Source organism: Fistularia commersonii, chromosome 9 (assembly GCF_037954325.1).
Source record: "Fistularia commersonii isolate RoL2024-O1a breed Wild chromosome 9, RoL_Fcom_v1.0, whole genome shotgun sequence".
In the NCBI taxonomy this organism is placed as follows: Eukaryota; Metazoa; Chordata; class Actinopteri; order Syngnathiformes; family Fistulariidae; genus Fistularia; species Fistularia commersonii.
In genome coordinates, this window is record NC_141292.1 from 13,797,622 (window position 1) to 13,919,517 (window position 121,896).

At 42.3% G+C, this 121,896-nt stretch overlaps 5 protein-coding genes across 5 annotated transcripts; 4 read left to right on the forward strand and 1 right to left on the reverse strand.

Moving 5' to 3' along the window:
• Positions 1-9,833: 9,833 nt before the first annotated feature.
• On the forward strand, positions 9,834-47,791 carry LOC147231296 (synaptic vesicle glycoprotein 2C-like). Its single transcript, XM_086152614.1, has 13 exons — positions 9,834-10,022; positions 20,487-21,314; positions 31,133-31,313; positions 33,022-33,173; positions 36,434-36,567; positions 37,218-37,307; positions 37,387-37,497; positions 38,442-38,530; positions 39,828-39,992; positions 40,816-40,949; positions 44,113-44,316; positions 44,408-44,567; positions 46,111-47,791. Exons 2-13 carry the CDS (start codon positions 20,708-20,710, stop codon positions 46,292-46,294), a joined length of 2,211 nt encoding a protein of 736 aa, XP_086008740.1. The 5' UTR covers positions 9,834-10,022; positions 20,487-20,707; the 3' UTR covers positions 46,295-47,791.
• Positions 47,792-62,660: 14,869 nt separating this feature from the next.
• LOC147231297 (proteinase-activated receptor 3) lies at positions 62,661-65,905 on the reverse strand. The gene is made up of 2 exons (XM_086153110.1): positions 65,776-65,905; positions 62,661-64,303 (listed from the first exon to the last, which is right to left on the reverse strand). The coding sequence occupies exons 1-2, from the start codon at positions 65,831-65,833 to the stop codon at positions 63,198-63,200; spliced, it is 1,164 nt and encodes a 387-aa protein (XP_086009236.1). The 5' UTR covers positions 65,834-65,905; the 3' UTR covers positions 62,661-63,197.
• Positions 65,906-75,647: 9,742 nt separating this feature from the next.
• LOC147231298 (interferon-inducible GTPase 5-like) lies at positions 75,648-82,015 on the forward strand. The gene is made up of 3 exons (XM_086152616.1): positions 75,648-76,740; positions 77,371-77,929; positions 80,383-82,015. Exons 2-3 carry the CDS (start codon positions 77,374-77,376, stop codon positions 81,018-81,020), a joined length of 1,194 nt encoding a protein of 397 aa, XP_086008742.1. The 5' UTR covers positions 75,648-76,740; positions 77,371-77,373; the 3' UTR covers positions 81,021-82,015.
• Positions 82,016-95,424: 13,409 nt separating this feature from the next.
• LOC147231299 (interferon-inducible GTPase 5-like) lies at positions 95,425-98,532 on the forward strand. The gene is made up of 3 exons (XM_086152617.1): positions 95,425-95,553; positions 95,945-96,503; positions 97,015-98,532. The coding sequence occupies exons 2-3, from the start codon at positions 95,948-95,950 to the stop codon at positions 97,650-97,652; spliced, it is 1,194 nt and encodes a 397-aa protein (XP_086008743.1). The 5' UTR covers positions 95,425-95,553; positions 95,945-95,947; the 3' UTR covers positions 97,653-98,532.
• Positions 98,533-116,046: 17,514 nt separating this feature from the next.
• On the forward strand, positions 116,047-121,317 carry LOC147231300 (interferon-inducible GTPase 5-like). The gene is made up of 3 exons (XM_086153111.1): positions 116,047-116,414; positions 116,882-117,440; positions 117,947-121,317. Exons 2-3 carry the CDS (start codon positions 116,885-116,887, stop codon positions 118,582-118,584), a joined length of 1,194 nt encoding a protein of 397 aa, XP_086009237.1. The 5' UTR covers positions 116,047-116,414; positions 116,882-116,884; the 3' UTR covers positions 118,585-121,317.
• Positions 121,318-121,896: the final 579 nt, after the last annotated feature.

The following is a 121,896-nucleotide window of genomic DNA, read 5'->3' on the forward strand; positions in this document are numbered from 1 at the left end:
ATATCACACTTACAAACAATATAGGGTCTTCAATACTGTTTTTGGACTTTCAGGTACTGGAATAGAACACCCCCCGATTGCTTTGTGCCCGCAAACGGGAAGAGGATCGGTTACAAGATCATGAGAAGACTCAGATGCAGGAGTTTCTTTCTGTCTTTCGACTTCCCCCGCCTCCAACCCCGGCTGACAAGGAGAGGAAAAGCAATTAACATCACTGTCACTATCCATCTATTATCCTCCATCCTAATGGTAGATGACAAATTATGGGCGCCAATATCGGATGGTATGGCTCACCACCTACACTCCTGTGTGTGTGTGTGTTTGTGTGTGTGTGTCTAGGCTTTGAAGCATTTTTTTGTTTTTTTTCGTGTGTGAAGACAGCAAAAGAGGGTAAGAATGTTTCAAAGTCCTCCTACAACTCTGTCTTAAGGAAGCCTGTGTACTCAAGGCTGTGCTTCAAGTATCATACTGGAACCTTCTACTGTTAATCCTGCAATCAGGGTCACTGGAACCCGTTGGGGCAAAAAGCAGGGTACACCCTGACGGGTACAACCGGACGGCAGTCATTCACAGAGCCATATATAGAAACAAACAACCATTCACACATCTGGGCAATTTTTCCAATTTTATCGTGTTTTGGACCTCTGTGAGAACCCAGGAGGGGAAGACACAGGGGGAGAACATTCAAACTCCACACAGAAAGGCCTGTGGGAACCAACCCAGGATTCTTGGTTATTCAAGGCAAAAGTGCTAACCACTACACCCCCAGAACTGCCTATCAATCAAAATTTGTGTTTGCGCGGCTATAATGTGAGGTGAGGATGAAAAACTCAAACTCGGGCCCTGTGCAGGAGGTGCACATTCAGCCCCAACTGCTGATGCGCAGTAATATAGACTCTGATTTATGGCCCTACAGGTGCCACCTGTCCAGGTAGTTGAGCGTGGTGTGCACCTCAATACTGAACCTTTAAGAGCCATTTGGGCACTGGGCCTTTGGCCTGAAACCATTCATGGGCAACCCATGTAAAGTGAATGAATGGATCAGGATTTCTGCCATTTTAACCATTCATTCTGTCGTTTATATGTCATATAGGGCAGGTGTGCCCAAAACGTTTCACGTCCATACGGAATGGGAGGTGGACTTTTTTTGCGCTGTTATTTTCAAAGTGTGTCCGCCTCATCTGCCGGTCTGCCATCGCTATGCTAAAAAAGGGAAATGTGGAGTGGCATTTTCAGACCGTTCATAAAAACTACAACACTGACTTCCCTCCAAAAAGTGAGCTGAGAAGGAAAAGGGTGAAGGAACTAAAATCCCAGCTGTCAGGTCAGTCGTCATTTTTCTCCCAGCTAACTTCAACTATGCTGCTGGCTTCATTCAAGTCATCAGAATAAGATATCTACCAAAAAAGTACTCTGTTGTAGCGCACCAAAAGGGTTCATGCGGTTATGCAAGATCCACAAATATTTATTGTGTTAAGTATACTCAGTAGATATATAAATAAATATATTTTCAGTATTTTTAGTGGAGGTAGATCATATTCACATGGTCATTTGAAAAGTAGCTTACAAGGTGAAAAAAGTGTGGGAACCCCTGATATAGAGGCATACAACCATTCATTCTCTCATTTATGCATTTTTTTGGACTGTGGGAGGAAAAGGGGGGGCTTGAGGAAACCCACAACACAGGGAGAACATGGAGACTCTACGTAGATTGGACCCCTCTTGGAATAGAACCAGGGATATTCTTGGAGTGACCATTGCTGATAAACAGCTCTGAACAGCAACCAGACGAGCACCCACTTTATGCGTACATGCTATCGCTCTTACTCTCTGGTGCCGTTTGATTGCAACACACACGCTCCAGTTCTGTTTGGTTTTGCAGAACCTCTGGTCACTCACATGGTCTTTTTCCTCTCATTTCCAACATTCCATGTGTCTGAGTGATCAAAATGTCAGCGCAAGGAGGTTTTTTTTTTCTCCCTTCTCCCTGGGAGGCTCATGAAATAATATTGCCGTTCAGCCCCCTCAACACACACGCACACACTTGCAGGTCCGCAGATCAACCCAATAACCTGAGTCGGATCACAAGTTGCGCTGACTGATGCGCCTGGCCCATGCCGCCACCCACGGTTGCCTCCTTGAATTAACTTTCACATGACGACACTTTCTTACTCATGCGCTTGACAGTATACATCCCCCACCACACACACACACACACACACACAAACCTACACATGCATGTACACACATACATATTTGTTGTAATTACCTTACAGGCAATATCTTGGTGTGTGTTTTTTCCCATTTACTGATCACACATTGTGTGCATATGTGTGTATATGTGTGTGTTCAGGCCTCGAAGCATTTTTTAGGCATCACCTGTTTCATGGCATTCTTTGCAGTTTAGTTGGTCTAATGCTGAAAAAAATAGGCCACATGTGCCAGACGGAGGAAGGTCCAGAACAACGGAGGATGTTGCAAGCTGCTTTCGTCCGATTGGCTTTCGTGATCTACGGTTGTCATCGGAAAGGCTCAACTTGACGGACGACACTGTTGCGATGTTTCTGATGTAACTTGATTTGACAATAAATTATTGACACACTGTGCCTATATAATATATAAAGGTTGAAATCATTTCACAAGGACATTTAATCAGGACACGTTCTTTTGAATTACATTAGTAATTGATAAACAGTGGATTAAAACTTAATCAGACCAAATTAAATTCAAAATGTAACCTCTTACATAAGAAATTCCCTTGTGTCTTTTGTGTTTTTGTTTATGCGAGTGTGTCTGTAGAAAACTTGCCCTTCAAATAGTCTTATTGATCAATTGATTAAATGATTCGTCTCTGACCGTTCTTTGTAAATAACGAGAAATACAATAAAATGTCCCAGCCTATCAGCCTATAAATTTAACTGGTGACAGACAAAGAGACGATAAAGAAAAGAAAAGAAAAGAAAAGAAAAGAAAAGAAAAGAAAAGAAAAGAAAAGAAAAGACGTCAACTTTGATGGACATCATTTGGGCAGAAGCTGGATTTGAAGAGCTTTAGAAAAATAGAAATAAATTAATAGATAACAAGCACGGGGAAAGAAAATATATCAGGCACTCCTGCCTCTCATTGAGCGTTTGCGTCATTTTGTTTTCCCTCGGAGGAGCAAAGCGACTTGACATTTCGGCATTTGCGGGTTTGTGGACAATGGGCTCTGCTCCGTTTGGGCTTTTGGAGACACGCCACGTTAAAGATCACAGGGCAAAGGCAACTCAGACTGCTTTATTGAACTTTTCTATGACGGGCGGGAGTGGGGGCAAAAAACAGACGTTAAAAATAGCTTTCCTGCCGCATTATCTTTTTATCCTCCACCGTGGTAAGGAAAAACAGTGTTTCAGCGCTCTTGCATTGAGATTCTTCCTTTTAGCATGCTAGATAGTGATTTAGCACGTGCAGAGCAGGCTTCAATGATGTCTGTCGTGACACCAAATAAAAGTAACTGAGATGCTCGGCGAGGGAGCATTGCACTGCTGACTCGCTGCACAAACGACAAACGACAAAGGTTTGTGACTCTGTCTGTTTTTATTTCCGAACAACCAAGCAAAACAAAGCTAGGCATGGATGAAGTTTGCAATGCTCATTTTGTAGTTCAGTTTTGCGATCAACAAATAAATAAACTCTACCTACTTGCCCCCTCTCCATGAAGCTTATGCAATGAACATGATGCCCATTCAATCAATTATTCAAAGGTGTCGCGATGACAGCTGATGTCGACACGAATGTAAACATCAGTGGTTTAGCATATAGCACCTACAATGTCTCGTTTTCTTGTTTTTTTTTTTTTTTAACTCCTACACCTTGTTAATAATGTTTTAAACTGACACAGAGTTAAACACGTGTATCAGTGACAAAACATCTGTGCCAGTGCATGCAGAGGAGTGCGAGTTAGCATTATCCAAGTTAGCATGATGCCAGTTAGCATTCAGCCGGCTAGTATTGATTTTGATTGGATGGCAACATAAAATATTTAAACGTTTAACTTATTACACTTGTATGTTGTTCAACATCTGTGAGAGAGGACGATACAGAAAATAGGGTGAGATGGAGAGGATTGATCGATTTGTTGTGGCGACGCCTAAAGGGAAAAACCGAAAGGAGAAGAAAAAGAAGTTCACAGACTAAAGTTGTCCAAGGTAACACCTGTTTAAAACATGTTAACAGCATGTTTTCCCAGTGCACTCTTCCAGTGCACTGTGCGCACACTGCATCCTGAACAAGCCTGTAGTACAAAATTATAGATACCTAACAGTGCAAACTCACACATTTATTAGGCAGAGACAGAGAGCAAGTAGAAAACATCTGTTCACATGCTGCTATAGATTTAATGGCTGCACAGACCACTGCCGTCTACTGGTGTCTGTAGAATGTAAATTATCACCAACTCTGCCATCGTCATGTTCGTTTTTGTCTGGAAAGGAACGCGAAACGGTGAACATGGAAATGAACACTGCACTGCCTTCCAGTGGATGTGTTGTGTAAAGCATACAATTGTGCTTTACAGAACTTCTTTGTTTTTGTTGGTTTTCAACTTCTTTGTTTTTGTTTTCATTCATGCACATTGACCGTGTTTCCCACATCACTGTTTAAACCCCACTGCAGTGAATCTGTGTTAAGGCTTGTCTCAGGTGGATCCCATTCACACATCGTGTCAGGTGTTTATCACACGGTGGGAGGACATGTTTCAAAACTGCCTCATTGGACCTGGATATTCCAGTTCTTCTGTTTGTCCCGTTGCCGTGGTGAGAGGCGTAGAACTTCCCCCGCACCATGGCCCAACACAAAGAGCTGATCTTCAGTCCAATGAAAGGAGGACGTGGTTGTTTTTTTTTTCTTTTTTCTCTCCTGGTTCAGATTTCAGTTCCAATCACACAAGGTTATTGAAGGCTGTGGTCTTCCTCTAGTTTATTGTATGTTTCTGGGAGGCGAGATACGCACAAAATGGATCGTGGGAGGATCAAGGCAGGGTTTCTTCATTTATAAAACCTTACCAGCTGCCTGGTAGCGGTGATATGCTAATGTTATTGTCTTGGCAACAACATAAACCTGTTGCTTCCTTTGTCTCTAGTCGCACCACACGCCAGAGCCTCCTGTCTGGTGTCAGGCCACCCGCCCACATCTGACACACATCTTCAACAAACAAATCGTTGTTGGTTGAAGAGAAGGTAAGTGGTCCCTGTTGATGAAGAGGACCGGATGTTGGTTCTTCATTCGATAAAGAGTACAGTTCTTTGTGTAACCGCAATTTGAAAGTACCAGCAGGATGTGTACAAGGCGACTAGAAGACGAACTGTGTCTGCGCAATGTCGATTGAAGACGATGTCTGTCTCTTTTGTGTGAAACTTTGCGATGAAGTGAGATTCATGGCAACAAGGATGAAGATATATCCCCCCTCCATCAGATCCAGAAGGGCTCCAAACATTATATGACAACTCTGCTGCTGCATAGTCCAGCTGAGAAAGGCGATGGGAAACTCCTCCTCCTTCTCTCCTGATTGCTTTCCATTGTCCCCGCCTCCCGTTGTCACCCACCTCCTCTGGAACCCTGCAACCCCTTTTGCGTTCAGAAATGTAATTAACCTTGCTTTAACCTGCCGGGCTATTCCAGGGGCTATTTGTCTTGTTACTTAACATCCAGCAGCAGTATCTCATCCCTTGCATGCTCCTTTATGTACAAGAGGGAGGAGACCAGAGGGAGCATCTTTTCTATCTTAATGAAGGGTTAAAAAGGCCGATGTTTGGAGCCCTGTGCACAAAAGCATGAGTTTTTATGAGTGTCATCGAAAAATGCTCCAAATTACCCAAATCATGGCTAAATGGGAGGCGGACCCTGGTGTGTCAGCCAAGACCCTACGGTTTGACCTGAGACATTTTGAGTAAATCCCGATTCATACTGCTCATGTTAAATTACTCCATAGGCTACTTGTGTAAGTGCAAAGTACTCCCCGGGAGGACTTTTCAAAGTTTCTTCCTTTACCTCATCAAACACTTTCAATGTAGCTGTATTGCTGCCTTGCATCGGTGGAAGTCCCAAATCAGATGGCTGAGTAAAAATGGGTAAAGTAATTGGTGCATTCAGTTACCAAGGCCCTCCAGGGGGTGGACATCCTATCTCTGGTTTAGAAAAGGTTTAAAGCCTGTCTTTTTGAGGAAGTTCATTGTTAGGGCTAGGCTAGCTCTGCATAATGCTGCCATAGGCTTACTATGCTGAGTGATAGCCCATGATTCACCTCTCTCATGCATTCCACTCATGTGACCATGTCCCATCATCAATGCATGATGGTAACCTCACATCTTCTCTCAAGTCCTTGGGCTCTCTTATTTCTGAGGGTGCTCCGGGGGCGTGGCTTGATCTACCACATTTGTCTTGTGTTCACCGCTGTTATTTCTTTTATGAATTTCAGCTATGACCATTACCATAAGCTGGGATCTGTCCAAGGTTTCTGGACCGGTACAAGTGTGTTTCCTTGTCAGTGTTGCCAAGTGCTTGCTCATGGGGCAATATTAGGTTTCTGTAAATCATTTTAAAGAGTGCGGTCTAGACTAGATCTACAATTGAAAGTGTTGTGATTTGTTACCATAGAAATAAAATCCGACTTGACTTGATGCCAGTTTGAATAAAATATCAATTACTGCCTTGTTATATCCTTACGATTTATGACAGCGAAATAATTTCTAAAATATAGGTTTGTTTTTTTCAGTGTAGTTGAGGTCTAAGAAGTTAATAAGGCAGAATAGGGACTTTTTTCCAAAACATACTGTCTTGTTTATAGGTTATATATGGTTATATATGTTTGTATATATCGATCAAACAAAAAGGTAATATTTTTGAAAAAAAAATCTTTACCATATTTGTAAGCTACTCTGCCTTTATTAAGTATGATATGATTTTTTTTCCAATTACACTGACGCTGGAGGATTTCAGGTACTTAGGGTCAACAGTCCAGAGCAACGGAGAGTGTGGAAAAGAGGTGAAGAGACGGGTCCAAGAGGGTTGGAATGGGTGGAGAAAAGTGTCAGGGGTACTATGTGATAGAAGACTATCGGCCAGAATAAAAGGAAAGGTGTACAAGACAGTGGTGAGACCAGCGATGATGTATGGCCTAGAAACTGTTACAATGACCAAAAGACAGCAGGCAGAACTAGAGGCTGCAGAAATGAAGATGTTGAGGTTCTCTTTGGGAGTCAACAGGATGGATAGGATCAGGAATGAGTCTATCAGAGGAACAGCACATGTTAGATGTTTTGGAGAGAAGGTCAGAGAAGCCAGACTGAGATGGTTCGGTCATGTGCGGAGGAGGGATAGAGAATATATTGGTAGACGGATGCTGGAATTGGAGCTGCCAGGCAAGAGGTCTCAAGGAAGACCAAAGAGAAGATTTATGGACGTAGTGAGAGAGGATATGAAGGTAGTTGGTGAGTATACAGAGAATAGGGTTAGATGGAGAAAGTTGACTCGCTGTGGGCGACCCCTGACGGGAAAAGCCGAAAGAGGAAGAAGACTACCCTTAGCTTGTGGATATTAGCAACATTAACATGTGATCATGTATTCTTGTAAAAATGCTCATCGCTCTTCCAGGATAGACTCGCTGGGTCCATCTAAACTACAGAAAAAGACATCAGAAAGTCAAAGCCAATGTTTACTACACAGTACTGATCGCACCACAGAAGTGACACTAACTCAATCTGCTAGCCCCCCTCTGTAAATGTGAGTGACTTTAGCCACGTTAGCATTAGCAGCAAGCATACACATGTGTGTGTGCGGTCAGAAAAAGGTAGTGGGACGATGAGCGGAGTGTAATTAGAGGAAAAACAATGTGACGTCTTCTGGAATGTCGCGCAGAGCTCACTAACAACCTCTTCTTTTTCATTTTCCATATGAAATTTCAAGCCTGGCGGGGCTTGTAATTAGGAATCAGCTCAACGTGACATCCTCTTCCAACTAAACTACCAAGTTTAACACTTAAGCTGGCTATTATAAGTGAACGTATCACCTGAAGGTTGTTCTATCTCTGACAGTTAATGGCGATGGTCTAGATTTTGTACTGTTGTAGTAGCGGGTCAGATAAAGGCAACCGTTTTAAACTCAGATGATTGGCTGCATGGGTAAAGCGTGTACATGCATTGCGAAATATATATTGTAGTGTTTTAGCCAGGGAAACACCCTGGCTAAAGCATCTCTTTAATGAGCACTAGCTATTGTCAGCCACAGCCAAGCCACACAAGCCTGCAATACGACTAACTGTTCCCGCTCAATTCCAGGTAAAATGCCCCAGAATTCACTGCACCTCAAACCACACCTACAAAATTCCCAGCAACCCCCAAATCCCACAGAAAACAAACATCAACATAAACCCCAACATTCGTGACTTGCTACAATATAAATGATTTTTAATGAGGTATTCATGCCACACATACAGGAACATTTGAACGTTGTAGGTGCTAGCTGCTGTCCTGTGGCAGACTTGACTGCATGTAGCCAATGTTCCCTATAAGCTGCGTAGCTGCGCAATTGCGCACTGCTCGCACACTCAGCACACAAGGAAACCGATCCAGCGCAGTGAACAAACTTCAAATGAATTAGATATGTAACATTTTTTTCTGTATCATTTGCTTTGTAACTCTGTGAGTGATCGGTGTCCAGCCTATCATACGATACGATGCAATTATGCTACGCTACTTGTGCACGTGCTCTGCCCATACACGTTATATAACAATATTAGTGTAGCGGAGATAAGTGACGCAAATGCTAACATGCTAACCCCTTATCATGGCGAAACAAGTGAATGTGATGCGTCCAAGCCAAAGGAAAAAAGAAATGTGGTTCTTTTAACTTGGAACGGCTGTCGGAGTATGAGCAAATAGAAGAACAAGCGGTGAAACTCTGTGAGGTTTTTTTCTTTTTCGAGTGAGAAGGGTCTGCTCTGCAAAACATGCAGCGAAGCCAACATAGTAAACAAGTTTTCTGATTGAAAAATATAGACTAAATGGATGCTATGATCCCAGGTGTTATACTGGTGTGTGGCCACAGCATGCACATCTAATGTTGCTCACAGTGGTCCTCAGTGTATATAGGAAGGTTGTCTGTATGCACAGACATATGAAAAATTTGAGGGAACATTGCATTAACTGTAGCTATGCCACATTAGCTTCTAGCATCATTCCAGGCTATGCTAAACTAGCAAAAACTGGGAGCAGCTTCTGTGACTCACTAGAGTTAGATGAACATCGTAGCAGCTTCCCTGACTCCATATGGTTAAGCTGAGTTAGCTGAACTTCAAATTATTTACATTGACTTCACGTTGCTAAGCTATGCACTCTATGCTACGCTAACATAGACTATTTAGACGGTCTGCGTCGGAACATCCCGCCCCTCGCTTGCATTGCCGCCCTGTGAACTCCGTTACCGTGGCAACCCACCAGGGATGGTCAGGGGATGCCCGGATGAAAATCATCTGAGGTGCAGACGGGACGCAAAGATCTGACGCCATCATGTTTAAAGTTATTTCATCATATTTGGTGGAGTTTAATACAATAAAAGCGGTTTTATTGGTTGTTTGATTGAGGTGGGAGTTTGCGGTACCGGATCGTCTTCCTCACGATCTCACCCACACACACACATATACGATACCCACGTCACCCCCCTTCACACCCGGTCCGTTAAGATCCACTATTGATTCGAGTTCTTCCTCTTCCTCCAGCCCTCCCCTTCTCATCCTCCTCCTCCTGCCCCCCTCATCGCACTCACGCTTCCCACCTCCCGCTTCAGCGTCTCCTTCCCTCGGACTGCAGCAGAGACTCCGCTGCATCGGAGGAAGAGGAGCTCGCCGCCTCCGCCGCCGCGTAGGGAGGGGAAACCATAAGGGGGGGAGACACACACACACACACACACACACACACACACACACACACACACACACACACACACACACACGCACATATCCACTTGTCACACGATGCAGCTGCTCCTCGGTGAGTGTTCCCCCCCTTATTTTTTGTCCCTTTTCTTTAACAAACTGTAACTTCGTTCTTCCGTGTTTTTTTTTTTGTTTCAAATCCCCGGATGTTACATGGAAATAACAGGTTGGATGTAAATTTGCAGGGTTTTTGCGCGACTGTGCGTGCGTATGCGTGTGTTTGATGCTGCAGTTTTTTTTTTTTTGTGATTGTACAATAATACGGTCGGGGAAATTACGGCTGGGCATCCGGTGTGCGTGATCTGCGTTGGGGGGCGTGGGGGGACTTAAGGAAGTTGCTCAGTTTGAGGATCAGTGAGTTTATTGGAATTAAATTAAAAACTATAGAAAAAGAAAAAGAATAGCTTATTGTGCTTTTGAATATCATGCTGAGGACGGTTGACTGACTTGCGTGTGTTTCCTGTCCTACAATCAAAGATGGTGGATGATATCGGATGTATAGATTTTATTTGTTTATTGATCTCATTTATTGAGCTTTGTCTATTTTAAAACCGGTATTATTAACTTATTTCGGAAATAGGAGGTGGCAATGACACCACCACACCGAGAATGTGTCGTCAAGGCTCGACTCAGTGTGTGTGTGTGTGTGTGTGTGTGTGTGTGTGTGTGTGTGTGTGTGTGTGTACATGAATGTATGAATGTGTGTATGCGCGTAAGTGTGTATGTGTGCAGGGGAAAGTGCTCCCTTAGTGGATAGGTGGATCTGATTTTATCATCGATAATTCCTGTACTGATCATTTGGTCGGTAATTTCTTAATTAATTTGATGGAAGACTGTTAACAGATTTTTGTTTATTTTCTACTTAAGTGTTTGGTGATTTTTTTTTTACTTCTTTCTCATTTTCGGATAGTGTCAATTTTTAATCAGCCTGTGTTGTACCATTTGTATGGAGTGTCTTGTCTTACTCCTATTGTTTTATTGATGATATTAGAAACATTTCTTTCTGATTTTCAAACAATTTCAGATTTTTTGCATGGATTCATGCATTTCTTGATTATCTCTTGATGCTTTTCGTCACTTAAAAATCATATGGTTTAATATATATATATAAAATATATTATTATATATAATAATAATAATATATAATATATAAATTATATATAATATATATAATAAATTATATATAATAATTTATAATAAATTATATATAATAATTTTTTATAATCCCCCCATCTGAAACATCTTTAAGGGAAGAATCTGAGTCATACTGCCATCAATCGGTTTAGTCAATCGGTTGCGATCAATCGGTTTTGTGTTAATCAATTACACTGTCGAACATGTGATCAACGTAAATACCCCAACCCCCCCCCCCCCCCCCCCCACACACACACACACACACACATCAAAAAGAAAAATAGTGGTTGGCCAGATGTTGGTGATGGTGGAAGGAAGAAGCACACACTCTTTCTCTCTCACACTTACAAACACACACACACACACACACACACACACACACATGCAAACAGACCTGCAGTGATTCATTACGAGCTGGAAGCAGGGGGATTCGAGTGGGAGTCGGTGGAGGAGGCTTGGAGGTGGTGGTGGTGGGGGCGGTCGCTGCCTGACACGGAGGACTGATTCTGCAGGACAAGCCTCGAAATCTAATTATGGGGACGGGGGTTTGCGTGAGAAGGCTCCGTGGTGATTGATGTCCTTCCTGTGCAGAGGGGAGCCACAGGCTGCAGTTCCGCCTCACCTCTGCTCCAGAAAATACAGAGAAATATCCGTCAGAAAAAAAAAGGTCCCTGGTTTGATTCCAATAAGCGGGTTTCATGTTACCGGGTGTCTGCGGGGGGTTTCCCTCCAGTTCTCTGGGTTCCTCCAGTAGGATGCTGTAGGATCATCAGAGATTTCCCAGATGTGAATAAGAAGCTGAATGGTATTATGATGGGTGAATGACAGTATGAATGGTTGTGTTTCTCTAAATGATGTATAAATGAGAGTGTGAATGGTTATTTGTGTCTAGATGTGGTGACCGGTCCAGTGTCTGTGTCACCTCTTGCCCAGTGACAGCTTGGATAGGCTCGAGCTCCCCCTGCAGTAAAAGAATGAATGAATGAACAGTCTCATTGTTTGATATTTTGTCAAAGTACCTAGCAGGACCTTGATATGTCTCTATACATAAATAGAATGTACCTTATTTATTCCAAATCTGGCAAATTATTTTTCAAAGTATTTTAGTAATTGCAAATCACATATTTCATATTTCAACATTTAAAAAGATGTATTGCTTTTTTGTTACTTTTCCTGTCATAAAATCAAAGAAAAGTGAAAACCAGAGAATCAGAGTTAAAGAAAATCCACTTGAAGAATATTCAAGGAATCCTTGTAAAGGTCCATGAAGAATTCCCAGAAAAGCAGCTGGAATGAATCCAAAACATTAAAGGGAAAAATGTAGTTGGCTGAATATTGAATAAATTGTAGCCACAAAAACACCAAAAATAACCTTGAAATCCTCTTAGAAGAATTACTCAAAAATTGAGAGTTAATGGAAAATTATCCAGAATTTATCCGTGAAATGTGATGAAAATACCAATCAATCAAAAAAGAAGATTCAAAATAAGTAGAAAATAAAATGAATATTGGGTAATGTTGGACTAACATTGAAAGAAAAATTCCCAAAAAATATGATAAACAGGACAAGACTGGCATCTTATTTTGGGAAGGTGGTTTGTGCAAAAGACATGAAGGTGGTTGACTTTATTGACTGTTAAAAACAAGAAGAAAAATGACTCAGAAATCAGACACGAAAATGAAGTCAAGAAATTTTTTTTTTTCAGAAAAAAATCAATTTTACCCTGAAATTCAAAAACCTTTATGTGAATTTGAGAAATGGGAGTTCAAAACAAAGAAGAAATGTCATTAAATTGAGGAAAAAGCAGCTCATTTGGGGGCAAGAAATGGCCTAGAAATGGACTATGAACAACGTGCCAGCCGTGTTTGTGGCTAAATGGATGTTTGCTTTGGCCCAATGTTCCCTGGGTATTTGCTGCAGCTGCGGCCGACGATAACCGGGCACCGCCCATCAGCCAAGCTCTGATATTTGATTGCACCGCCGACACAATGGGGAGGCACGCAAGCATCTACCATGGCCCTGCGTCATGTGTCAGGAAGCAGGAAGTCGGCATCTGCCATGGTGACAGTTGTCGTCCTCCATATCTTTTTTAATAATTTATTGAAAAGTTTACCACTCTTTATGTTATATCAATAAATAGTCCAAAGAGTTCATTTAAAAGTACTGCGTGGCAATTAAATACGTGACAGTATGTGGACGGAGAATTGTTCTCCCTCCTTCTACCTATACAATGTTGTAATTTCCGATTAATAATAACAAAGACATTGTCCCTCCTCAGAAATTAACGGTTGTTTGCACTTCCGCCACTCAGCAAGAAGGTCCCTGGTTCGATTCGACAGGGAGGCTTTTCTGTGTGGAGTCTCCATGCTCTCCCTGTATCTGTGAGGGTTTCCTCAGAGTTCTCTGGTTTCCAACAGCAGTCCAAAAATATGTAGGAGGTTCATTGGTGACCCTTAGTGCCCCAGGTATTTGAATGAAAGAGTGAATTGTTGTACGCCTCTATTTGACATCTTAGTGATAGGGGATAGTATAGAAAATTAATTCATGAATGAATTGATAAATGATTATAAGTAAAGAATATTGATAATAATGATGAGAAGTGAGAAATAACCACACAATTTGTTATGATAAGTCAATAAAATTATTCAAAAAATTAAACAACACTTTCAGATTTTAAAAGAAAGTGATTTATCTTTACTTGTTCAGATTACACACCTGATAATTGACATATAGAAAAGTTGCATCTTGAAATCACAAATGAAGAAAATCAGTCCTCTGTATTTTTTGTTATCAAATCACCATTTCGAACCAATCAGCCAACTCGGCTGTGAATGGGCTCGGATCTGTCCCGGGGGTCGACTCGCCCTTCCGGCGGAGCAGTAGCTTCCCCGCCGCAAACGCTGAAGCTGCCTGTGTCGCATCTGTGGCCCCACGTGTGCTGTTGATACGCGCAATGAACGCTGGCGATGGCGCAGCCATCTGTGGGAGCGCCTGCAGGGCCTGCGCCAGCTCCGCTGCAGCCGCGGAGTTCCCGGGGAAGGAAAGAAATAATGAAGAAGAAAAAACAGCTATGCGAACACACACCAAATTACCCATGTGTTTGTACACATTCATGCAAGATGTTCCAAAATATCTATCTTAATATTCTGTTGCTGAAGAAGGAATCTAAAATTAATAACTCAACAAATGTAAATAATGAATGAACAGTTTGTACGCTGTTCAATACTCTTTCATAGTCTCTGTTATTACTTTGTCATTTATTTTTTAATTTAGAAAATAAAGCTCCTGATAACGAAGTCGACAAAAACAAGACCGAAAGAGGATAAATAGGGATTTTTTTTGGGACACTACGATGTCTGGTATTTCATTCAGTCCGATCCAGCATCTACCAGTGCCTATGTGTATGTGTGTGTGAGTGTGTGTGTGTGTGTACGTACATTTTGGCAAGTGATTAATGAATGTAGCTGGACAGCGTCAGTGGGCCATGACAGCGTGACAGCACGGAAATCACTTTCACTCTCTCTTTTTCTCTCCCTCCCTTTTGCTCTCGGTGCTGATTCAGAGCTTGGTGAAATTTTCGCTGATCGCTGAAATCACGTCGTGAAGGCGGCCGTTACATTAACCTCCGAAGCGAAGCAACGGTGGAAGGCTAGGGGAATCAACGTCTAAAAAATAAATTAACGTGCCCTTAACCTCTCCGGACATCACCTTTTTAAAATTTCACCACATGTTTTAATTGCTTAATTGCTTTAATTGCAAACCGAGTCCTCAAATGAGGTTAGACCATAGAGAACGGACCTGGTTCAAGAGGACGACTCACCATCACAACATTGAGCGGTGAATTTTGAGACCCGTGTTTTATTTTAATTATTAGAATAAATGCAGGGTTGTTTGGGTGCTGGAGCCTATCCCAGCTGTCACTCGGTGAGAGGTGGGGTTCACCCTGGACCGGCCGCAAGATGATCACAAGGCCACATATAGAGACGTGCCATCATTCACCCTCTCATTTATACGTCATATAGAGAAATGCAACCATTTTGATTCATTCCCAGGAATGGCGAAAACATGGACATGGAGACTCCCCACAGAAAGTACCCCTGTTTGAATCCAACCTTGGAGCTGCTTGCTGTTCGCGGAAACGCGAACCACTACACCACCGTGGCTCACTATTAATCGTTTATCCAAAAACAAATTAAAAAAAAAAAAACAACTTCTGAGGGCTGTGCAGTGGAGCCTGCTGATTGGTTGTTAGATCAGGGGGTGGTTGCTATTTGTTGCAGTTGGGGTCTACTAGACTTGGACATCCAAGGCTTGGTGAGCATTGCTGAAAATGACTGTGTGTGTGTTTGAGATGCTGGTGTGTTCCTGCCACATCTTTTTATAGCTTGTTCAGAGCAGCTCAGACATACATCCAGGGCCTTAAATAGGTGACCAGTGTCGGCGCCGCTGTGTGGATGTGTGTGTGATCTCTGCATCATTAAATCACAGCCTCATTCATTACCTAAATGACAAAACACCTTGCGTCCTCTAAGGTGCCCTTCCAGTGTAAAGCGATTAAGTGGCTCTCGAGGGCACTCAAGTGGGGGGGGGGAGGACTCTCCGAAAACTTCCAGGTCTGACGCCCTAAATTAGTGAACTCCCTCCGCACCCCAGCCCGGACCCCTGTCGCTGACTTTAGGTGCTGGTCCTGTTGATCGACATGTTCAATCCCCTGTTATATTATTCCAAAGTAACGGGACAGTTTCCGACTTCCTCGGATGTGTTAAATGTGCCCGGTTTAATGAGCCTCATTTATAACACGAGGCCCGCCTGCTTTAACCCCTTCATGTCCACTCCAGAACCAATGCTTGCGGAAAGCATCCAGAATTTGACTCGAATTAATCTTAATTTCTCCCATTCGGATGTGCAACTCTAAATTGTAGCAACCTACTTTGGATAGGATAACTAAACTTTAATCTAAGATATTAACCAATTTTCCCATTGAAAGAATTCCCAAAAAGAAAATGATCAGCAAGATGCTGCATAAATCTCTTATAAGGCTTTATTTGAAAATAACAAGCACTGGTTGGTGGATGTGTACGACTAAATATATATTCTATGAACTTATAAATAAAAAGTAAAGCCTGTGGTATGTATTAAAGAAAACGCATGCTCTCAGTGATGGAACAGACTACCAGTCAGGGATTTCCACCATCTAGTCCTCTTCTCCAGAAGAAGGCTCCTGGCTCTCCCTTGGCTCCATCCCGAACTCTAGCGGTCTCAGGATGGCCGTTGTCCCTCCAAAGTTAGTCACAGGTCAAACTTCTGACTTGGTGCCGTTGCTGCATTGCAGCAAAATCTCTCGGGCTGCTTTGCGTTGCAGCTGAGCCCCAGCACTTTATGTTGGAATGACAGACCCCCGCTGATGCTTTATCTAAGCCTGCGGAGCAAAGGTGAGCAGCAACGCCATACATCAACCTGCCAGGCGGCGTTCGGGCTCTTAACCCCCGTCTTTCTATGGCGTTCCACTCCGGGGACTGCGGCTACTAATGTATATGGAGAAAATCCAACTGTTTTAGACACAGGGGGATTTAAGTCCTTTTGGATCACCTTCTCATTCCTTTTGATAGGATTATTTATTTACTATTTATTTAACGAGGTTACTCAAAATGTCATGAAATAACCAAAAAAAAAAAATTTAATGCATCAATATATGTTAAATTAAAGGCCATTTTTAGTGGGTTCTATTCATTGTTGTTTTTAGTCACTATGGTTACTTAAAACATCTCCTGATACTCTAGTTCTGGTAACGGTCGAGTCTCTGCTCTATGATTTGCCTGTCTGTAACCGTGTTGCCCTGGGGGGTCTTGACTTGTAACAGCTTGTCGGCAGGCGTTTGGAGAACCCAGTAATCTGCGGACAGATTACTGGGCCCTGAAATAGTGAAGGGTTCCTCTGCAACCCGTTCCCTCCTGCCGTCACCCCCCTGAGGGAAACCAAATTAAAAAAAAATAAAAAATAACATTTCAAATGACCAAAACAGATTCATAATATTTTGAGCACAAATATAAAATAGCGGGATTTTCACATTATTATTATTCTCATTGTTTCCTGGAAATATCAGTGAGGTGGAAACCAACCGGTTCCTTCCCCCAAGCAAGCAATTTGTCAGTTTCTGTAAAGCAAAAGAAAATTAAAATTAATTTTGCAAATAGCTTAAAAAGGCAAAACAGGAATGCTGTGTACTTGTGAGTCCAGACACTCAACTCAACAGGAAGCTGCTCAACAACAAACTGAAAATGTTCACTTTAGTCTTCCTCAGGACAGTTTAAAAAATAGCCTTCACATGCTTCATGTGTCTGGAGATATTGTCATGCGTTCACATGACACCATTTCCTCGATTTATTCGAATTTTTTCGCCAAAGCATGATGTGCCTCAGCAGTGGTTGCCGATGGCTGATGCAGAGATGGATGATGGGCGGTAAAAGACGAAGGTCACATCTGTCTGTCTTCTGTATTTATTTCGTGCAGAATTCTGTACATTTCGAGGAGCTAGTGGATGCATAGCCCAATGGAGCGAAAGGAGCAATACCACCGGACGTGTGGGGGGGCAGTGTTGTACATTATGCTCAAATGCAACCTAGCAATAGGGACAGAGAACAAGAAGAAAACATGTTGTCGGTATAATCAGGTAGAATCAGGTAGAATCAGGTAGAATCAGGTGCCTCTTTTTGTTGTCTGAAACTGTACTTGGACATTGGAAGTGAACTCTGCACTGCCCTCTAGTGGATGGATTGGTTAACAGCCATAGTGACATAAAGCGCATGTGGTTAGAACGTGGGCTGTGACGTTTGACAACGTTTGAAATGGATGTGCAAATTCGTATCCGTATGAATAAATGAGTCATAAGAAATTCTTGTCCCCCTTCAGTCCTCTTTGCATGGGTTCTCCCACGAATCCGAGCAGAGGGCAAAACCTTTCTTCTTCGGCTTGTTCTCTGATTCAGAGGCTCCATGACAATTTACAAGCTCTTTGCTTCAGCGGTTTTTCTGACAGTTAAATGTTCTGCATGGGATGGGGGGTTGGGGTAGAAGTGAGATGCCCCTGACATTATTTCCCAATTCAGCCCCGATCTGGACTCCGTCCAGGAAGTATTTCAAGACCGCAGGGGTTGTGAGGACTGAATTATTGCCAATGCAACCGGAGGGTCTCCTGTGAGTCACTTGCATTCATTTGGAATTTGTTTTTAATCGAATTTCAACATTTATGAGCTCATTAAAAGAGAGCAGTCAAACAAACCGGTTTACATACTAAAACCTGAGCGAAACTGAAAGTGTAGAGTCCCCCGCCATGAGATACAGTCCAGCTTACCCTTTTTTTTTTTTTTTTTTTTTAAAGAATTAAATCTGATTATTGTGACAGTTGTTTCTGATGCATTTATGATATTGTGACAGATTTGGGAAAAAAAAAATCAAGGACTGTCTCAGAAAATTAGAATATTTTGATAAAGTTCTTTATCTTCTGTAATGCAATTCAAAAAACAAAAATTACTTTTTCATGATATTCTAATATTTTGAGATAGGAGTTTTCTTAAGCTGTAAGCCATAATCAGCAATATGAAAATAATAAAAGGCTTGCAATATTTCAGTTGATTTGTAATGAATCAAGAATGTATGACATTTCTGTTTTTGTAATTGCATTACAGAAGACAAAGAACTTTATCACAATATTCTAATTTTATGAGACAGTCCTGTAAAGTAAAAGTCATCTGTTGGAGGGTTATTGCATATAGATTATTTTGTAACCTATATCCCGGTGAGCATCCAGCGGTTGATCCAGCTCGGGGTGCTCACTTTCATATTTGAAAGGGTGGCGTTTCTGCGTGGAGTCCCCATGTTCTCCCTGTGTCTGCATGGGTTTCTTCACGGTTCTGGGTGCAAAACCATGCAGGAGGTTCAGTGGACACCCTTGTATTGCCAAATGTGTTGCGTATGAATCGTGTATGTCTGTGCATGAGTGAGTGCATGGTTGTATATCTCTATATGTGGCGATCTGATCGACTGGCAACTGGTCCAGGTTGAACCCCGCCTCTCGTTCAATGACTGCTGGGATCGGCTCAAGCTGAGTTTGGGACAAGTGGCATTGATGGCAAATGAGTGAATGAATGGATAGTCTCCTTACTCATTTGGGATAATTTGTCAAAGTACCTCTTTAAGTAGAATGTACTTTAATGATTCCAAAACTGTGAAATAAATATCAATTCTAATTCTCGCAACTCAAAATACATAGTTGTATTTCAATTTTCGGACATAGATTCATTTGTTACTTTTTTCTCTCATATCACCCAAAATCCAGATAATGAATGAATGAATGAATGAATGAATCAGAATCAGCTTTGTCGATCAAGTATGCCCACACGTGGAAGGAATTTGCCGTCAGTTGACAGGTACGTAATGACTTGAAGGCGAAAAACACACAAAAAAAATACTTACAATTAGAAATTAGTTAAATGAAATATAAAAAGATAATTAAAGTGATGATCCGGTACACATGTTATTGTCAGTGCATGGCATGGTGTACATTAGGTGATGGCATTTGGGAAATAAGCTGTTCCGTTTTCAGATAGCGCTAGCATACAGTGAGCGGTACCTCCTAACTGGGGGGCGGTGAGAGAACAGGTTGTGTCCGCTGATGTTTACGGCCTGATTTCTGGCTCTGGAAGAGTGTAGATCCTGAATAAAAGGCAGTTCGGCAACTACGATTTTTTTTCCGCTGTCCCGATCGTTCGTTCCAGGACTAGGGAAACAAATGTAGGCGCGGAACTTCCCTTTGAGATGATGATGATGAAATGCGAACAACTTTATTTATCCCGAAGGAAATTGTTGCGCCAGAGTTTCAAGTAAAAACATAACAGTAATAGATAATAGTAGAAAGGAGGAAGTGAATTGTCTTAACTGTTAACTGTAACTACAAAGATTGAAGATTGAATCTTTGTAGTTTGTAGAATTTTGTAGAATCTTTGTGATCTTTGAGCATTAGCATGTTCCACTACATTTTATCAACAAAAAGGTTGAGCTACAAGACTTAACTTGTTGCTTCTTTATAATCAGAAATGACAGAATTGCTGTGTCCTTCATTTGATGATTCTCGTATTAGTCAGTCAAACCAGTGGCTTCCCGCTCCGCAAAGCGTGACCAGTGGAGTTGCCGATGCCTGTGAAACAATGCGACTCAGACTGGCTTCAGGCGGGGAGCTTGATGTTTTTTTTCTGCTCAAAAGTTTGCTTCCACTTTACTGAAAAAGTACTTCAAGTATTTCTGGCAGACTGCTTTTAATTAAGTTGAACATGCTTCTCTCTCTCGCGCTCTCTCTCTCTCTCTCTCTCTGTCTCTCACTTTCCTGTAGGCTGATGGTCTCTGCAGCTGAGCGCTGATGGGACTGGGAATCTCTTCATTCTGAGATCAACGGTCTCCCATTCGGCGGCGGCGGCTCCTAACAACCAATGGAATTAGATCTTATTACTTAATTGTTGGTGTCCCGGGCACTAGACTGTGCACTATCAAAGCCATAAACTACCATTGAATATATATAGATATACGTTTGAGGCCTATTTTCCCCTTGCCAAGATGGACGAAACACACAACAACAGGACTTCTTTGGTCAAAGGTGCCAAGGACATTGCGAAAGAAGCCAAAAGGCAAGCGGCCAAAAATTTCACCAAGGCTGTCGATCGAGCGGCGGACGAATACTCGACGCACCGCAGCTACAACCGCTTCCAGGACGAGGACGAAGAGGAGAGCAACTACAATGGCTACGGCCAGCAAGACAATTACTACGCAGATGACGGAGCCAACAACGATGACGGGGCCTCCAGCGACGCCACGGAGGGCCACGACGATGAAGACGAGATCTACGAGGGGGAGTACCAAGGCGTGCCCGCCCACAGTGACGGGAAACAGCGGGATGGCCAGGTGGCTCTGGGCCAGCCGGTGTCCGACAGCCTGAAGAGCCGAAAGGAACTGGAGAACGAGCGGCAGGCGGACGAGGAGGAGCTGGCACAGCAGTACGAGCTCATCATGCAGGAGTGCGGCCACGGGAGGTTCCAGTGGCAGCTCTTCTTCGTGCTTGGCCTGGCGCTCATGTCGGACGGCGTGGAGGTGTTCGTAGTCGGGTTCGTCCTGCCCAGCGCCGAGACGGACATGTGCGTTCCGAACTCTGGCGCCGGATGGCTCGGTAAGGAACCGCATCATACCGGTTCTAGTAGGAATCTTGACTTTCAATTTGTCTCTAAGAAATTCCTCCAAACTTTTAGTTTAATTCATTATCCACACTGCTTTTCCAGAACACAAGGTTATGAGAGCTGGGGGCTGGACCAATTGTTGCTGACCATGGGAGGCGGGGCTTACTCTGGGCCAATCAGCTGTCAGTCACAGGGCCAAATTTAGAGACATCCAACCATTCACTCTCAATCTTCATTGGTCCTGCTGAATGTTTTTGGACTGCTGGAAGAAGAAGGAGAACCCAAATACAACCCTTCCAAAGTTGAATGAACCAGCCATAATTTAGTCATTCATAGTGTTACAGTCGCACGCTCAATACCATGAGCATCTCACTGAAAAGTGGTGATAATGCAAAGGTAAAAACATCCAAACCGAACCTCGGCCTCGCTCCAAGAGTCAAGTCAGTCAGCGACCATGCGCAAATAAATCCAATAAATGTCGTTAGTCGAAACTTAAACGGGCTCTAAGCAATGCCAAATTGTCTAGGAAGGTTTATTTCCTGACTATATATTGTTTTCATGGCACACATGCCGATGCGTGGCGTCGTGATGGACGACATTTCCAGCAGCGTGGCGCTACTTTTAGGAGCTTTCCGTGGGTTGTCATGGCACCAGGTATTTGGATTCACAAGTGGGAGGTGCGTTTAGCTGGATGGATTGCGCACCCACACGGGGTGTGCGGATGATGCATCCTTATGTGTGTGTGTGTGTGTGTGTGTGCGCCTCATTATTATTTTTTTTAAATAGAAAAAAAACAAAAGACAAAGGCAACCCTGGCAATTCATCCTCATGTGCTTGGCCAAATGAGAACTGATATTATTCTGCCAAAGATGTTAAGAAAACCAGTGGTTCACTGTTTGTCTCACTTTTCACTGGTTTTGAGAGCTCCCCTCTCCTCCCTAAAATAGGGGACCGCCAACCAGGTTTGCTGGGGAGGAGGGCGGCATATTTTTCACCTAGATTTCACCCGGAGTGTGACTCATTTCTCAGTGGGAGACAAGAGGGACAAAATAAAATAAAGAATGAGTCATTTTACCAGATCACAGTAGCATAAATGAACTGTGTGTGTACGAGCTCTCTGAGAGAGATGAACCTGCAGAGATTGACGCTGACACTTTTATGGCACGGCTTGCCTGAATATGAGAACAGATGGCAGAATTTGAAGAAAACCTACAGAAGATGAAGCAGTTATGAGATGGGTTTGGGGAATCTGGCTGGAGGACCATAGGCTGACGGCAGATTCGGGCATCTAGTGTTTGCAATTACTATTAGCCATTAGATCAGGGGTGGGCAAACTACGGCCCGCGGGCCACATCTGGCCCGTTGGTCTTTTTAATTCGGCCCGCCAAAGATTGGTGCAGAATTCATACTTGATGTAAATGATTTGGTCAATGAATGTGGGACCTCAAACAGGCGATTATTTTATTTTTGGAGCTACTTGAGAACACTTGAGAATTTTCCTGAGCTGAATGTCACAGATTAGCTTTGTGATTTAGCCTTTTCTGTGGACATACAAGGGAAGCTACAAGGGAAAACCTGGTTTGTGCATGAAATGCAAGCAAGCGTCAGAGCCTTCAAAACCGAGCTGCTTTTATTTTCAAAGCAAATGTCAAATGAGTTTAATGTGTACTGTTAACAAATGAGTTTTATTTTATATGTATCGTATCTTGTTCGGACCCGGTCCGTCTGTCGAATTTTATCCGTTAATGTGGCCCCTGAGCCAAAAAGGTTCGCTCACCCCTGCATTATATGCTTGTAGCACATAGTCGCTAGTTGGTAGCATCTAGATACATCTAGTTGCATCTACGAGCTGACAACTTTGTTTAATTGCTTGGGTGCTATGAAAGTTAGCATCAAAGACAGACTCTGTCTCAATTTTGTTGTGTGGTGTGGATGCATTTTCTGTCCTGGATAATCTGGGATTATCAAGAGAAAACTAGCGAAATTCACGTTCCGATATTCTATCATCCCCACGACAAACTTTTATCACATGTGATAAAAGTGAATGATTGTATGTCTCTACATGACTTGTGGATGAAAGATCGAATGGTTGTATATCACTATGTGTTGCCCTGTGATTGGCTGGCGACCCGGTCCTTGGTGAATCTATCGCTCAATGACAGCCAAGATAGGCTCTGATTCTGCCGTGACCTGAGTGCAGGACAAGCGATATAGAATCAAGGAAACGTGGACTGTATCCTCTGGAAGGTAGAACATTGTGTTGCAGGACTGGAGGAATCCAATCCTGTCACAGTTGGACGCTTCCTACCGCAGACATATGATCATACATCATGCGCATTTTCTGTCGAACCTGACACAGCGGCTCCATCACACACACTTCCCCGTGTTCCCAGCTGAACACACACGTTAGGCGAGAAGTACAAAACAACGGGACTTCATATTTGATCAACTGGCTCTTGTTTTTTATCTGGTTAGACCAAGCTGTTGCCTGGCGCTCATCCTTTGCAAATCCTCCCCCATACGTGGGTTCCCAGGGTGCACTGCTTTTTGTATAAACACGTCACGGGACGAACAAAGTTGCTGCGGGAGCGAGCTCTGTCCGCTACACATCCACATCTCAAGAAACATCTTAGAATTTCCGTTGATATTGAATGTGCAAGGAATTGTTTTTGTTGAGGTCTTATTTCGATTTCATTTGTTTTTCAGGCATTTTAAGCACCAATCGCCTGCATCTATAATACGGCTAATGCAGAATCTACGAAATGCGAAAAAATAAGAATAAAATTTACATGATTAATTAATTATACCGCTTATCCTGTAGTTGCCTGAGGGGGTGGAGGCTATTCAAGCTGTCATTGGGAAAGAATTGGGTTACACCTTGGGCCGGGTGACACTCGTTCATATGGCTAATTATTCATCCTCTCATTCTCATGTCATATGCAAACATACGACCACCCACTTCCTCATCGTTCATATGTAATAGAGGGAAAAACATTCATTCATTATCTAAATTGCTTTATCTTTCAATTAGGGTCTCATATAGAAACAAACAACCATTCAACCTTTCATTCACACGTCACATAGAAAAAACAACCACCCACCCTCTCATTCAGACATCTCGGCAATTTAGGGTCTCTGATGAACCTCCTGCATGTTTTTGGACGGTGGGAGGAAACTGGAGAACCCAGAGAAAACCCACGCAGGTGTATAGCTTACACATGTGTATAGTTTACACATTGAGGCACCCTGTCGAATCCACTGTTTGGTGGAAGCACTAACTATTGTACCCTTTTAAATTTCTCCCGTTATATTCCTTTACAGTGCTTCTTAAATGATTTCAATCCAATCCCAGTTTTTCCCGTCAGTGGATTTTGTCAGTAGACTGTAATGCAGATGAATCGCCTCTAATCAGGAGTTTAACAAACCAGATCCACGGACCAATGAAACGTTTCTTTAATGTAAAGTGCAATTCCTGCACCAAAAAAATGAGAAAATACCTTCTGCTGATCTATAAAAGGAGCAGAATGACTACAAAATGCACAATTTTCTTTAGTAAACCTATCCAGCTGCAGGTTTAGTACCATTACCAGATGTTGTTCCCACCTCTATCTCCCCTCCTCCTGGTGTCCTCAAGAAAATAAGTAAATTAAAAAGAAATTTATACAAACATACATATATATAAAATATATATGTATCGTGCTACTCCTCTGATACGGTAGGCTGTAGTTGTGTTACATCCCGGCTCTTGTGTGTCCTCTCCTTTACCCTCTTGCTGTAATCCGGCTCTTCAACACCCCCCACCGTTCCCCGAGTCTCGTAGCGGTGCAGGTGATCTGAAGATACGGGGCTGGAGTTAATCTCTGCAGCATTGTGCTTCGCTGCAGTTTAGCCATGGTAGACTGGCTCACGTAGGTCCCCTGGAGGAAGCCGGAGGGACGGAGGAGAGAGTGTGTGTTGTTGTGGTGTGTGTGGGTTGATTGTGGCGGCGGGGGGGGGGGCTCTATATATACCTCCTATCATTGCCCCACCCCCCACACACTCTTTTTTCTCCTATGCCACATTTTGCTCTAATTTGTCTGCGGGTGTTTTCCTGCGCCAGAGTTTTTTTTAAAGATTTTCTAGAAAATGGTGATTGCTCAGATGAAGCTGTTTTGCAGGTATAGATGTAGAAGTGAAGCCCCCCCCCCGCCCTCCCTCCCCACCCTATTGCCCCCATAACTACATTCCCCACAAGGACTGCATCATTGACTGTCCGGGCTAGTGGGGAGGTGAAGGGGGCGTTTTAAGGTCAAGCTGTTTCGTGCCTTGCCGTTCGGGTTTGCGGTGGAGTTGACAACTAGCAGGGTTTAGGTTGTTAGGTTGGGAAAATGTTGTGGTTTGGTTTGGTATGACATCTTCCCCTGGTGCCTGTTGTGGAGGCCTAACTTGGACCCCCATCCCCGCCCCTTCGCACACCCTCTTTCCTTTTGCATGATTTATACGGCAGTTTCTACCCACAAGCGTCACTAGAATGGTGAGGATTCACATGTTCTGCAGTACTGTAGCTTTGCTACGCAGTCATTAAACCGCATCGTGCTGTGTTCAAGAGACAACTCTCAGGACGATAAAAAAAAATGAGATCATTCTAATCTGATTTTATGTAACTCTTGGAAGATACAGTGCAGAGAACAAAATGTTTTGACATGCTTGTCTGCTTTGGTTCAAGAGTTTATGTAACCCTGTTTTGATTGAGATTTTGTGTGTGTCTCAGTGGACCAACACAGCAGCTGTTTTTCTTAGACTACATTCATTAGTATTATAATGGTCAGCTTCTATTAGAGCTTGTACCCGCAACTTTTGACACTGTCCCAACTCAGATTGCTGGTGGCCATGTTTGTTTTAGGCCCAATGGGACGAGACTTGGCCCCTGGATTCACCACTTCCAGTCTCGGTTCCGGTAAGGTTCTCCATTGGCTTTATGGACACCATGATGTGTCCAGGTTGATGTTGCCATGACAACAGATGCTGCCATGACAACAGAACTTACTGCAGGGAGCTGGAATCTCAGGTGGCACAAGGTATCTTCTGTTGAAGGAGTTCCAAAAGTGTTAGAGCCTGACCATCCTGGGCGGGTTATCGAGGCTCCAAGGCCATATCTAGGCTGGGCTTGGAGCAGAAATGGAAGGTGTGTTGGTGGGCCATTGAGTCACCTGACTCTGTGTTTCCAATGTCACTCATTAGAATTTCCCAGATGAGTGGGTGGACTTTTGGCTGTTCTTTGACCCCCTTCCTATCGCTGTCCAATAACAGCTTGTAGGTTCATCCATGAACCTAAATTGTTTAGAAAGTTGAATGAAAGAGTGAATGGTTTTACGTTGCTGGACCTGTTATTGACAAGTGACCAGTCGAGGATCAGCCCCGCCTAAGACCCTCAGTAGAATCCAGACTCACCCTGTGTGCAAGATAAGCAGTACAGTTAATGAATGAATGTTGACTTATGATAGACTATTTCACATCAACAATCAACTCACAACAACTATAAATGTTTAAATTAACATCCATTCATTTTTCTATTTTCCCCATGAGTAGATATCATGGTGTGGTTAGTGTGTGTGGTGTGTACATATATATATATATATATATATATATATATATATATATATATGTATATATGTGTGTGTGTGTGTGTGTGTGTGTGTGTGTGTATATATAGTTATATGTATATTTTTTCACTGTCTTTTCTTTTGGCTGCACCCTTCAAACTTCCTCCATATATATGCACACACATAGACACACACATATGTATATATAAGATCAAACACACACACACACACACACACACATATATATATATATATACATACATACATATATATACATATTTCATATAAATGTATGTGTTTATACACGCATATACATGCATATATAAATATACATTCATATATGTATGTATGTGTATATATATATACCAACACAAACACTTGCACACATATAGTGTATGAGTATCTTGAGTATAGATATATATATACAGATTATACAGTGTATGTATTTATGTTTTTGTGTATATACATATACATATACATATACATATGAAATGTTATTTTTTCTTTACAGTATAATCCCATTAAAATATACCTACGCGTGTGTGCGTGCTCTTGATGGAAGTTTGAGCTCCATGTAACTTGATTTTACTCTGAGGAACGTCACATCAACAAACCAGCAGGTGCCGATGTAATTAATAGGAATAGGCTTCACTGATGAGGGACGAGCCCCACTACTCCGCCAGACTCCCTGCTGTCACCCACCTGTCAATCACATACCCACCCACCCCCACCCTCCTGGGAATCTCCTCATCTGACATTCCTGAATGAGGAACACCGGCGCGCCGCTCCACAGATTGTTTTCAACCATGTCGGCACAGCTGAGAGGAGAAACGGCTGGGCAGAGAATGTCTAGGGAGGATGTAAACTTCATAATTGTTTTTTATTTTATTGAAAAAAATAAAAGAGCAGAATGTGAGGGGATGGCTCGAGACTATTTAAGAGTTAGATAACATAATGATCCCCCCAGACTCCGTCTGCTGGGAGCCAGAGTTCTTAAGAAAAGTAAATACTGTTCTTTTAGAAGCTGTACTACTACAGATACACCAAGTACATCCTGGCATTTATATGTGGCTGTTATTTACCTGAATTCCCATTAAGTCAGTTTCTGGGATGCTGAAGCAGAATCTGATGGCTGGTTGGGTTCCTTCTGCCTGGGTTCTCTCAAGGTTCTCCGTCTCTCCCGAAAACAGGTCAGCGGGTTCATTGAAGACTAAATTGTTGGTAGGTGTGAATGACAGGGTGAACAGTTGGATGCCTCTGTTTGAAGCCCTGTGATTGACAGGTGCCTGGTCCAGGTTAAACCCCGCCTCTAACCCAATTGCTAGCTTGGATTGGCTCAGGGACCCCAGCAGCCTCAAGTTTTCTTCAGAGAAACTCTTGACTTAAATGTCATTTTGGTCATTTTTTGTTTTTTTTTCTGATTTAATTTTACCTAACCATAGGTGAACCTTTGGCTTTCAACCTCCAGTTGTTTGACCTTCTAGAAAGGCTTTCTGGCCAAAAGGCCTTGTGACATTTCACAGAGACAAATGAACTTTGACAATTCCACATGCGATCCCCTTTTATTTTGACTTTCACTCGGTTAGATTAGTTTTTCAGCAAAACTAGTTCCAAACAAACCTCCCTGGTTTGGTTTCGTCAACCGAATTCACTTGTTAAATTTGGTTAACAAAAGTACATAGTGAGATTTTGACACAAACCACAATTTGGTTAGGCTGAGAGCAATAAAAAGATACTTAGCAAGGTCCTTGTACATAAAATTGACTACTAGTCAACAGAAGTCCAGTCAGATAGGTACAAATGATCTTATAATTATAATACCAGTGGGCTCGACAGTTATATGATAATAGCTGATATGACTTAATAATAGCTCCGATATTAAAAAGAAATAACAATAGAGGACACCTGACAGGACCGCTACAGTAGGTCAAGCCATGACCCCTGGGAACCTGCAATGCCCAGGGACTTGGGGGGAAGATATGAGGTTAGAAGTAGAAGTTAAAGTTTGAAGTCCTTCCGAGATCATCCAAACACTTGGTCAATGTTAGTCAACTGGATTTCCTAACTAACAAAGTAAGTTGTTAAGTTCAGTTGACAAAACAACTTGTTTGAGTAATAATGAATCCCTCGTGGGAAAATTCATTCTCTGCAATTAATCCATCACAGATGAACCATGTGCAATAGGCTACCGTCCATCAGCGCGAGGGGAGTAGTTAGGGTTCTGTGTCTTGCTCAACAACACTTCGGCACACTAGGATGAACTGGGAATTGAACCAGAAATGTTTGGTTCCACAGACAATTGCTCAACCTCCACGGCTAAGCTCCCCCACCGAACTACTCACTAAGACTACAGTTATTCTTAGATAACCAGAGGACTTGGTACATTCCATTCATAAAATCCCTAGAGCAAAGTACCAAGCTGTGTACAAGACAACCAAATTTGTTGCTCAGGTTCAGCATGGTCAGGTGTGTGCAGTTAATAATACTACTACTACTACTACTACTACTACTATTACTACCACTACTACTAATAATAATTATAATAATAATGGTCTCTATCATTCACTGGTTCCCAGGGAGGCTTGATATACTGCATTGGTCTCTCCTGATGTCTACCACTGTGATTTCTTTTATGAAAATTAAATCTGTTATTATATTGTTTGAGCCACTACCATAGACTGGCAACATTAGTAGTATTAGTGGAAATAAATAATTTGTGCCTGCCCCCACATGGGAGAAACCCACATTCTCCCAGCCAGTCGAGGCAGAAGGCCCGTGGGAAGTCTTCTGCAAACTGAAATTACTCAGTATTTCTTTGCTGCTCGTGTCTCTGTAAATCAGAAAATAAAATCAGAAAATTTTAAGAAAAGTGTCATGAAAGATCTGTGATGTGGTCAACATGTCGTAGTGTCAGAGTACATAGCTCCTCTCCCTCCCTGTGCCTTTCTGTCTGAGTTCATCTCTGCGCCCCGGCCCTTCCGGCTGACCCCTCGCCCATTTACATTAAAAAAAAAAAAAAAAAACCCTCATCATTTTAGGGGCCTGACCTTTGTTTGAACTCCGGCAGGGAAAAACAAATCCAATCTCGGGGAGAATTGCGGGACTTCTCCGATGCCCAATCACAAGGCCACCCCCCTCCCCTCGCCCCCTCCCCCTTTTATTACCGATGCAGAACCCAGCGTGAGGCAAGCCATAAAACAAATGAGCTGATGCTCTCAGGATACGGCTCCGCGCCTCAAGACGCGCCGAGCCGCCGCTGGCCCCCGCTGCAGCCGGTGCAATGTGCTGTGGGCTTCATTTTATGTTAATATAAGGATTTGATGTTTTCGTCCATAGCTTGTGGTTCGCTCTTTACGTCCCGCTGCCTTAAGGAGAACCCCCCGTCCCCGTCCCCAACCATTTCGCACAGATAGATCCAGCAACTGTCACCTGTAATGAATCACCGGCCCTGGGCTTCGTGTCTGCGCGCCTCGATAAGACCCTTGACTCTCGGCGTATCTGTCCCATCACCTCCAAACAGGAGGAGAGAAGGAGGAGAAGGAAGAGAGAGAAGAAATAAAAGAAGGTGGTGGTGGTGGGGTTGGTTTTCCTCTGTCGGCATTCTTTCCCCTCAATGCCTTGTCAAACAATCACCCTACCCCTCCCTTTTTCTCAAAGACATTAGCATTTTTATTAGCACGTAGAGAGTAAAGTAGATTATTTACTGGCCTGACAACCCCGCAGCTCCCCTCCTCCACCCCCACTTTCCTTTTTTCTTTTTTTATCATAGAGCCGCATTCTCTGAGAAACGACCTAGATGTTCTCGCACTAGTAAACGAATGCGCCAACATTTAAAACAAAGTAGAGCTGCGGGGTGGAATTCGGCTCAATCAATTCAAGAGAAAAAAAGAAAGAAAAAAAAGAAAGAAAAATCAGCAACCTGCCACTTCCTGTCAGGTGAGACAAACGGAAGGGCGAATGTTTGCCGTCCCGCGGGAAAGTTTTCGGGGCCGACAGACTGATGTACAGGAAGGAGGAGATAGAAGAAAAAAAAAGTATTCCATCGATAACGTGGTGAAGTTGTTTCTGCGAGCCCTTAGAAGAAAACACTTAATGCGTTAGAAGTGTGTGTGTGCATGGCTAGGTAAGGTTGTTTTATAGAAAATCCGAAAGGGGAATATTATGTGCTGGCACTCCTTTCCTCGTCTCTCTACCTCATTGATTGACTTTTTTCTTCTGTGGTGTCTCAGGCAGCATCGTGTACCTTGGGATGATGTTCGGCGCCTTCTTCTGGGGGGGTCTCTCTGACAAGGTGGGCCGCAAACAGTGCCTCCTCATATCCATGTCGGTCAATGGCTTCTTCGCCTTCCTCTCCTCCTTCGTCCAAGGATACAGCATGTTCCTCTTCTGCCGCATGGTGTCCGGCTTTGGGTGAGTCCCCCCACACCTTCCCAGGGACCCTGCATCTTTCAAAAGTAAAAGCGCATTATTGATTGAGGGAGATGGAACGAGTCCGAACATATGGAGAAATCATCTGGGGACGTCTCTGAATTTGATCAGGGATGGGATTGACCGAACCCACCCGCCCTTCCCTATAACACCATGACACCGGCTCCACAAAAAACATAAATAATAACCCGCCTCCCACTACTAAATAACCGGCTAAGGTCACCCCGACTTTAAGCTGCCAGGACAAATGCACTGTGAATCACGCTGGTAGAGGTGCAAAAAGTGCTTGCGCGGCATGTTTTGAATTCAGCCGTGATTCATTAATAAGCTATTAATAAAATAAGTGTAAGAGAACATCGGATTATACGACAAAATGCTAAACTGAAATTTTGCTGCTCCAGTCGAGAAGCAAAAGTCTGAGCCAGTCAACAAATAAACACTTGCTGTTTTTTTCTTTTTCAATTTTACTTTCTGTGGATTAATCACAATGGGGAGAAATGATAATGCACAAGAAAAATTCCACTTATTTTAAACCCCAACAAATGTTTAGGAAAATAAAATTGACATGGACGGAGGGCTTTTTTTTTTTTTATTTTGATTCTATTCCCACTCAAAACAGCAAATTACTTTAATATCTTGTGAGGACAAAGCAAATGTGTATCTCCCTGAGAAGGGATTCCAAAAAAATAGAAATAGAAATAAAAATATACATATTATATATTTTACTAAATTTAGAATTTAAAAAAATCAGATTATTAAGACATAGTTATGTTTTGTGAGGACTCCTCAGGGTCATAGCTAAAACAGTAGAAAATAAGAATCACTGCTGATATAGCACTATTTCCAGTAGGGGCTCACAGCGCCCCCTGCTGTTCCCCTGCTCAGTCAAGACCACCTCATTGAAAAAAAAACTATAAAAACTATTTTTGTTTTTGTTTTTGTGTAAATGAGGTAAACAGGTCAATTATAAAAATCTTAATGTGTAATGAACTGTTCCTCTAAAGGCTGCATGATGAATTACTATCGAATATGAATATTAAATAAAGAATTGATGAAATCACTACCTAAAATTGCTGTTGAGTTAAAATAGAAAATCTTTTCACTGTGCCACTAGAATTTATTAGAAAATTGATTGGTAGCATGTATTAGAAGAGGTATCATGTTTACAAGGCTAATGGTGGCTATTCTGGTTATTAAATCAATCTTTTTAATTTTGCCCATTTTTTTTTTTGCTATAATTTTGGTGTTTTTTGTAGAAATATGAACAAATACTTAGACACTTTTTCATCAAAAAAATCATTTTGTTTTCAAATTTTGAGGCAAAAAATACTTTGCAAAGTTACTTTTTCATTTTTTCCTTGCCCTTTTTTTTTAAACCCGATGTATAACACCCCAGATGCATGTGAGAAATAACGCACTGGCCACACTAACACAAAGAATTGATTTCAAGCAGGTGGCCACAAAATATTGTTCCGAGGGCCGCGAGTCTGAGGCCCCCCGGTTTATATAAAAAAAAAAATCACATATAGTATTAAACACTTGGTTCTTTTCAAAAGGTGCAGCAATAAAAATGGAAGACAAATCAAACAGATCATCAAATTAACTGTTGACCTGAAAGTGTCTCAATTAAAAAAAAAGTGACCTTGGAGTGGCAGGGGTCATCCTCAGGAACCTGTTCCTCTGCCTGTAGGATCGGGGGGGCCGTACCCATCGTCTTCTCCTACTTCGCGGAGGTTCTGGCCCGAGAGAAGCGAGGCGAACATCTGAGCTGGCTCTGCATGTTCTGGATGATCGGGGGGATCTACGCCTCGGCCATGGCCTGGGCCATTATCCCCCACTACGGTCAGTCAAATGACATCACGCACCCTAACTTAGTAATAAAAGAAATGCAGGAAAACATTTCCAGATGTTTGTCAAACATACAAATATATTCATATACAATAAACACAGGGATGGCAGTTCCTGTTTCTGTAGAGAAGCAACACTGTTAGCATTTTGTATGCGATAACACAGGTGGATGTGGATGGAGGAATGAGGATGGAAGGATATATTAATGGAAGAATGGTGGCAGAGGGCCGTGTACACAGGCACGGTGACGGAGATTGTGGATGGGGTGGGTGTAGATGGAAGGATGAGTCCAGACGACATGGCAACGGGGATGGCGATGCATGGAGGGATGTGTGTAGATGGAATCGGACGAAGGGATGGTTATGGGGATTGGGGTGGAGTGGTGGAGGGTGTGTTTGATTTATACAGCCCCTGTGATGGATAATAGAATGGCGAGAGGAAACTAAGAGGAAGCGACACCGGGAAACAGTATTGAAGCCTGTGTGTGTGTGTGTGTGTGCGTGTGTGTGTGAAACTCAACTATGTGATGCTCCAGGCTGATAAAGTATGTCGGACACATTTACTTGTGTGACTGCACAAGATACATAATTTAATTTAACTTTAAACCAAAAAACAACAGCAGTCAGATTCAATTCACAATCAAAATATTTCATTTTCATTTTATCTATCACAAAATAATTTGTAACTTTGAAGAAGACAAAGTTACCTCACTGTGCAAAACTGATTTTTTATTATCTTGTGCTATGCAAAACAATGATCAGTGATCAGCTGACAATCTGAAACAATTCCCATGTGGTGGGGAATAAAATCAAATAAAATAGAAATAAAATTTCCAGTCCTGCAGAAATTGAAGAGGTCCTCTGCATCACAGCAGTTGGACGCAGTAAGGAAATCGAAGCGTGAGATTGGACTGAGGGAGCGGTAGAGCTTTATTACCTGATACATCGACTCTCCACCGTCACTGCAGGGCTTTGTGAACAATGTAAATACATCTCAAATAATTAAGTGTCTTTTCATTCACTACTTTTGGTGTGTGTACGTGTCTGTCTATGTACATAAAACTTATACTTGACAAAAACACTGGAATAAAATGAATATGTTTCCAGATATGATAAAGACAATTAATTACTGACATGAAAAAATAAACATAGATAATAATCTAATCAATGAATAAAAAAGTTACTCTGGGATTATTCTGGGATTCTATCCAATTGTTCATAAATCATTTAAGATTACAATAATAGTCTGTATTGTTTTTAATAGTTTGATAATATCAAAACATAGTGTAAAATTTATAGAATATATAAAAAATGTCACTTAATGTTTAGATTTAATATTTTTTGATTACAATTTAATTTTACATTTTTACATACCATATATGCTAGAACATTGAAGGTTCGATTCCTTGCTCCTCCCAGTGCTTCAAAGTGCTTTTGAGCAAGGCTCTGAACCCTTAAGTGTTCCCCTGGCGCCGCTAGATGGCAGCCAACTACTCATGGTTCATCCATGATGGGTTAAATTCAGAGAGGAATTTTTTGCATCGCGTTAATAAAGTACAATAAAATTTGAATAGCAGAAAATGGAAAAAAAACAATTTCCAGTTTCCATTAGATAGGTTTGAATACTTACGCAAAGAATCATCTTGAAATTTGTCCGCAATGATATTTATTTCAGACACTAGCAAAAATAAGAACATTTATTCAGTTAGAAAGGAAGGGGTTATTATTGGATATGTCAGAATTGCTCTGTGAGTAATAACCACATGATAACATGTTGTTGAAGATGTTAGGTGCCATGTTGCCATTTTAGTTCAACTTTCCACCTTGAAGCTTCTCCTGGTCGTGACAAACTCTATTTGTTCAAGACTCGAACCGCCAGCTGAGGCTCATAATTGAGGTCAATTGATTAGACGCCAGTGTTTTAGCACTTCTCTTTTTTTCTCCGGGATGCAGCACCGTGTGATAATAGGTTTCGCCGCAGTGATTTTACATTGACTGCTGAACAAAGGCGAGAGAGGCCTGCGTAGGTGTGTGCCTGTGTGTGTGTGTGTCTGTGTGTGTGACTCTTTGTTTTAGTTGTGAAAAGTGTGATACTGTTGGAAAACTTGCCATAGAAATTAATCAGCTTTTAGATACACAGTCTAAATTACAGGGATTTGTGTGTGTACCTGTCTGTATGTATATATATGTGCATTTGTTCTGTATGCGCTATACAGTAAGTGTGAATGAGTGAACATGTGTTTGTGTATGCCTTTGTGTGTGTGTGTGTGTGTGTGTGTATGTGTGTGTGTGTGTGTGTGTGTGTGTGTGTGTGTGTGTGTGTGTGTGCGCGTGTGCATGTATATATTTTGATGTGTCCTGTTCTGTATGCTATATAAGTATGAATGTGAGTGTTTATGTTTTTTTGTGTGTGTGTGTGTGTGTGTGTGTGTGTGTGTGTGTGTGTGTGTGTGTGTGTGTGTGTGTGTGTGTGTGTGTGTGTGTGTGTGTGCTCACCCTCTGTGGGTAAGGGACATAAATCATGTGGAGTATCTGAATCAGTCATCCGTCCCCTGCAGTCCATTACAGCTATAATCCCCTTAATGAGGTTTTTACTGGTGCAGTCCTACAGGACACACACACACACACTCACACACACACACAGACACACAAACACATACACTCTCATACACACAGACACACACATCCTTTGCGTGTTCAAGATGATACAGATTATCTGACTGTGACTCACCCAGAAACATATACATTGTGATCAGTCACATGTTGCCACTTATAATCCAATATTATCACCTTCGAATAAGCATTGTAGCAGAAAGTGTGCCTGAAATGTTTGAGAAAATTCCCAATCAATAACATTAAAATGAACTAGTGACCACGTGCAATTAAAATTAAAAATCAAATAAGAGCATATAAACATATTGATAAATCTGAGAAATTGTTTAACATTTGGCAATTTGTCAAATCAGCAATTGATAAAAAATATAAAACTAATTTCAAAATAATGGGGAATAAGAAAATATACTGCAAATCATTACTGCAAAAATTCTATAAGTTTAACTCCTAATAATACAATAAATCCTAAAACGTACAATTTAATACTTAAAATCATTTCAAATCAAAGAGTCTAAGCTTCAACTTCACTTCAAAAAGAAATTACCTTGAAACCACAGTTTATTATTGCTCTTTTTTTTCTCGTTCATTTATTTTTGTATTGTTGTGTGTGTTCCTGTATATGTGTGTGTTTCCCTTACACAGGTTGGAGCTTCAGCATGGGTTCGGCCTACCAGTTTCATAGCTGGCGTGTGTTTGTGGTGGTGTGCGCGCTGCCCTGCGTCTCTGCTGTCGTGGCCCTCACGTTCATGCCTGAGAGCCCGCGCTTCTACCTGGAGGTGAGAGAGCAGACGTGGCTTGCCGCATTCTATTTAGTTTCTTTTTTCTTGTCAACCGATATAAAACTACTTTGGAATTTGCAAGGTATTTCATGAAAACTGTCCAGAAACTACCTTAGAAATACACCTCTTCTATTAATTGCACATAAAATGATCACAGTAAACTGGCTCAAACCCTACCCACCTACCCTGGACCACTGGCGTCAAAGGCTTAAGGATGTAAACTGCATGGAACACATAACAGGAAATCTACGACTTCGGACAGTCCTATGTCTTAACAAATGGGCACCCATCACAAAATATTGGAGAGTTGAGGATATTATCTCTATTTGACTGAGCTAGATGTTGGTTTTTTTTTCCGTTTGCTATTGCGGAAATAAGTGAATTGCTAAATGAATGGTAGAAATAATTATACCTATAAAGAATATTGTATAATGTGTATCTTATCATGAGGTTTTGTAAGAATGTGTGTGACTCTGTCAAGGAAATTGTTCTAATAAATGTTCAAAAAAAAAAACAAAAAAAAAAAACCTCCTCTTTTTAATATCATGACTTCATTTTAATCCTTTCCTCCACTTTTGGATTCAATAATTAATTGATAATGAAATCATACATCATCTATTTTATCGCTCTCTCCCACCGTTTTCTAGAACGGGAAACATGATGAGGCCTGGATGGTGCTGAAACACATCCACGACACCAACATGCGAGCCCGTGGCGAGCCAGAGCGGGTCTTCACCGTGAGTCAGCCTCCCCCTCCACCCCCCCCCTGCACTCCTTCCACTGGTGACTAACTAACCTCCTCTCCCACCTTTACAGGTGAACAGGATCAAGATCCCCAAGCAGCTGGATGAGCTGGTGGAGATGGGGGAGGAGTCAGCCAACCCGGTTCTGAAGGTTCTCCTCAAGATCAGGGCCGAACTCCGAGCGGTCAGATTTATTCATTATCTGTCGGGACTCCATGTTTTAGGGATGGATAGAGGTCACTTCCAAGAGTGACCCAAGGAGTACAAGTGCGTTTAGGGTGCTCGCCTTCTCTTGGTGAAAGAAATAATGGTGGACTTAAGGAGACCACATCCGCAGGGAAAAAACATTTTTCCTTGAGGACAATAGGTTTATTTCAGCTTAAAGGCTCCTTGTTTACCTGTTTAAAATCCTTATATAGCTTGGAATTTGCAGTATATCAAATTACAGGTGTTGCTAAACATCTTGTAAACATATTCAGGCGACAATTTGTCAATGTAGCAAAGATACTTTTTGTCTCTGCCTGCATGTGTGTCCACGTGTATGTGTGTGTGTGTGTGTGTGTGTGTGTGTGTGTGTGTGTGTTTACAATGATTCACAGCAGAAGAAACAAGAAAGATAAGATAAGATAAGATAAGATAAGATAAGATAAGATAAGATAAGATAAGATAAGATAAGACAGACTCTATTAATCCCATGACTGGGAAATTCAATTGTCACAGCAGCAATACAAAGTAGAAAAAGTGTGTAAATAAGGATATAGAAGCAAATGAATAAGACAATATACAAAACAACCAACAGAAAATATAAAAAAAAAATTCAAGAAAAAACAATGAAATGTCTTGTGTCCTGGAGGGTGTATTAATACAATATAAATAAAAAATATTCAAGGATAATAGTGGTAAGTAGAGGTGGTGGTAGGGCAAAGTATGGATGGAGGTAGTGGGTTAGTGCAAAAAAAAAACATTTTGGGATGCATGTGAGCAGCAGCAGCAGCACTGTGCTACATGCAAAAGAGTTTATGTGCTGCTTGTTGTATTCTACGTAAGGTTTAATGTCCTCATTAGGGACAACGGTTCAAACTGAAATGTTATTTCATTCTTTTTATTTGTTTGTTTGTTCCCTCACAGATCTGGTTGACTTTCATGAGGTGCTTCAACTACCCGGTGAAAGACAACACAATGAAACTGGCCGCCGTTTGGTTCACTCTTTCTTTCGGGTAAGATTCTCCCACTTTCACCTCCAATTCTGAACTTTAGAATCATATAAAATGCTATTTTCTTTTCAAGTAGTTTTTGTAATTGCTACTGGTAGGGTAAGTTCTGATTGATGTGATTATTATTATTGTTATTATCATTATTATTATTGCTGTTGTAATATAATTGATAATACATTATTATGATTATCAGTTCAAAATTTTGAGGAGCTGTCTGACACTTACCTCTTTTATAATCATATCACAACTTTTAACCAAACTTTTTGTTCATTTTCCAGTCATGACTTGTTTTAATCAATATTAAGTTTTAGCTTATTATTTCTCAAGTTGTTTTTGACATTTTTTTCCACAGTGTTTGGATGATCTCACCTAGAGTTTTCAGAAATCGTCAATCTAATATTGACTTTATTCTCATTTCATTATGACTTCTTGGAATTTCATAATGTAATTATTGTCCCTCCGCCCCCTCTCATTATAATCTTAGTAATTTATTCATCTCACTGTGTATACATATTTATTCCGTCTGTAAATTATTTGCCTGTGTCATGTACCCATACATCTTCCGTGTATATACATTTCATTCTCATTATTAAGTGGATGTGTGTGTGTGAGTGTGTGTGTGTATGGATGTAAAGTATACTGCTCAAAAAAATAAAGGGAACACTTGAACAACACGATGTAACTACAACTCAATCACACTTCTGTGAAATCATAGTGTCCACCCAGGAAGCAACACAGATTCATTTTGACTTGTTTTAAGGACATCAAAGTTGGATCAGCCTGGAGTGTGTTTTTACACTTTAATTTTGAGTGTGATTCCTAATCCAGACCTCCATGGGTTAATACATTTGATTTCCATTGATCATTTTTGTGTGATTTTGTTGTCAGCACATTCAACTGTGTAAAGAGCAAAGTATTTCATAAGAATATTTCATTCATTTAGATCTAGGATGTGTTTTTTAAGTGTTCCCTTTATTTTTTTGAGCAGTGTATATGTATATGTATATGTATATGTATATGCTTATTTTTATATGATATTTAAATTTATATTACATACAAATTATATCTATCTATCTATCTATCTATCTATCTATCTATCTATCTATCTATCTATCTATCTATCTATCTATCGATCTATCGATCTATCTATCTATCTATCTATCTATCTATCTATCTATACACGAATAGCTTTATACTCTATCCGATTAAAACGCAACAATTTTATTGAGTCTTTATTGTCATGGAATGACACCATAACCCTCCTTGATTTTTGTAGATTACTGTGAGTTCTCTGTTTCAGGTATTATGGATTATCAGTGTGGTTCCCAGACGTAATCAAACACCTCCAGGCTGATGAATATGCCTCCAGGGTGATGATCCACAACAACGAACGCATAGAAGATTTTACCTTCAACTTCACCCTGGAGAACCAGATCCACAGAAATGGTGTGTTCCTCAATGACAGGTGGGTCATGTGATTTCTCAAATTAACTCCATTTACAGATAATATAATTTAATATGCAAATGACACCCATTATCATCTGGGTAATTGACACACTTTTGATTGTTTTTTACTTTTTAAAATTGTTATTGTGAATAGCTTCAATTACTTGCTGATTTTTTGCATTTCATTTTAATTATTTGCTGCCCGTTTTCTGCCTGTAACTAATTCTACCCAAGTTTCTGGTAATTTCTCCTAATTTTTTTTGAGTTCTGTTAATTTTTTTCCTCTCAAAGTTATTTAGGCAATTGCTTGTTTTTTCAAAGTCTTTTTTTAATGTAATTTATTGGTCAGCTGGCATTTTATTGGTTATTCTTTTCAATCGGTTTAGAATTTTCATCTTGTTATTTTTCGTATTTTGGGAAAATTCTCTATTGATTTCATTTAAGTAGTTAAGTTTATATAACGTTCGAGTATTTTCTCACCAACTCACTTCGTTAGTTTACCCTCCTCCACCTTCAAACAGCAAATTTTTTTACTGACAGTTAAAAGAACATGGATAAATAAGGGAAGGTGCCTGTGAACAGAGCACTGGCGTCGGTGATAATCATCCCGCCTCCTCTATCTGCAGCACCACCAGGAAATTAAAAGGCTTATCTCGGCCTCCTCTCTCAGATCTGGTACTGACACGTGGAGTCTGGAGAGACCGGGCATTTGTGTGCTCAGCCTGTTTTTTTTTTTTCCATCGGCACCGCAGACCAAATTGCGAATTTATATGAAAAAAATAAAAATTGCATTACTTCTGTAAAATGTTAAAATATCCTGTGTCGACTTGCACGCTTTTCAGATTCATCGGTATGAAGTTCAAGGCTGTGACTTTCATCGACTCATCCTTCCTCAACTGCTACTTTGAGGATGTTTCCTCAGTTGGATCCTTCTTCAAAAACTGCTCCTTTGTTGACTCCTTCTTCTACAACACCGGTGAGTCCGCCGCTCTGACCTTTGACCTCTAAAGAGCCCGTCATACCACATTTATTTGTTTCTTGCTGCCGTACAACGACCGGGAAGAGCTAAACAAAAAAATAAGTACTGTTTTTGGACATAATGTAGCTTTTGCATGCTTGTGACCGCCAATGTTTCTGTAAAATAACAGCACTAGTTTGTGATGAATGGTAAAACTTTGATTGTATACAGCTGTGAAAAGCCAAACTGTACGATAATACTCATAATATGTATTTATACTTCCTTTGCAATACTTGATCTTTCACCATTTGTTACATAACAAAGCCCCAGCATCCTCAAGGGGACACTTCCTATTTCACATTGTCATAAGCTGCTTACGTCAATAAAGCTACAAATATTAGCAAACATAAATAAACTACCTATGGCATATTTTACCAAGCTTCCATTAACAGGCTTGAAAAAAATGAAAGTGTATGATCCTTTTTCTCTACATAACGTGTGAATGAGGGAAATTTCAATTCACACAGCAGAAAGTGGATAGTGCAGTCAATAATGTACAAGCAGCAAAAAAATTAAAGCTAGAAAATAACAATAAAAATAAACAAGAAATAAAAATATAAATGGTATACATATGTATAAAAGTTGCAATTACCAGTGTACAATAATGCTTACAGCAGCAACGCCTGTGGGTGTCTAGGATTAATGGATGTGTCTGTTGGAGTGGGAAAGAATGAGTGCCTGAATGAATGAATGAATGAATGAATGAATGGATGAAAATAATTATACAATGTGTGAATGAGAGTGCATGGTTGTATTTCTCTATATATGACGTATGAATGATTTTTTTTGTCTTCCTCAATATAATACTGAGTAATGAATGAATGAATTTAAAATAAAAACATTGTCCTGTGAGGACACATCCATTACATAAGTATTCCTGAAGTTTATTTTTTTTTTTTACCACCAATGAGTCGACTATGAGGACAATAGGTCTGATGTAAGTGGATGTTACTGTAAACTGTGGGAAAAGATAAATAAGACATGTAAGAATATTAAAATGTATACAATAAACATATTGTCCCCATTTGTGAGGTCAGAGCCCGCATGGACCCCCCCTCACCGAGGTGTTTCCTCCCACTCTCAGAAAAATCTAATTATTTTTCAGGTTCCTCACACATAAGTCTCACTCAACCCCTTCATCTTCGCCTGACACTTCATTTTGGTTCTAATGTCTCGGCTTGTGGCTTCCACCAGAAAGAATGGGTTTAAGCGTTTATGGCTTTTGCTTTATGCCGCCAAATTACTGCTTAACCTCCCGCCCCGGCTCAGATTGGGTTCCCGCATCGCCGCAGCTGACGCTAACAAAAGAAACTAAACCAGTCTGGGCTGAGAAAAGGAAAAAAAAAAAAAGACAATTTCTACCCACACAAAGACATCTGCCCCATCATCCAAAACATCAGATCTCGCCCTGAAACCCCCTGGCCACTGCTACAAAAGAGCAATCCAATTATTTTCAGGCCTGATGGGGGCAAAAAAATACAAGGCTGAAAAAGGAAGGGGAAAGCAGAAGGCAGAGGGAGGTGTTTGCAAGATTTACAGCTGATTCAGGCCTTGGGGGAGATCAGGCTGGGACAATATTTCCTCCCTGGCGCTTTAGGAAAACGCTGAACGTGTAGCAGGCGAGGGCAGGCGAGGTTGCTGGCAGGGCCTTGTGGGAAATAAAGTCTCCTTGCCCCCCCTGCGATCTGTCTCAAGGGACCGGAGGGCGAAAAGGAGTGAGTGGTTGTGTATCCACTGCAGTGTTTGACCAGTTTGAGTATACATGGCAACCAGTAGGGGGCAGTATACTACCCAAGAGCAGATTCATAAGTTTGTAACTTTCTTGTTTTTTATTTATTTATTTATTTATTTATTTATTCTAAATTTTGTGTCAAACCCCAAAATTACGGTTTTATAAATCAGTTAATAAAATATGCAGCAAATCTCACAACATTAGAACAGCAGCCAGAGTTTGCATTCCTCATCTCTTTTAATACAATATATTTCCCTGCTATTTTATATCCTTTATATCTTCCATTTTCTTGTGTTTTTTATTTCATGCTCATACTATAATCAACTAGATTTAACCTTTTAACGTACTTTATCATGTAGGATTTCCCATTGAATAAAAGTGGGCCTCATTCATGTTATAAATTATTACAAATAATTTGTCCAGGATTTGTTTAAATATAGCTATAATTATATAACATTGTTTTCTGATGTAAGGAGGCAGAATCCCAATTTAATTCCAATTTAGTGTATTGATTGAAAATTTAGTTTTATTGGTGGGGTGGAGCAGAACAACTGTCATAATCACTTAAACTAAACTTAAGAAGAAAGTTTAAGCCAACTATAATCTTACAATGAGTAAATACAGTTGGAACAGCGAACCCCCAGCTTTCAGTTTGCTCTGGAATTTCCCTGTGCTTTCCTTTGGGGGGGCGAGTTGTGTCTGAGAACCGGGTTATGGCACAACTGCTTCCAATCACCATTTGGAGCAGTATTTAGGCTACCAAGACCGGTATGCTTGTTGCCAGATCATCACCATCCAAGTAGCCAGTTCGCTCCTGTTGAGACCCTTACCGAGAGGATACTCAGTAGATACTGAGATGCTGAGAGGGACTCTGCAGGGTGAAGAAGATACCTTCGACTTCCTTCTAGCTGCTGGTCCTGAGTCCTTGTCGGAGACTGGGGGTGCGGGCCCGGAGAGAGGAGGCCAGCTCCCAAAGTGTGCCTTGTACCTCAGCAAGCATCTGTTGGTGTCTCTTCATTTGGGCTCCTTGGAAGTCGAGGGTACAGTGGAGATTGTCGGAATCTGCTGGGTCCATGCTAGCCAGATCATGCTGTCAAGGTTAAATTGATCTAGATCCAAAAACAGACAGGGGAAAAACAGGGAGTTGGAACAAAATGTTGTTAAATTTTGAAGGTAGGGGAGGGGTGAACCAGGCTAGGGTTCTGGGGAACTCATCGTTCAGAAAGGTGCGCAATGGATCTTCCCACTAGGTGCTGGAGAAAGTGGTGAAGCTGACTCCAAACGATGATCGGAAGCATGTATCTCCAAAAACATACATAAATAGAATGAAATGTAAAGACATGAAAAACTCCAAATGTACCATCGCAGTCATTCCCTCGACTCTTTCAGACATCGACGACACCAAGCTGATCAACTCACGCGTGATCAACAGTTCTTTCCACCACAACAAGACAGGCTGCCAGATGACCTTTGACGACGACTACAGTGCCTACTGGGTGTACTTTGTCAATTTCCTGGGTACGCTGGCGGTGTTGCCAGGCAACATCGTCTCCGCCCTCCTGATGGACAAGATAGGTCGCCTCAGCATGTTGGGTACGACATGACCTTTTTTCCTGCCAATGTCTCCGCCTGACCCCCGCTGACGTCAATAAAGACCATTCGGTGTATTGACCTCCCCCATCAGGTGGCTCCATGGTTCTGTCCGGCATCAGCTGCTTCTTCCTCTGGTTCGGAACCAGCGAGTCCATGATGATCTTCATGCTCTGCCTCTACAACGGTCTCAGCATCTCCGCCTGGAACTCCTTGGATGTGGTGACGACGGAGCTCTATCCGACAGACCGGAGGTGGTCGCTCTCCTGCTCCCAACCCTTGGTTTTAGCTTATTGCCCTGTCTTTCCACCTGTCTTAGTATGAATCTATCAGAGGTTAGATGTTTTGGAGATAAAATCAGATTGAGATGGTTTGGACATGCGCAGAGCGGGGATAGTGAGTATGTTGGGAGAAGGATAATGAGGTTGGAGCTGCCAGGCAGGAGGTCTGGAGGAAGACCAGAGAGGAGATTTTTGAATGGAGTGAGAGAGGACATTAAGTTAGTTGGTGTGAGAGAAGAGGATAGAAGAAAAAAGAGGAGAGAATAGGGTTAGATGGCGGAAGACAATTGGCTGTGGCTACCTTTGAAGAGATCAGCCGAAAGGAAAGAGGAAGATATATATACAGGTATATATACAGGCTGTCAAATGATTACAATTTTTAATCAGATGAATCACTTCTTCTTCGTCTCCTTTCGGCTTTTCCCTTCAGGGGTCGTCTCAGCGAATCAACTTTCTCCATCTAACCCTATTCTTTGTATCCTCCTCTCTCACACCAACTACCTTCATATCCTCTCTCAGTACGTCCATAAATCTTCTCTTTGGTCTTCCTCGAGACCTCCTACCTGGCAGCTCCAATTCCAGCATCCGTCTACCAATATATTTACTATCCCTCCTCTGTACATGACCCAATCATCTAAGTCTGACTTCTCTGACCTTCTCTCCAAAATGTCTAACATGTGCTGTTTCTCTGACAGACTCATTCCTGATCCTATCCATCCTGGTCACTCCCAAAGAGGACCTTAGCATCTTCATCTCTGTGACCTCTGGCTCTGCCTCCTGTCTTTTCGTCATCGTAACTGTTTCTAGGCAATAACCGGATGAATCACTTCTGCTAACTATTCATTATTAATTGTGTTTTTGTGAGCACAGGGAGACACTGGCCCTGATGCAGCATTATCAACCTCCTCCTACTAATATTACCAATATGGCATTCTAACTTTACATATAGTATGAAATGCCTTTTTTGCAAAGAATAGAAACTTTAGTAAGTTTTGCTATTTTTTACTTTATTCTCTTTAGCAAGAAAAAAAAAATGTCTTCTTCCCATTGTATTATTGTGTAGTTGAGTTCATTTTGACCTTATTCTGATATGATGCCACCAGTCTTCACCCCAGCATGATTAGGAGCATCTTCTCACAATTTTTTATTGTCACCTTCTTAAAATAATTACCCAATTCATTTATTGACTTGTTTTTTGCCTAAATCAGCTCCCCATTAAACATACAGCTCACTTTTTGGGTTTTCTGAAAAATGTTAGAAGAGGACTTAAGCAATTTTTAAAAGGCGACGTTATTCTAAAATATATAGATTTTTTTTTTGTCCTCTCTGTCAGGTTCAAATTACTGATCCCATCCATCCTAGTCACCAAGAGACGCTCCACACCAGTAAAGATATAACAATGAAAATTAAAAGAAACGGGAATTTGGAGTGGAATTCCGCAAGGGATTAATAAAGTACAATAAAATCTAGAAATCTAGGGTTGTATGCCAACGCCCCCCTCTCTTTTTTTCCATAGAGGCACCGGCTTCGGCTTCTGCAATGCCATGTGCAAGCTGGCGGCCGTCCTCGGCAACCTGATCTTCGGCTCCTTGGTCGGCATCACCAAGGCCATCCCCATCCTGTTGGCCTCGTCCGTGCTGGTCGGCGGCGGGCTGGTGGGGCTGCGACTTCCTGACACCCGCGCCAACGTCCTGATGTGAAAGCCGTCAGTCCACCAGCCGCCACTCCACTTGCTTCCACACGTTTTTCCGGGAACTCAATTACGTCCATTCAACTATCACTCAGTGATTTCCGGAATTTCATTCATAGTTAAGTAGGATTATGCTTTTTTTTTTCTGAGCGAGCGATTGACAAAAATAAGAGGAAATATTGTTTTCACCCACGCTGAACAGAAAAAAAATTATATTTTCGTCAGTCCTATAAAAGCACTTTCTCTTTATTAATTCAATATAAATTAAGAGAAGTTTAAGTTATTACTTATAACTTTTGGTTTTGTTTTCCATATGGTGGGGGGGCCAGATGTATAAAACTGTGTGTGAGTGAACGCGCACACACACGCCCCCTTTTTTTCCCTTTGGTTTTTGAAGCCTCAGGGGGGAAGGTTGTGGCTCTGTTTTGTAGCTAAAATTAAACAACAAAAGATTTTTATTTACTCTAATTATTCTGCGACCCAAAGAAATAATGGTTTTCATTTTGAAATACCAAAACGGATTAACTCAGCTTTGAATTGTTGCCACGGTCTCAATTGAATTCCGCATAAACACCTGACCGCGGACGACTCGGTGCCTGTTTGCTTAGCAAGGAAAGGCCAATAGCGTCTGCCGTGCACAGAGGAATACTGGCCTCTTGCGTGTGTGTTGGTGGGTACGTGACATTTTCCCTGGAGCCTCACAGCTGCGGGAGGCCATCTTTATCTTTCTGAGAATGAGTTATTTTCTTGTGGGAACTAGACAATCACTGCGTGCTACCAGGATATTTTCATGTGCGTAGCGGCTGATATTTGCTGGCATTAAATAATATCTCTTGGCATGAATTATCCTGGTCGGAACAAGATGATGATACTCTTGAGTGAATCAATTTTTTTGCAATAAGTTGCAATAAGGTAATTATCACGTCGTCATAACATGTTAATTACCTTGTACTAAGATGTTATTGTTGGTTGTTTTTTTTTTTGACCAGAAACAATTTGATTTGCTAGGTGCAAATGAATGAAGATTATCTTCTGCCAGCTGGTTATTTTCTCATGGGAACAAGTAAATCACATTGTATGTTATTTGGCTGTGTCTTGTTGTCATGGGAACAACATTATGCGCAAGAGTTGTTTTGTGGCTGGAATTAGTTCCCACTTTACAAGTTTTTTGTGGGAGCACCTTTTGCAAACAGCAGCTTTTATACGTCTGGTCCTTCTCTTTCTCCTCCAAACCCTGTATGTTAGCAGCTCGCCGTCTCCTGCACCGCTGGGGCCGTTTCTCACCTTCACCCCTCGAATTCTTCGTTCACGGCAAAAGGCTCCGAGGCATCATAACCTTCGGATGTCCGTCCCCAGCTGACACGCCATTATTGATTAGTACAGCAAATCAAGTGCGTTGTTTCTCGCTTTGTTTGTCTGCCTATGTCCAACGGCATCGAAACCTTTTGCTGTCATTTTAAACAAGACAAGGCCATAGAAGAAGAAGAAGAAAAAAGAAAAAAGTAACAATGTAGTTTTAGTCAAACTGGCAATTTCAGCAGCTACGTTTCTAAAAAGTGCAAAAGAAAGTTTACATTTTCTGCTTTTTACAGAAAGAGACTTTTGAGAATCATGAATCTCCGATCTGATTCCTCTCTCATTCTTGTCCGTGTTGTTCGTGGTTGTGCGGCGCCGAGCTCACCGCCAAGGGCTTCACTGATGTCATGTTAATTTTCTTTTTCCTTACTGTCTTCTCTGTCTCCCTCCCCGCCTTGTCCTCTTGCCTTGTTGCCGCCGCCGCCGCCACCGCAGCCACTGTTCTCCCACCCGCCTAGACTCCTGAAAGGCCTTTCTGAAATGTTGTGCCTCTTCCTCTACGGAGCCCCCGCCTTTTCCTTCCAGAAGCTTTGCCGGAGGCTTTGCTGCTTTGTCACGCTCATTTTTGGTCTTCCTGAAACTGCTAGTGTGTGTGTGTGTGTGTGTGTGTGCATTTCCAGATGCCCAAAGTTAAAGATTTTCTTTTTTTTTTTTTTTTCAATTTGATGTTTTTGAGGGATTTGACTCAGTGCATCATCAGAACCTCCAGGAGAAAGTAAAGCTGTGCAGAGGCTCAGAGGCGCCACACTTTATTTTGAAATTTGTCAATTCAACCGAGTCAGAGAGGTTGTCCAGAGTGGGAGAAAGAAAAAAACTATATATACACAAAGCCAAACTTATGGTCAACAATCCTTGCCTTGCAGCAAGAAGGTCCCAAGGTCTGATTCCGACAGGTGGCCTTTCTGTGTGGAGTCCCATGTTTTCCTCATGTCTGCGTAGGTTTACCCCTATGGAAAAATGGTTGTATGTCTCTATATGTTGTCTGAATGAAAGAGCGAGTGGTTGTTTGTCTATTTGATGTGTGAATGAGAGAATGAATGATTGCATGTCTATATGACATCTTTATGGATCTATGTCTCTATGTGTGGCCCTGTGATTGACCGTCGATCGGTCCAGGGTAACCCCCCCTCCCGCACACCTGATTGGAGGATAAGCACCATAGATAATGAATGAACGAATGAATTTTATTCTCTCATCTTAATTTAGCTATAATATTTCCTACTCTCAAGCAAGTTCACCGTTTTTCAATATGTATTTCACCTGTGAGTTTTCCAGCTCTTGCACGTGTTTTGAAAGCCCTCTGGTCAAGGCTGCAGGCCCAGGAGTCTGCAGGGCTGGAGACGACTGGAGAGGAGTTTGGATTTTTCCGTCTGACTGAACGGAAGCGTTTGCAATTTCGGATAAAGGCGTTCTCGCTGCGACAGTTCAAGTGCTTTATGATGAAATATAATATATTAGTGATTTGTAATTCATTTTACACAAATGGCTTAAGCAGGAGGGTTTTTGGGGCTGTTTTTGAATGAAAAAAAAAAACATATATTCATATATAAATACATATATATATATGTTTATATATATATTTATCTATATGAATTGGCCACATCCTGCTGGCAGCACCTACTGTATGCAATTAAAAAAACAGGCAGTTAAAGACCACGGATGGATGCAAAACATTATGAATAAAGAACATCAAATTGATAACCATAAAGAGAAGAATAATAGTAAATAGTTTTTTAATTAATATTCACATTTGGCTATCCTACAATTAACCGTTTTGCTGCCTGCATCCTTAAAGCAACATCTGCCGAATGAAAGGGTATTACTTCTGATATTAGACGTATAGAGCAAAGTGACATCAATAAGCCCAAATGAGAAGAAAGTAACAACCAAAACCGATGCATTTCGCGGATATATTTCGAAAAAATGTAGTTATTCTTTGACTTATTACATATTATTTATTGTATTTTTATTTATTTTGTGAGTTTTATGAATGGTGTTTTTAAAACAGGACTCTTCAAATCCGGTTTGCCGAGTATGTTTGACGCTGTCTATCTGTCCGTCTGCTTGTCTTCATGGTGCCATCACTGTTTCAACACAAAAAAAAAACATGAAAGAGAAAAAAAAAAATCCCTGCATGTTTAGAACTGAAGTCTGTTTGTTGTTTGTGCTTTTTTCCCCGCCCCCCCAACCCAGTTTTTCGGTGTCTTTATGCTGTTCCTCCACTAGGGGGTGTGTGATTCTTCCAGATCAAAGGTGAATGTATAATTCCCATGTATTGTCAGGCTTATTTGTGGCCGGGTGATCTCCAAATACGCCAGATTCTGCAGGAGGCCGATGAGGACTCTGTTCTCAGTGGGGACGTCTGTAAGTGCGGGACGTTTCCCGTCAGGGGTCGGGGATGTGCATGACCCCCTCATGTGAGCGTGACAGGATTTATTTTGATAAGAAAAGGCTGAAGTGAACGCAGTGTAACAATGGCTCCTCTGGTGTCCACCTGTTGAATAAAGAGTTCCATTCGAACAAAAGCGGGAGTTTTTTGTTTGGTTTATTTCACATTACGGTTGCACTTAGCGGGCTGCAGCAGCAGATGGCAATATTTGCAGGAAGAGATTAAATTCCTGCCTCTGTCAGGCTTCATGACACTATGTTGGCCAAATTTCACTAAGTTATTCTAGGTTTGTTTTGTCTCTGGCCAGGTCAACAGTATTTATTAACAGTATTCATTAATTTATAATAATAACAACAACAATAATAATGATGATGTGTGCAGTGTGTCCCGTGTCTGCGTTTCCTCTGGTTGTCCAGTTTCCTCCCACAGTCCAAAAATATGTGGTAAAAAATTGGGAAAATTCCCCTGAATGAGTGGGTGAATGTTTTATGTCTTTGTACGTAGCCCTGCGATTAACTGGCGACCAGTCCAGGGTGTATCCGTTCTCTCGCCCGATGACAGCTGGGATAGGCTCCAGCATTCCCCGGGACCTTGAGTGCAGGATAAACGGTACAATATGGATGGATGGAGGGATAATAAATGATACAAATAAGAAGAAGAAAGAATGGAATTCATGTGTACAACAGAGGACAAAGAGTGGAGAAAAAGGTAACTGGAAACTTCTAAAATTAGAAGCCTTCAATACAGCCACATCCTGTTAAACCCCCAGAGAGGAAATTTCGACCCGCGGATGAGGGGCTACAAAATGTAAACAATGCCCCTGATGTACACTGTGACAATGTAGCTATGGCTTCCATCACTTTATAGAACAAACTGTTATGTAAAATACATTTGTCTAATTTCCGTCCATCTTCTTCTTTCGTCCTGTTTTTTTTCCTGTTTCAGGTACCATCTCTGTGATGTATTTTCAGGCAGCAGAAAACAGAGAAAGCTTCATCATTGTAGATTTTATTTTGGACCAATATACTGTGAGCAGCATCCTGCTGAACCTCAGTTTAGACCTTTAGCTGAAGTGGTACAATAATAACTTTAATATGAATAAAAGAAATTGCAATTGTCAAATGAGCTTTTTGCTGCATTGTAGCATTCAAGACAGTTCTGCTTGCTGGTGTTTCCACTCCACGGTGGGTGTTGTCATCTGAGGCGGCCACTCTTTTAAACTGATTTGCTCTTGTCTCCACAAGTAGGCATAAAAGTGTCTCCAATTTGAGCAAACCTAATGATTTGCTGTGGAGAATTTAAAGGCCAACGTTGTCATATGAAGACTGAGATGTTGTATCGGACAAAAAGAGAAAAAGATTTCTCTTATTTCCATTGATCTTAAAAAAATAAGTACATAGCAAAAAATGTATCTTATTCATATATATATTATCTTGTTGCAGCTACCATTACACATATACAGTATGTATAAAAAAACACACACATATGCGTTTACTTGTGTGTATTAACACATTTTTTAATCTTCTGTATATTTCTCTATATGTGTGTATCAATATACAAAAAACATATGCATGTATGTGAATGTGTGTGTTTGTGTGTGTGTGTGTGTGTGTGTGTGTGTGTGCGTTTGCACATATGCTGCATTGAATCATTAATAACATCTTCTATAAATTTCAGGGGTCACCACAGCCAATCATCTTTCTCCATCTACCCTCTTCTCTTTTGCATCCTCTTCTCACACCAAGCAACTTCATATCCTCTTTCACTCCATCTATAAACTCCTCTCTGGTCGTCCTCTAGGCCTCCTCCTTAACATGTTGGAGCATCCCTCTACCAAGATATTCACCATTCCTCTTCTGTTCATGCCCAAACCATCTGAGTCTGACTTCATGTCAAAAAAAACTAACATGTCTTGTCCGTTTGATGAGCACATTTTTGATCCTGTCCTTTTGATACTCCTCACTCACACGCAATACATCTCAACATTTTCACCTCGACTATCTACAGCTCTGCCTCCTGTCTTCTCCTCAAACATACTGTCCCTAGTCTAGACATCCTTGGTCTCATTAGTTTCTTGTACATTGTTTTCTTTCATTCTAGATGATATTTTACTGTCATACATCACACCTGACACATTTCTCCCCCTGTTCCAACTTGCTTGCAAAGCTCAAAGTTGACCCTGAGGCCACGTCTAGATATCTCAAACCCAGATAATACTACGCCTAATGCTATGAAAAGCAAAGTTGAATAAGAGCTGGAATGTTTGCGCAGGCTGGCCATCATTGAGCCAGTCCAGTTTTTAAAATGGGCTCCAGGTTTAAAACAGGACCAAACTGTACGGATATAAGGGGACTGTATTTCTGTGAATCGGGTACCATTGGGAAATACAGTCAATATAGCGTGCCTGACTGATTTCTGTTGCCTCGGGTAGATCAGCTGTTTGCAACCATGGCAGAAGGTAAGCTATTCACAAAGCTGGACATGAGTCACCAGCTGAGGCTGGACGAGGAGTCAAAAGAGTACGGCATGATCAACACAAACAAGGGATTATTTGGATACAGTTGGCTGGTGTTTGAAGTAGTGTCCAGACCTGCCATTTTCGATCAAACAATGGACCCTCTGCTGCTGGGTATACCACATGTAGCAGTGTATTTAGATGAAAATCTGATCATAGGGGCCACAGACGCAGAGCGTCTGGCTTACTTAGAACAGGTGTTGTGGAGGCTGCCAGAAGCAGGGCTGCAACTAAAGCACATCAAATGTATGTTCCCAGCGCCAAGTGTGATCTACCTGCAACATAGAATAGAACAGCAGAGGGAGGATAAGGTGAGGACTACATGGAGGCCCCAAACAGTGCGTCGCTGAACTCAGGCCACTCTTAGGTATGGCGAATTATTATTGCAAATCTCTACCAGACCTCCCAAAGGGTTTGGCCCCACCATACAAGTTGCTTCTGTGGGGCCTGTGTGTTGTTCCTTTCACCTCTCACTTCTTCCAGTTCTCCACCAGAGAGCCTCATATAGTGGCAGCCTTGCAGGAGGGTGGACTTAAGCAGGTGTGCAGTGAACACTGGTAGATCATCAAGTCTCATCAGACTAAGTTTAAGAGGAGCCCATTGCCATCCCTTCATCAGGGCGAGAGTGTTAAACTACAGTGGTTACCACAACATGTGTCCCGGACTTAATCTTGCTCCCTCTTGGCTTTTTGTGGTCAACTGCAAACTCTCTGTGAGGATTCAGCTGTCTCTACCCACGACTGGCTTCACAAGGGTCCTCTTCCTTACTCAGCCACAGCGTAATCTGTCCGCTCTCCAACCAACTCCATGCTCCAGCTCTCCGATTCAGCTGTCTCCTCTCACTTGACACTCCTCTGAGCTACCTCCATCCAGACTAGTTTGCTCCCATTCCATTCACCCTTTCCTGGTGAATCTTCCTCTCCACAGTAAGATCTATTTTCTCCTTATCGATCCAAAGTCCAGAAATCTACATCTCGCATTTTCTTGCAAGTTCCTGAGACTCCTGCAACTCCGAGCGTTCTCAAGTCCAGAAATCTGTCTTACCTCTCCTTGCAAGTTCCTGAGACTCCTATGGTCCAGAAATCATAGTCTCCACATTCCTGTGACTCCAGAAACAACCTGGACCCAGCACAATCATCCAATAATCTCTTTGTAAATAAGCTTCTTAAAATGGCTTACTTCCAGAGTGTTTTGCATTTGGGTCAGGTAATTGCCTAAAAACTATGACAGCAATGCTTTTGCAATGGAGGAACCCTTTGGAGTACCTAGAGCCTTTTCATGAACTGTGCTGTATTTTTTTTTCATGCATTTTTATCAGAAAACACTTATCTCAATTCCTGGAACCATCTTCGCTCTTACTCCGTGACACGGTCTCTTCCTGTTTCCATAGGAGCCTCTATGATGCAAGTGCTTGGTGACTGGTAGAATTAAAAAGTCATGCCCATTGCCAGGTACAAAGGGGCTGCAAACAGAACTTTCTCTCAAAGTGGCTGACACAAAATGACTGAAATGCGATTTGCAGGATGATGCTTTTAAGGATGTTAAAGGGCTCCTCCACTCAGCCCCTGGTTCACCATGACCCAGACAAGGAGTTAATTCTCTCATGCAGTGCATTGGCCTATGGAGTTCGGGAAGTCTTTTAGCATGCAATGGAGAACAAGTCAGAGAAACCAATTGGTTTCACAAGGTCCGGCTGTGGTGCTCGGCTTTAAGCATCACTGCTATGGTTGTGCAGACCATTAACCTCTTTTATGTCTGTTCATTGAGAAAAGATGCTTCCTGTCATTGGCCTCAGCACGGACACACGCCCAGGTGCTAACACTGCCAGCCTACCAATATACTGTAGTGTGTACACGGCAGATAAAAATAGTGAAAATTCTGATGCAGCTGCCTTTTCCTGAGGCACCTCCTGTTACCTGTGCATCTGGCAGGGACACTTGTATTAGTATTCTAGCTCAAGCAGAGAAAAGAGGAGGACCCAGTCCCTTCAAAAGTTAAAACAAGGCATGCTCATTGTGGTGGAAGAAGAGGATCCCAGGCCTTATACTAAACACAAAGCAAAACAAATCTACAGGATGGCTGCTCTCTTGAGGGGTGCAAGGGTAATGGTTCTTCTTCTGGGCTGTGGTGGCATTACATGAGGCTCATCCAGGTGGGAAAGGCCACACAAGATATGATGTGTGGTTGGCTGGAAACAGATCAGAATTTTGAGGACTAGGTGACAGAATGCGCATATTGTTAGGCCAATCAAATTATGCCTCAACTTGCTCCTTTGGACCCATGGGAGTGGCTACTCCACCCCTGGTCTGGGCTACATTTGGACTTTACCCACCTTTTTATGGCAGTAATGTGCCTTTTAATATTGGATGCACATTCTAAATGGAGGCCCACATATTGAGCACCATCACACATTTGCAGTCTATGGGCTTCCCAACACACTGTACGCTCCTAATAGCCTGATGTTCACCAGTATGCTGTTTAGAGAGCACATGCAAGTAATTGGCGTTCATCACAGATGGATGGTTCCTTTTCACCCAGCCACAAATGGTTTGGCAGAGCAGTCTTGTTCAGACAGTGAAAGAGGGTCTGAAGCGGATGAAAGGGGGCTCTCAGTGCTTGGCTCGCATGTTTTCAGTTTGAATACCACCTCACGTCACTGACAACTGGATGCACGCCAGTAGGGACGCTGGTGAAGCGTAGGCACTAGTCCTGGCTGGACCTGACATGAGTGCAAAAGTGGAGGGAAAGCAGAATAAAACAAAAGAAAAACATGATCAGTATGCATGTGAAGAACCATTTGAACCAGATGTCCCTGTCTATGTTGGGAAATATAGCGGCAACAACCCACAGTAGTGGCGACCTGGGATTATTATTAAGTAGGGTGTGCCAGTTTCCCATGATGTTGTGCGCACGTGATCAGAAGACATCTGCGATAGTGAGAATGTCACAGCATACTCAAAGATCTCCAGACAGACTGAATTTTTGATGGAGCAGTTGACGGTTTATGTTGCATTGAATGTTAAATGTCCCATATTTGTGTAAGGTGTGCGTGCCCATTCAAAAAAACACGACTGTTGGGTTTTCTAGGTAAATTTATATTTTGGAGAATATTGAAATTTAGAGGGGGTGAGTTGTTGTCAATGTGAACAGGTTATCAAACTAGCTATGCTAGTAGTCACTGTCTGTACATCAGGGGGCTGCTTTTATACTTTGGTGACTTCCACTTCACCTGGTGTTGCCATAGTTATCTCTCCCCAGTGTCTCTGTAACTTAATGTTAATAACTCTGTTATTGTTAATCTGCTGTTCCATGGATAACACATTTATGGCCAAGAGTAAAACTCCCTTGATAATAGCTTCTTATGATAATAACTGTTCTCCCCTGTGTTGGAGGGGCTGTGGCATAACGGGGGACTTTTCCCACATTTTTTGGGACTGCCCTAAACTGATGAAATTCTGGGAAGAGGTAAAAGAAACAAGTGAGATTTTAAAATTAAACAGACCAATTGATCCACAGCAATTTATTATGGGTACAGCATCAACAAGCGATTTAAGGAAAAACCAGGTGTTTTCGCTTAGAGTTCTTCTATTAATTGCACATAAAATGATCACAGTAAACTGGCTCAAACCCCACCCACCTACCCTGGACCACTGGCATCAGAGGCTTAAGGATGTAAACTGCATGGAACGCATAACAGCAAACTTACGACTTCAGAAAGACCTATTTCTTGACAAATGGGCACCCATTAAAAAATATCTGGAGTTGAAGATATTATCTCTATTTGACTGAGTTAGATGGTTTTTGTTTGTGTTTTTTAATTTTATTTTTTGCTTGCTAGTGAGGAAATATGTGACCTATAAAGAATATTGTATAATGTGTATCTTGTTATGAGGTTTTCTAAGAAAGTGTGTGACTGTTAAGGAACCTGTTCTAATAAATGTTCAAAAAAAAAGAAATTACCACAACTTCTCTATCTCTGTTTGTGATCCTGTCTGCTATCTTCAGCCCCCTCAGTGTCCCAGTTCTTGTTTAACATCTTTCTGTATATACTCCTACCTGCCTCCCACAGCCTTTCTTAACTCCTCCCCTGAAAACTAAACACTCTTCCTTTTTCAGCTTCCACATCCTGGTCCTCTGCTCTGCCTTTGCACTCATAATCTCCCTTGCCACTATAGTCATCCTACAAACCACCACCATATGCTGTCTGGCTAAACTCTCACCTACCGTGACTTTGCAGTCACCGATCTCCTTAAGATTACATTGTAGTCGACCCATGTGCACTTATAAGTTACCCTATATTCCTGCTTATTCTGAGAGAATGTGTCCTCTACAGCCATTTCCAACCTTTTGCAAAGTCTACCCCCACCTGTCCTGTGTTCCTGTTCTGGACACCAAGCACTATTACTTCTGCTGCCTGCACCAACATGTTCATTGAAGTCTTACTTAAAATAACTTACTCGGTAGTCATTCAAGCAGGGAGGAATGAGTTTGAGGAGAACTGACTTCTCCTCAACGGAGTTCTCAATCAAGTTCTAACTACTGACACCTCACTCTAACATGCTGTCACGAGGCGCGGGGGTGGACTCGGGCAGGGAACCACACCTCAGAGCGTGAATCTGGATTGAAAGCGCTTTATTGAGTTGAAACGGCAGGTAGGGTGTCTCTGAGTTGCATAGGGCTGGGTCTCACCAGGACGGGGTCTCGGACAGGGTGACGGCAGGACGGGGTCTCGGACAGGGTGACGGCAGGACGGGGTCTCGGACAGGGTGACGGCAGGACGGGGTCTCGGACAGGGTGACGGCAGGACGGGGTCTCGGACAGGGTGAGATGTTACACCGGCCGGCTGGGTCCGGTCGTGACGGGGAAGGGGTCCGGTCACAGGAAGGTAAAAGCAGGGCAGGATCTGGTGGCTCACCTGGGTCAAGGCAGGATCTCGGGCTGGGTCCGGTCAAGGTAGGGGTTCGGTCATGACAGGGGTCCACAGTGGTCTGGGACAACCACAATCCTCCAGCCGCAGGCAGCGCGTGCGGCTGCCCTTTATAGGGCTCTTGATTAGCGGCAGCTGCTGCCGCTGACACCGATTGCAAATTAATCCCAGCCGTGTCTCCTCTCGGCAGACACATGCCTTTCACCTTCAGAACACTTTAAAACTCCCCCCGCTCAAAATAACTCCTGCTTCATTACTCTTCCTATTAATACCACAATAAAACAATTGCTCCCGGTTCTCAGCGTCCAACCTTGCCATCTTTCCACCTGGTCTGGACACACGGTGTATCCGCCTACCTCCTCTGCATCATTTCAACCAGATCTCCCGGCATAGTCCCGACATTCAAAGACTGCTGGGGGTCAATTAGTAGCGCAGGCATCCCTCCAGTCAGACGGTCGGCGATTCATTTCCTGGTTCTACATGCTGAAGCGTGGTAAGTGAAGTGGCCTGGTGCCAACCAGGCCATTGGGAGGAACTGGGGGCGTTCAGCGTCTTGCCCAAAGACGCTTAAGCATGTAGAACCAGGAAATGAACCGCCAACCTTTTGACTGGAGGGATGCCTGCGCTACTAATTGTTGGGAACCATGCCAGGAAATTTGGTTGAAATGATGCAGAGGAGGTAGGCGGATACACTGTGTGTCCAGGAGACCAGGTGGAAAGATGGCAAGGTTAGACACTGAGAAGCAGGAGCAATTGTTTTATTGTGGTATTAATAGTGTAGCCGAGTTATTGGGGGAAGTGGCCTGATTCAATGAATCCACAAAACAATTAAAGCGAAGACTCCAGAGCTCTCTGGGGTAACAATCCCGTTTTTTTATTCTTGTTCAAGTCCGTCGCACCGTCAATCTTTCAAACCCACAGCATGCCACACTTCCGCCCTCTCTTAGGGTTTCACAATAAAAGCCCTAAGCATCTATTGTGGTTACTGATTACAATCGGAACAAGAAAAGAAAGATATGTTACATTTCTCCCCCCCATAAAGAGAAACGTCCCCGTTTCAAAATGCCAACTAAACCGAGTGTGAACAACAACAAACAATACCCCCCCCCAAAAAACAAAACACTATATACATATATATATATATATATACATACATATAGCAATACTTATAACAATGATACCACAATAAAACCAACAATCCCGCTGCATGGTTCCCAACACATCAAGAGCACACCACTCCCATCTTCCTTCTATTGCCTCCCTTTTCCCCCAAACTAACTAAACATGACAAAGTCCTTCCAATGACTTGGGGGTCGCACCGTCCTTCCAGCACGAGAAACAGCGTGCTGTGGCTCACCAATGTCCGAAACCCGATTAGTCCTGGAACCTCCCATAGCCTCGAGGCCCCTGTCCGGCGACCCCCCGTCTGGCAGCGAGAGATCATGAATAGGGGAAGATGGGGGGCAGCCTGCTGAACTCGCTGGCCCTGGTAGTGTGTAAGGTTTCAGCCTATCATGATGCACAACTTGCCCCTGCCCATCAAGGTCCAGTGGGCCGGCAATATGATAGGTGAGCCCCGGTTCACCCTGGGACCCAAGCACAGACAGGACCCTGAAGGGTCCCTTCCAATGGGGAGCAAGTTTCATCCGGTCTTCCGTTGGATTACGCATCCATACCAGGTCCCCCTCTATATATGGTCGGTGGCGGCCCACGCCATCATGATACAGCTTCTGTTTCTCGTGGGCCTCAGTAACACCCCGCCTCGCGTCAGCAAAAGCAATCTTCAGTTTAGCTGCCACCGCGGCTGCAAAGTCAGCGTGAGGTAAAGGCAAGTCTGAACACATCGCTGATGGTGATAACAGCACATCCAGTGGAATACGGGCTTCCCGTCCGTGTGTCAGGAAGTACGGGGTGTAGTTGGTGGAGGCATGTACAGACGTATTATAGGCGAATGCCGCCTGTTTTAGGTAACCGTCCCACTCACCACCATAGGCCAGCAACAATTTAGCTAGCTGGTCGATGAGGGTGCGGTTAAAGCGTTCCACCATTCCGTCAGATTTGGGATTACACGGTGCGGTACGTGTTTTCTTAATTCTCAAGAGCCGACACAGCCTTTGTACAATTTCTGCTTCAAACTGTCGTCCCTGATCGCTGTGGATCACCTCAGGGACACCATGCACCAACACATAATCCTCAAACAAACACTGTGCTACTGATGGGGCGGTCTGGTTAGAGAGAGCATACAGATTTACAAATTTAGTAAAGTAATCTTCTACCACCAGTACATATCTGTTCCCCTTAGATGTTAGTGGAAGTTCCAGAATGTCAGTTGCCACTCTCTGAAACGGGCGGGTGGCCTGAACACTCCCCATCGGTGCGCGATGCTTCGGCACTGGGGCGCTGCGGGTCTGACATGGAATGCATTGTTCGCACACTGTTGGATATCCTTGAACATGAAGGGCCAGTAGCAAATTTTTCGTGCACTTTCCCACACTCGTTCCACTGAGAAATGAGCTGAAGCTGCACCCCCATGTAGGTGCTGCAGCACCTCAGGGATAAGCGAGGAGGGTAAGACGATTTGACACAGCACATCTCCTGTGAGGGGGGAGTTTACGGTTCTATGGAGGAGTCCATTGACAACTGAGAGGCGGGGATACTCTGTCCATAATTTACGCAGCCACCGGGAGCTACCTCTCATTAGCCCTTTAGGTGGTCGAGAGCCACTGCCCTCAAGCCAGTCCAATACCTGGGTAATATCTGGATCGACTTGTTGCAATGCTCTAATTTCTGTGTTATCCCGGGAGAGTGCCAGCACAAAGGATGAGTTCGGCGCCTCGCAATCCCCCGCCTCATGGTGTTCCCTGGGGGCGGAGTTCGAGGTAGTAGGGTGCACGGTGAGTGGCGGAATTAGTAGAGAGTCTCTTTGGGGAGTACAGGGCTCTCTGTCACAGTCAATGGTGTATACCGGTGCGGCCACTGTGAGTGAGGTAGCCTTTACCACCTCAGCCTCAGGGTTGGATGGACGCCGCGAGAGTGCATCTGCATCAGTGTGGTGTCGCCCGTCCTTGTGCACTAGAACCCACTTGAACGGATCAAGCTCCAACACCCATCTTGCTCTGCGTCCTGTGGGGTCCTTGTCGATGGACATGCCACGCAGACCGAGCAGAGGCTTGTGGTCAGTGACGATGGTAAATGCCGCTGACCCAATATAATGCTGGAACTGACGGACAGCCCACACTATCGCCCACAGCTCCCTGTCAAATGTAGACCACCGCTTCTCTGTTGAAGAGAGCGGCTGGCTAGCGTATACCACCACTCTCTCTAGCCCGTCTTTGTCCTGGGCCAACACAGCCCCAAAGGCGTCTGTGGAGGCGTCTGTGTATACTTTGAATGGAAGGCTGAAGTCCGGCATGGTGACGACTGGGGCTGACGAGAGCACCCCTTTCAGGTATTCAAAAGCCATGTTGCATTCAGCCGTCCACTTGAACGGGGTGCCCTTACCGGTGAGGTGGTGCAGAGGAGCCGCACGCAGAGCAAAATCCTTGACGAAATGTAGGTAGTAAGAGCATAGGCCCACAAATGCTCTCACTTCGGTTGGATTCTGTGGTGTGGGCCAAGTCCTGACCTTGTCCGTGTTTCGGGGATCAGGCGTGAGACAACATGCCCTAGGAAGACAACATGATCCCGCGCTGGGTGGCACTTTTTAGGATTCAGCCTGAGACCCGCTGCTCGAATTCTTGAGAAGACTTCACGCAAGCTGGAGAGATGGTCCTCAAAGGTGGGGCTATATATCAGGACATCATCGAGGTCTTTTGTGCTCTAGCATGTTTGGCTAACTTCATGTGAGTAGTCGAAATAACATAGAAATAGAGAGAAAACTCTAACAAGACTGATAAGTGGTGCAGACTTCAATGTACATGTTGGTGCAGGCAACAGAAGTAATGAAATGCTTGATAACTGACACCATCTGTGCATGTGAAAGGGTGAATGCAATTGCATGGCAACTCCAATTTGTAAATGTGCTATATAAGATGAGGCCATTTGCAAATCCTAAATCCTAAACACAGGCCTTTCCTCTTCTCTCTCTGTTTATGAACCCGCCTTCCTCCTCTCCTTCTCTGATCCATAATAGTCCAATCCCCAGCGACACCCTTGTTAATCAGCACTGATGAAAGTAGTTGTTGACCTGGGTCTCAACTGATCTGGTATGACAATCATAGATTTGATTCATATATTTATTCTGGCAAAGGATTTAGTCTTGGGATGGGCAGAAGGAGAACTATGGCTTGTGACCCTGTGGGACTGCATTTGGGGGATTATTAACTGTGCTTTAGCGCTTCCACCTCTTCCACCTCCAGAATGTCCCTGGTTTGATTCAGGTCAGCTTCTTCATGTCTGTCAGGGTTTCCTGCAGGATCTGCAGTTTCCTCCAAGTCTTGAAACATGAAGTAGGATCATTGGAGACCCAAATTGTCCCAGAGAGAATGGTTGTATGTTACTGTTTGCGGCCCTTTGTTTGACTGGCAACCGGTCTCGGGTGAACCTCACCTCTCGCTCAATTACAGCCCACTCTCAACCCCGAGTGGCAGATATAAAGAATAGATAATTAATGAATGAATGTTTTTGCAGTGATTTTTGGAGAATATCTGCAACCATCAGAATCAGAATCAGAAATACTTTATGATCCTGGAAGATCAAAACAGTATTTATTGTCACTTGTTAAAGCGATCAAGTTAAAAACATCTGGATGTACCGGTCGCAACAGAAAGTAAGGACGTAATAAAAAGTTAAAAAATTGTCACCTGACCCAAGTATTTAACAAGACCAGCCAAGTTGAGACTTTTATCTACTATTTCAAAAAAGGAAATCATTTTATTCAGATCTGAAAGTAATAAATTTAAGTGTTATAATAAATTTATAAAAATATGTAACAGTCTGCAAATTGTGCCTTAACCCTCTCAGGCTCAAATTAAGTTGTGGCGTAATTAGCTAAGTAGCATTTAGCTGTCGCAAATCTGCAACATCTGCCTGGAGAGGGTTAATAAGAATCTAGAATCAAAATAGTAACCTTACATAGAATTTTCCAAATATTATACTCACATTAATATCAGCTGATGTCAAGCTTTGAGAATAAAATTCCCAAGAAGTAAACAATAATGTTGGCTATCAGGAAAATGACAAAGCAATACATTCATCCATTTCATCTGAATTTATTTACATAATAAAATAAAGTACATCTTAACGTAAGCATCCTTCACTTAAGTTATAAAAATAAACATTGCTACTGACTGATACAAGGGTTTGGTAAGATGAAGTCAAAGTACATTTGTAAGTGCATTGATAATTGGAAGTAAAAGTTATGTAACCGCTAATTAATCCCCCGAGACCGAATTTATGATATTTTTTCCCCAAGCGGTTTTCTGATCTTTCCATGTTTAGAAAGCGCATTCATTTGGTGAGCCAAGTCATGCTGTGTGAACATTTTTCAAGAAATGTTGCCATTTTTTTTCATGTTGCAGGGTCTTATGAAGCTTTTATGAAATTGCTGCACCGTCTTCCAAAATGTCACATTCACCTCTTCGCTGATGTGTCAGAAGTGAATTGAATTTCAGGGCCAACGCATTCTAAAAAAACAACATCATGTTCTCTGTGGATTCCGGCCACAGTGACTCTCAGTCTTTCTCTGTCTGAATCTATGTGAAGCTCTCAGAAGCTCTCTGAAGCTCTCAGATGGAGATGCTCAGGCTCTTGGAGGGACTGTAACGGAGGCTGGACCCTGCCGACTTGGACAGGAGGAGGAAGAGGAAGGGGTCCAGGCAGGCATGGAGGCAGCACAAACACACTGCCACGTTAAAACACACATACAGGCTCTCCGTTCTGTCCACACACAGCTGCACGAAGTGAATGAAGCGCAGGACCCCGGCAGGGGTGAAGCACAGCAGGAAAATAGCGAACACCAGCGAGCTAGCTTTGATGTAAATCGCCCAGTCGAGGTTGGATCGGTGGAGCTCCAGGAGGATTCGGGTGTAGCACAGCACCGTGACCACGAGGGGCACCAGGAGGCCGAAGAGGGTTAGGAGGAGGTGGTAGTAGAGCAGGAATTGAAGAGAGTCATCCCCGGGCAAGACATCGTGGCAGGTGATGCGGTTCAGGTCAGACACCATGAATGTCTGTTGGATGAAGAGCTCGGGGACGACAGCGGCGCCAAATACCACCCAAACGGTCAGGCCCACGCACGCCGTGTATGCCTTCTTCGGGAGGCTTTTGTACATGAAGGGATGAACAACGGCCAGGTAGCGCTTGACGCTAATGCACGCCAGCGTCTGGGCCGAGCAGTAGAGGTTGCCATAGAAACAAGCAGTGACCAGACGGCAGGCGGTTTCCCCGAGCAGCCAGTGGTTTCCATGGAGATGGTAGTGGGCCTTGAAGAGGAGGGAGAAGAGGAGGAGGAGATCGGAGATGGCCAGACTGCAGTAGAGGATGGCAGAGGACACCTTCCTAACTTTCGTAACCAGCATGCACAGGATGGCCACGTTGGCGGGGATCCCGATGGTGACAACCAGCAGGTAGATGGCGGGGATGACCTTGGTGCTCAAGGTGCCGTCCAGGTACCTCCCCGTGCTGTTGTTTAGTAACACGAGGTTTTTGCCGGAGTCGGCGACACTTTGCCAGGACGGGTCCTGAGTCTGGGATTCGTTTCGGGTGTGCTTGAAGAAGGGCCTTTGTTGTCTTGATGAGTTCTCTTGAAATTCCACTGCTTTTCCCACAAACATCCTAGGCTTGGCATCTGAGGCCTTTGTGCCTTCATCATTCTCTTCGCCTGCACTGTTTCCTGAGACAAAAACAAACAAAGTTGACAATACTTCTGGTATGCAATTCATATCACTGGTCTCTCGAAAAGAAAATAATTCAGTGACCTTGTAAAATTCAGACCAAATAGCTTTCTTTTCTAAAGCTTTTCAGTCATTTGCAAGAAAAACTACCTCCAAATACAAGTCAATTGATCTGACAATAAATAAATACAAATTTTGGGGGAAAAAATATTTAGAAATGCTAGCTTGTTGCTTTCTTTCCCTCTGCTAGCCTTTGCCTCCGCTTTTATCTCTATAATATGTAAAATACGAATACATACATGCATTACATTTCCTCCTTAAAGTCTATATTTATGCTTCTATTTAAAAAAAAACGGATCCAAACTGAAGTTTGGATCCGTTCAGGTTCCATGATGTTCCCACCAGGTACAGGCACAGCCCAGGTCAAAACAGTATTATTTTTTGTCCTCTCTGGTCTCATTGGCTTTGACCTTTTCATTCCCTTCATCCTTGTATGAGGTCATTCCACTATTAGCATTTTACAATGGGTGATCATGAAGCTTTTTAATTTCTGGAACATAATTTGTTTATTTGTGACTCACATTTATGTAAATATGGACACCCTACCTCGGGGTTTGCTTCATCCTACGTTATTTTAAAAGTCAATCTATAATTGTATATTATCATTCGACTGCTCTGTGACTCTGGGGCTTAATTTCTCTCCGTCACTCTCCGGAAGCTCTGCCCTTGAAATATATGATAACGTGTGTCTGGCTTTACAACACTGATGCCCGGGCCAATGCATTTGCATGTAAATTTACTAATTCACATATGTTTTATTCATTTATTCATCAATTAATGTTAGCATCTATCTATCCATTAATCACTGGTATATGTAACAAGTTGCTGATCAGAAACATCTCAGATAAGGATACTGGGATGAATCAGTTTGGGGCAAAAATAAGCACGATAACGGTTTGGTGTGGCGAATACAAAGCGGTGTTGAACCATTGTCCCATATGAGCATGTTGTGGTGGCAAAACACAACCTCCCATTTGAAAACAATAATCTGTTTGGCATTGACAGCTGGGAGACGTGGGGGGGATATCTAACCTGTATATTACTCCATAAGGTTTAACTTTTATTCAATCAAAGTAAATATTAAGGTCATGCAGGATACACTGACTATAAGTGAATCTGTCCATCTTTATATATATATATATATATATATATATATATATATATATATATATATAAAGTTGTTTTATGCAATTAACAAAAAATATATATATATTTTTGTTAATTGCATAAAACAACTTAAAAAAAAAACAATCATAGAAAAAAAAATTACTTGATCCTTCATGGTCAAAAACGATATCCCATGCAATTTATTTATTGACTTACTTATTTATGTTATGTTGAACGGTTGAATTATCCGGTTTTATGTTTATAAAAATAAACAAAAACAATCCCACCCGGTGGCGTCTCTTACCATCATGTTGCAGCGTGACGTTGACAACGAAAACGAGCAGGAGGGCGACTTTCCTCATGGTTTCGGTTCCGATCCGGACCGGTCGCTTATCCTCGGGGTCCCTCGCCTCTGTCAGTGTGAACGCGGGGCAACGAACACGAAACTGACCGACCTTTCCCCCGCCCCACGGTGACGTCATCGTGGGCTCAGCCAGGCTTCCGGGGATGGGAGCGGGCGGGGGTTGGGGTGGAGGGGTAATTATGTGACTTAAAAAGAAAGACGTAACTGCCCACTAGTCTTGCAACCGGGCTGAGTTGTTTGTTTTTTTTTTTTTTGTGGTGGTAGTTGTTGTTACTGTTTGGGTTTATTTTTCTATAATTTTACAGTGGAAAAAAAAGATGTAAAAGTTCAAAGCCTTTTTTTTTTCAGGCAAATGAACTCCAGGGGAGATATTTGGCTGACACTCCCATTAACAGAAAGTGACCTCTGGTGACAAGCACAAAATTAAAAATAATTAAGTTATTTGACCAACTTCTTGGTCAGCAGTTCAGGGTCAGAATGGGAAAGCGTGCTGAGCCTGTAGGCATTGCAGAAAAAATTATTGTTCGCTCTGTCTTGCATGCACTTAGATTTAAACAACTTTACTGTCTCTATAATCACAAGGCAACAAAATGCAGGTTTGCATCTCACCAGAACTGTAGGATAAACAGTTATTACATTATACACACAATAGGGGTTGTACAATGTACATTATTTCTAATAGGCCGGGATCGTTATAACTCGAAATGTATACAACCTGTAAATAACAACCTTTTTATCATGTCGCTTCTTGGGTGATCTCCATGGTGACTGGCCTAGGGGTGAGGTATGCAAATTGGTTTGGGATTGTGGACTGTTGGATATAGACAAAGAGGCTGTTATGACCGGTGAAAGAGGTTTTGCAACATGTTGGTGGGCTTGATCAGTGATGTCTGTGTTGTGTTGCAACTGTGTTCTGAAATGTTAGTGTCTAAGCCGTGAGCTAAGTAAAATTGAAAGGGGGTTCGGTCATTGTTCTGTGTTGAGTGTGAAAAATAAAAGTCTGACTGAGCAATAATATTGCCTTGTCATTGCTAAAGAGCACAGCTTTCCACAAGAGTTTAAACCAGTCTGGTAAAATATCTATGTTTAGCTTTGGTTTCTACTTATTTGCAGATTATGTGGTTCTATAAGCTTCATTAAAATGTGGGGGGCCATGGTCCTCAACTGGGAAAATGTTGTAGTGCTCTCTCTGGGCCGAGGATGAGATCCTGTCCCAAGCACAGAAGTTCAAGTTCAAGTATGTCCAGGTCTTGCTAGTGAATGAGGGAGAAAAGGAACACAAGATCGACAGGCAAATCGGTACAGTGCAGGCAGTTTTGATGACTCCGCATCAGTCTGTCATGGTACACAAAGAGCTGAGCTGATAGGCGAAGCTCTCGATTTAGCTGTCAATCTATGTTTCTACCCATATCAGTGGTCATAAGCTGTGGGTAGTGACCAAAAGAAGGAGATCACGGATACAAGCAGCTGAAAGGTGTCTAAGGCCCTCCCTTAGCGATAGGGTGAGGAGCTTGGTCATCTGGGAGAGTACAGCAACTGGTCTTCGACTCCCAGAGGAGCCAGTGAAGGTGGCTCAAGCAGGTTGGTTGGGTTGGGAGGTGGCTCAAGCAAGTCAGTTTGCATCCTGGATGCCTCTCTGGTTAGTTGTTCTGGTCACTTTTCCCCCAGAGGAGGCCACCCAACACACCCCTGGAGAGTCTATGTCTCTCAGCTGGTCTGGGAACGCCTCTGGATTCCCTTGGAAAAGCTGGACTAAGTGGCACAAACTCAGCACGCAGGTTAAAGATAGTTAGCAAATATTGGTGTCAGGAAAATCACCCCAAACACTGCTGTAGTCTTTTGCATTTACAGAGGTCTGTTGTTGTGTTTTCGGGGCCTAAGTTGTCAGGAGGTATGCGTATGAGGACACTGGGACTGCCAGCACAAAAGGCAACACAGACTTATTTAAAAAGTGAAGGATAATCTGTTGGCAGAGAGATTGAAACTCAATCCGTCATCGTGAATTCGCAAGTATTGCTATAATGCAATATATGCTAACAATTCCCTCCTGTTTATGAGACTACGAACAATGTTTACCGCTTAAGCATCATCACGCTATGTCGGTGCAAAGTTTAGAGATAACACTTCATACAACTTCATCGTCTTCCACAGTCAAATTATTATAGTTATCTTTTTCTAAATCACTCATAGGCAGTTGCTCATATGTTCCTCCAGTGTAGTGAGTCCTTGGTTGGGTCTGCGCTGCTATCATCACCATCTGGACAAAGGCTTCGGAAGCCATTTTAGCAATCATGCTTCACAAACAAGGAATAATGCACATGGTAAACAAACAAAACAGGATAAGAATCACAATTACAGGTGTAAGGCATTTTAAAGTTATTTGCCACCAAGTTCTGTTCACAATCCATCCAAAAGGGTCAAACTGTGGAAATGGTGTTAAAGTATCACTGTCCTCTGCTATCCTTTCTTTGGCCTTAAGTTTGCTTGAGCATTATGTTTAATGCATGTTATACATTGTGCACAAAAATGTCTTAGATTGGAATTTAGGTAAATGGTATAGAAGTGTTGTGACATAAGTACCTCCATCCCTCCTGTTGACACATGGCAAGGCCCATGAGTAAAAAAAGAGTTGCTGCTTTAGATAATGATTTCGGTAGGATGAGTTTTTCATTTATCACCAAAATTCCATTGAAGTCTGTTGCTCCTCTCTTGAGCTAGGATTGTCTTTCAGCAGCTGACGCGTTCTCCTGAGCATCCTTTAGTATCTCATTGTCAATTAATAATGGTGTGGAAGGTGTTTGTTTTGCTGCTTTCTTTGCTATTTTGTCAGCAAAGGTATTTCCTTTTGTAACCCCATCTGTTCCTGATTGATTTTATTACTGCTAATTTTCATGGGAGCAGAATAGCTTCTAGTAGTTCTTCTTCTTCATCCTCATCTGAATGAGCTGGGGTGCGCACACTTGGTAAAGGTGCACGCTCCTCACTTCACCTATTTCTTCAGTCATTTCCTCCTTGTCTGTTTTGCCCACACTGTCGTGACCAGTGGCCTGTTTTACCACAATGCCAGCATGTGTCATCTCCCTGTCCAGGATGGAACCCCTCCAATTCCACCTTGTGGCATCTCCTGTGGTGTGGGTTGCTGCAGCACGGCTTTGACGACTGTTTCATTATCTTCTTTTTGCACGAACACAGTTTCTTTGATCTTTAATTTTTTTTTTTTTTTATTCTTTCGTACACTTTGTGTTCATAGAGTGGCTTGTTCTATCCATTTTTCAACTTTTCTTACTTCGTCAAACTTTTTGTTATTCTTTTTCTTGTTTTTGCATTTTTCGTGTACGTCCACAAGTTTTGCTCGTATTATCTTTAATGATGCCAATCTGAATTTTCCATCCCAGTTGTATTTCTTTTTCCATTTTCTTACATATTTTACATCATCTGGATCCAATCTGTGCATGTATTTCACATCCCCTTCCAGGCCTTTTTCATTTTTACTACTGGAAGAGTTTCCCATTTTACGCTACAGGTTGTTGTGGTTAACGATCAGTCACAATGTTCACAGAGATCGACTGTGTCAAGGTTCTACAGAACCCAGTATTCTGCGGACACAGCTGTCACTGCAAACCAACTTTCTCAATTTTAACCATAACCAAAAATAAACAAATAAATAATAAATAAAAAGTAAAAATCAAACTTACTCCAGAGACTGACTCTAATCAGTATAAATATTTCTTTGAAGTAACAACACACACACACACTCCCAGTCCACTCTACTTTCTTTAAGCAGATAAAAGTATAAACCATATCTACTTTCTTTAAGCGGACAAAAGTATAAACCATATCTACTTTCTTTAAGCGGACAAAAGTATAAACCATAACAATCACACACATGTATCAGTCACAGATACACACACACACACACACACACACACACACACACACACAACCCAGTCACTCTGCTGTACTTCCTTTTAGTGGACAAAAGTATAAACCATATGTACTTTCTTTTAGTAGACAAAATTATAAACCATATGTACTTTCTTTAAGTGGACAAAAGTATTAACAATATGTACTTTCTTTTAGTGGACAAAAGTATAACCCATTACAATCACACACATGCATCAGTCACAGACACACAAACACACACACACATCCAGAGAAAAAACTCTAACAGTAATAACATGTCCAGATTTTAGGATGTCTTCCTACTCATGAAAATACTTTGCATAGCTTTCAGCCTTCCAGGTTCCAAGGAGCTTGGAGAGATTAAAAGTGCATCACTGACTGCAGGGTTCCCAGAACATGGAGACAGCTGGTAAAAATAATCCAGAGACATTTAAAAAAGAACAAAAACACAGCTTTCTTCTGATCAGATTCCTTTATTTTCCATTTCTTTTCAGCCCAGACATCAAAACAAAACACAGTTGTTAATTATCACAATTCATGGGGGAGTTTGTTTTTCCTATCACAGCTCTTTGGCTGTTTCTGCCTCTTCAGTGCTCCTTTATGGCTGTGGCTCGGTCGGTAGAACTGGCGTCCCTCCAGAAGCAAAGAAATGTGCGCCAGCAGGCTGGAATAGAGGTAGAAAAGTGTCAGGCTGATGTGTGATACAAAAGTATCAGGCATAATGAAAGGAAAGGTGAAAAAGAAAGTGGTGAGACCAGCCAAGTTGTCTGGTTTAGAGACACTAAGGCGACGACCAGAAGTAGCGCTGGAGGTAGCAGAGATGAAGATTGTCTTTAGGAGGGAAGAGGATGCATAGGAATAGGAATGAGTCCAGAGGGAGAGCACATGTTAGATGTTCTGGAGATAAAGGCAGGCTGAGATGGTTTGTACGTGCACAGAGGAGGGATAGTGAAGATGTGGGTAGAGTGATGCAGAGGTTTGAACTGCCAGGCATTGAGAAGATGTATTGGAGAGGGTTAGATGGAGAAAGATGGTGCACGTTCTCCCCATGTCTGCATGACACTCCTTTGGGTTTCCTCCCACAGTCCAAAAACATGTAGAGGCTTATTTGAAACAAATTGGAAAAAATGCCTAGATGTGTGAATGAGAGTGAACCCTGCTTCTTGCCCAAAAACAGCTGGGATATGCTGCAGAGTCTCTGCAACCCTGATAAGCAGTAGATAATGGATGAATGAAGTACAGGACATTTATGTGGAAATGCAAAGGCAAAAAAGAAAGCTAACTTAGAAAAAGCCTATTAGACCAATCGCTAAATAGGATATGAAGTGGGTTTTTATCTTTTGACTTACTGACTTAAAGGTTGTTCATCCTACGCTAATGCAGCTTCAGTGACCCAAATGTTCTATTTTTTCAGTTTTTCAAGCGTCATGTTATAGGAGAGGTGCGTACCACAGCTGACATGTGGGATGCTTTTAGAAACTGCAGACATCCTCACCGCCTCAATCCCAGGAAATGTCTGTGTGTGGTTGATAGGCCTGTCTGAGCATGAGTCACTGCGTTATTTCCTCCTCTTTAGCTCTACCCTGACACATAAATCGCTCGCTGTTTTACGAACCGACACCTCTGTGTGCTCGCTTTCAGTGACATCACTTGTATAAGGAAAACAAGATTGTAATCAATAGTTTTAATTTCAATATTTTTTTGCATTTTCGTTGTTGGGGCCAAAGATGGAAAAAAATGCAAAAAGTTAAAATCAGTCAAAGACACAGAATGGTGGTGGTATTATTTGCACCGAATCACCACATCTCTTTAGATACTTGTTTATTTTGTGACTTTTTCAAGTTGATGAAAATAAATATACAATGAACAAAAAATACAACTGCCCCGAAAACTGGTTTGATGAGAGGTCTAGCGATGACACCAACATATGCCGAATGACTAAATGTGTAAATGGAATGGACATATGTAGAAGTATTTATGGTTATTTTTCAAGAAAAAAATACACATGGACGGCAGCACGTTGGGACAGTGTTTTTGCCTTACAGCAAGAAGGTTGCCGTTTTGATCCCAACAGGGGGTCTTTCTATGTGGAGTCTTCATGTACTCCTTGTCTGCGTGGGCTCCATCCGGGTTCTCCGGTTTCCTCCCACAGTCCAAAAACATGTAGGAGATTAATTGGAACCCCCCAATTTGCCCAGACATATGAATAACAGGGAGGACAACTGTATGCCTCTATATGAAGTGTCACTGGGAAAATGAAGGTTTTTGTGTCTCAATAAGATAGTGAATGGTTGTTTGTCTCTATGACGTGTGAATGAATGAGTGAACAGTTGCGTGTCTTTATGTGACATGTGGATGAGAGGGTAAATGGTTGTATTTCTATAAGAAGTGTGACTGTGAGGGTGACTATTATTTGTCTCTATATGACATTTGAATGACAGAATGAATGGTTGTTTATCTTTGGATGTGTCAATGCGATTTACTTGTGAATGCAGGACAAAGTAGTAACAAATGAAATAACGAATGAATGAATGAAAAACAGATGTGATTTTATCTGAGCATAATATCAAAAAAGTTAAAGAGCAAACAGTTGACCCAAAACTGCTAAATACATGTTTTTATACGTTCCATTCCACATTAAATCTCAACACCGACACCCAGCTGGCCCCGAATGTGACCAGTGTCTTGTTTTCAACTCGTCTGTTTTTCAGCTGTGTGGGATGTGATGCTATGATAAGCGGCATCTGCCTGACCTAAGCTCGTCCCCACGGCTGGCTCTGCAGCCGACACTTCTGATGTCACTGCAACACAAACAATACAGATGAATCAGAGTGAGGGTGAAGTGGAACGCCTCCTCAGTGGCCCATCTGCAAGGAATAACTTTTTTTTTGGTGAGTCAGCAGACAGTTGTGGATGATCTACTGTGAGATACAGAAATGGCAAAGAAGTAAAAGGCATTCTACCGGTTTTATTTGTTGTTGTTATGTTTTTTTTTTCCCACATCCGTCTTGTTTGTTCAAATGGTTTCTCAACAAAAAGCGGCTAGAGATATCATGAGTCAGCTAGTGAAAAGGCAACTAATAAGGAGTGCGAAGGCTGGGTTGGTAAATTAAAGAAAATGTCTAAAAGACTTTGGGACCTTATTGTATTCTTTTTGAAAACAAGATTGAATCGTTGAAATTAAATCTATACGAATTATACAAATCCAACTGAGCTGTTTGCCATGTTAAACCTAGTTTCCATGACTGCTCAAGGTGTGTGTATTTGTATGTATATACAACATATATACACTCAGACAAGATCCATACATCTTTTCTTTGGTCTTCTTCTAGGCCTCCAGCCTGGCAGTTCCAACATCAGCATCCTTCAACCAATACATTCATTATTCCTCTTTAGTACATGTCCAAACCATCGCTGTCTGGCTTCTCTGACCTTATCTCCGAAATATCCTACATGTTCTGTCCCTTTGAAAAACTCATTCCTGATTAGAAATAAGTAAAACTTGCTATTTGCTATTACTATATGAGAGGATTTGAAATTTTGTCAAAACATACACCAGGCAAACATTGCTCTTTGTGGTGTGTGGGGAATGGAGGCCTCACATTTCATCATTAAGAATAATAATAACAATCACATAAAATCAACATTAAATATTTTTCCATGAATTAAGCATTCCAGCAAACCCGCCGCTTTGACATAATTTTGTTTATGGCGCTCTCTGCTGGGGAAATGCCACAAATCAACTCCCACTTTGATATCCAAAAATAGAGAAAGCGTCTCACTTTGCTGAATAAACTTTCAGAAAGCTAATAAATGACAGAGGACATTCTGTTGACCAAATACGTTTAAAGTAGATCGACATGGATTGGCGTCGACTCCTCTCTCCCCTTGTGTCCAGAGGACAGGAATTTAGAGGGTCTACGTCAGGGGTCGGCAACCTTTAACAACTTAAGAGCCATTTGGACACAGTTTCCTTGGAAAAGAAAACACTGGGAGACGCAAATATTTGTTGACGTCTAAATAAAGGTACCACTATATATGTTGCTTTTTATTACCTTTACACTTTGTATAAACAAGTGTGTAGAGTGTTGCTTATAAAATCCACAAAGTGCTATAGAGAAAATTTAATTTTATTTATGGAATGAACACATTTTTAACATTTTTAGCTTTGGGCTTTCAGAGCGTGTAGCATAGCTTTGACCTGAGTTTTAAAAATAAATTGGGAAAAAAATATCTGCGTCAGTAAACAAAAAATAAATATTTGGAAAATATCTTCATAAATATTTATTTTAACTGGTCGATGGGACTTCTGCTCCGGAACTTCTGTACACAGCATCTGCACATCGGGACTATACCGGCTGGTGGGTAAACCGGCCTCCACAAGTGTGACATTTATTTTGAGCGACAGAAAATAATAAATATAATTTTATTTTAATATTTCGAGATCACAATAATCTTCCAATTTAGAACTAAAATTCCAAAAAGGAACTAACACAAATAAAATACACATAAATCAAACATTTATAATTTATCCCCCCTTGAGTTAGTTTATTATAATTATGATAAACAGAGCACAAAGATTTTAGGAAATAAAAATGTTTTATGTTTTATTAAATAACTACAATGCAAACTTTAACAGTATAAAAAAAATAAAATACTTCTACTACAACAACTGTTTCAGAACAAAAGTCAAGAGAGTCAAACCAAAAATAGCAGCAATGTGATAGAAATACAAATATAACAATGTCAACACGACAAGTAAAATACCTCCCATTGCACAATGTTTTGAAAATAAAGTCAGTAGTGCAAATAGTGTAAACAACACAATGTAAAAACGTTTAACAGTAGAAAAAATAAAATACTTCTACTACAACAACTGTTTCAGAACAAAAGTCAAGAGAGTCAAACCAGAAAAAAGCAGCAATGTAACGAAAATACAAATATAACAATGTCAACATGACAACTATAATACCTTCCATTGCACAATATTTTGAAAATAAAGTAAGAAAGTGCAAAAAGTGTAAACAATACTGTCAGGGTTCACACCTGATCCCCATTGTAATCGGCGCCAGCTGGAGCAGATGCCGCTAATTAAGATCCCTATAAAGGGCAGCGGCACGCTCTGTCTGGCGCCGGGGGATTGTGGCTATCAGCTCACTGCAGGCCCTTGCCATGACCGGGCCCCAGGCGTGACCCCTGTCCCCTCCCTCGTCACGACCGGACCCAGTTGGCCGGTGTGACCTCTGTTCCCTCCCGCAACCTGTCCAGTCTGCCACCCTGCCTGGTGCCTGCCCCGTCTGCATCCTGTCCTGGTGAGACCCAGCCTCTGCAGTCCTGCCCGCAACCCGTCCCGTCTGCAACCTGCCCTGCCATGTCAACCCAATAAAAGTGCTTTCATCCACCCATCTCTGCTCGGAAGTGTGGTTCCCTGCTCGAGTCCGCCCCAGCGATTTGTGACAAATACAATGTAAAAACCTTCAACAGTTTAGAAAATGTAATACTTCTACTACAACAACTGTTTCAGAACTAAAGTCAAGAGAGTCAAACCCAAAAAAAGTAGCAATGTAATGAAAATACAAATACTGTATAACAATGTCTACAAGACAACTAAAAGACCTTCCATTGCACAATATTTTGAAAATACAGTGCAAATAAAGTGTAAACACAATTGGCTCTCATTCCCAGCCTTTGGGAATCCCTTTTGGCTCTGTTGCCATAGTGAAAACGGATTTACAGGTTCTTGTTCATGAACAGTAACACGTTTACATTTTTCCTTTTTATTGCAGTTCTCTGAGTCACTAACTGTCCTGCTTTTAAGAAGATCCTTTCTGCAGGTATTGATGTTGCCTATAGTCCCAGCTGTTTTTTTTTTTTTTGCAGTCTTGCTCAGACAGGGAAATGTTGGCAGAGAGGGGAGGAGCTAAAAGTGTGCCTGAGTCATTCACCCAGGCAGAGACCCAGAAAGTGGCGGCCGGCGCTGGGCGAGAGAGATAGGGGGTTGCGCTATTTGCGCATAGAAGCGTCGTTGGAGAAGCGAAGAATCGATTCCAGGACAATAGGATCCGATCCAATTACTTGCTTTGTATCAATAATATCGATATTTGGATCGATCCGCCTACCCATACTGTTAGCTCGCTGAAAGGCGATAAAATAACTTCGATCTTGTGGCTCGTCTATACGGAGCCGCAAAGTTGACAATACGTCTAGACCTTTTGCACGTTATCGGACTGAACAGATGATGTCGGCATTTATATGTATAACTCTTAATTTCGAGACGGGTGTGTCTCACAAAAGCAATATTATTATAGTTTTTCAGCAACTTTTTTTTTATGTTGAAAAGTCTAGACATACGTCTAGACCTTTTGCATGTTTTCGGTCTGAACGGATGATGTCGGCATTTATATGTATAACTCTTAATTTCGAGACGGCTGTGTCTCACAAGAGCAATATTACTATAGTTTTTCAGCAACTTTTATTGTTTTTAATGGTGAAAAGTCTAGGCATGCCCGATGAACACATGTAATTAATCGGAAATAGCCCCAAATGGATAATTTTGGAGTTGCCAAAGTTAAGGACGCTGGGAGGACTTAAATCCCCATACAACACGTTACCGTATCACTAATTAGCATTATAATTCAGTAACCTGAATTTTATACTTTTATTGAGGATATCGTATAAACACATTTATTCATGGATGCAAATGTCGAGGATATTCTATAAATAAATAAATACGTAAAATGAAATGAAACAAAAAATAAATAAATGCATACATACGTAAAATAAAATGAAACAAAAAATAAATAAATATTAGAAACGATAAGGTGCATATCGATTGGTCCAGACATGCAGCCAAACTGATGCTAGTTATCAGTGACGTAAGGGGCAGAACTGTTGGGCAGTGAGAGTCAGGAGTGCCACCCCTACTCGTCACCGAGCAGTGTAAGGACAGTGTCCGGTTCAAGATCGGCGATTAAAAATAAAAGGAAAAAACAAACCCTCAAGGTAGGTTGTCAACATTTATCGCATTTAAGAAAACCGATGCACATACGGGTTCCAACTCCACTCAGGAACAGTTTTATTTCTCATTCTTCCTTAATTCCTAAGCTTCAATCCGGAATTCAAAACTTATCCGTGGAGGTTCTCAGTCACCCAGGTCACGGTGAATTTTTGTCAAAATCTCCTTGTCTTGGCAACTCGACTTGAATTTCTTCGCTTGAGGACGTTTCAGCTCTCATCTGAGAGGTTTCTTCAGTGCTCTTTGGGGAGTTATCGAATATTTTATAAGTGGTATTCGGAAACTCGGTTATCTTCAGAAACTACGCAGTCATATTCGGTAACTCCGCACAGGTCATTAGAACCCGAAGAAGCCTCTCGGATGAGGATTGAAACGTATTCAATTAAATAAATTCAAGTCCAGTTGCCAAGACAAGAAGATTTCGACATAAACTTCTTGTGAAGATTTGTATTTTTATAATTCTGAGACAGCAGTCAGATAATTTTAGATGACAGATGATATAATTATCAGGTGAGTTGGATGTTCATTATCGATTTGTGCATAGAATAACATTACTATCAGAAGTTCTGGTTCGGTGTCGTTTTTTAATGAAGTCATTATTTTATTAATCTCTGCAGACCATGGCTACTCCAGAGGATGAGGAACCCACAGAGTTGATCAAAAATGTTCTGCAATCCAGTGGTCCTGCCTCTGCTGCTGCAAGGATCCAGGAATATCTGGATGAGCAGAATAACATTCCACTTCACATTGGCATCACTGGAGAGACCGGTTCTGGTAAATCGACATTCGTGAACGCATTCAGAGGCATCAGCAGCAGGGACCCAGGAGCTGCTCCAACAGGTGTTGTGGAAACCACCACAGTTCCTATGCCGTACCTACATCCAGTCCACCAAAATGTCACCATATGGGACCTGCCTGGGATTGGTACCATGAATTTCCCAGCTGTTGCCTACCTGGAATTTGTGGAATTCAGCAAGTTTGATTTCTTCATCATCATCTCGGACACTCGCTTTCGAGAGAACGACGTGAAGCTCGCCCTAGAGATCAGGAGGATGGGCAAGAAGTTCTACTTTGTTCGGTCAAAGATTGACCACAGCTTGCGTGACGAGGAAGAAACCCAGAATGATTTCAACCCACTGGCGACTCTTCAAAAGATCCGTGACAATTGTATTGAAGGTAGATGTTTTTGTCAGATACAATTCCTCTCTCCCTTACAGCATGGCAGCATTCTAAAGTATGAATTATTAAACTCTTAATTCATAGAAAAACAGCAGAGCTCTATAACAGGTTCACCACATAAGAGTCAGAGTCAGCTTTATTGTCACTTTATACGCATGGACTGGACATACAGAGGAATGGAGATGACATTCCTCATAAAAGATACATGACATTATCAATATAATAATAATAACATAGTGCAAATTAGCAATAAAGTGCACTGTAACATTAAACAGTAAACATTAGAATATGAGGTAAGATGTATAAAGTGCATGAAGATGCAGATTGATGTTTGATGGTATGAAAGAGTAGCAGCAGAGGTTTTTTTTGGTTACAATTCAGTGCAAAGGTCAGTAGGTAGTACCATGATGGTGTATTACGCAATAACAGCGTGATGGTTTTCTCAGTGCAAAGAAGCAATGGTGCAAAAAAAGAAAAAAGTGGTAATGTTTTGAAATGTTATCAGAGTCCAATACAGAGTGGGGGGAGAGATCGGCATCCGGGGCATGGGGGGCACTTCAGGAGGGAGGGCAGTTGGGGTGGGGGGCGAAGAGAGAGAGAGAGAGAGTACGGCATCTTGGGGTGGAGCGTAATGTAGGGAGTGGGATAGTGGGAAGAGATTTCAGCATCCTGACAGCTTGGTGTTTGAAGCTGTTGGTAAGTCTGGTGGAGTGGGCCTGGAGGATCTAGTACTTTCTCCCTGAAGGAGGGAGGCTGAACAGGCTGTGTGCGAGGTGGCTGGCGTCACTCACAATCGAGGACTCTGTATGGGTGAGGCGGGTGGTGTCCATGTCTTTCAGGGAGGGGAGTGGGGCACTGATGATCCTTTCATCTGTGTTCACAATGCGCCGCAGAGCTTTCCTGTTGTAGTCCTTACAGCTCCTGCCCCACACAGTGATACAGCTGGTCAGGATGCTCTTAATGGTGCCCCGATAGAACATGTGCATGATGGGTGTGGGGGCTTGCTTGAGTTTGCAAAAGAATTTGAGGCGCTGCTGTGCCTTCTTCGCAGTGTTTTCTGTCCAGGAGAGGTGCTCACTGATATGCACCACCAGGAACTTGGAACTGCTCACTCTTTCCACGACAGCATCATTGATGGTCAGAGGAGGGTTCTTGGTGTGGGGTCTCAGGAAGTCGACAACAATCTCCTTGGTCTTGCTGATGTTCAGCAGGAGGTTGTTGTCTCTGCACCACATGGGTAGAAGGTGGACCGCTTTCCTGTCGTAGTTCTTATCATCCTTGGTGATGAGACCCATCAGAGTTGTGGTGTCAACAGACTTTACCATTGGTGCTGTATGTTGGTTTGCAGTAGTCAGTAAGCAGGGTGAAGAGCAGGAGAGTGAGCACACAACCCTGGGGCACCCCTGTGCTGAGTGTGATACTGCACGAGATGTTGTTACCGACTCGTACTGCGTGTGGCCTCTCACAGAAGAAGTCCAGCAGCCAGGTGACAAGGGAGATGTTGAGCCCCAGCTGTTGTAGTTTGGTGCTCAGCTGTTGCGGGACTATGGTGTTGAATGCTGAGCTGGTGTATTTGCGTTTGGCTTTCCTGATGCCGTGCGTCAGGTTGGCTCTTGCTGATATCAGGCCACTTTCGTTCCTGGCAATGAAGGCTCTGTTTCTGTCCCTCAGCAGCCAGTGGACGTCACCTGTCAGCCATGGGTTCTGGTTTGCTCGGGTGATGACGGTTTTGGTGTGGGTTACAATGTCAATGCATTCGCCGATGTTAGAAGCAACAGTGTCTGTATACTCATCAGTGTGCATGTGGTCATTGTAGGAGGCCGCCTGCCTGAACATTTCCTATTCGCTGTTGTCGAAGCAGTCCTGAATAGCAGGGTGGCCAAACCTGTATCTGCTTCCCAACCAGTCTGGTGACTTTCACCCTGGGTCTGTATGCTGGCGTTATCAAAACAGTGGTGGGGTCAGAGAGTTCAAGGTGGGGGAACGGGAGTCCTTGTATGCTCCTTTGTCGGTGGTAAGATCCAGTCCAAGGTTTGACTTTTTTTGGGAAATCAGCATGCTGATGAAGTTTTGTGAGGAAAGCCTTGAGGTCAGCTAGACTTCATAGTCTGCATTCTGAGTATTCTGCACAATCTACTTTATCATACCTAACTTTAAATTGTTTGCCCATGTGTGCAATATAGAGACATTAGTAAGCAGCCATCCATTTAAAAACTTTCAAGAACCAGCAGATCCTGAAAGTAACGTGAGAAAAATGTGAAAACACATACATGTTTGTGGTTTTAAAAGCATTCTTTATATTGATCATCACCTTAAGTTCAATAATGCAAATATATGATTGACATTCCTAACTGTTAAAAAAAGAGATGAACAGAAAATTGGCAAGTAACTATCTGAAAAGCTTTAGGTAGTTAGTATGTACTCATTTAACGTGGCTCTCTGCTTTGCAGGACTCAAGAAACAAGGTTTCCAGGATCCACAGGTTTTCCTGATCTCGAGCCGCTCTCTCCACCAGCACGACTTTGGTAAGCTACAGGAGACCTTGGAGAGGGAACTTCCCAAACACAAGAAGGATGCTCTGCTGCTCGCCATGCCCATCGTCAGCCGTAACATCATCAGCAAGAAGAAGTCAGCTTTTCAGAAGAAGATCAAGTACTATGCCGCTCTGTCTGCTTTGGTGGCGTCGGCACCGGTTCCTGGGCTTTCTTTCACTTTTGATGTTGCCATTCTGGTTAAGATCATAAAACAGTACCAGCTGGCATTTAATCTTGAGCCCGAGTCGCTGCATAAACTTGCTGTTAGTGCCCGCGTGCCCTTGGAATCCCTGAAGGCGGTGATAAGTTCACCACTCTCAGCAAACACAATAACCAAAGATATGGTCATTAAGGTGCTGGCCTTTTCTGCAGGTGAAGTGGCATTAATGGCAGCAGAGGAAGGGTCCAGATTCATTCCACTATTTGGTATCCCGATTGCAGCATCCCTCTCTTTCACCGCAACCTACAGCATGTTGAACACTGCACTCAACATGCTTGCGGATGATGCGCAGAGAGTGTTCACAAAAGCCCTGGGTTTGGACACCTCAGTGTGATACCAACCCAGGCAGAGTTTGAATCAGTCCAGTCAGCCTCGCTGGTCCCCCCACTGGTCATTTGCGATCAATAATGTAGGGTTTGGGACTCATCCAAATTTGTCCTCTCTTGCAGAATTTTACATTGAATGGTTGTGTGTAACACCTTGTTGTATGATAAGCTATAGACAATAAGGTAAAGTTCTTGTTCACTCTCCTGATACTTTTGGTTTTCAAATTTATCAAATTATTTGTTTTTTGAGACAGCAGCATATTTTAGGTTCTGTTGAGGACTTTTTGTGTGTGTTTTGTTGTCCAAATGATATGCAGATTTATTTCTTCCACCATACAAACATGAAAAATGAAAAAGGTGTGGTCATTCATGAATGTGGTTTAACCATCACATAATGCCACAGGTTATGGCTATACGTATTTACAAGTGCCACTTGAACAGCATTTAACTGACTCTTCAGGCACGCTTTTCTTCATACACTTTCATTCCACGATTTTGGTATGAGTTTGAATCAGTCCAGCCAGCTCCACTGGTCCCCCCACTTACTATTTGAAATCAACAATGTAGGGTTTGGGACTCATCCAAATTTGTCATCTCTGGCCAACTTAACATTTTAGTGTTTTGTGTAACACCTTGCTGTATGATAAACCTTAGGCAATAAGTCAATAAACAATTCTTGTTTTCTCTCATCATACCTTGTGCACAATGAACGCATTCCTAAGAAGGTCTTTCCACATTTTCTTTTTCATCCATGATATTAATATTCTCTTTATCAGTAAGATGTGTTCAGTTCAATATTGCTGTCAACTCAAGCCAGAGTTTAAATGGTTCCAATTTCATGTATTTGTTAGGGTAGTCCTTTTGAATATGTATTTCTGTTCAAAGTATCAAGCCTAATGCAAATCACAGTCTCTGCTCACTGAATGCCTCCCCAGGAAGGTGTGTTTTATCTTGGCTTTAAATGAGAACTGTTGAAAATGTAAAATAAAGGATATATCGGAAAGCACTTGTGACGCACGTTCCATTGTTCCTTATCATCATCATCTGCCTGGGCGGTTACCTGTGTAACAATGACGTTCCTCACTGGCAGCCTCAATCGAGCGTCGTCCTCTCATTAAGTGTTCACCTCCCATGTAAAGTACAGGGAATGCAAAAAACCTTTCTGGCAGAACAGGTTTAAAATCGGCACCCAAAGTGGGGAGAGATTTATGTTACTACAGTAACCCTGAACAATGGTCTCTCAGCCATGTTTACCACTGTCATACTTCAATGAAGACGTCAATCTCATTTCAAAAACACGATCAAGCTAGAAAAACACATGATACAGCAACTTAAACAAAAAAATGTAAGTAACAAGTTATTTTAACCTATATTTTCAATTCAACTGAATTGATCAAGTGGTTTCATACGTTGCCATTTCACTTTACACCAAGTAGCATTCACCCCATAACGCTCACATACCAGTGGTGACATAGCTGCCATTGTAAGGTGCTGTCTGGGCCATTGGGAGCAACTTGCGATTCAGTGTCTTGCCCAACGACACTTCCACATACGAATAGGGAATCTAACCTCCAACCTTCTGATCAGAGGGACGCCCGCTCTACTAACTGAGCCACAGCTGGCTCAGACAATCTTAACTAACACACTGGATCTGGTCTGTTAAATGGGCCATGAAACATCTGCAATAAGAAAAACAAAGCCCAGTCCCATAAGATATGTCAATGAGTGATGATGACCTGGATGACAGAACCCTCCCAGACACCCTAGGGTGGAATGTAACCACTCTGCAAGTCTGATCAACCTAAATTACAGAATACAAAAAAGCTTATGAAATGCTGTCCTCTGCTGCAGACAAATGCACTTTGGCAGTATAGTCAATAAAGATGTCCATCCATCTATCCATCCATCGCCTGCCGCTTATCCTACTTAGGGTCGCAGGGGATGCTGGAGCCGATCCCAGACGGGGTACACCCTGGACCAGTTGCCAGTCAATCTTAGGGTTCAATAAAGATGTGTGTAAGGTGCTACCAACTTTGAACCACTGGTACTTTGGATCTTCGGTGACTGAATTGCACTTTTTGTAAGTCGCTTTGGATAAAAGTGTCTGCCAAATGACTGTAATGTAATGTAATGTAAAAGGTAAAGAATGCAGATTAGCATTATTTTGAGAGTTTAATTGCATGAGTACATCATAATAATTTATCCTTTAGTAATCCCTGTGGGGAAATTCAATCTCTAAAATTAACCCATCACTGCACTCCTGCCCAAGACATCATGTCTTGGATATGCGTAGACCAACATCATGACGCAAGCAGTGCATCCAAACGTTAACGTCAATTCAGTTTACTGCCGTTATCTGAATATTACATCACTGTTTTTTTCAAAGTTGTCTGCCACTTTTGGTTACTTCAATACTCAAACATCAGACATGAAGGTAAATGATTACATTTATTTGATGCAATAAACACGTAAGTAAACGTTCATTCGATCTCTGAACAATGATAAACTATGGGGTAAACAAATAGATTGCTTCAGTGCAATACACGGGTAAGTAAACATTCATTTAGTCTGTGAATAACAATAAAACACTATGAGGTAAACAATTACCGGTAGATTGTTTCAGTATAAAACAGGTAGATGCAGAAATGAAATATTCTATGCTCAAAATATTGAGCATAGAAACAACATTATTGATTCTTTCAAATATAGAGCCTAGAATCAACCTTGGAAATACTTTCAAATGCAACAATAAACAAAATGACACTCAGATAGTAATTTTGAATGTTTTCCTTAAGGTAATTCCCAGTACAGAGCATAAAATAAACAATCTTATAAAGATAAAGATAACTCGTTTTGTTTTTCATCTATTTTCAAACTAAAATATTCAGTCCGTTTCTCAGTTTCATTTTTTTTTTTTTAACAATCCATTTCATAATTTTTTAGGTGTCTGTTTTCCTCAGGCTGTTTCAAAGTCATTGAGGTATTGTAGAGGCTGTCGGCACCTGGCCAGGCACTGTGTCTGTGGTGACTTCCTCCTCTTCTTCTGCTGCAGATATGTCACGCAGGCCAGGGTTGAGCTTGTTGAAGATAAAGGGGTTTCCTATCGCACAGTGTCCACTCCGCTCAGCTGTGGCCATAGAGCCCTTGACAGTGGTCACTCTCCACAGCTTGGAATTGTAGCCTGCGGTAAGTTTTCAGTGCCTGGCCTGAGAGCACAACACCGCGGGGTTGCCAGGTTGGAGATTGTAAGGTGCAGCATGATGGTGAGTGCTGCTCTCCATGTAGGCAACAAAGAGGGTCTTTCAGAGCGTTCTCATGAACCTCTTTACCGTAGCATTTGCCTTAGGCCACAGTGGTGTGATCTTTTGATGGGGGGACCCCATGTAGGTTACAAATTTGCCTAACAGCTCACTGTTGTAGCGGGGGCTGTTGTCTGTCTTCACTGTTCTGGGGATGCCAAGCATCAAGAAGCTCTTTTCCATGACAGGTATAAAAGAGTTTGCAGAGGTGGAGTGCATGATCTCAACTACAGGGTATCGGGAGTACTGATCCACAATAACTAGTAGCTGTTCAACTGACGGCAGTGAGCCACAGAAGTCTGCTCTGATGTCAAACCTGGCCGGGTCTGACATCTGCAGAGGCTCATTGTGTGTCTCAGGTCTAGTAGCTTGACATGCTAGGCAGTTTCTCACCATCACCTCAGCTTGTCGATCAATGTGTGGAAACCACACCTTTTCTCTTTGGAGGGCCTTTGCCTTGGTGATTCCTTGATGTGCATCGTGTGCAAGCTGAAGGACCCTTTGCTCGAGTGAGGAGGGAATGATTCTGGAACCCTTCAGTATGATGTCATTTTCGTGTGACTTTAAAAGCTCTATTTTAGCATCGCCTCAGTATCATCCATCCAGCCATTGCTTTTCGTGTATTGCCCCGCATGATGAGGTTTACGTACTCTTCAGCGACTATTGTTGCATGAGTGTTTTTAGTGTGTGGCTGTGCTTGTATTGAGTGGTGGGACATATAGGCATATAGGCATATTTTGTACTCCACCTTGAGGAAATATGGCTGTCGCCATTGCTCGATGCAGGCTGGCTGCTTGGACCTCTAAAGGTTCAAATAGTTAACTTCCTTTCATAGCTTTTCCCCTGGTTGTGCTGCTTCCAGACATGCATTTTCATATTAAAGCATCTAATCAATCACATTTCAGCCATCATCTGTTGCCAGGCAGGGTCAAAGTCAAAGAAATCTGCCTGGGTGGGGCCCTGAACAATCAGTTCTGCTAGCCCTTTACGCAAAAAAATAAGTGTTGCTTCAACCAATCAGATTTTGAGCTGGCGACATCCAAAGCCTTCAAGCAGGCTACAGCAACATCAGCGTATTCACACCCTCTGATTGGATAGTCAGCGAGTGGACTAGTGTACTGGCAAGGAGAAGCGTACTAGCGAGCTGCGAACAGAAATATAGCTGTGTTTGTTTAATATTGGTTTTATCATACTGCGATGGCTGCGGGAGGAGAGAAGCGTATTTAGTTGCTAGTACATTGTTAAAGCCATTTTCTAGATGGAGTTTTGAAGAAAAGCTGGACATAGTAAAGAAAGGTCTGGCAACTACCAAGCTGGCGAAACTGTCATAACCAGAAAAAGGATTTGTCCAACATTGTCAAGCCACTAACCATGACTGGTACTCCTGGCTCACAGGCTCTTAGGTACAGTGCAAATCATATTGCTGGGAGTGCTTGTTCTTCTTCTTCTTCTTCTTCTTCTTCTTCTTTCGGCTTTTCCCGTCAGGGGTCGCCACAGCGAGTCAACTTTCTCCATCTAACCCTATTCTCTGTATCTTCCTCTCTCACACCAACTACCTTCATATTCTCTCTCACTACGTCCATAAATCTTCTCTTTGGTCTTCCTCGAGACCTCTTGCCTGGCAGCTCCAATTCCAGCATCCGTCTACCAATATATTCTCTATCTCTTCTCTGTACATGACCGAACCATCTCAGTCTGGCTTCTCTGACCTTCTCTCCAAAACATCGAACATGTGCCGTCCCTCTGATAGACTCATTCCTGATCCTCTCCATCCTGGTCACTCCCAAAGAGAACCTCAACATCTTCATCTCTGCAACCTCTAGTTCTGCCTGCTGTCTTTTGGTCATTGGAACAGTTTCTAGTCCAAACATCATCGCTGGTCTCACCACTGTCTTGTACACCTTTCCTTTTATTCTGGCTGAAAGTCTTCTATCACATAGTACCCCTGACACGTTTCTCCACCCATTCCAACCTGCTTGGACCCGTCTCTTCACCTCTTTTCCGCACTCTCCGTTGCTCTGGACTGTTGACCCTAAGTACCTGAAATCCTCCAGCTTCTTGATCTCCACACCCTGTAGCCTGACCGTTCCATCTGAGTTCCTCTCATTCACACACATATATTCTGTCTTGCTGCGACTAACTTTCATTCCTCTCCTTTCCAGAGCATACCTCCACCTCTCTAGATTTTCCTCTACCTGTTTTCTGCTCTCACTACAGATCACAATGTCACCCGCAAACATCATGGTCCATGGGGATTCCTGTCTAACCTCATCTGTCAGCCTGTCCATCACCATTGCAAACAAGAAGGGGCTCAGAGCTGATCCCTGATGGAGTCCCACCTCCACCTTGAACTTCTCGGTTACCCCGACAGCACACCGTACCAGTGTCTCACAGCTAGCATACATGTCCTGCGCCAGTCTAACATACTTGCCACTCCAGACTTCCTCATACAATACCAGAGCTCCTCTCTTGGCACCCTGTCATATGCTTTTTCTAGGTCTACAAAAACGCAATGCAACTCCCTCTGACCTGCTCTGTACTTTTCTATTAGCATTCTCAACGCAAATACTGCATCTGTAGTACTCTTTCTAGGCATGAAGCCATACTGCTGTTCACAAATGCTGACTTCTGCTCTCAGTCTAGTTTCCACTACTCTTTCCCATAACTTCATTGTATGTCTCATCAACTTAATCCCTCTATAGTTGCCACAATTCTGCACATCCCCTTTATTCTTAAAAATAGGCACCATCACACTTTGTCTCCATTCTTCAGGCATCTTCTCACTCTCTAAGATCCTGTTGAATAATCTAGTCAGGAAATCTACCGCTGCCTCTCCGAGACACTTCCACACCTCCACAGGTATATCATCAGGACCAACTGCTTTTCCACTCTTCATCCTCTTCAATGCCTTCCTCACTTCACTTTTACTAATTTTTGCTACTTTGTGGTCAACAATGATCACCTCTTTTACCCTTGCCTCTCTTTCATTTTCCACATTGATCAGCTCTTCAAAGTGCTCTTTCCATCTTCCCATCACTCTTGTAGCATCTGTCAATACATTCCCCTCTCTGTCCTTAATCACCCGGACCTGTTGTACATCCTTTCCATCTTTATCTCTCTGTTTCGCCAACCTGTATAGATCATTCTCACCCTCCTTACTATCCAACCGAGCATACAAGTCATCATAAGCCCTTTGTTTTGCCTTTGCTACCTCTATCTTTACCTTTCGCCGCAACTCCCTGAACTCCTGTCTGTTCTCTTCAGTCCTCTCAGTATCCCACTTCTTCTTCGCTAACCTCTTTCTCTGTATACACTCCTGCACTTCCTCATTCCACCACCAAGTCTCCTTATCTACTTTCCTTCCAGATGACACACCAAGTACTCTTCTACCTGTCTCCCTGATAACACAAGCTGTTGTTGTCCAATCATTTGGAAGCTCACCCTGACCACCCAGACCCTTTCTCAACTCCTCCCTGAAAACCATGCAACACTCCTCCCTTTTCAGCTTCTGGGAGTGCTTGTTATTTGCCTCTTATTGACATGGTTATTGGAGCCACACTGGGTTCGCAGATCTGGCTTGCCTAAGCAAGGCTGCAACAAGACACCAAAGCACTGCCGGACACATACAAGAAACTGTGCTTTCCAAACCTTTCTGGGAAACGGGAGTGGATCTACGGCTGAGCGAACAAGTGCACAGGGAAACAGTGCTCCACAATGAAAAGGGAATAGGAAAATCCTTAAAAGACTGATAGACTGTGTCATTTAATTATTAGGGGGGTGGATTGATTCGGTGCACTATTGATTGCCTAGGTGTAAAATGCACGGCCTCCCACTGCTGTTTGGGAGTAATGCCTCTCTCCATCACTGAGCACTCAGCTTGCATGTGCGATTATGTGTCTCTTTGCCTTGTCCTTTTGTAGCAGTATTGCCCCAGTACTACCAGACTGGTGTCAATGACGAGCTCTGTTTCCATGACCATCAATTCAGTTTATTGGCATTATCTTAATATTACAGGGCAGATGACTTGTGAGGGGACAATGGAACATTGGTTTATCATGACCACACAAGAACTTTCCCATGAATGTTTCAATTGACATCTCTAGTGCTGTTCATATGAATCCAAGGCAAACATACCTTCTGGTGAGCAGAAATGTAACATTTAAATGGACTTGTAAAGTCAGACACAAACTGTAGCTCTTTGGGACGGCTAAGCCACAGTCATGAAGATAATGCCTTTCCAGCTTTTCATGGCTGTATGAGGGAGAAAAAAAATCTGCCCAACCCTTGGAATAAAAAACAGTGGGAGCGAAAGGAACTACAAAAGCAACTGGACGTTGCTCGGGACAACATGTGCAGAAGTCATGGACGTAACAACAAAGGTAAAATCTGTCTTGTGTCACAGTTTTTTTTATGCTACCAACACAATCCTGATACTGTTACAATTCAAAAACAAACAATTTGATACATTTGATGGGAAAGGGTATCAGAAAGCATGCTGAGTGCAGTGTTCACCATGCTGTAGGTATCGGTGAAAGAGGGGGATGCTGCAATCAGGACATCAAATAGCGGAATTAATGTGGACCCTCCCTCTGCTGCCATTTATGCAATTTCACCTGCAGAAAAAGCTAGCGCCTTAATGACCATATCTTTGGTTACTGTGTTTGCTGAGAGTGGTGACCTCATCACTGCCTCCAGGAATTCCAAGGGCAAGGAGGCGCTAATGCCAATTTTATCGTGCAACTCAAGATCAAGATTATGTGAGCTTCTTTCCTCATTGCAAAAGCTGTGGTTGGTCTTTGACAAATTAGAACTTCTTACCTATCCTCCTGATCTCCAGGGTGAGCTTCCCATTGTTCTCTCGAAAGCAAGTGATGACAATGAAGAAGTTGAACTTATCGATTTTGTTGTATTCCGGGTAGGCCAGAGCTCTGAAAATTCATTATGCCAATCTCAGCCAGGTGTAAACTGTGGAAGGAATATAAGGGAATATAAACAGTATAGACGAGATTTGCAAGTTGAAAGAAAGAGTACAAATTGATGGGGCTGGTTGGGCTGGTATGCGAACTGCAGTTCGCATACCAGCCCCGGATAGGAGTGGAAGACGCCATCATCTATCTGCTGCACAGAATCTACACACACCTGGAGGAGGCAGGAAGCACTGTGAGAGTCATGTTCTTTGACTTCTCCAGTGCTTTTAACACCATTCGACCTGCCCTGCTGAACAGGAAGCTTCTGGACATGCAGGTAGATGCTCCACTCGCGGCCTGGATCAACAACTACCTCACAGGCCGGCCGCAGTACGTGAGGCTGGGGAACATCACGTCGGACACCATTGTGAGCAGCACGGGGGCTCCACAGGGGACAGTCCTGTCTCCCTTCCTGTTCACGCTCTACACCTCAGACTTCAGGTTCTCCTCGCAGTCCTGCCACCTGCAGAAATTCTCAGATGACTCTGCCATCGTGGGCTGCATCAACGGAGGCCAGGAGGAGGAGTACAGGAGCGTGGTGGACAGGTTTGTGGAGTGGTGTGGACTGAACCACCTCCAGCTCAATGTCACAAAGACAAAGGAGCTGGTGGTGGATTTCAGGAAACAGAGGACCCATCCGACCCCAGTCACCATCAGGGGTACAGAGGTGGACATTGTGGACAGTTATAAGTACCTGGGTGTCCACTTGGACAATAAACTGGACTGGACTATCAACACCAACGCCAGCTTCAAGAAGGGTCAGAGCCGCCTGTTCTTCCTCAGGAGGCTCAGATCTTTCAACGTCTGCAGGACCATGCTGCAGATGTTCTACCACTCGGTGGTGTCCAGCGTCATCTTCTACGCTGTTGTGTGCTGGGGCAGCAGGCTCAAGACAGCTGATGCGAACAGACTCAACAAGCTCATCAGGAGAGCTGGGTCTGTCCTGGGCGTGGAGCTGGAGTCTGTGGTGCAGGTGTCAGAGAGGAGGATGCTGAAGAAGCTCCTCAGCATCATGGACAACATCCATCACCCCCTGCATGCCACACTGACGTCCTGTAAGAGCTCTTTCAGCCGTAGACTGATACCACCGAGGAGCTCCACTGAACGCCACAGGAGGTCTTTCCTCCCCGAGGCGATCAGACTTTTTAATTCCTCTCCATTCAGCCGCCGGCAACCATAACAACCTATCTTTAACTTAAAAACAAACAAAATGTGCAATATCTCATTTCTGTGCAATATTCGGAACTGTGCATTATTTCATCTCATAACAGCTACACTGTGCAATATTTCATCTCATCTCATAACTGCTACATTATAATGTTAAGACACTTATAGGTTTATCACTGCTAACTAAGACACTTTATAGTTTCACTGAAACACTTTATAGTTTATAGTTTATTTTTATTTCTAATTCTGCCTTTCTTTTATTATTTATTACTGTTTTATATTCTGTAACTCTGGCACTGCAATTTCCTTCGGGATTAATAAAGTTGTTCTTATTCTTATTCTTATTCTTATCAACAGTTGTGTTTACACAATGTGCAACATGAGAGAGTGAAAATTGACATCTTGAAAGTGGAGTGCAGCTTTGGGTGTGCAAACTCACATGGTGAAGGTTGTATGCACACAGTTAAATAAAGGATTATATTCAATGGCCAGTTGAGTGCAGCACTGGCTGTACTGAATGTAAAGTGCAGTGAAGTGAAGAATAGGGTGCATTAAATTTTCCTGAGGTAGGAAATGGTTATTGAGTCCTGTTAGTTGTCCAGGAGTCTGCAGGCAGTTGGGTAAAAAGAGTTCTTCAGTTGTAACATACCTGGTGTGGTGCTTGGCAACAGAGGCAGCTCTCCTGTGGACTTTGTGGTAGAAGATACTCTGCAGAGAAGGCAGTGGGGTTCCGGTGATCTTCTCTGCAGTCCCCTGCAGTACCACTCCCTGAATTGGTGAGGATCTTAGGCAACATGCCGAACTTCTTCAGCCTCCTCAGAAAGTACAGCCACTATTGAGACTTCCAAACCATCCGTGTTGTGTTGAGTGACCAGTTGAGGTCCTCACTGATGTGGAAACCTCGTACTTAAAACTGCTCACCCTCTGCAATTCAAGATCTCGGATGAACAGTGGCTGATGATGACTCTTCCCATTCCTCATGTCCACCATCATCTCCTTCATCCTGTCCAAATTGAGGGTGAGATGGTTGTTCTCGAAACATGACACCAGACTGGCCACCTCTATCCTGAAGGCCATTTCTTCCTCCCCAATGATGCATCCTATCACTGCAGTGCCAGCTGCGAACTTCAGCATTGTCCTTGTGGCAGGCGACACAGTCATGAGTGCACAGGATGTTGAGGATGCGGCTAAGGACATATCCCTGAGGAGTGCCCATGTTCATAATGATGCTCGCTCAAGTTATATGATCTATCCTGACAGACTGGGGTCTGCCAGTCCGCAACTTTAGCCAGTGATGTGCAGGGAGGTTCATGGCTGGTGAGGCACTAACTTCATCGCATTCAGATTTACAAATATATGAACCCTACAGAATAGCTTATTCACCATTTGACTGGCAGCACTTAACAGGTTGTGTTTAAAATCTCGTATCAGATTTCTCCACACACACAAACTGTAGCACACAAAAAAAGCACCTTTAATGTTAAAAAATGTATTACAGCCTTATGTTTATTTATAAATGAAGTCCATGCGCCACTCCTGAACAAAAGCATCGATAACTTGATTATAGAAGTTGCAAGTTTGGATTTGTAATCCTCCATTTTGAAAGTAAGGAGAGGAAAAAATAAATGGATGGCTGCACTTGACTTGCCAATTTTAGCTTCCTCTTACTATATTCTGCAGCTGAGTGGTCGCAAAAAGAATCCCTGGAATCACGGGCACCCCCTACCATGAGGAAGGACAGCTGGGTGCCTCACTTTGTGGCTCTTCACACCTGATCGCTCAGCACGAGAAACACACATACAGCTTTTCACAAAAAACACTGTACATTGGAATTGTAGTTCATATCGCAAAAGTATTTGAACATTTTGAGAGGGTTTTAATGGCTACTGTGGGTTGAAGGAGGGGAGGATAGTGTGTTCGGAAGCAGAGAGTGAATAGGAAAGGCAAGAGTCTGGAACTGAGAGTAGGGACTTTGTATATTGGGACAATGACAGGAAAAGGTAGAGAGTTGGTTGACTTGATGCAGAGAAGGAAGGTGGATATACTGTGTGTCCGGGAGACCAAGTGGAGAGGTAGTAAGGCTAGAAGCTTAGGAGCAGGCTTCAAGTTGTACTATCATGGTACTGACAGGAAGAGAAATGGAAAAGGATATATCTTCAAGTTTGTTGGTTTGTTAGTAATGTTCTGGAGGTGAAAGGAATGTCTGATAGACTCATGGGCCTGAAACTGGAATTTGAAGGGGTGACGCTCAGTGTTGTTAGTGGTTATGTCCTGCAGGTGGGATGTAAGTTAGAGCGGAAGAAGAATTTCTGGAATGAGTTAGCTGAAGTGATGCAGAATATCTCTAGAGATAAGAGAGTGTGGTATTTGGTGCAGACTTCGATGGGCATGCTGGTGCAGACAATAGAGGGGATGGGCAGATTTGGTATACAGGATCAGAATGCAGAGGGGCAGATGGTGGTAGTGTTTGCAAAAAGGGATGTGAACACTGTTTTCCAGAAAAGACAGGAACATAGGGTAACTTATAAGAGCGGAGGTAGGAGCACACAGGTAGACTACATCTTGTACAGACAAGGTAAGCTGAAAGAGATCAGTGGAATGAGGACGTGCAAGAGTATATACAGAGAAAGCAGTTAGCAAAGAAGAAGCGGGACACTGAGAGGAATGAAGAGAACAGTCAGATACAGTATAAGGTAATGATAGCAATGGCCAAGGCAAAACAAAGGGTGTACGATGACAGTGTAAGGTAATGATAGCAATAGCCAAGGCAAAACAAAGGGTGTACGATGACTTGTATGCTCAGTTGGACAGGCATTGAAGGCATGGAAGAGTGGAAAGGCAATTGGTCCTGATGATATACCTGTGGAAGTATGGAAATGTTTAGGAGAGGCAGAGGTACAAGTTCTGACTAGATTATATCAAGATAGTCAGCGAGCCTCACATCCCCTCTGCATGCACGGTCCCAAAAAAACTGGGCTGCTTGGCACGTGCTCATTTCTGTTTCTCAAAACCATGCTGATATAATGTTTGTGGAAAGATTTATGATACACCATGATGCTCTACATGGTAATAAAGTCTTTGAAAGTGTGTTATAGAATTATTCTTGATGTACAGAGAATAAACTGCAGAGAGAAGGCCCAAGGTGTTGCAAACAGAACTGTGCTGCACCAGCAGTGGGAATAAGTAAGCTTACAGGTGCTTGTACTTCTAGAGTAAAAAGATAAATAAAACAAAATAAGGATGACTTTTACCACAGAGTATCAGCTTTTTATGGAGAAGGATAGGTAAATGGACTTGGTATACATGCAAAGGTAAGACTGCCAATTGTTTTGAGTTTGAGGCATTTGAAAATAATGACCTAAAGTGTTTAAATCTTTTTTCTTGTTATCCCCTTTAATGAACAACCTGTATTATATTTGATGAAAGCGTCAATATTTAAAGTTTTAAAACAACTAAAGGTTTAACTGAGGGTCAAAATTGAAATTGTGTTGTGCACCATGCTCCACTTTTGTTCATTTAGAATGATTCTAAATTGTTTAGAACACATGGGGATGCATCACAAATGTCTATCCATTGTTTCTTGCAGCTATAAAAGGAATGATCTTTCTGGGATAAATATATGTGTATTAATGCGTGTATGTGTAATTGAGTGGAATGCTGAAGGGATACAATGACAAATTACTAGTGGTAAATGGCCAGCATACTATTGAAAAAGGTACAAGATAATCTTTTCAGCTCTTACAATTGTAATTCTAACCCCAAAGAAGTCCAGCATACCCCGCGCTTTGAGAAAAGCTTGTTTATGCCGTCCTCTGCTGGGGACATTGTCACAAATTGCATTCCAGATGAGGTGGTTGGGGGGACAGGAAAAAGGAGGATACACATTTTGTTATGGGACGAAACATGTGTCAGTGTCTTCTCTTTTTCAGCGAATGGAGAATGGAGACTTCCGCTGATAATATCCAGTTTAATCTCTTGGATAGCTGAAAGGCTATAAAATAATTTCCAATCTTGAGGCTCGTCCAACGTTTTGAACGTTATATGCCTGAACAGATGAAATCAGGATTTTTTTTCGAACTCGTCATATTGATGTGGTTGAGAGAGAGAGATGAGAGAGAGATGAGAACAACTTTATTAATCCCGAAGGAAATTGTTGTGCCAGAATTTCAAGTAAAAACATAACAGTAATAGATAATAGTGGAAAGGAGGAAGAATAAGAAATATAATGAAATATAAATTGTCTTAGCTGTTAGCAGTAACTACAAAGATTGAAGATTCCCTGCGGCTGAGGGAAGAGGAATTAAAAAGTCTGATAGCCTCAGGTAGGAAAGACCTCCTTTAGCCGACTGAAAGAGTTCCGACAGGACATCAACGTGGCATGCAGGGGGTGATGGATGTTGTCCATGATGCTGTGGAGCTTCCTCATCATCCTCCTCTCTGAAACCTTCCGGTTCTAACAGATGCTGGGATGACTCTCCTACAAGTCTCCCCTCTGCATGTTACCGTGTCCTAAATTAGTATTCTTATTATTATGACCCTGAGTATCATACGTATGATGAGGATATCACATAATAAAAATAAATAAATAAATAAAATAAAATGTTAAAACTAAAAGGTGCTTGCCAATTGGTACAGGCATCCATCTGCAGCCAGCATTGATACTGGAAATCAAATATCTAACGGGCAGAGCTGTCGGAGTGAGAGTCAGGAGAGTGACTTCGAAGTGGACGCCACCCCTGGCAGGCAAGGGACAGTATCAGATTAAAGGTCAGTGTTTAAAAATAAAAGCAAAAAAAAATCATGAAGAATCAAGGTAGGTTGTCCATATTTATCATATTTAAGACAACTGAGGTATATACAGGTTCCACTCCCACTTAAATATCGTTTTATTAATTTAAAAGTCTCAATCCGGAATTCAAAGAACAAAGCAAGCAGCCAACGTTGACACTGGTTATGAATGATCTGAGGGGCAGAACCATTGGAGAGTGACAGTCAGGAGAGTTTCTTCAAGACAGACGCCCCCCCTCGCAGCCACCGAGCCGCGGAAAGACAGTAACCGTTTAAAGATCGGCGATTAAATATTAAAGGAAAAACAAAAACTTCTCAAGGTAAGTTGCCCATATTTATGATGACTGACATATATACGGGTTCAACCCCCAGTTAGATATAGTTTTATTCCCAATTAAAAGTCTGACCCGGAATTCAAAAGAAACTTCATGTGAAGATTTTTTTTTTTACATTATACAGATACAAGATTTCAGGTCAGGTCATTTTAGATGACAGACTGAGAATATATTTATTAGGTGAGTGTTTTAGATGCCCGTTATTGATTAACTTTCCTCTCTGAAGTGCTGGTTCAGTGTTGTTTTTTTACTTATTAGGTGAAGTACAGCTGTGTCCCTTTCTCCATAGAATATCATACCTCTCAGTTTTGTTCCACTTGGTTTCAAGTTGTAATCTGTATTTCTTTTTCAATGAATTATTTATTAATCCCTGCAGACCATGGCTACTCCAGAGGATGAGGAACCCGCAGAGTTGATCAGAAATGCTCTGCAATCCAGTGGTCCTGCCTCTGCTGCTGCAAGGATCCAGGAATATCTGGATGAGCAGAATAACATTCCGCTTCACATTGGCATCACTGGAGAGGCTGGCTCTGGAAAATCGACATTCGTGAACGCATTCAGAGGCATCAGCAGCAGGGACCCAGGAGCCGCTCCAACAGGTGTTGTGGAAACCACCACAGTTCCTATGCCGTACCTACATCCAGTCCACCAAAATGTTACTATATGGGACCTGCCTGGGATTGGCACTATGAATTTCCCAGCTGTTGCCTACCTGGAATTTGTGGAATTCAGCAAGTTTGATTTCTTCATCATCATCTCGGACACTCGCTTTCGAGAGAACGACGTGAAGCTCGCCCTGGAGACCAGGAGGATGGGCAAGAAGTTCTACTTTGTTCGGTCAAAGATCGACCACAGCTTACGTGACGAGGAAGAAACCCAGAATGATTTCAACCCGTTGGTGACTCTTCAAAAGATCCGTGACAATTGTATTGAAGGTAGGTGTTTTCGTCAGATACAATTCCTCTCTCCCTTACAGTATGGCAGCATTCTAAAGTATGAATTATTAAACTCTTAATTCATTGAAAAACAAGAGAGCTACACAACTAGTTTCCCTCATACACCAGAGCCCTCATAGACGGACATGCATTCTGAGTTGTCCGCACAATCTACTTCATTCTGCCTATCTTAAAATAGTTTGCCCATGTGTGTAGTAGACATAGAGACATAGGTACATTAGTTAATAACACCCATCCATTTAAATTAATGGAGAACCAGCAGATTCTGAAACTAAAGTGAACAAGATGCAAAAAGACATACATGTTTGTCGTTTTAAAGGCATTCTTTTTTAATCATTACCTGAAGTTCAATATTCCAAATACATGATTGACATGCCTGACTGTTAAGAAAAGAGATGAACATAAAATTTGCAAGTAACCGACTAAAAAGATTTAGGTAGTTTTTCGGTATTCATACGCACTATCAAACATGGCCCTCTTTACTCGGCAGGACTTAAGAAACAAGGTTTCCAGGATCCACAGGTTTTCCTGATCTCCAGTCGCTCTCTCCACCAGCACGACTTTGTTAAGTTACAGGAGACCTTGGAGAGGGAACTTCCCAAACACAAGACGGATGCGCTGCTGCTCGCCATGCCCAACGTCAGCCGTGGCATCATTGGAAAGAAGAAGTCAGCTTTTCAGAAGAAGATCAAGTACTATGCCGCTCTGTCTGCTTTTGTGGCGTCGGCACCGGTTCCTGGGCTTTCTTTCACTTTTGATGTTGCCATTCTGGTTAAGATCATAAAAGAGTACCAGCTGGCATTTAATCTTGATCCCGAGTCGCTGGATAAACTTGCTGTTAGCGCTCGCGTGCCCTTGGAATCCCTGAAGGCAGTGATAAGGTCAACACTCTCAGCAAACACACTAACCAAAGATATGGTCATTAAGGTGCTGGCCTTTTCTGCAGGTGAAACGGCATTAATGGCAGCAGAGGAAGGGTCCAGATTCATTCCACTATTTGGTATCCCGATTGCAGCAGCCCTCTCTTTCACCGCAACCTACAGCATGTTGAACACTGCACTCAACATGCTTGCGGATGATGCGCAGAGAGTGTTCACAAAAGCCCTGGGTTTGGACACCTCAGTGTGATACCAACCCAGGCAGAGTTTGAATCAGTCCAGTCAGCCTCGCTGGTCCCCCCACTGGTCATTTGCGATCGATAATGTCGTGTTTGGGACTCATCCAAATTTGTCATCTCTTGCAAAGTTTTACATTGAATTGTTTTGTGTAACACCGTGTTGTATGATACGCTACAGACAATTAGGTAAAGTTCTAGTTCACTTTCCTGATACTTTTGGTTTTCAAATTTATCAAATTATTTGTTTTTTGAGACAGCAGCATATTTTAGGTTCTGTTGAGGACTTTTTGTGTGTGTTTTGTTGTCCAAATGATATGCAGATTTATTTCTTCCACCATACAAACATGAAAAATTAAAAAGGTGTGGTCATTCATGAATGTGGTTTAACCATCACATAATGCCACAGGTTATGGCTATACGTATTTACAAGTGCCACTTGAACAGCATTCAACTGATTTTGGTTTTCATCCACAATATTTTATTCTCTTCTTTTTAATATCAATAAGTCATTATTTCTATTTTATATTGCATCAAGTATACAACAAATTCAATGTATGCAGTTTCTTTATACGGGACATGAGTTTTAAGTGTTTCTTTGTTTAGAGTGTCAAGCCTTGTGCACACATACTCATCCCCAGTAAGCTGTTAGAATTTCTTCCACACCTTCTTTTATATCCATAATATTCACATTCTTTTTATCAATAAGATGATTTCAGTTCAATATTACCGTCACGTGACAGAATTTAATGTCTCTAATTTCAAGTATCTGTTTCAGTACTCATATTGAAAGTGTATTTTTGCTCAAAGCGTCAAACCTTGTGCAAATCACAGTACTCTAGGAAGATATGTTTGCCTTGGATTCAAAATGTCATATAAACCATTCATCAGAAAGGACATGTGTGCTCATTATACATATTCCATTGTCCCTTATCAGTCATTTGCCTGGGCGATTACCTGTGCAGCAATGACGCTCCTCCTCAATCAGAAATGCAAAACTATTTTTTAAGTTGCAATGGTAACCCGAGACAAGGGTCTCTGCCATGTATAATACTATAAGTTGAGATCATGGTTTGGCACCTTATCATGTCATATTATTGAGGCATTTTCATGTGGCCGATCTTCTCCTTTTGGCTTTTCTCTTTAGAGGTTGCCACAGCGAAACAACTTTCTCCATCCAACCCTATTCTCGGTATTATCCTCTCTCACACCAACTACCTTCATATCTTCTGTCACTACGTCCATAAATCCTCTCTTTGGTCTTCCTCGAGACCCCTTGCCTGGCAGCTCCAATTCCAGCATCCGTCTACCAATATATTCACTATCCCTCCTTTGTACATGACTGACCCATCTCAGTCTGGCCTCTCTGACCTTCTCACCAAAACATCTAACATGTGTTGTTCATCTGATGGACTCATTCCTGATCCTATCTATCCTGGTCACTCCCAAAGAGAACATTAGCATCTCCATATCTGCGACCTCCAGCTCTGCCTCCTGTCTTTTCATCATTGGATCTGCCATTAGGTCATACAGCATCGCTGGTCTCACCACTGTCTTGTACACCATTCCTCTCATTCTGGCCGATAGTCTTCGCATAGTACCCCTGACACTTTTCTCCACCCATTCCAACCTGCTTGAAACCATCTCTTAACCTCTTTTCCACACTCCCCATTGCTTTGGACTGTACTCTCCAAAGCCCTGGGTTGGACACCTCAGTGTGATACCAACCCAGGCAGAGTTTGAATTCGTCCTGTCAGCCTCGCTTGCCATTTGAAATCAATAATGAAGGGTTTGGGACTCATCCAACTTTGTCAAATCTTGCAAAGTTTTACATTTAATTGTTTTGTGTAACACCTAAGCTTTTGAAAATAAGGTCAAGTGCTTGTTCATTCTCCTGATACTTTTGGTCTTCATCAAAATTTACCAAATATTTTGTTTTTTGAATCGTGACAATTGATCAGGGGTTGTCCTCCTAGCTTAACTAACACAAGACAGCAGCAGATTTTAGCTTTGTAGTGGCGTGAAGGACTTTTTGTTTGTGTTTTGTTGTCCAAAGGATGTGCAGATTTATTTTTTCTGCCATACAGCCATGAAAAATTAAAAAGGTGTGGTCATTCATGACTATGATTTAACCATCACATAATGCCACAGGTTATAGCTATACGTATTTACAAGTGCCACTTGAACAGCATTTAACTGACTCTTCAGGCACGCTTTTCTTCATACACTTTCATTCCACGATTTTGGTATGAGTTTGAATCAGTCCAGCCAGCTCCACTGGTCCCCCCACTTACTATTTGAAATCAACAATGTAGGGTTTGGGACTCATCCAAATTTGTCATCTCTGGCCAACTTAACATTTTAGTGTTTTGTGTAACACCTTGCTGTATGATAAACCTTAGGCAGTAAGTCAATAAACAATTCTTGTTTTCCCTCATCATACCTTGTGCACAATGAACGCATTCCTAGGAAGGTCTTTCCACAATTTCTTTTTCATCCATGATATTAATATTCTCTTTATCAGTAAGATGTTTTCAGTTCAATATTGCTGTCAACTCAAGCCAGAGTTTAAATGGTTCCAATTTCATCTGTTTGTTAGGGTAGTCCTTTTGAATGTGTATTTCTGTTCAAAGTATCAAGCCTAATGCAAATCACAGTCTCTGCTCACTGAATGCCTCCCCAGGAAGGTGTGTTTGATCTTGGATTTAAATGAGAACTGTTGAAAATGTAAAATAAAGGATATATCGGAAAGCACTTGTGACGCACGTTCCATTGTTCCATCATCATCATCATCTGCCTGGGTGTAACAATGACGTTCCTCACTGGCAGCCTCAATCGAGCGTCGTCCTCTCATTAAGTGTTCACCTCCCATGTAAAGTACAGGGAATGCAAAAAACCTTTCTGGCAGAACAGGTTTAAAATCGACACCCAAAGTGGGGAGAGATTTATGTTACTACAGTAACCCTGAACAATGGTCTCTCTGCCATGTTTAACACTGTCATACTTCAATGAAGACGTCAATCTCATTTCAAAAACACAATCAAGCTAGAAAAACACATGATACAGCAACTTAAACAAAAAAATGTAAGTAACAAGTTATTTTAACCTATATTTACAATTCAACTGAATTGATCAAGTGGTTTCATACGTTGCCATTTCACTTTACACCAAGTAGCATTCACCCCATAACGCTCACATACCAGTGGTGACATAGCTGCCATTGTAAGGTGCTGTCTGGGCCATTGGGAGCAACTTGCGATTCAGTGTCTTGCCCAACGACACTTCCACATACGAATAGGGAATCTAACCTCCAACCTTCTGACCAGAGGGACGCCCGCTCTACTAACTGAGCCACAGCTGGCTCAGACAATCTTAACTAACACACTGGATCTGGTCTGTTAAATGGGCCATGAAACATCTGCAATAAGAAAAACAAAGCCCAGTCCCATAAGATATGTCAATGAGTGATGATGACCTGGATGACAGAACCCTCCTAGACACCCTAGGGTGGAACAAAAAAGCTTATGAAATGCTGTCCTCTGCTGCAGACAAATGCACTTTGGCAGTATAGTCAATAAAGATGTCCATCCATCTATCCATCCATCGCCTGCCGCTTATCCTACTTAGGGTCGCAGGGGATGCTGGAGCCGATCCCAGACGGGGTACACCCTGGACCAGTTGCCAGTCAATCTTAGGGCTCAATAAAGATGTGTGTAAGGTGCTACCAACTTTGAACCACTGGTACTTTGGATCTTCGGTGACTGAATTGCACTTTTTGTAAGTCGCTTTGGATAAAAGTGTCTGCCAAATGACTGTAATGTAATGTAATGTAAAAGGTAAAGAATGCAGATTAGCATTATTTTGAGTGTTTAATTGCATGAGTACATAATAATAATTTATCCTGTAGTAATCCCTGTGGGGAAATTCAATCTCTAAAATTAACCCATCACTGCACTCCTGCCCAAGACATCATGTCTTGGATATGCGTAGACCAACGTCATGACGCAAGCAGTGCATCCAAACGTTATCGTCAATTCAGTTTACTGCCGTTATCTGAATATTACATCACTGTTTTTTTCAAAGTTATCTGCCACTTTTGGTTACTTCAAAACTCAAACATCAGACATGAAGGTAAATGATTACATTTATTTGATGCAATAAACACGTAAGTAAACGTTCATTCGATCTCTGAACAATGATAAACTATGGGGTAAACAAATAGATTGCTTCAGTGCAATACACGGGTAAGTAAACATTCATTTAGTCTGTGAATAACAATAAAACACTATGAGGTAAACAATTACCGGTAGATTGTTTCAGTATAAAACAGGTAGATGCAGAAATGAAATATTCTATGCTCAAAATATTGAGCATAGAAACAACATTATTGATTCTTTCAAATATAGAGCCTAGAATCAACCTTGGAAATACTTTCAAATGCAACAATAAACAAAATGACACTCAGATAGTAATTTTGAATGTTTTCCTTAAGGTAATTCCCAGTACAGAGCATAAAATAAACAATCTTATAAAGATAAAGATAACTCGTTTTGTTTTTCATCTATTTTCAAACTAAAATATTCAGTCCGTTTCTCAGTTTCATTTTTTTTTTTTTAACAATCCATTTCATAATTTTTTAGGTGTCTGTTTTCCTCAGGCTGTTTCAAAGTCATTGAGGTATTGTAGAGGCTGTCGGCACCTGGCCAGGCACTGTGTCTGTGGTGACTTCCTCCTCTTCTTCTGCTGCAGATATGTCACGCAGGCCAGGGTTGAGCTTGTTGAAGATAAAGGGGTTTCCTATCGCACAGTGTCCACTCCGCTCAGCTGTGGCCATAGAGCCCTTGACAGTGGTCACTCTCCACAGCTTGGAATTGTAGCCTGCGGTAAGTTTTCAGTGCCTGGCCTGAGAGCACAACACCGCGGGGTTGCCAGGTTGGAGATTGTAAGGTGCAGCATGATGGTGAGTGCTGCTCTCCATGTAGGCAACAAAGAGGGTCTTTCAGAGCGTTCTCATGAACCTCTTTACCGTAGCATTTGCCTTAGGCCACAGTGGTGTGATCTTTTGATGGGGGGACCCCATGTAGGTTACAAATTTGCCTAACAGCTCACTGTTGTAGCGGGGGCTGTTGTCTGTCTTCACTGTTCTGGGGATGCCAAGCATCAAGAAGCTCTTTTCCATGACAGGTATAAAAGAGTTTGCAGAGGTGGAGTGCATGATCTCAACTACAGGGTATCGGGAGTACTGATCCACAATAACTAGTAGCTGTTCAACTGACGGCAGTGAGCCACAGAAGTCTGCTCTGATGTCAAACCTGGCCGGGTCTGACATCTGCAGAGGCTCATTGTGTGTCTCAGGTCTAGTAGCTTGACATGCTAGGCAGTTTCTCACCATCACCTCAGCTTGTCGATCAATGTGTGGAAACCACACCTTTTCTCTTTGGAGGGCCTTTGCCTTGGTGATTCCTTGATGTGCATCGTGTGCAAGCTGAAGGACCCTTTGCTCGAGTGAGGAGGGAATGATTCTGGAACCCTTCAGTATGATGTCATTTTCGTGTGACTTTAAAAGCTCTATTTTAGCATCGCCTCAGTATCATCCATCCAGCCATTGCTTTTCGTGTATTGCCCCGCATGATGAGGTTTACGTACTCTTCAGCGACTATTGTTGCATGAGTGTTTTTAGTGTGTGGCTGTGCTTGTATTGAGTGGTGGGACATATAGGCATATAGGCATATTTTGTACTCCACCTTGAGGAAATATGGCTGTCGCCATTGCTCGATGCAGGCTGGCTGCTTGGACCTCTAAAGGTTCAAATAGTTAACTTCCTTTCATAGCTTTTCCCCTGGTTGTGCTGCTTCCAGACATGCATTTTCATATTAAAGCATCTAATCAATCACATTTCAGCCATCATCTGTTGCCAGGCAGGGTCAAAGTCAAAGAAATCTGCCTGGGTGGGGCCCTGAACAATCAGTTCTGCTAGCCCTTTACGCAAAAAAAATAAATGTTGATGATGCTGCTGCTTCAACCAATCAGATTTTGACCTGGCGACATCCAAAGCCTTCAAGCAGGCTACAGCAACATCAGCGTATTCACACCCTCTGATTGGATAGTCAGCGAGTGGACTAGTGTACTGGCAAGGAGAAGCGTACTAGCGAGCTGCGAACAGAAATATAGCTGTGTTTGTTTAATATTGGTTTTATCATACTGCGATGGCTGCGGGAGGAGAGAAGCGTATTTAGTTGCTAGTACATTGTTAAAGCCATTTTCTAGATGGAGTTTTGAAGAAAAGCTGGACATAGTAAAGAAAGGTCTGGCAACTACCAAGCTGGCGAAACTGTCATAACCAGAAAAAGGATTTGTCCAACATTGTCAAGCCACTAACCATGACTGGTACTCCTGGCTCACAGGCTCTTAGGTACAGTGCAAATCATATTGCTGGGAGTGCTTGTTCTTCTTCTTCTTCTTCTTCTTCTTTCGGCTTTTCCCGTCAGGGGTCGCCACAGCGAGTCAACTTTCTCCATCTAACCCTATTCTCTGTATCTTCCTCTCTCACACCAACTACCTTCATATCCTCTCTCACTACGTCCATAAATCTTCTCTTTGGTCTTCCTCGAGACCTCTTGCCTGGCAGCTCCAATTCCAGCATCCGTCTACCAATATATTCTCTGTCTCTTCTCTGTACATGACCGAACCATCTCAGTCTGGCTTCTCTGACCTTCTCTCCAAAACATCGAACATGTGCCGTCCCTCTGATAGACTCATTCCTGATCCTCTCCATCCTGGTCACTCCCAAAGAGAACCTCAACATCTTCATCTCTGCAACCTCTAGTTCTGCCTGCTGTCTTTTGGTCATTGGAACAGTTTCTAGTCCAAACATCATCGCTGGTCTCACCACTGTCTTGTACACCTTTCCTTTTATTCTGGCTGAAAGTCTTCTATCACATAGTACCCCTGACACGTTTCTCCACCCATTCCAACCTGCTTGGACCTGTCTCTTCACCTCTTTTCCACACTCTCCGTTGCTCTGGACTGTTGACCCAAAGTACCTGAAATCCTCCAGCTTCTTGATCTCCACACCCTGTAGCCTCACCGTTCCATCTGAGTTCCTCTCATTCACACACATATATTCTGTCTTGCTGCGACTAACTTTCATTCCTCTCCTTTCCAGAGCATACCTCCACCTCTCTAGATTTTCCTCTACCTGTTTTCTGCTCTCACTACAGATCACAATGTCACCCGCAAACATCATGGTCCATGGGGATTCCTGTCTAACCTCATCTGTCAGCCTGTCCATCACCATTGCAAACAAGAAGGGGCTCAGAGCTGATCCCTGATGGAGTCCCACCTCCACCTTGAACTTCTCGGTTACCCCGACAGCACACCGTACCAGTGTCTCACAGCTAGCATACATGTCCTGCGCCAGTCTAACATACTTGCCACTCCAGACTTCCTCATACAATACCAGAGCTCCTCTCTTGGCACCCTGTCATATGCTTTTTCTAGGTCTACAAAAACGCAATGCAACTCCCTCTGACCTTCTCTGTACTTTTCTATTAACATTCTCAACGCAAATACTGCATCTGTAGTACTCTTTCTAGGCATGAAGCCATACTGCTGTTCACAAATGCTGACTTCTGCTCTCAGTCAAGTTTCCACTACTCTTTCCCATAACTTCATTGTATGTCTCATCAACTTAATCCCTCTATAGTTGCCACAATTCTGCACATCCCCTTTATTCTTAAAAATAGGCACCATCACACTTTGTCTCCATTCTTCAGGCATCTTCTCACTCTCTAAGATCCTGTTGAATAATCTAGTCAGGAAATCTACCGCTGCCTCTCCTAGACACTTCCACACCTCCACAGGTATATCATCAGGACCAACTGCTTTTCCACTCTTCATCCTCTTCAATGCCTTCCTCACTTCACTTTTACTAATTTTTGCTACTTTGTGGTCAACAATGATCACCTCTTCTACCCTTGCCTCTCTTTCATTTTCCACATTCATCAGCTCTTCAAAGTGCTCTTTCCATCTTCCCATCACTCTTGTAGCATCTGTCAATACATTCCCCTCTCTGTCCTTAATCACCCGGACCTGTTGTACATCCTTTCCATCTTTATCTCTCTGTTTCGCCAACCTGTATAGATCATTCTCACCCTCCTTACTATCCAACCGAGCATACAAGTCATCATAAGCCCTTTGTTTTGCCTTTGCTACCTCTATCTTTACCTTTCGCCGCAACTCCCTGAACTCCTGTCTGTTCTCTTCAGTCCTCTCAGTATCCCACTTCTTCTTCGCTAACCTCTTTCTCTGTATACACTCCTGCACTTCCTCATTCCACCACCAAGTCTCCTTATCTACTTTCCTTCCAGATGACACACCAAGTACTCTTCTACTTGTCTCCCTGATAACACAAGCTGTTGTTGTCCAATCATCTGGAAGCTCACCCTGACCACCCAGACCCTTTCTCAACTCCTCCCTGAAAACCATGCAACACTCCTCCCTTTTCAGCTTCTGGGAGTGCTTGTTATTTGCCACTTATTGACATGGTTATTGGAGCCACACTGGGTTCGCAGATCTGGCTTGCCTAAGCAAGGCTGCAACAAGACACCAAGGCACTGCCGGACACATACAAGAAACTGTGCTTTCCAAAACTTTTTGGGAAACGGGAGTGGATCTACGGCTGAGCGAACAAGTGCACAGGGAAACAGTGCTCCACAATGAAAAGGGAATAGGAAAATCCTTAAAAGACTGATAGACTGTGTCATTTAATTATTAGGGGGGTGGATTGATTCGATGCACTATTGATTGCCTAGGTGTAAAATGCACGGCCTGCCACTGCTGTTTGGGAGTAATGCCTCTCTCCATCACTGAGCACTCAGCTTGCATGTGCGATTATGTGTCTCTTTGCCTTGTTCTTTTGTAGCAGTATTGCCCCAGTACTACCAGACTGGTGTCAATAACGAGCTCTGTTTCCATGACCATCAATTCAGTTTATTGGCATTATCTTAATATTACAGGGCAGATGACTTGTGAGGGGACAATGGAACATTGGTTTATCATGACCACACAAGAACTTTCTCATGAATGTTTCAATTGACATCTCTAGTGCTGTTCATATGAATCCAAGGCAAACATACCTTCTGGTGAGCAGAAATGTAACATTTAAATGGACTTGTAAAGTCAGACACAAACTGTAGCTCTTTGGGATGGCTAAGCCACAGTCATGAAGATAATGCCTTTCCAGCTTTTCATGGCTGTATGAGGGAGAAAAAAAATCTGCCCAACCCTTGGAATAAAAAACAGTGGGAGCGAAAGGAACTACAAAAGCAACTGGACGTTGCTCGGGACAACATGTGCAGAAGTCATGGACGTAACAACAAAGGTAAAATCTGTCTTGTGTCACAGTTTTTTTTATGCTAACAACACAATCCTGATACTGTTACAATTCAAAAACAAACAATTTGATACATTCGATGGGAAAGGGTATCAGAAAGCATGCTGAGTGCAGTGTTCACCATGCTGTAGGTATCGGTGAAAGAGGGGGATGCTGCAATCAGGACACCAAATAGCGGAATTAATGTGGACCCTCCCTCTGCTGCCATTTATGCAATTTCACCTGCAGAAAAGGCTAGCGCCTTAATGGCCATATCTTTGGTTACTGTGTTTGCTGAGAGTGGTGACCTCATCACTGCCTCCAGGAATTCCAAGGGCAAGGAGGCGCTAATGCCAATTTTATCGTGCAACTCAAGATCAAGATTATGTGAGCTTCTTTCCTCATTGCAAAAGCTGTGGTTGGTCTTTGACAAATTAGAACTTCTTACCTATCCTCCTGATCTCCAGGGTGAGCTTCCCATTGTTCTCTCGAAAGCAAGTGATGACAATGAAGAAGTTGAACTTATCGATTTTGTTGTATTCCGGGTAGGCCAGAGCTCTGAAAATTCATTATGCCAATCTCAGCCAGGTGTAAACTGTGGAAGGAATATAAGGGAATATAAACAGTATAGACGAGATTTGCAAGTTGAAAGAAAGAGTACAAATTGAAATATCAACAGTTGTGTTTACACAATGTGCAACATGAGAGAGTGAAAATTGACATCTTGAAAGTGGAGTGCAGCTTTGGGTGTGCAAACTCACATGGTGAAGGTTGTATGCACACAGTTAAATAAAGGATTATATTCAATGGCCAGTTGAGTGCAGCACTGGCTGTACTGAATGTAAAGTGCAGTGAAGTGAAGAATAGGGTGCATTAAATTTTCCTGAGGTAGGAAATGGTTATTGAGTCCTGTTAGTTGTCCAGGAGTCTGCAGGCAGTTGGGTAAAAAGAGTTCTTCAGTTGTAACATACCTGGTGTGGTGCTTGGCAACAGAGGCAGCTCTCCTGTGGACTTTGTGGTAGTAGATACTCTGCAGAGAAGGCAGTGGGGTTCCGGTGATCTTCTCTGCAGTCCCCTGCAGTACCACTCCCTGAATTGGTGAGGATCTTAGGCAACATGCCGAACTTCTTCAGCCTCCTCAGAAAGTACAGCCACTATTGAGACTTCCAAACCATCCGTGTTGTGTTGAGTGACAAGTTGAGGTCCTCACTGATGTGGAAACCACGTACTTAAAACTGCTCACCCTCTGCAATTCAAGATCTCGGATGAACAGTGGCTGATGATGACTCTTCCCATTCCTCATGTCCACCATCATCTCCTTCATCCTGTCCATATTGAGGGTGAGATGGTTGTTCTCGAAACATGACACCAGATTGGCCACCTCTATCCTGAAGGCCATTTCTTCCTCCCCAATGATGCATCCTATCACTGCAGTGCCAGCTGCGAACTTCAGCATTGTCCTTGTGGCAGGCGACACAGTCATGAGTGCACAGGATGTTGAGGATGCGGCTAAGGACATATCCCTGAGGAGGGCCAATGTTCATAATGATGCTCGCTCAAGTTATATGATCTATCCTGACAGACTGGGGTCTGCCAGTCTGCAACTTTAGCCAGTGATGTGCAGGGAGGTTCATGGCTGGTGAGGTACTAACTTCATTGCATTCAGATTTACAAATATATGAACCCTACAGAATAGCTTATTCACCATTTGACTGGCAGCACTTAACAGGTTGTGTTTAAAATCTCGTGTCAGATTTCTCCACACACACAAACTGTAGCACACAAAAAAAGCACCTTTAATATTAAAAAATGTATTACAGTCTTATGTTTATTTATAAATGAAGTCCATGCGCCACTCCTGAACAAAAGCATCAATAACTTGATTATAGAAGTTGCAAGTTTGGATTTGTAATCCTCCATTTTGAAAGTAAGGAGAGGAAAAAATAAATGGATGGCTGCACTTGACTTGCCACTTTTAGCTTCCTGTTACTATATTCTGCAGCTGAGTGGTCCCAAAAAGAATCCCTGGAATCACGGGCCCCCCTACCATGAGGAAGGACAGCTGGGTGCCTCACTTTGTGGCTCTTCACACCTGATCGCTCAGCACGAGAAACACACATACAGCTTTTCACAAAAAATACTGTACATTGGAATTGTAGTTCATATCGCAAAAGTATTTAAACATTTTGAGAGGGTTTTAATGGCTACTGTGGGTTGAAGGAGGGGAGGATAGTGTGTTCGGAAGCAGAGAGTGAATAGGAAAGGCAAGAGTCTGGAACTGAGAGTAGGGACTTTGTATATTGGGACTATGACAGGAAAAGGTAGAGAGTTGGTTGACTTGATGCAGAGAAGGAAGGTGGATATACTGTGTGTCCAGGAGACCAAGTGGAGAGGTAGTAAGGCTAGAGGCTTAGGAGCAGGCTTCAAGTTGTACTATCATGGTACTGACAGGAAGAGAAATGGAAAAGGATATATCTTCAAGTTTGTTGGTTTGTTAGTAATGTTCTGGAGGTGAAAGGAATGTCTGATAGACTCATGGGCCTGAAACTGGAAATTGAAGGGGTGACGCTCAGTGTTGTTAGTGGTTATGTCCTGCAGGTGGGTACAGGTGGGTAAGTTAGAGCGGAAGAAGAATTTCTGGAATGAGTTAGCTGAAGTGATGCAGAATATCCCTAGAGATAAGAGAGTGTGGTATTTGGTGCAGACTTCGATGGGCATGTTGGTGCAGACAGTAGAGGGGATGGGCAGATTTGGTATACAGGATCAGAATGCAGAGGGGCAGATGGTAGGAATGAAGAGAACAGTCAGATACAGTATAAGGTAATGATAGCAATAGCCAAGGCAAAACAAAGGGTGTACGATGACTTGTATGCTCAGTTGGACAGGCATTGAAGGCATGGAAGAGTGGAAAGGGAATTGGTCCTGATGATATACCTGTGGAGGTATGGAAATGTCTAGGAGAGGCAGAGGTACAAGTTCTGACTAGATTATATCAAGATAGTCAGCGAGCCTCACATCCCCTCTGCATGCACAGTCCCAAAAAAACCGGGCTGCTTGGCACGTGCTCATTTCTGTTTCTCAAAACCATGCTGATACAATGTTTGTGGAAAGATTTATGATACACCATGATGCTCTACACGGTAATAAAGTCTTTGAAAGTGTGTTATAGAATTATTCTTGATGTAAAGAGAATAAACTACAGAGAGAAGGCCCAAGGTGTTGCAAACAGAACTGTGCTGCACCAGCAGTGGGAATAAGTAAGCTTACAGGTGCTTGTTGCTACTGTACTTCTAGAGTAAAAAGATAAATAAAACAAAATAAGGATGACTTTTACCACAGAGTATCTGCTTTTTATGGAGAAGGATAGGTAAATGGACTTGGTATACATGCAAAGGTAAGACTGCTAATTGTTTTGAGTGTGAGGCATTTGAAAATAATGACCTAAAGTGTTTAAATCTTTTTTCTTGTTATCCCCTTTAATGAACAACCTGTATTATATTTGATGAAAGTGTCAATATTTAAAGTTTTAAAACAACTAAAGGTTTAACTGAGGGTCAAAATTGAAATTGTGTTGTGCACCATACTCCACTTTTGTTCATTTAGAATGATTCTAAATTGTTTAGAACACATGGGGATGCATCACAAATGTCTATCCATTGTTTCTTGCTGCTATAAAAGGAATGATCTTTCTGGGATAAATATATGTGTATTAATGCGTGTATGTGTAATTGAGTGGAATGCTGAAGGGATACAATGACAAATTACTAGAGGTAAATGGCCAGCATGCTATTGAAAAAGGTACAAGATAATCTTTTCAGCTCTTACAATTGTAATTCTAACCCCAAAGAAGTCCAGCATACCCCGCGCTTTGAGAAAAGCTTGTTTATGCCGTCCTCTGCTGGGGACATTGTCACAAATTGCATTCCAGATGAGGTGGCTGGGGGGACAGGAAAAAGGAGGATACACATTTTGTTATGGGACGAAACATGTGTCAGTGTCTTCTCTTTTTCAGCGAATGGAGAATGGAGACTTCCACTGATAATGTCCAGTTTAATCTCTTGGATAGCTGAAAGGCTATAAAATAATTTCCAATCTTGAGGCTCGTCCAACGTTTTGAACGTTATATGCCTGAACAGATGAAATCAGGATTTTTTTTTCGAACTCGTCATATTGATGTGGTTGAGAGAGAGAGATGAGAGACAGATGAGAACAACTTTATTAATCCCGAAGGAAATTGTTGTGCCAGAATTTCAAGTAAAAACATAACAGTAATAGACAATAGTGGAAAGGAGGAAGAATAAGAAATATAATGAAATATAAATTGTCTTAGCTGTTAGCAGTAACTACAAAGATTGAAGATTCCCTGCGGCTGAGGGAAGAGGAATTAAAAAGTCTGATAGCCTCAGGTAGGAAAGACCTCCTTTAGCCGACTGAAAGAGTTCCGACAGGACATCAACGTGGCATGCAGGGGGTGATGGATGTTGTCCATGATGCTGTGGAGCTTCCTCATCATCCTCCTCTCTGAAACCTTCCGGTTCTAACAGATCCTGGGATGACTCTCCTACAAGTCTCCCCTCTGCATGTTACCGTGTCCTAAATTAGTATTCTTATTATTATGACCCTGAGTATCATACGTATGATGAGGATATCACATAATAAAAATAAATAAATAAATAAAATAAAATGTTAAAACTAAAAGGTGCTTGCCAATTGGTACAGGCATCCATCTGCAGCCAGCATTGATACTGGAAATCAAATATCTAACGGGCAGAGCTGTCGGAGTGAGAGTCAGGAGAGTGACTTCGAAGTGGACGCCACCCCTGGCAGGCAAGGGACAGTATCAGATTAAAGGTCAGTGTTTAAAAATAAAAGCAAAAAAAAATCATGAAGAATCAAGGTAGGTTGTCCATATTTATCATATTTAAGACAACTGAGGTATATACAGGTTCCACTCCCACTTAAATATCGTTTTATTAATTTAAAAGTCTCAATCCGGAATTCAAAGAACAAAAACAACAACAGTTGGAGCAGTAACAGTAACCATGCAAACTGTAATCCAGGTAGCGCAGCATTTAGTGCTTTAGCAACACAGCAGGAAGGTCAAGGATTCTAAGTTGGTTGCTGACACGAAGTTTGCAAGTTCTCCCTGTGTCTGCGTGGGTTTCCTTTGGATTCTTCAGTTCTTCCAACAGTGCAACAAACACGCAGAAGGTAAATTGAAGAATCTAAAGTGGTATTTTTCATCCACTGTGCCGTGTAATATCATAGTGTATGAAAAGGTGAAAAGCATCCACTGTCATTCAATGGATCTAAATATGCATATGTAGATATATATATATAGCAGTGACGTGCAGTCAGTGGAGGCAGGTGAGGCCGGGCCTCACCTGGCGTCATGGAAAGAAAAAAAAGTAAAATGAAAAAAAAATTTAATGGTTCTATTTATTCAGTGATTTGTACTATTAAGTTATTTTCAACCTACCTTCACCATTTTTAGTTGGGTTTTTTTTTCAAAATTGCTGAAAAAAAAATCACATTTTGTGTTTAGATACTAAGAAGAGCCATGCGGTGATGCAGCAGCCAGCGGAGCCCGCTATGGATTGCACAATAACTGCGCTGCCATGCTATGCGGCTGAGACCGTATTGCTGTCTCTGTGGATGTCACTATTAAAATTTTCAAACACTTCAAGCACTAATATATGTACTTAATTTCCATACTTTAGCTGATGTGTATAATTTTTTTCGTCAACAACCGTAACGCGTGTCTTGTGCTGAGCGATCGTAAAGCGGCAGGGAAGACACACTAAGTGAGGCACGCAGTGACGGGGCCTCATGGTAGGAGGCACCGGTAATCCCAGGGAGCCTTTTTACTACTCGGCTAAAGAATAATAGAATTTGCAGTAGCAAGCTACTGTTAACGGTTAGCAAGTCAAGTGCAGCTATCCAGTTATTTTTTCCTCTTGCTTGGCTTTATTTCCAAAACAGAGGATTACGTAGCTAAACTGAAAGAATTTTCTAAACTGGACTTTCCGTCGAAGCAGGAGATAATAAGTAAGGGAAGACCGACGCCGGTGCTAACAGATTTGCTTCAGACTACGAGACGGAAGACTCAGCCTTTTCAAACAGAGTGGTACACACAAAAAGGCTGGCTTTTTGGTTCATATGCTTGTAAAACTGACTGATGACGTCAGTGCCTCACCAGCCATGAATCTCACCGCACATCACTGACATATAGCGATATATATATATATTGTGGCGAGCTGGGGTTCAGCAAAGTAACAATTGGGGTCAAGGATAAATTTCTCTTAAAGAGATGCTGCCTACCTGGAATTTGTGGAATTCAGCAAGTTTGATTTCTTCATCATCATCTCGGACACTCGCTTTCGAGAGAACGACGTGAAGCTCGCCCTGGAGACCGGGAGGATGGGCAAGAAGTTCTACTTTGTTCGGTCAAAGATCGACCACAGCTTACGTGACGAGGAAGAAACCCAGAATGATTTCAACCCGTTGGTGACTCTTCAAAAGATTTGTGACAATTGTATTGAAGGTAGGTGTTTTTCATCAGATACAATTCCTCTCTCACTTACGGCATGGTAGCGTTCTAAAGTATGAATTATTAAACTCTTAATTCATCGAAAAACAAGAGAGCTACACAACTAGTTTCCCTCATACACCAGAACCCTCATAGAAGGACATGCATCCTGAGTTTTCTGCAAAATCTGCTTCATTATAAAAACACATACGGTTTTAAAGGCATTCCTTATGTTAATCATTATTTGAAGTTCAATGATGGAAATACTGTATATGATTGACATTCCTAACTGTTGAAAAAGAAATTGACAAATAACTAACTGAAAAGATATGGACCGAATGTGGCTCACTTTGATACGCAGGACTTGAGAAACGAGGTTTCCAGGATCCCAAGGTTTTCCTGATCTCCAGCCGCTCTCTCCACCAGCAGGACTTTGTGAAGTTACCGGAGACCTCAGGAGACCTTGGAGAGGGAACTTCCCAAAAACAGGAAGGATGGTCTTCTGCTCGCCATGCCAAACATCAGCCGCAACATCATCAGCAGGAAGAAGTTGACTTTTCAGAGGAAGATCAAGTTCTATGCCGCTCTGTCTGCTTTTGTAGCATTGGCACCTGTTCCTAGGCTTCCTTTCACAATTGATAAGGCCATTGTGGCTAGCACCATAAAGCAGTACCAGAAGGCATTTAATCTTAATCCCGAGTCGCTGAATAAACTTGCTCTCAATGCTCGCGTGCCCTTGGAATCCCTGAAGGCGGTGATAACATCATCACTATCAGCAAACACAGTAACCACAGATTCAGTAATTAAGATGCTGGCCTTTAACATCTTAACAAGTAATATGGCATTAAAGGCAGCAGAGGAAGGGTCCAAATACATTCCACTATTTGGTTTCCCGATTGCAACATCCCTCTCTTTCACCGCAACCTACAGAATGTTGAACACTGCACTTAACATGCTTGCAGATGATGCGCTGAGAGTGTTCTCAAAAGCCCTGGGTTTGGACACCTCAGTGTGATACCCACCCAGGCAGGCCTTTGTATACAAATAAAGGTAAGACTAATCATGGTTTTGAGTTTTAATTAAAAAAAAGTAAATTAGGTATTTGAAAAAAAGTTGACCTAAGGTGAATTTTTTTTTCCTTGTTATCCTCTTTAATGAAAAACCCATATTAAATCTGATTAAAGGACGACTATATAATGTTTTAAAAACAACTAAAGCTTTAATTGATGGTCAAAATTTAAATTGTGTTGTGCACCACCCTATACTTTTATTTGTTTAGAATAATTCTAAATTCTTCAGAACACATGAGGCTGCAGCATAATTTTTGTCGATCCATTGTGTCTTGCTGCTATAAAAGAAAGGTCCTCTCTGGGCTAAATGTGCTCCTATGTGTTTATTGATGTGTGTGGGTGTGTGTGTTTGAGCGGAATGCTGATGAGATTTGATGGAAAATTACCTGCGGTCAATATGCAAACTGCCTATTAAAAAAGGAACGAGGTACTCTTGAGTTCTAAAAATTGTCAGTCTGACTCCAAAGGAGTCCAGCAAACTCGCTGCTTTGAGATAACGTTGTTTATGGCGTTCTCTGCTGGGAAAACTGTTATAAATCACAACGGCAATCGACCTCTCATTGTCCATTATTTCTTTTTAGTTGTTATTTTATAAGCATTTTTCCCTTTAACAGCTGAGAATAGAGACAGCAAGATTGTTTGATCATTTAACTCTGCTATATTATAAAATATGTACTCTACACATCTTATAATGGGAGAGAAAGAGTGAGGCTGGGTCGGAAGAGGATGACTGAGAATTAGCGACTTCCGCTGACAACATCCGGTTTAGCCTTTTGGCTAGCTGAAAGGCTAAAAAACGATTTCGATCTTACATGGTATCAGGACCGAACGGATGAAATCAGCATTTATCTTTAGGACTCTTGATTTTGAGACGAGAGGAGACTCCAAAAAACAGTATAGATATAGTTTTATAGAAACTTTTTTTTTGAATGATGTAAAGTCTTGCCATGCCCGATCTGACTGACGTCACGTTGCAATATCATGTCTGACCAAGAGGGGGAGGAGGACAGCTTCTCCCTGTTTCCAGGAACTCAAGTGATTTATCGGAAATAGCCCGAAGTTAATGATTTCGGATTGCATAACATTATCAAATATTCCTTTATTCGCACATAAACTTTTGGGCTTTCAAGCGTGAAACCATAGGAGGCTACCAGGGTTCCGCTTGCCAAAGTTTAGGATACTGGGAAGACTACTCTGCACATTTCCCTACAACACGTTACTGTATCGTAACGTGTTGAATAGTATCATGCATATAGTATTATAGTATCATTGTTCAGTATCCTGAATTTCATACTTTTGTTGAGGATATAACTTAAACACATTTATTCATCGATGCTAGTGTCAAGGATAATGAATAAACCAATAACACAAAATTACGTTACATTACATTTGGCTGACGCTTTTATCCAAGGCGACTTACAATAGAGGACATAGGGACTGCAAATAACACTTGCAAATACAAGATGCACAGGAAATATACAGAACGGTAAGCTTGGGTGTTTTTTGACAAAGACATACACAAACGTACACACACACACACACACACACACACACAGCAAAATAAAGAAAAACAAAAAATAAACTGAATATTTAAAACGAGGAGGTGCTTGTCGATTGGTACAGACAAGCAGCCAACGTTGACACTGGTTATAAACGATCTGAGGGGCAGAACCATTGGAGAGTGAGAGTCAGGAGAGTTTCTCCAAAACAGACGCCTCCCCTCGCAGCCGCCGAGCCGCGGAGAGACAGAAACCGTTTAAAGATCGGCGATTAAAAATTAAAGGAAAAACAAAAACTTCTCAAGGTAAGTTGTCCATATTTATGATGACTGACGTATATACGGGTTCAAACTCCAGTTAGATATAGTTTTATTCCCAATTAAAAGTCTGGCCCGGAATTCAAAAGAAACTCCATGTGAAGATTTTTTTTTACATTATACAGATACAAGAATAACAATAACAATAAGAACAACTTTATTAATCCCGAAGGAAATTGCTGGAAATCTAGTCCACCAAAAAAATACAAGATTTCAGGTCAGGTCATTTTAGATGACAGACTGAGAATATATTTATTAGGTGAGTGTTTTAGATGCCCATTATTGATTAACTTTCCTCTCTGAAGTGCTGGTTCAGTGTTGTTTTTTTACTTATTAGGTGAAGTACAGCTGTGTCCCTTTCTCCATAGAATATCATACTTCTCAGTTTTGTTCCACTTGGTTTCAAGTTGTAATCTGTATTTCTTTTTCAATGAATTATTTATTAATCCCTGCAGACCATGGCTACTCCAGAGGATGAGGAACCCGCAGAGTTGATCAGAAATACTCTGCAATCCAGTGGTCCTGCCTCTGCTGCTGCAAGGATCCAGGAATATCTGGATGAGCAGAATAACATTCCGCTTCACATTGGCATCACTGGAGAGGCTGGCTCTGGAAAATCGACATTCGTGAACGCATTCAGAGGCATCAGCAGCAGGGACCCAGGAGCCGCTCCAACAGGTGTTGTGGAAACCACCAAAGTTCCTATGCCGTACCTACATCCAGTCCACCAAAATGTTACTATATGGGACCTGCCTGGAAATGGCACTATGAATTTCCCAGCTGTTGCCTACCTGGAATTTGTGGAATTCAGCAAGTTTGATTTCTTCATCATCATCTCGGACACTCGCTTTCGAGAGAACGACGTGAAGCTCGCCCTGGAGATCAGGAGGATGGGCAAGAAGTTCTACTTTGTTCGGTCAAAGATCGACCACAGCTTACGTGACGAGGAAGAAACCCAGAATGATTTCAACCCGTTGGTGACTCTTCAAAAGATCCGTGACAATTGTATTGAAGGTAGGTGTTTTTTCATCAGATACAATTCCTCTCTCACTTACCGCATGGTAGCGTTCTAAAGTATGAATTATTAAACTCTTAATTCATCGAAAAACAAGAGAGCTCCACAACTAGTTTCCCTCATACACCAGAGCCCTCATAGAAGGACATGCATTCTGAGTTGTCTGCACAATCTACTTCATTCTGTCTGACTTAAAATAGTTTGCCCATGTGTGTAGTAGACATAGAGACAGAGGTACATTAGTTAATAACACCCATCCATTTAAATTAATGGAGAACCAGCAGATTCTGAAACTAAAGTGAACAAGATGCAAAAAGACATACATGTTTGTCGTTTTAAAGGCATTCTTTTTTAATCATTACCTGAAGTTCAATATTCCAAATACATGATTGACATGTTAAGAAAAGAGATGAACATAAAATTTGCAAGTAACCGACTAAAAAGATTTAGGTAGTTTTTCGGTATTCATACGCACTCATCAAACATGGCCCTCTTTACTTGGCAGGACTTAAGAAACAAGGTTTCCAGGATCCACAGGTTTTCCTGATCTCCAGTCGCTCTCTCCACCAGCACGACTTTGTTAAGTTACAGGAGACCTTGGAGAGGGAACTTCCCAAACACAGGAAGGATGGTCTTCTGCTCGCCATGCCCAACGTCAGCCGTGGCATCATTGGCAAGAAGAAGTCAGCTTTTCAGAAGAAGATCAAGTACTATGCCGCTCTGTCATCTTTGGTGGAGTCGGCACCGGTTCCTGGGCTTTCTTTCACTTTTGATGTTGCCATTCTGGTTAGGATCATAAAAGAGTGCCAGCTGGAATTTAATCTTGATCCCGAGTCGCTGCATAAACTTGCCGTTAGCGCTCGCGTGCCCTTGGAATCCCTGAAGGCAGTGACAAGGTCACCACTCTCAGCAAACACAATAACCAAAGATATGGTCATTAAGGTGCTGGCCTTTCCTGCAGGTGAAACGGCATTAATGGTAGCAGAGGAAGGGTCCAGATTCATTCCACTATTTGGTATCCCGATTGCAGCAGCCCTCTCTTTCACCACAACCTACAGAATGTTGAACACTGCACTCAACATGCTTGCGGATGATGCGCAGAGAGTGTTCACAAAAGCCCTGGGTTTGGACACCTCAGTGTGATACCAACCCAGGCAGAGTTTGAATCAGTCCAGTCAGCCTCGCTGGTCCCCCCACTGGTCATTTGCGATCGATAATGTCGTGTTTGGGACCCATCCAAATTTGTCATCTCTTGCAAAGTTTTACATTGAATTGTTTTGTGTAACACCGTGTTGTATGATACGCTATAGACAATAAGGTAAAGTTCTTGTTCACTCTCCTGATACTTTTGGTTTTCAAATTTATCAAATTATTTGTTTTTTGAGACAGCAGCATATTTTAGGTTCTGTTGAGGACTTTTTGTGTGTGTTTTGTTGTCCGAATGATATGCAGATTTATTTCTTCCACCATACAAACATGAAAAATTAAAAAGGTGTGGTCATTCATGAATGTGGTTTAACCATCACATAATGCCACAGGTTATGGCTACACGTATTTACAAGTGCCATTTGAACAGCATTCAATTGATTTTGGTTTTCATCCACAATATTTTATTCTCTTCTTTTTAATATCAATAAGTTGTTATTTCTATTTTATATTGCATCAAGTATACAACAAATTCAATGTATGCAGTTTCTTTATACGGGACATGAGTTTTAAGTGTTTCTTTGTTTAGAGTGTCAAGCCTTGTGCACACATACTCATCCCCAGTAAGCTGTTAGAATTTCTTCCACACCTTCTTTTATATCCATAATATTCACATTCTTTTTATCAATAAGATGTTTTCAGTTCAATATTACTGTCACATGACAGAATTTAATGTCTCTAATTTCAAGTATCTGTTTCAGTACTCATATTGAAAGTGTATTTTTGCTCAAAGCGTCAAACCTTGTGCAAATCACAGTACTCTAGGAAGATATGTTTGCCTTGGATTCAAAATGTCATATAAACCATTCATCAGAAAGGACATGTGTGCTCATTATACATATTCCATTATCCCTTATCAGTCATTTGCCTGGGCGATTACCTGTGCAGCAATGACGCTCCTCCTCAATCAGAAATGCAAAACTATTTTTTAAGTTGCAATGGTAACCCGAGACGAGGGTCTCTGCCATGTATAATACTATAAGTTGAGATCATGGTTTGGCACCTTATCATGTCATATCATTGAGGCATTTTCATGTGGCCGATCTTCTCCTTTTGGCTTTTCTCTTTAGAGGTTGCCACAGCGAAACAACTTTCTCCATCCAACCCTATTCTCGGTATTATCCTCTCTCACACCAACTACCTTCATATCTTCTGTCACTACGTCCATAAATCCTCTCTTTGGTCTTCCTCGAGACCCCTTGCCTGGCAGCTCCAATTCCAGCATCCGTCTACCAATATATTCACTATCCCTCCTTTGTACATGACTGACCCATCTCAGTCTGGCCTCTCTGACCTTCTCACCAAAACATCTAACATGTGTTGTTCATCTGATGGACTCATTCCTGATCCTATCTATCCTGGTCACTCCCAAAGAGAACATTAGCATCTCCATATCTGCGACCTCCAGCTCTGCCTCCTGTCTTTTCGTCATTGGATCTGCATCTAGGTCATACAGCATCGCTGGTCTCACCGCTGTCTTGTACACCATTCCTCTCATTCTGGCCGATAGTCTTCGCATAGTACCCCTGACACTTTTCTCCACCCATTCCAACCTGCTTGAAACCATCTCTTAACCTCCTTTCCACACTCCCCATTGCTTTGGACTGCACTCTCCAAAGCCCTGGGTTGGACACCTCAGTGTGATACCAACCCAGGCAGAGTTTGAATTAGTCCAGTCAGCCTTGCTGGCCATTTGAAATCAAGAATGTAGGGTTTGGGACTCATCTAACTTTGTCAAATCTTGCAAAGTTTTACATTTAATTGTTTTGTGTAACACCTAAGCTTTTGAAAATAAGGTCAAGTTCTTGTTCATTCTCCTGATACTTTTGGTCTTCATCAAAATTTACCAAATATTTTGTTTTTTGAATCGTGACAATTGATCAGGGGTTGTCCTCCTAGCTTAAGTAACACAAGGACAGTGGCAGATTTAAGCTTTGTAGAGGCGTGAAGGACTTTTTGTTTGTGTTTTGTTGTCCAAAGGATGTGCAGATTTATTTTTTCTGCCATACAGCCATGAAAAATTAAAAAGGTGTGGTCATTCATGACTATGGTTTAACCATCACATAATGCCACAGGTTATAGCTATACGTATTTACAAGTGCCACTTGAACAGCATTTAACTGACTCTTCAGGCACGCTTTTCTTCATACACTCTTTCATTCCACGATTTTGGTATGAGTTTGAATCAGTCCAGCCAGCTCCACTGGTCCCCCCACTTACTATTTGAAATCAACAATGTAGGGTTTGGGACTCATCCAAATTTGTCATCTCTGGCCAACTTAACATTTTAGTGTTTTGTGTAACACCTTGCTGTATGATAAACCTTAGGCAATAAGTCAATAAACAATTCTTGTTTTCTCTCATCATACCTTGTGCACAATGAACGCATTCCTAGGAGGGTCTTTCCACAATTTCTTTTTCATCCATGATATTAATATTCTCTTTATCAGTAGGATGTGTTCAGTTCAATATTGCTGTCAACTCAAGCCAGAGTTTCAATGGTTCCAATTTCATCTGTTTGTTAGGGTAGTCCTTTTGAATGTGTATTTCTGTTCAAAGTATCAAGCCTAATGCAAATCACAGTCTCTGCTCACTGAATGCCTCCCCAGGAAGGTGTGTTTGATATTGGATTTAAATGAGAACTGTTGAAAATGTAAAATAAAGGATATATCGGAAAGCACTTGTGACGCACGTTCCATTGTTCCATCATCATCATCATCTGCCTGGGCGGTTACCTGTGTAACAATGACGTTCCTCACTGGCAGCCTCAATCGAGCGTCGTCCTCTCATTAAGTGTTCACCTCTCATGTAAAGTACAGGGAATGCAACGTTTCTGCCATGTTTACCACTGTCATACTTCAATGAAGACGTCAATCTCATTTCAAAAACACGATCAAGCTAGAAAAACACATGATACAGCAACTTAAACAAAAAAATGTAAGTAACAAGTTATTTTAACCTATATTTACAATTCAACTGAATTGATCAAGTGGTTTCATACGTTGCCATTGTACTTTACACCAAGTAGCATTCACCCCATAACGCTCACATACCAGTGGTGACATAGCTGCCATTGTAAGATGCTGTCTGGGCCATTGGGAGCAACTTGCGATTCAGTGTCTTGCCCAACGACACTTCCACATACGAATAGGGAATCTAACCTCCAACCTTCCGATCAGAGGGACGCCCGCTCTACTAACTGAGCCACAGCTGGCTCAGACAATCTTAACTAACACACTGGATCTGGTC

Bases quoted from the DNA above. Each gene is read 5' to 3' on its own strand.
- LOC147231299 (XM_086152617.1), top strand. From the start codon at position 95,948: ATGGCTACTCCAGAGGATGAGGAACCCGCAGAGTTGATCAGAAATGCT. The intron at 96,504-97,014 runs GTAGGTGTTTTC...TTTACTCGGCAG, and splicing joins CCGTGACAATTGTATTGAAG to GACTTAAGAAACAAGGTTTC.
- LOC147231296 (XM_086152614.1), top strand. From the start codon at position 20,708: ATGGACGAAACACACAACAACAGGACTTCTTTGGTCAAAGGTGCCAAG. The intron at 37,308-37,386 runs GTGAGTCAGCCT...CCACCTTTACAG, and splicing joins AGCCAGAGCGGGTCTTCACC to GTGAACAGGATCAAGATCCC. The intron at 44,568-46,110 runs GTGGTCGCTCTC...TTTTTTCCATAG, and splicing joins CTCTATCCGACAGACCGGAG to AGGCACCGGCTTCGGCTTCT.
- LOC147231300 (XM_086153111.1), top strand. From the start codon at position 116,885: ATGGCTACTCCAGAGGATGAGGAACCCGCAGAGTTGATCAGAAATACT. The intron at 117,441-117,946 runs GTAGGTGTTTTT...TTTACTTGGCAG, and splicing joins CCGTGACAATTGTATTGAAG to GACTTAAGAAACAAGGTTTC.
- LOC147231298 (XM_086152616.1), top strand. From the start codon at position 77,374: ATGGCTACTCCAGAGGATGAGGAACCCACAGAGTTGATCAAAAATGTT. The intron at 77,930-80,382 runs GTAGATGTTTTT...TCTGCTTTGCAG, and splicing joins CCGTGACAATTGTATTGAAG to GACTCAAGAAACAAGGTTTC.
- LOC147231297 (XM_086153110.1), bottom strand. From the start codon at position 65,833: ATGAGGAAAGTCGCCCTCCTGCTCGTTTTCGTTGTCAACGTCACGCTG. The intron at 64,304-65,775 runs GTAAGAGACGCC...TTTTTGTCTCAG, and splicing joins CGTCACGCTGCAACATGATG to GAAACAGTGCAGGCGAAGAG.